This window comes from Streptopelia decaocto, assembly GCF_964273445.1.
Source record: "Streptopelia decaocto genome assembly, chromosome: 6".
NCBI lineage: Eukaryota > Metazoa > Chordata > Aves > Columbiformes > Columbidae > Streptopelia > Streptopelia decaocto.
The window spans coordinates 1,270,526-1,411,561 of record NC_138660.1 but is presented as its reverse complement, the minus strand read 5'-3'; the positions used below and the strand labels follow the sequence as shown (position 1 = coordinate 1,411,561).

The 141,036-nt window shown below is 45.7% G+C and overlaps 4 protein-coding genes across 10 annotated transcripts; 3 read left to right on the top strand and 1 right to left on the bottom strand.

The window, feature by feature from the left end:
* Positions 1-1,750: 1,750 nt before the first annotated feature.
* On the bottom strand, positions 1,751-28,237 carry GMPS (guanine monophosphate synthase). Of its 2 annotated transcripts, none has more exons than XM_082056943.1 (16): positions 28,041-28,237; positions 21,725-21,906; positions 18,134-18,248; positions 16,452-16,549; positions 15,358-15,461; positions 14,140-14,333; positions 13,648-13,813; positions 12,457-12,608; positions 11,602-11,775; positions 9,940-10,045; positions 8,785-8,900; positions 7,904-8,029; positions 6,772-6,887; positions 5,260-5,390; positions 3,809-3,981; positions 1,751-2,310 (listed from the first exon to the last, which is right to left on the bottom strand). In XM_082056943.1, exons 1-16 carry the CDS (start codon positions 28,065-28,067, stop codon positions 2,209-2,211), a joined length of 2,082 nt encoding a protein of 693 aa, XP_081913069.1. In that variant the 5' UTR covers positions 28,068-28,237; the 3' UTR covers positions 1,751-2,208. The 2 variants fall into 2 exon arrangements, with proteins under 2 accessions (XP_081913069.1, XP_081913070.1); XM_082056944.1 differs by lacking the exon at positions 28,041-28,237 and adding an exon at positions 22,420-22,570.
* Positions 28,238-28,474: 237 nt separating this feature from the next.
* Positions 28,475-40,807, top strand: SLC33A1 (solute carrier family 33 member 1). Of its 3 annotated transcripts, XM_082055141.1 has the most exons (7): positions 28,485-30,151; positions 33,710-33,900; positions 34,543-34,727; positions 35,652-35,769; positions 36,605-36,820; positions 38,458-38,655; positions 39,528-40,807. In XM_082055141.1, exons 1-6 carry the CDS (start codon positions 29,398-29,400, stop codon positions 38,623-38,625), a joined length of 1,632 nt encoding a protein of 543 aa, XP_081911267.1. In that variant the 5' UTR covers positions 28,485-29,397; the 3' UTR covers positions 38,626-38,655; positions 39,528-40,807. The 3 variants fall into 3 exon arrangements, with proteins under 3 accessions (XP_081911268.1, XP_081911267.1, XP_081911266.1); XM_082055140.1 differs by lacking the exon at positions 39,528-40,807 and having other exon boundaries at positions 28,488-30,151; positions 38,458-39,245; XM_082055142.1 differs by lacking the exons at positions 36,605-36,820; positions 39,528-40,807 and having other exon boundaries at positions 28,475-30,151; positions 38,458-39,245.
* Positions 40,808-41,140: 333 nt separating this feature from the next.
* LOC309441097 (protein C3orf33) lies at positions 41,141-46,140 on the top strand. The gene is made up of 5 exons (XM_082055508.1): positions 41,141-41,263; positions 41,340-41,399; positions 43,472-43,625; positions 44,405-44,565; positions 45,231-46,140. The coding sequence occupies exons 1-5, from the start codon at positions 41,183-41,185 to the stop codon at positions 45,495-45,497; spliced, it is 723 nt and encodes a 240-aa protein (XP_081911634.1). The 5' UTR covers positions 41,141-41,182; the 3' UTR covers positions 45,498-46,140.
* Positions 46,141-48,935: 2,795 nt separating this feature from the next.
* PLCH1 (phospholipase C eta 1) lies at positions 48,936-120,868 on the top strand. 4 transcript variants are annotated; one of them, XM_082055730.1, is made up of 23 exons: positions 48,936-48,969; positions 59,952-60,068; positions 81,062-81,208; positions 81,703-81,946; positions 82,238-82,367; positions 84,734-84,904; positions 91,020-91,113; positions 93,482-93,685; positions 95,205-95,325; positions 96,815-96,986; positions 99,144-99,251; positions 101,259-101,420; positions 103,860-103,931; positions 106,982-107,076; positions 107,770-107,870; positions 109,210-109,389; positions 109,476-109,583; positions 110,077-110,201; positions 110,618-110,702; positions 111,454-111,600; positions 111,992-112,071; positions 114,637-114,997; positions 117,635-120,868. In XM_082055730.1, the coding sequence occupies exons 2-23, from the start codon at positions 59,990-59,992 to the stop codon at positions 119,731-119,733; spliced, it is 5,085 nt and encodes a 1,694-aa protein (XP_081911856.1). In that variant the 5' UTR covers positions 48,936-48,969; positions 59,952-59,989; the 3' UTR covers positions 119,734-120,868. The 4 variants fall into 4 exon arrangements, with proteins under 4 accessions (XP_081911856.1, XP_081911857.1, XP_081911855.1 ...); XM_082055731.1 differs by lacking the exon at positions 48,936-48,969 and adding an exon at positions 49,438-49,527 and having other exon boundaries at positions 107,773-107,870; XM_082055729.1 differs by lacking the exon at positions 48,936-48,969 and adding an exon at positions 49,438-49,527.
* Positions 120,869-141,036: the final 20,168 nt, after the last annotated feature.

The window sequence follows — 141,036 nt, the reverse complement described above, 5'->3', positions numbered from 1 at the left end:
GGTAAAAGTGTACGTCACACCAGTACACACAGAGAATACACGTATATACCGCACCCATAATTCAGATGCAACTCCAGGAAGGACGTCCAGATTTATTTACTATGATTCCTATATCCTTTGCATTACTTGGTAGTAATTCCTCCTGGTTTGCCTTTTGCTGGTGAGCGGCTGACGAGCAACAACCGCTGTGCCATCCGCTGTCATTGCACCCTTCACAGAGACACCAACACAATAGGAAAACAGGTTCTCCCTCAGCTGCTTCTGACAAAAAGGCTGAATGTCCTCCAAGGCCACGGTTGCATTAGGGACCTTGCTTTCCAGACAAGCTACCGCGAAAATCGCTTCTCAACAGAATGTGTGCTAAAACAGATCCTGCCACAGCAAACACCAACTTACGGTGGTTTTTAACAGCTCTTACAGACCACAGTCCAGTAATGAAAGAACATTTGTATTGATAATGCTTCACTTACACCACAAAAAGCTCATCCAAAGGGCTCAAAGGGGTTGTGATGGACGTAGGTGAGAATCACCACCCCCATATTTCATAAAGGGGGCAACCGAGATATCAATTAAGTTCAATTTTCCCAGGGTAGAGAACATGCCCAGAGCAGGGAAGCGAGGGGGCAGATTTCGGCTCCCACGCACACCCGTGTCCCCAAAGGGCTGCGACGCCACCTCCTCCCCACCCAAAAACACACCGCTCGGCAAAAAAACACATTTACACGAGTTCACCGTTTCCTATAAGCAGAAATTAAACTGGATTTCCATAATGCGTAGGCAGTAAATGTGAGAATAACAGGGAAACGCGTGCAATCAAAAGAATATAGAACAAACACTTCCAACCATTATTCCAGTTCACAAATCTACACAAGTGGAAATGCAAGTAGCTACAGCCGTGAAATACTCCATGTTGTGGAACAGTTTAAAACAAGTACTTCACCCCCGCAATACTATGGTGATCTTGGAGCTGAATGAAACGCACCCGCTTAAAGGAACAAAAGGATGTGGGGTGCGGTTCCACCGGGAGGTACCCGGGTCGGGATCCACTGTTCCTCCCGCACAGCAACCGCGGGATCTGCCCAAAACTCTGGGGTGGGAGCAAACAGCTTTGCCTCGACACACCAGGAAAGCACAGGCGACCCAAGTAACCACCGCTCCAATTATTGCTTACCTAACGACATAAACAGCAGAAGACGGGTGACGGAAAGGATCTATGGGGATCGGGGACGCCACTGCCGACAGCTGACTCCACACTAACGACTACCGTGACCTCAAAGATCAAGCTAAGCACGATACATACCAAAAATTCCTGTAAAAGCAAATGTGCAGAAAATAAATGGTAAGCAAAGCACGTGAGCAGCTGCGAAGGGACCGTCGCATATGCAACAGGAGGAGGATTTGCAGATCCAGTCGCTCTGGTGCAACAGCTTCAAAACTTCGCTCCCGTTTCTATGATCCTGCCAGAGTCCCAGAACCAAAGATCCTTCTCTGTTTGCAATTGGACATACGCATATGTGAAGTGCACGCTAAATAGTATCTGATGTATACACGTCCATTACTGACACACACACCTACCGAGCGATGCAAAAGGGGGCAAGGACAGACAGACAGGTCACTTCAGAGTAATTCATCATGACTCTCTCGGAGCTCAACGTTATTGCTGTGGGCTAATACGTCAAACAATATAGAACAAGCTTAACAGTATACGACAGATACACAGTAATTCCACAACTCAACAGTTACTCACTACTCCATTTGGCAAAATATTTATTTATAATAAATCCGTTCAAAAGCAGTTGGTCACAAAGAATTCATTTTGCATTTTTAGGCTGTAACAATGCTTTGGGTAGAAGTAAAATAAACTGCCTCCTTGTACACAGTGTACAAAAAAAAGAGACATTGAAATGACAGTCAACAATAAAACAGGGAAAGAGGAAGAATGGGTAAGACACAGGCAAAAGCAAGAGGAATAGAGGAATCTGTCTGCGCACCGGCAACGCTGCCATGATTATTTACCCGTACAAATCCTCAGCCTCACTTCCTTCTCATCCCCAGCAAAGCTCTTAACCGCAGGGCTCTGCTCCCGGAGAGGAATCTGATGCGATGTAGCAGCTCCAGTCACTCTTTCACAGTACTGCATGTCAACACTGGGAATGGTTTCTGATATGATTTCGACTGCACACAGTACTTCAATAGAAAAAGAGTTAATTACTCCCACTCCGTCGTTCCTGGCGGCTTTGATGTCAGGTCGTACATCACCCGGGAAATGCCAGGAATCTTCTTGATCTCCGCCACCATTTTTAACACAACCTATTGCGGAGGAAAAATACAAAATCGTCAGAAGAAAGCATGTAAAACAGACCTGAGAAAAGCTTAACAGAGGAGAATTGTGTTCACACTAATTGTGTTACACACAGGGGAGAAAGAGCCTGTAGCTATTAGCATATGACCACCAACTAAGAAATAAAATCAGCTTCGAGAAAACCTCTGGTTTCAGGATATCTGCAGTTACACGTGCTGATGTTTGGCCCTGATAATAAACCAGATAATAAACCTGATAATAAACTCCTCAGCTTCCAAACTGAAAGTTGAGGGGCAACATTGGCTGTTGTGTTGCCGTCAATTGTTGGCAGAGTCTTCTCAGGCCGTGATCTCCAGCTGAACCGCTGAACAGGACACCAGCTCGCACTGGGACCCCTTTTGAAACAGAAAGGCAGCTCTAACAACAAACCCAACCCCACACCAAAAAAAACCCAAAAATGGCATCCAAAGGAGTTTCCACTGAGAGTTTTTCTCCAGAGTTCACACCCAATTCACATTTGCAAAATATTCTAGATGAGAATTTGCTGATCCTTAGAAGTTCAGCTTCACCCTGCCCCGCTTCACACCAAGGCCACCGACACTGCTCTACAGTGCAAGCATTAATTAATCAATGCATTGCCCCCCGTGGAAAAACACAGAAGATTTTAAATCAAATCTGATTATTTTCTCATAAATCCAGGTATTTTCCATCTCTTCTATTGCGTTACCACTTTATTACTCAGCCTTAAAATGACCGTTTTACATTTTGAAGAACATGGGGGGTTTTGTTTGGTTGTGGCTTTTCTGGTGTTCGTTTTGTTTTGAACACAAACTTGAACCCTCATTCTGTATAATGGAACAGTTCATATTGTAACTTAGCCTTGAATAATTTCTTTTTAAATGGACGGGCTGCCTTAAAGTGGCAAACTTCAGTTACATACAATTACTAATCAGTGCCTATATGCTTTGAAAGTATGTGTGTAAAAAAGCCCATCCTGCTCCTCATCCCCAGCGCATTCCCAGAGAGACCAAGGACTTGAACCTGGACACAAAGTCTCCCCAAAAAATACGCCTGGACTTGACTCCTAAATCCTTTCAGAAACCAGCACATTGAGATGTCGAACAGCAGGTTTCAGTAAAATCAGAAGTGGGGATCAAGGGCCATTTTTTAAAGTCAGGACATTTCCAATTACTAACGCAAAAGCTTAATTTCAAAATCCCAGGAAGAGCTGGGCTGTTCGTTCTTTGTTAATTGATGGCGCTTTGGCTCAGTTCTGTTGGAAAGCCTGCAGGTTTCTCGTACCCATCTGCCAGCTTCTCAGTTTGTGAGGTTTTTTCCCCAAACACCATCACATTCTTCCTAACGAATACTACGAAAAAGCCAAAAAAAATGGCCATAAAATCCAAGTCAGGACAAGGAACCAAGAGAGCGGGAAGAAAGTCAAAATGAGGCATCGGCAATTTGATAATCGGTCATGTTGAAAAGAAACCTGAAAATGCACATTACCTCTTCTGGAACCTCATTACCAGGAGTTGCTGCAATACCAGTCATAAAATCGCTTGTGATAAAAGTTCGAATGACCACGGATCTTTGACAGGAAGGTTGTTTCTGGAGGGGGTCCCGATCGAAATGCAACGGTGTCAGTATTATTGGCATCTGGCTAATTTTTCCGGCATAACCTTCAGAAAACAGTAGCGCAAAGTGCGTTAATTCGGTTTGAAGACACAAACGTGATAGAAGTTTCACAGAATTTCCCACACGTACTTTGAACTATATATTATTATACATTATTATTACACTTAGATCTTCCGGGATCTTTTCCCTACTGCTATCACACCTCAGAAGATCACACTGGTTATACAATTATGTAATTGGCGGTGTGTATAACAACTCAAATTGCCCCTTGAAACACCCTTGCAGGCATGCAGAACAAAACCAGATGATCTCCATTAGCCCTGTAATTCCCTGCGAATGCAAGTTAAAAATCTGCCTTCCTTCCCACATAACATAACATAACCATGAGGTTTTATCTATTCCCATATCAAGCCAAATAAAGCTGTTCACCAGTATCTCTGTGTCTTCAACATATTTAAGAGGAAGCTTCTCAGCATCCCTGTTGCTGGTGGTTGATTGGTAACTCCAGACAATCATTTTTTTAATTATTATTATTATTTTTAAATGTGTTCTTCTGAATGCCAACACAGAGTCCCTAATTTTGTGGTTTAAATGATCCAAACGTGTGGTATTTGGGTGCGTAGCAGGCTGCGCTGCCACAGGATCTCACCTGCCTGCACATGGAGCCTTTTCCACTAACTAATTCCCATCTTATTTTTGGGAGCGATTCATTCACACAAAGCCACATGTCACCAAAAGTTAGCGAGACACATCTACAGCTTTACAAGTGTAACTGACAGTGTTATCCTCAGCATTTTGAGGCTGATTTTGTACAAATTCTGTTATGGCAACCTTGCAAACAGAACATGCGTTTTCCAAGAGAGATATCCTTTCACTTCATTTAAACACAGGCAAGTCTGACAAACTGCTTCCCACGTGTATCATATCACACCTTCAAATGTAATTAATTTTAAAATATAAAATAAGAAAATAGGCTGAACCTCAGAACTACTATATTCCCAGACTCTGCCCATGCACCAAATCATCCGGTGGTTTGAAGAACCACGGTCTGCTGGCCCGACGTGGCTGGGTTTACAAATACAGCTTTCACCACAGGTCATGAGCATCACCACCATTAGAAACGTACTATCCGGGCTCCCTTCTCTCCACCGTGATTTAGAAACTACGTCACGTTTCTTCACTTCAGGTAAACGCTGATGATGGAGATCATCGGCACAGAGAAGGATTCACCAGCAAAGAGAAGGATTCCATGGACTTTCAGCTGGTTAACTGTTCTTTTTGGAGCAGTTTGTGAAACTCATGGGATGAGGCAAAGCACCTACCAGACTCCCTGAGAATGTTGTGAGCCTCAAAGTCAGCTTGCCGTAAAGTGCTGAGGACGCCCGTGGTCAGGAACGTGGGGGTGACGTCCGTGGGAGGCTCCTTGACCGGGGGCCCAAACACGTACACGACTCTGGAAAACAAACACTTATTCAAGAGCATAATCCTTTGGGAAAAACAGAAGTACTAACTCAGTGCTACCACAAAAAGCTGTTTTTTCAATTTTACTTCGATGCCAGTAAAAATTAAGATTATTCTGAGAAAGCTGCTTAATAAGTGCTTGCAATTTCTATCTTCGCTCTTAATAGGAAACCACCAAAAAATAACATTAAATAGTAAATAGTAAACCCTATTGTTAATGAATGGCTGTGTTTTCATCACAGGGCACTAACATAGCGATTTAAAAATCTACATAACTAGAGCTGTAATAAACTATCTTCTGCATTCAAACCAGTCATATCAGCTTTATATTGTTTCAATCTCATTCCTTGTGTTTTATATGTTGCAGAACAAAAAGCGAAGCATAATATCGCCTGATGGGCCTCACACACAGACTTACAACATGTTCACACAAGTTATTTGAGTTTGTAGATACAAACCAAGAACACTTGTCTACAATCCAAAGCAGAAGAATGCACGAGCTTTCCACTCTGTATTTCTGTTTGTAACACAAGCTCTGCGGGCACAGCTGGGCAGAACACCAGCTATTTCAGTGCATCCCTACGCACAGCAACGAGATGCTGCACACAGACCCCGAGCTGTGGGCAGGATTAAACCCACCAGAGCTTAAGAAGAGAGCAACGCTGTAAATCCAGCACATACTTGGAAATTGCACACGCAATCCTGATTTTATACCTTCTTTTGTTCCCTCTCATTTAGTTTGAAGAAGTATCTTGCAATTCAAGATCTCGCCTTTAAGAATAATACCTCTTGCAGTAGGTGTCACTTGTGTGACAAAATGCGGTTTTGCTATAAGCAATTATAAGCAGTTTCGTCAAAGTCTGCAGCCAGGCAAGGATGATATGCATTCTCCAGAACTGATTTAATATCTAAGCAGCTTCAGCTGCTAGAAAAGCTATTCAATCAAGTAGCTCAAAAATGCATATTCACAAAGAGCTCAATTAAGATTAAAGTGCCCATCTTTGGAGCTTTCCTGTGCGCTGTTAGAAGCGACAGTTCCATGTAAATTCCCTTTTCGGCACAAAGCAAAAAAAGCCCACAAGACATCACAACTCACCCACAGGCCTGGAGACTTTCAAAAAAGATTTTGCATAAGTTACACTGGATATCATCTAATCAAGTGCTTAAAAATAAAACTGAGGAGATAGGCTATCAATTCTTTTTCAAGCTAGTAATTCCAGAAACAACCTGCTTTGATTTATTGTGTAATTGCAACCTCTGTATGATGCATATAAAACCATTCTAGCGTAGAATAAACAAGAGAATGCTTGTGTATGCTAAATGTCCATACATGAAGCAGATCATCAGAAATAAACACAACTGCAAACACTGACCTGTTTATGTTGTGGCACATGCGTGGAATGAGCCTGGCGAGAAACATAAGAGACTCCCAGTGTGGAGCATCTTTACTAGAGATGCCACAGACATAGCTATAGGAACGACAGTCACCCTGTAATTAAAGAAATAATAATTGAACACGGTTTGCTGCCAAAATAGTTCACAATACCTTCCCGTTCATCCCGTAGGCTACAGGACCATACTTTGTGCCAACATTTATCAGACCCTGAGCTGGTGAAGTCAGTACATGGAGAGATAGCAAGTGAATGATAAAATACAGACTAAGATAGACCTCTTGTGAGCTAACAAGAGCATATTAAAAGGAAAATTTTCAGAATGGAAAGATTCAGATAAGGTGACCTGAGCACAGGGGCTGATTGTGTATTGGCATTTTGACTGTGCCATCTGAAGAGAGCCTGTAGAAATCTGCTGATGACACTGCTATTAAAAACAGTACGAAAAGCTGACTGCACGGAGTTTCAGAAGAGACCCACAAGATCACACAGCTGATAATACAAGGTGTAATTCAATACTGATAAAACAAAGACAGGTAGTTTACAGCCACGACTACTCAGTAATGAAATCTCCCAAGTTAGTGCACACAATCCTGTGAGAACGCCAGCTCGGCGTTTGGTGATCGCTTTGTCACGGTGCAGATTCGAGTGTTCCCGTCCCCTGACCCGCCTGCTCTGGCTCCTTTCCTGACCAGGATAAGGACACAGCACCATTCCAAAAAGTGCAGGAAAGGGCAACAAGCATGCTCCAGTATAAAAAGCAGAGGGTTTTTTTGACCAACTCAGTCCAGGACTTCTCAGCCATAAAGGGGGCAGGAGGAATACAGCAGAGGTCTACGAGATTCTGAAGTCATGAAGAAACTGCCCATATGTGACCAGAATTATTCAGCGTCAATGATATCCTCAAACACCACACCTGCCATTCGCTCCAGTGCCTATTCAGATGTCTTGACACCTTTGCACCAACAATAATGTAGCTCTCCCAGTCACCTGAAGGTTACGTTCTCAAGTCAAGCCCTTTATTTTCAATCGTAAAGCAGCGTTTTGCACTCCAGTGCAGCTGCCGCGCTGTGGGAAGCGGCTTTCAGAACAGCCCTGGAATGAGCCCATTTACCTGCACTCCCACAGTTTTGATGGGTAACAAGAAGGCATTCAGTGAATGTAGGCTGGTGATCTGCATCAGCTTCTCCTGGTCTTCTTCACTTGTACACGCTTTGACCCTTTGGAGCAAAGTATGTGGCTGGGCAACGATGCAGAAAAATACATTTTAATTAAATAAAGCCCCCAAGCATGCAAACACAACTTATAAATAATTATTTTATTGGCATTTTAAGTAGCTGATTGCTTAAATTTAGTCCGCATTTACCCCTTGGAACTATTTAAAAAAAAAAAACCTCTTTAATTTAATAACTAAATTTAGCAAAGGCAGTTTTATTGGATTGGACTGCACACAGTTTAAGCTGAACCTCTTTTCCTATGCTCATCCTCTCTTTCATAAAGCTATACTTGTCTTTTTTGTGAGCTTATAGTAATCATGAAGGTCATAACGGTTAAGAGACTGAGAACTAAAACATCATCAATTAAAATGTGATGTTTTTGTTCAGGACATGTGGCAAGCACTAGTTCCTCACTCCTGTGCTTTCATTTAGACATTCAGGGATTGTCAGGAAATGCAAATTGAGGAGGTTACAATTATCTCAGGGAGGGGAAAATCTCCAGAAATCCCCATCTGTACAAAGTTTAACTAAAACAAAACTTATTTACTACATGAAACTTGCATTTTCCAGAAATTGCTTAAATATTTGCCTCAGTTATAGTGCAAAAAAATTCTCCTGCGCTATACTCAATGGTTTCAAGTGAGTTGCACTGGAACGCGTTACTCCTTAAAGAGCACAAGCAAGGAGTTTGAAACTAGTAGCTTAAACCTCATTGCAGACCACCACAGAATGATCATACTACTCTTTTAGGCATATTAGGACTTCGCAATGTTGTTACCTTCTTAACACTTGCAGAAAAATCTGCAACTATTTTCAAAATGTTGTTTGTCTCGGGGAAGTCTTTGCACACATAAGGCTCTTCAGCACATATCACTCTGATTGCCAGACCAGGACCTGCAACGCGAAGGCAAGAAAACATTATACTACATAACAAAAAAGCCAATTTTAATCTAAAATATGTGACAACATCTGGAACAGGAGGTCAATCATTGATTAGACTTTGCCATTGTATCTATGCTTTAATTGTCTTAACACCTTACAAGACCAAAAAAAAACAAACCACAAACAAATATTGTTCTGGATTAAACTGCTTGGCACATTTAAGTGTTATTTATCTACACCTTAAAGCGGATGGTTGTGTAAAGCAGCAGTTAGTGGTGATGAAGTGCGGTGGGTAGCAAAGCAAAGCCAACAGGAGCCTCCTCCTCCCCTTTGCTGGGCAGCTGGGATGAAAGAGCCACTTATAGCGCACACTTGAGTCTCCGCTGGTTTTACAGACCCCCGAAGGCTCTTTGACCTTCAGCCACTCAACACAAAGTGTGTGTAATTCGCTGGAAACGTCTGCAGCTGGTTCCTTGCGTTTCACGTGGTGCGGGTGCATTAGCACAGCAGCCTCCGCGCTCTGCCAGCCGCTCCCGCCCACCCTGCAGCACAGCTTTAAATGCATGGACACAAAAATACCCCTCCTGAAAGCATGTGGACTTCGCTCTATTATATACTTTGATTCCATGGAGAATATCAGCAGAAAACATCATTTTCAAAACAGCAAACACCCCTTAGAAAGGCAGGTAGATACAGACTGTTATTTCAAGTAAGATACATTTGACAGCTCTGGCAGCATTCAGCTGCACTTTACTGATACTTCTTGCTTTGGCTTATACAACTAAAAAGAAACAAATACAACTAAAAGCAAACTCCATTATAAAACTTTTCCTTTAATCCACTACACATAAAGCTGCTCTCAAATGCTCTTTTCCTGAAAAAAAGATTCTGCTTAAGAAAAAACATTAATAAATCCAACCATTTTTTATTCCTCTGTTTAGATGTAAGTTTTACGCTCCAACATAACATTATTATGCAGGTGAAGCATGTTCTAAACCCCACCAACGTGACCGACAGCCCCTCAGGACGCAGCACAGAGCACAGGTCCTACCTGGGAAGGGATGCCGCGAAACCAGCTCTTCGGGGAGACCGAGTTCTCTTCCGAGCACCCGCACTTCATCTTTGTGAAAGTCTTTCAGTGGTTCTATTACTTTACCCTTAACAAAAGAAAAAAGCAATTTACTCTCCAGCTTACGTATTCAAACAAAAAGCCTCGAATGTTTAGGCTATGGCAGTCAGGCTGGCTGGCTTTGCTCCCATCAGCTGCCACCTCCCGCATGAACGCTGAAAAGAAAAGGAGATGTGAAGGTGGGTTTGTAAAATGGTTTCAGGACAGAGGATACGGCAAGAAAGTGCAAGTTTGAACCAGAAGCATCAATGGCTCAATCAGTGTAAATACAGCTCTAAGGTCAAGCTGGCTCTGCCTCCACCAATTCAGACCTTTCCTGTCTTCGCTACATGTTCTAAAAGCACTGAAAATACTTTGCACAGTGATGAACATCACAAGTGTGGATCACAAACAGTCCCTTGTCTCTGCTGCAGTTGCGCACTTACTAATAACTGAGCACCTTTCAACAGGGTTATGTGATATCTTGTGTTGGTTCATTCTCAAGAGTATTTTATAGTAGTCAGAGAACTTTGCGTTCTGATGTCAGAAAAGGCAAGTCTCCTACATCTGCTTCATACGACAGCACTTCTCTGCACTGCAAAAGGATCTGAAAAGCTTTTCTGGACTTCGGACCAAACAGACCAATCTGGGCTACAATCAAAGGGCCAGGACGGGGGCTGCTTATCTTCACACCGTTCAACCGCCTGTGTACACATCACCTCGAAGCTCTGGTCATCACCCATAGATGTCCACACTGGGCCGTTTCATTAAGATTTGGCAGTTGTTAAATTGACAACTGGCAAACAGACCGTGTGCCACCAGTTACTGCTGGCAGAGAGCCCAGCACCTTAACCAGGCACCTAGAAACGTGATGCCGAAGCTGCGCAAGAACAGAAAGAACTCATCCCTGTAGTTACCCGGAGGAACTATCCCTGGATTTCAACCCACTTCAATGTATTATTCTCTCTCAAGAGAGAGGATAATACTGCGTTTGCAGTGCTGGATGCTACAAGAGGTTCAAGAGGAGAATTTTGGCCCTCTCTCTGATTATCTTTTCACTAAAGCCCCACCACTGCTCTTGCCTGAATCCACAATATGCCAGATCTGGACCATCAATACCTACAGGTTACTCATCGACTAGTGTTCAGAACAGGACACAGCAGAAGGAATAAGTGACCCGTTACACCAGGAGTTCCACCTGAACCAGAATAAAGTTGTCTGAGAAGTCTGAAACTACTCTCCTGCTAAAGGTGTTTGGTTTTGCTCTGCTTCCTTACTACAACACGGGTTTGGTTTGAGGGGAAGGAGTAAAACAGTGAGCAACGTCATTCACACCGAATAAATCCATGTTCAATCTGTCGTCATCTTCCTCAGTATTCAGTGCTGACAATACTCAAATGATTTTGACAACTTTGAGACTGTAGCAACTAGAAAGAAGTGTAATAAATTGCAACATATTCCAACAGAATTTCAATGGCCTCATAAGAATGGGCCCCATCAACACAAGACAGTTATAGCAGCAAAACATCAAAGTTGTTCATTTTTGATACGCAGGTTCACGTCTGAGAACCAGAAGGATACACCAGCATCCTTGTGTTCCTTTACCTCTTCTCTTAACTTTCGAATCAGCTCTGTGTCATTATGATGAGTTTTGATGACTTCAGCTTTGCCGCTTGCAACAAGGGAAGCGCTTTCGATGAGATCAGGTCTGAGCGTGCCCTGAGCAAGAAAAACCTCTTCGGGTTTCAGATTCATCTCTCCGATAACTTCATTGGCAATCTAGAAGATGAAGAGAAAGGAGAAAAATGTACCAATCTACTTTTTGGTTGTCAAAAGTCTAAAGGAAGATAATGGATTGCTCAACAAATGCTTCTGAGCTGCAGAAGCACAAACAACCAGGAAAAGTATTTATGACAGCAGCCCGCTGCTGAAATAGTCCTGTAAACCCGTATTTTGTTGAACAGCACATGGAAAGAGCATCTTCAGACGACAGGAACATCACTGCTCACTAAACGTTCTGCTCTCCCTGTGTCACCAGCACCGGGAGCTGCCAGATGGAAAACGGCTCATCTGCAGCAAAGCAACGGAAACGCGTCCAAATTCGGGCTACCCATCCATTTGGTGAAAAAACATTACACGGAAAGTTGGCCATTTGTTGCTGTTGCATAAACAATATTGTATATCCAAACACGATGGTGGATCTATTACAATGCTTGTGAACAGCGTTGTAACCGCTGATTGTCAAAAAAGTTTAGGCTCAGGGTAACACACAAATGACTTATTTAGGGCATCCACAACTTACAAGATCTGGGTGCACAGCGCTTCAGAAGGGAACAGTCCAACCTAGAAGTTTTATCTAGAAATCATATAATTAAAAAACCAAACCAAGACAAAACAAAAACACACAACCAACAAATAATTACTAACATTACCTTAACAAATTTTAATTATAAATATTACCTTAACAAAGGTGTCACCAATAATTTTTCTTTTTTCTTCCGGACTTGTGGTCATGTTTAAGGTCTTGCTGATTCTTTTTCGTGGAGTTCTGTCCTCATCCGAGATGGGCAGAGTTGTTGTACCATTGTAGAACGAATGAGCTGCGTTCACCACTGCAGGAAATCACAGGAATTCGTTACCAAAGTCAGGAAAGATTTTAATGCAAATTTGAAAAAATATGATTTTCACTCTATTGCTTTTTAAAGAAAAATCTTTCGAGTCCTTTAACTATCAGCTGCATTAAATAGGTCTGTTCAATACCTCAAGAATTAATGTAGCAAAAGCACTCTATTTCTCTTATTAGCCCTACTCTAGAGGGTAAGGTCAGCTCTTGCTTCTCCTCTTAGATTAGAATTTACTTGATTTATTTAAGTAGTTTACAGGACAGTATTTCCCCAAGGCCTTTCTGCAACTGAAATTAAATGATGTGCTATTTACTCACGGTACTTTATGCCTCTTAATTTAGAGGGAGGCTCTTTGACAGCTTTTACCAGCACTGAACTGCACAACCTACAGAAGGAGCATTTGCAAAGGGATTCCCTCCATTTGTTCCTCTGTCAGAGCACAGGTTTATCGGTCTGCAGGCTGCAAGACAGATTTTCCACTAAAAAAACCCCCAAAAAGTACAAATATTTTTAAAAAATAAAGATACATGTAGAACGGAGCTCAGACTTTGCTGCACCAGGATACTGCAGCCCAACCTGCATGCGACTTCAAAAAGTAATTTTGGCTGTAAGAGCATTCCATCACCCAAATGAGCTCACAGTTTAGAAAGAAAGAGAATAAGGACAAGAACTCAAGTCCCAGTGGAGGACTGGCAACCAGGCTGCTGCAGAAACCGCAACCAAACGCGCAGGATGATTCGCCCACCAGCAAAGCGACTGAGGCACATCCCGCTGCTGCGCTGTGCCCTCAGAAACAGGAGACACGGGTCAGTTCATTATCTGCACCGATCAAATAAGTTGGGCTTAATATTTTAGGTTTGAAATGTCGTGAATAGGCCCGGGTTGTTTCAAATTAGCAACCGTGCTTTGGTGTGTAAGGCCTGAGAACTGCGAAGATCAAATCAATGAAACAAAACACTACATGTGCATTTTAGGAGACTGGCCAAGTCACTAGTGGTGGCGGGCATTTCTAACAAAACTACGGTACCTTTAACTTGAATCCCAAGCTTTTTGAGCGCCTCCTCCACCGACTGACTCTCTCTTTTGCGCATGAATCCATTATCTATGTGTACAGCTATGACCTGGTCTCGGTTTAAAGCTCGGTTCAGCAGAGCCGTGCACACTGTCGAGTCCACGCCACCACTGAGTAAAACCTAAGAATGAGGAGAAAAAAGGTAAAAAAACCAAACACACACATTTGGTCGGCTGTCTACAGGGAAAGCTTTAACAAACAATTCGGATACAACCATGAGAATCTGCTGACTTACAGTCAATGATTCAGAAGAAAAGTCAATGTAAGTTGAGCAAACTTTACAAATTCTGTTTTAATGTATCACCCAAATCATGACTGTTTTGCATTTTTCAAACTAATGTGAGTAACTCTTCAGTGTCGGTGCTTCTGTCAGGCTTTCGCAAATAATCTCTGGGCTTTAATGGAAGCCTTACTTACCAGGGTATATATATACATATATATACTTACCAGGACTTTTGAGGAGCCCACTTTCTCCTTGATGTCCTGAATGCACTGGAGTTCTCTGTTCTCCACGGTGAAGGTCCCGCTGCAGCCCGCAATATCGTACAGGAAGTTCTTCAGGATCATCCTGCCGTTGACGGTGAGGCTGACCTCAGGGTGGAACTGTGCTCCATACAGCTTCTTAGACTCATTTGCAATGCCTTCGTTGGGGCAAAGAAACGAGTGTGACAAAAAACAAGAAACGGGAAATACCCAAGAAAGCCAAGCATATGCTTTTGGGGCGATTTATTCTGCCACATTTTGGCACAAATCACCGGGATTCTGGTTAAGATTAAGACCAAGGGTACTGTTACATATCCAGAACACGCAATCCCTCAGAAACCAAGGAAAACACTCCGACATCCTAAGAAAACCATTGTGAAAATAGGAAATAAATCACATTATTATTTTTCCTCACCACGATACCTCATACAACCCTCCGACCAAGCCACGTTGACACAGTTGTACCCACACTAAAAGGGTTGGGGTTTGGTGCTCTTTTTTAAATGAAAGATTTAAAATAAAGCAGGTGAATGCTTTGGAGATGTCAGGAAGCGGCTCATCAACTCAGCAATTTCAGGTCTCCCATCTTCAAGGAAAGCGACCCAAAGAGGCTCTTTCCCTTCAATAATTTGAGTAGCTTTCAAACCCCACATTTCCAAGGTCCTGCATTCTTCTCTGACAATCCATGTGTCTGAAATGCTGCTTTCAGTACCGACATTATTTTTGCTCAGTTGAACATTCATGCAACAATATTCAATACGATAACAAGTTAATCACGCTTCAGGAATTAAAGAGTGTTTGACTTGTACTATTACAGTGCAAAACCCAACCAGTGCTTACGCTGCACACTACGGCACGTCTTCCTCTCCCCTGACCTAACAGCACACAAGGTTTTATTTGAAACAGAAACAACACGTGCATACTGTGAAATAACTAATTGTAACAATAAAGTTTTCCTTAAATGACCAGTATCAAACCAGGACCATTCATTTCCATGTCTATTTCTGTTTCCAGGACAGCACAACACACAAGTAAACATGTACCAGAAACCGTTAAAAACAATTCACTTCTTTGGCAATTAAATAATAGACAGTCTGTTCCCATTTGGGTCTAACCACTGTCTGCCATATAGCTTCCTTTAATGAACACTATCAAAAGGCAATTTCAGTATCAAATCAATACCTGCTATAATGTTCCCAGACTGCGCAACCACTTTGAATCCATCGGCTACTTTATCCACGCTGTCCCCGTGGGTGAGCAGCACAAGCTCTTCCTTCTGAAGGCCCCTACGCACAGAATAAAAAATAGAATCAATCAGAAAAAGAACCAAGACCTAACCACCTGTGTTTCCAAGAGAAGCCCTTAGGGATCCCATTAAAGCACATCTTGATTGACCAGGCTCATTTGACATACACGCAGGATTTTCTTCCCAAAAAGAGTCACCTCCAGCTCCTAGATGCCTCCACTCCACTGGAAGCTGCCTAAGTTCTTGTACAATACATCCTTCATGCAAAAGGCGATTTATCTTGATTCAGAAGGGTTTGGGTTTTGTGTTTGTTGGTTTGTTTTGTTTGTTGTTTTGTTTTTTGTTGGTTGTGTTGTCTGGGGGTTTTTGGTAAATATTGACAGATCCCCTCTCTGACAGCAGCGTCACCCTCAGTCAATAGGATAGTGGAGTCCTGCTTTTTATTTCAATAAAATGACGTTTTCTTGCTCAAACCTAAGTGTTTTCAGGACAGTTTGGGGACCTCAGACTTCAGGCACGGTATAAAGCTCGGCAATAGCCCCACAGGGGAAAGTTAATAAAATCGGGACAGCGAGTATGAGTAAACTAGTTGAACTATTACAAGGAACTCAAGAGGCATTGACAAACTATCACGGTTTTATAAAACATCACAAAGTGATTTTAAAGGAAGGTAGAAAGCAAATGCTCTCAGATTTCCTATTAACTTTGGAAGCGGGGCTGGGCGCAGCCAGTACAAGAGGAACACAGGGCACAGCGGGGGGAGAAGGGCTCAACACCGAGCTCCTCGTGCTGCGGAACATTCCATGGCGCCTCAGTGAGGACGTTCTGCTTCGAAACAAAGGGTTTACACAATATCCCGAGCAAATATATCTGCATTTCTAGAGTCAATTCAGAAGTTACGCCTAGGTATGTGTTGCAGGTTTTATTAGAAATTAGCATGGGTGCAATTTCACTATTTTCTTTATAATAAGCCACCAATTTCCAGACTGGTATTTCCAATCTTGTTCTGATAATTTGAATGCCTACGTACCTGAACAGTGAACACGTGTTATCCAGAGTAATGCTGAACACCCCGTCTTCTCTGACACTCTTCTTGTGCACCGTACCTCCAAACACCTTATTCATCATCTGTCAAGGCAAAAACATCACATGAGCAAGCGCCGCAAAATCTAGTGCCACTTTACACCTCAATCTGCCTGTGGCTGACAGCAGCTCTAGCCCTCTAGTACCTACCAACACAGCTTTTCCTGATTATACTCAATATATAACTTTGCAAAAGGGTAAGAATTCTCCTCAGAATTAATGATTGTTCTGTAGTGTGCTTGCTCCCTTTTGCCAGCCTTGTCAGTATATCTGGGGCTGCAGCTGCACACAATGAGCAGCAGAAACCCAGAGCAGTAGACAAGAAGTAGAGATTTGCAAAATAATGCACATTTAATAGCATACATTGATTTAGTGTACAGCGACTTGCACTTATGAACGGCCACTCTACAAGGCAGCTGAGTACCCGAGGCTGGTTATCACAGAAACAGTTAAGCTGCTGAGCAAAAATCTGATTCATCTACCCTCCAGCTAAAGGCCATCAGATAGGCTTAAACTTCGCAAGATCTGGCTCCTCAGCTCTGGAGAACCAGTCAAAAACTTGAGTCTATCCTCTTACTGTTATTTTTGCGACTCTTCATAATCCTTGCTGTATCAGAGCAGTGAAATTCTCAACCAGTGTCTTTTCTAAAACCTCGCCTTGCCCTTTGGAGTTTGATATCTGCACTTTGCATTTCAGAAGTCTCAAAATAAAGATTTTTGTCTTCCTTACAAATGTAACTGGTGACTTTAAAAAGTATTATTAGAGTCTCACTTTCCAACTACTTTCATTCTCAGAGATTTAAACCTTCCTTTTAGACACAGTTTGATGTTATACTCATTGTACCTGACTGATTTCAACCCTTTATAATGAAGCAGTAGTGTGTTAAAACACACACTTGGTTAGTTGCCATGAAGTCAGCCTTAAGGAACTCCCCTGCTTGAGGCTAGCTCATGTGCTTTCCAATCCGCTTGGCATTTGAAGGCATATTTTAATATAACGCACATTTCCCTTCAGAACAGGGAGTGCCAACATTGTTTCCATAATTCCCAGCCCTTGTAAAGGAGTTTTCCAGCCATTATTCAGCGCCTCTGAAGGCCTAGGAAATCACTACCCCTGGAAAACCAAACAAGATGCACGGCAGCATCTAATCCATCCCTTGTCTCCTTGGAAGGTTGTTTTTCCCCAGCTGGGACAGCAGATCCCGCGGGTCACCAGCCAGCCCCGAGCCACATCGTGTTCTGGGGGCACGAGGGTTTAAACGCTCTTAACAACTATGCTACAAACATTCCACACTTGAAAACCAAAACTATTTCACTTATTTACACGAGGGACACGTTTTGCACCAGCAGCTAGGCAGAATCAGTGACTGCCGTGTTATATTGACTGTGACCAAAAAAGCAGCGTGAACTCAGTTCACAGCACTTAACCATTTATGTTATTGAGGCAGCTGAGCCAAGAGAAGACGACACAGTATGCTCAGTTTACCAATTAGCACTTTAAAAGTATCTTTTGCACACGTGGCATGCTGCTTATATTTGAAAAGCAGGTCCTTTAGCAGCGCATCTTCAGTTGGGCTCAGAAACGAGGCCCGGAAGGCGGCTGCAGACACACTTATCTGTGGCCAGCACCTGCATGCCGTAGCAGATCCCCAGAACCGGCTTTCCTATTGTGAAGATCGCTGGGTCGAACCACGGGGCATCTTCTGCGTACACAGAGTTTGGTCCTCCAGATATAATGATAGCTCTGCAGACAAAAGATAAAGAAAACACTAACTCGAATATAGCGTTTACTTTAACATCTATTTGCTCTAAACATCGACATTGTCTTATGATACTCTTAGAACTCTGTATATTCTAAGATATATTTTAATACAGATATCCTAACATATAGCTTAAATTTGCTACACTACAGCTGTCAAAACCAGCAGTTTACCAGATCAGTTTAAACAAACACAAGCCATCTTAAAAAGTGACTGCATTTTAAACTCCTCATAGCCAAGTGTCAGCTATGAGAGAAGTAAGATGGCTGGGATCAAATGCAGAGTATTGGCATTAAGAGATATATACATATATACTCTGTGATGTCTGTGCCACCTGGAGGGGAGCTGTGTTCAAAAACCAGACTCTCCAATTTCTAGAGCTGCTGAAAAAATGTCCCTTAATCCACCCGATTCCAAAGTGTGATGGCATTACCAACAGGTTGTGAATTACAAGTCCAATAGGTGCAAGCATTGATGGTTTGGAGTCAATACTTGACACTGTAACAGAAAATCAAGTCTTTCCAAAGGGGAGGAGAGACCTTTGCACACCAGGATGATTTGCAGGAGCGTGACCTGCAGAAGCAGCAGCTGCTGGGCAACGTGTTCTGGCCTCGGCCAGGACTGACCACCAGACCTTGGACTCACGGACTGTGTATTTCACAGAGAACATCAAACCTCTCCAGTGCGAGAAATGCAAAACTGGACGGGAGAGAAATTGCACACGCAACTTGTAGCATTATTTAGAGTGTTTGTCATGCAAGTAGTGACAAAATAGCATTTTTCCATTTTTAAGCAGTGCACTTGGAATATCTGCACCACGGGCAGAAATCATCATGTAGTAATAAGCCCATGAACAACTGGTCCTCGCCGTCCATGTACAGGCACTTCTGTTCAAGTCAGAGACACAATAAGTTTCCTAAACACAGATTCTGCTAGAAAGAGCCTTCAAATTCTTAATGCCTGGTGGTACTACTGCTTCTAATAACTCCACCTGCAGAGGCATTTGCTTAAGTGCCATATGTGCAGAACACTATTTAATATTAATTAAAGGAAATATGGCCCCACCTACAAACTGAACATTCTTATGAGAGGTCAAAATAGTTATACACTTTTTCAAAAATTAGAGTCTTAAAATCTGCTTTTTTTTTGCATACCAATTAAAATCCCACAGAACACAGAAAGGTTATTCAATCTGCCAAAGTGTTAAGAAAAAACAGTTGTAAATTGAGGGAGAGAGAGAAATCAGCATCTTCTCAACTGTCTGGGAGAAATTAAAACTAGCATGGTATGTAGATTTTGAAAGCTTTATTGCAACACCTTGTAATTTCTTACATACCTTCCTGCGCTGGTATGACTGTATCTCGTTCTGGTTTACCTTAAACCGCTTCCAAAACAGCCTGACCTAGCTCTGGAAAGGCTATTTGCAATGGACTACAGGGTAAAAAACAGGCACTGAGCCCCAGCTTGGGACTGGCGCCAGAGCTCGGACTAACACCAGCAGAGCCCGAGCCCAGGACCGGGAGGACTCCGTGGAAACTGCTGACTCTTATGTCACATTCAGATGAAACTTGGCACTGGACATTTGTTCTGTCGCTGGGAAAAATCGAGGAGTTGGCTCTTTAAATACAACATCTAAATACAATTCAGGAAAATGTTCAGTCTCACTGCCTGTCTTGAACTTCAGCAGAGACCAAAGCGAAGCTCCTCAGCTCACTCAAGTCCACCTTCGACACCACGAAACCTGCTTATTCCCATGACATGTGGAATATAGTAATACATCCAAATCTTGTGGTAGAGCCACAAGCTCATTTTTACAGCGGTCACTGAATCAAAGCGCCCAATGGCTGGTGTCAGTATTTGTCGAGTTCTCCTGAATGCAAATGATTGACCGATGTTGTGGACACAAAGTTTATTGACCAACCTGGGTAACTGATAACCCGAAACCACAACCTTAACCTCCAGAAGTGACTTTTTGAATGAAAAGGTTCTGCCACGTTTTAGAGAGCAATTACTTGGAATGGCAAGTCCAACGGGTCTAACCATGAGACTTTGAAGAACCTTCAACTGTGAAAAGAAAGGGGGAAAAGGTCTTTCCATCACAAACCCGCACCAAAACAGCACAGGTCTGAGATAAACCAGCATTAGTACCATGACCCACACCTCAAGTCCTACACACAGGAGATGCAGGAATTCTTTTTAAACCAGTAATCAGGTATGTCCATCTTCTAAAGACTCGATTGTTGGAGAATGATAAACAAGATCTGGCAAGAAAATGTGTTTTTCAGAACATTTCTGAGTGAGAAATTCTTCACACAACAGCTACTGATACATCAAACAGATCCTGGGGTTTCTGTTCTCGGTGTTTTCAGCAGAGATCAACAAGTACCTGTTTGACTTACTAAAATATACTGTTTACCAGTTGATTGGAAAAAGACAACTCTGCAGTAAAGCACCACTGTCTGGTCTGTGGCCAGGCACAGCCAACAAGCAGACGTGCAGTGTATTTCTGGATTCGTACCCGACTGACACGTAGGGTCTCTAATGATTTCTAGTTTTCAAGTTCTAATGTTTTCTTGATTAATAGCTACCCTGGTTTAACAGGTAAAACAGCAAGGGCATCAACATTTTTGCAGGTACATATTTTCATATTTTTTGCAGACACATGTTCAGAATGCAACCTCCTAAATCATACTGACAAATAGAAAGGATTGAACTGACATTAGGGCGTTATGAAGCAAACACACAAAAATTATATTGCTGCACAAGTTTCCCCAGCAAAACTCAGGAGTTTCTGTGGATTCGCTAAGGATGCAATGACAACAGAATCCCAGAGTGTCAGGGGTTGAAGGGCCCTGGAAAGCTCATCCAGTGCAATCCCCCCATGGAGCAGGAACACCCAGATGAGGTTACACAGGAAGGTGTCCAGGGGGTTGGAATGTCTGCAGAGAAGGAGACTCCACAACCCCCTGGGCAGCCTGGGCCAGGCTCTGCCACCCTCACCATGAAGAAGTTTCTTCTCAAATCTAAGTGGAACCTTTTGTGTTCCAGTTTGCACCCATTGCCCCTTGTCCTATCACTAGTTGTCACCCAGAAGAGCCTGGCTCCATCCTCCTGACACTCCCCTTTCCATATTGATCCCCAGGAATGAGTCCCCCCTCAGTGTCCTCTTGTCCAGCTCCAGAGCCCCAGCTCCCTCAGCCTTTCCTCACACGGGAGATGCTCCACTCCCTCCATCACCTTTGTTGCCCTGCGCTGGACTCTCTCCAGCAGCTCCTTGTCCTTCCTGAACTGAGGGGCCCAGAACTGGACACAATACTCCAGATGCAACATTCCATCATTACAACGAGAGCTTTTGCACATTAAAAAAATAGGCAATTTCCAGCACTGTCAACCCCACAGCCGCTGTTAGAAAGGAGAGACCAGCAGAAGCCGCGGGCAGAGGCGCCGCGGCGGGACCTACCGAAAGCCCTGCTCTCGGATGGCGAAGGCCGGCGTCTCCAGCGGGAAGATCTCGGACTGGACGAAGAGCTCGCGCACGCGGCGGTCGATGACTTTGCCGTACTGCGCCCCGGCGTCCAGGATCACCACGGCTCCCTCGTAGTGGTGCTGCCCATCCTTGAGCTCTCCTCCGGCGTTCTCCGCCTGCAAACACCACCCACGGCAGCGCTTCGTGTGACACCGGGCAGGGCTCTAAGGCACATCTCTTAAACAACTAGCAGCTGCAAAGCTTGCCTACGTGTGTTAATTTACAATTAAAATAAAGGCTAGCAGAGAAACTTCTAAATTAAAAAATCCTCAAGTTTATAAAGAGCAGCAGATGCATTAGCAAGATGAAGGGACTGCACATTAACACAGCACATCCCTCCCAAGCAGCCACACAAACGTGACATCCCCAAAACCAAACAGGGTACAAACTGAGGAAGAAAAATGCTACTAAGGTAATGAAGGCAGAGTGTTCCATAAATAGGAAGTCGTATGCCCTGTTCACCACTACAGCCACCCCAGCTTTTCCATTTTACAGTTCCATATGAGACCCAGCACACCCTGTGCTAATTAAAAGCATGTGCCCTTTGCTCCTGCAAAACAGGACGGTGCAAAGGCAGAAGAAAAATGTTTTTCCCATCATGTTGCCTCATACACTAAGCTTGCACTTACCATTACCTCCTGGACAGAATAAAAAGGGGAAATTGAGAACAAATGCCTCTGCTAAAATGATTTTTCAAAAAAACCCTTGATTGTTGAATACAACATTCAAGCAGATTGCACATCAGAACAAAGCAATGGTTCTCTCTGATCCCATTGCATTTGAATTGGTTGGCCAACTTCAGCTAAATCCAAAATAGATTTCTGGAAAAGGCAAGGACAGATTTCTTATTTTTAAGAAAGAAGCTGTGAAAAGAGGCAGCTATTCCATGGCAGTGTCCTTATCGGAGGATCTTCAAGGAAGAACATGCACTCAGCCACACTGCAAGACACACAGAAATTGATGCAGAAAAAATTCTGCTGCTTAAACAAATGTCTTACTTTGGGAGTGTTTTTCCCTTAACTTAAAGCTTACACTATTTCCTTGCCAATGGGATTTGATGGAGGAAACACTACGAAGGGTTTTACTTCGGCAAACTGCCTCAAAACACGTCTTGAAGCTCAGGACCGTTTCAACGCTGGCGGGTTAGCGCTGTGTGCATGTTGGTACCCGGGCTCGCAGGAGGTCCCGCCGCCGCTGCCCAGGCTGGGAAAGCAGCCACGGGATTTCCACGGGGGTCAGATCATCATCCCCACATCAACCACGGGTCGTTCTGGAGGAGAACGGCAGGAGAACTGCTCCTCCCCAACCAACACACAGCAAAGGAGCCTTGGAGCTTTCTACCTCAGATCACCACCTTCAAACCAGTCAAGGAAGGTCAAGAGCGCTGGAAACGTCCAAAGTTTACACGAGCTAGAAAAGGTTTTATCTGAATTAAAGGATGCAAGCAGAAAAAATAGCGCTAAATCCAGGTTAGAATCAGTTACTTAATTTAATTTCTTCAGCCGGTAGCTGAGCACGCTCTTAATGATGTTTCAGTCTTGGGTTACACAACAAAATGCACACGTGTTGGAGAGCGGCCTCCAGCAGCAAACGCCCCTTCGAACCCCAGTCAGATGGAGAGAGGCCACCGGAACTGTCCTCCCTTCCAGAGGAAAGGAGAGAATCAGTTTAGGAGTAATTCTGGGCATTTTCACCTAGTGGTTTCTAAATTAGCAGCTCTTGCGAGAAAGACCAACGTCCTTACTCTTTACAGATCTCATCCTGTGGCAAGCACTACTCCTTCCAGCGCTGCTTTTTTATTAGAATCCTTACATTATTCCAAAGCACGTGTGCTGTAGCTTATACCATGAAGGGCCAGAACTCTGCAGCCCTCTTGGCTTCGTGGCTGAAGTTCCACCTGCAAGAGCACAGGTAGGACACGAGTGGAACCCTCCAGAGCCCCGGGCACACGGACGGGTCCCGCCTGCCAGACATCGGACCCTAACGCCAAGTAATAAGCAAGTAGTGCAAGTCTGTCAGGGCAGCTTTTACATTTTACAGCAAAAAAATACTAAAAACAAGATATTGTTGCCATCAGTTCAGCTGGAGGGGTTGAACAGATGACCTCAGGGACATGGGGTAGTGACGGGGTTGGGGTAACTCAATTATCCTAAGGCTCTTTTCCAACTTAAATGATTCTGTGATTCTATGAGAATAAAAGAGCTCCAAGTTACAACAGCAATTGTTTGAGAAACCTTGCCTAAGGCAGCACAAGTAGGTCTGTATCTCAAACGAGCCTGCACCTTGCCTAGTTCCCAACAAAAGCAGGACAGTGACACCAACCTCTTTGTCACACGGATGAAGGGGACGAGGCTCCGACCCTGGCACCAGCACCTGGCCAAGCCCTTCACCCATCCATCCCTGCCCAGCACAGCATCATCCTGCACAGCGACCGCAGGAACTCACAGATCAGCACTACGATTACTTGGTAATGGTTTATGTGGCCCTGCAAGATGGCTGTTTAAGTCTTCAAGTAATTGCTCATTGCCCGAGTTTCACTGGGAGTCCATTAATACCCTCCCAAAATCTCAAAAGCCAGTGTCTAATCATAGCTCAGACGGTTTTCCCTCAGATGATGCTAATGGCATCTGGGCTAAAATCCAGTAAAAGCACCACATCCATCAAGCAACACAGATCTCTTTATGGGGAGATGCAAGACGAGCAAGGCAACACGCACCTCACCGGAGGAAAGAAAACAACCAGACATTCAATTGGTGGCCTAATAACTCGCTGCTCCCTTAGACGTGGGCTTAAACTACAGACTGAAATCATTTTCTCCCAGTACTACACAGGGCGCTGTTGGTTTCCGGGGCCGGTGTCCTCACAGCACGTCCCCTGCGCACACCCCAGCAAAGCCCCATCCGGGAGGCAACTGGCGACTCACCACACCGACCGTGCCACAGGAGGGTTCGTGCTTTGCTTTTGAGCTCAAGCACAACTCTAAGCAGGTCCAGCTCTGAAGAGAGCCCAACAGAAACACTGCTGTAACCACACGGGAAGAAAGAAGGAGAAAGGCAGTAAGTCAGTACAGGATCTGGCTTTATTTACCTAAAGGCACAGTTCCAAGGCTAGAGATTCTGAACGCGAATTTAACAAGGGAAACTTCATTTAATACAATCAAAAAAGGAAGAGATGCTGTTAATGTGCAGCCAGCACGGCAGTTTAGCTCATGTGTTTGTATATCGTAGGTGTGCCAGGAGAAAGATGAAGAGGATCCCAGGCAGCCCAGCCCTGCAGGGACGGGGTTTGTGGAGCCAGCACCCCTTCCTAGCCCCGATTCTCCACTTTCTAATAAAAGCTCTTTTTCCCCTCAGTGGGGTATAACTAGACTTGTCCATTTTCACAAAAATCTGGAGAACTTGCTCTTTTTGAGAACTTCTGTCGAAGCTGGTTTGACAGCCGTCCAAGGCGGTTCAGGCGATGGGACAGAGCAGAGGCAACACTGTGATGTCCCAAGAGTGGGACTAAAACCAGAATGGAACTTGTGTACCCCAAGAGAAAAATGGGGGAAAAAGCCTAAGTTCAGCTAATTTAAATCACAAGTCACCCTGTGAACCACATCATACATGAAGGATTCCTACTGTTCTCCACAACTGATGAAACAAAGCAATTACGCTATGAAAACGCTTTATTTCCAGACCGCCATTTGCCCACTGATTCACAGTAGGAATCCTTCACGTATGATGTGGTTTTCAGGGTGACCCGTGATTTAAATGAGCTGAACCAGGGTCGGCCTCGAGCCAGCGTTTCAGCTCTACCGCTTGGTACCGCTGGAAGTAAAAAAGCTTCCAGGTATTTTTGTGACCAAAAAAAATGTATGAGTTCTATAATGAGCTGTGGTAGGAGATCTGCCACCAGTCTTGCATTGCCGGCTTAGGACACCGCATGCCTTATCCCTCCATACCTACCTAGCGCTTTAAACTAAGCTTACAGGTTCCTAACAGCCCACTTGTGCAGAGCCAGGGAATTTTTCAGCATTTCACACACCCACACACTCACAGGATTTTCATTAACGTAATTTATAAGGCACATTAACATACAGAGCAGCCAGATCCTGGGGTACCCAGAAGCACCTGGCAGAGCCCAGTCTGCAGCAGCAGCCCCTCTGTCCCAGTGCTCAGCCCTGAGCTCTCACCCACACTCACAACTTAGGACAAGCCTAAACCAGGAGCCTTGATCTGGCACTTTCAAGCCAGCACAGGTTTTACAAGAGTTTAATTGTTTCCCTGTGGTATTAAAATTAAGCAGGTATAAGAACGCTTACTCATATTTTATTTCCAAGTCTAACAGGAGAGTAACTCCTTCAAACTCTGGCAATCCCTGAGATTGATACAAGATTCTGCCCAACCCGTTAATAACGCAGACAAATTTTGATAAGCCGCACGTGGATTTCCAATGGCTGCTGGGACCCGGCCCCCCACGGAAGCCACTCTCATTACCCATTTCCTGCGAGGCTGTGTCGTAGAGGAGAGGACGAGCCTCCCAGGGCACAGCTGGCGCTGGGCGCCACAGAGGACCAGCCTCCCAGGGCACAGCTGGCGCTGGGTGCCACAGAGGACCAGCTTCATACAGCACAGCTGGCGCTGGGTGCCACAGAGAACCAGCTTCATACAGCACAGCTGGCGCTGGGTGCCACAGAGGACCAGCCTCCCAGGGCACAGCTGGCGCTGGGTGCCACAGAGGACCAGCTTCATACAGCACAGCTGGCGCTGGGTGCCACAGAGAACCAGCTTCATACAGCACAGCTGGCGCTGGGTGCCACAGAGGACCAGCCTCCCAGGGCACAGCTGGTGCTGGGTGCCACAGAGGACCAGCTTCATACGGCACAGCTGGCGCTGGGTGCCACAGAGGACCAGCCTCACATGGCACAGCTGGCGCTGGGTGCCACAGAGGACCAGCTTCATACGGCACAGCTGGCGCTGGGTGCCACAGAGGACCAGCTTCATACGGCACAGCTGGCGCTGGGTGCCACAGAGGACCAGCTTCATACGGCACAGCTGGCGCTGGGTGCCACAGAGGACCAGCTTCATACGGCACAGCTGGCGCTGGGTGCCACAGAGGACCAGCTTCATACGGCACAGCTGGCGCTGGGTGCCACAGAGGACCAGCTTCATACGGCACAGCTGGCGCTGGGTGCCACAGAGGACCAGCTTCATACGGCACAGCTGGCGCTGGGTGCCACAGAGGACCAGCTTCATACGGCACAGCTGGCGCTGGGTGCCACAGAGGACCAGCCTCACATGGCACAGCTGGCGCTGGGTGCCACCACCATAAGAAAAGGAGCCCAAGAGCAGCCCCGGCCAGGAAAGGAGGTTGTGTCTATGGCCAGGGAAAAGCATGTCAGAAAACTTAACCAGCGACCAACTGAGCATTTAAAAAAAAACCCCTCAGAGTCACGTTTTCTTGCAAACTAGATTAAAAGTCTAGGACAAGGCTTTTATCTTACTACAGAAGCAGCATGAGACAACTTACAGGGTTTTGGTTCAGAAGTTGCATTATCAAGAAAAAACATCAATTTCATGAAGGCACAAGAGTAATTTTGTCCCCCCGGCATGCAAGGGCGACACCCCCACACATCATCTTTGTCACTTTCGCTGCAAAGCAGACACGGGGGACGCTGGGGGAGCAGCGGGATCCCGGGGGTCACCGGGAGGACGGCAGAGCAGCCCCTGCACAGCAAACCTGCAGCAATTAAACGAACCAACTTCTCTCTCGAGTTGGCTGAAGGAGTTACGGCTCCTGTTTGGATGTAAAGCCCAAGCCAGCACCTGGGCAGCTGCTGGGACCCCCGTTCAGCCTCACCCCGGCAACACCGACCAGAGCCGGCCCAGGCGGGCTCGGCCACACCACGGGCCAACGTTTAAAAAAAGAAAAAGAAACACCAAAACCCAGATTGTTAAATGAATTAATTTTCTCAGCGCTACCGCTGTTGAGCGCGGGCAGAGCGGCGGGGGGGCAGGGGCCGTGGGCAGCGGACAGGCGGACACCGGGACAGGCGGACACCGGCCCCCGCGGCCGCCCGGCCCCGCTCCCGCGCCCGGCCCGCTCCGCGCCGCAGGGCCGCCCGCAGCCCCGGGAGGCGGCCGCGGGGAAAGGCCGGGCCCGCCGCGCCATGTGCCCGCCGGCCGAGGCGGCCAGGCCGGGCCGGGCCCGGCAGCGGCGGCACAAAGCGCCCGGCAGGCCCGGGCGGGAGGGAAGCGCGGGCACTGACCTTGGCGTCTCCGTTGCACAGCGCCATGGGGGCTGCCGGGCCGCGGCGCCCGCTCCGAGCGGCGGGAAGCGGCCCCGAGGCGGGGAGCGGGAAGAAAGGGCCGCGCAGAGCGGCGGCCGCGATGAGCTAATGCCGCCCGGCTGCGCCTCCGCCGCGGGAGGAGGAGCCGGCCCGGCCCGGCCCCGCTCCGGCGGAAGGGGCGGAGCGCGGGGCCGGAGCGCGGGGTTTGGGGGTGTGTGTGCGCACCGGGAGCCCCGCGCCGCCCCTCAGCACAGCCGGGCTGCCGTACCGCACCCCCGAGCCGCCTGGGTGCAAATGGAGGCAGAAACGGACACTTCAGAATTCCATAAGCGTTTTCCGCTCTGTCGGTGTTGGGTGGTGTGAAGCGCATCTGTCCCTGCTCAGGTGGGATTTCTTAAGAAACACAGAGGAAGGTAACTACGTCCATGAAGCTTTCCTGACAATGTCCCCAACACGTTTTGGAAACGCTTCTCTGAACTTTTAATTGGTCTTTTCGTGTGAAAAGAGAAGGAAATGGGGAAAGGTGTGAGTACAAACACTCAAGTTACTTATGAAATTGCAACCTAGTATCTAGTTCCACTCTCAGATTTCAAACAACTTTATCCTAAGGACAATAGTAGTGTGCGGTTGTAAATGTTTTAATTGTGTTATGGCTGTGATGGGTCTTTCAATGCTTAAAAAAAAAAAAAAGTTATTTTAAGCATTAAAAAAATTCTGCAAGCATTAAAAGCAGAAGCAAAAGGACACACAAAGAGTTTCTGACGGTCTAGTTATCACATAATAGTGCTAATGACTAGGAAGAGTGGGGGAAAAGTAACTTTTACTTCCCCTGGTTCCTACTGATTCTTATTTGTTAGTACGGGAGAGCCAAAAAGAAAAAAAAATGGCAACTAATTTTTATTATTGATCTATTTACCGTTTATTTAACACAGCCATTCCCCAGCCCGTGGCGGGTGTACGTTCGCTGAAGAAAGACTGAAAGCACCAGGAGCGTTGCCAAGAGCCCAAACACCGCTGGGGCGGCTCCGGAACGCCCGGCAGCTCCCCCTCCACCGCGGGGGCCAGCACGGCCAGGGCTCCGCCGCACCCGGGATCCGAACCCGCGGCCGCTCACGGCGCCACCTCACCAGCGGGGCGGCCCTGTGACGTGTCTCCGCGGCGCACCAATGAGGTGCAGCCACGCCTGCCGCTAGCGCCCGCGTGCCCGGAAGGGGCGGGGCGTAGGCGGTTGGTGGCGGCCGGGCCGGCGTGCGGAGTCTCCTCAGCGGCGGCGCCGCTCCCGCCTGGGCCCCCGGGCCGCCCCCGCCCCTGGGCCGCCACCATCACCACCGCCGCCATGTCGCCCGCCATCGTGGCCCAGGAGGGCGGCCGGCAGCGCCGGGCTGCGAGCCACCACCACTACTTGGACGTGAGGAGCGAGGCGCCTCCCGGCCTGGCGCTCTGCGGGGACGGGCTGCCGGGCGGGGAGGCCGAGGCGCTGCTGCCGCCGGAGGCGGGCGTGCGGGGAGCGCGGGGGTGCCGGGCGGAGCTGGGCAGCATCCTGCTGCTGCTGGTGCTGTACGTGCTGCAGGGCATCCCGCTGGGGCTGGCGGGCAGCGTGCCCCTCATCCTGCAGAGCAAGAGCGCCAGCTACACCGACCAGGCCTTCTTCAGCTTCGTGTTCTGGCCCTTCAGCCTCAAGCTGCTCTGGGCCCCTTTGGTGGACGCCGTCTACCTGCGGGGCTTCGGCCGCCGCAAGTCCTGGCTGGTCCCCACGCAGTACGTGCTGGGGCTCTTCATGATCTACATGTCCACCCAGGTGGACGTGCTGCTGGGCGACGGGGAGAGCCGGGCCCCCGACGTGGTGGCCCTCACCGTGACTTTCTTCCTCTTCGAGTTCCTGGCGGCCACACAGGACATCGCAGTGGACGGCTGGGCCCTGACCATGCTGTCCAGGGAGAACGTGGGTTACGCCTCCACCTGCAACTCTGTGGGCCAGACCGCCGGGTACTTCCTGGGCAATGTCCTCTTCCTGGCCCTGGAGTCGGCCTCCTTCTGCAACAAGTACCTGCGGTTCCAGCCCCAGCCCCAGGGCATCGTGACCCTTTCAGGTACTGCTGGGATGGGGATGGTTCTTCCCTCAGCCTGGACCAAAGTTCAGTTAATGGTTTGGCGCTGTGAACTGAGCAGGTTGGCTTTGTCCTTTGCCCATGAGAAGGCAGAGCCCGCCAGGAGGCTGGTGGAATCCATTGCTGCATGGACTGAACTGCCAGCCTGCTCCAGGTTTAAGAGTGTGGGAAACCTGTCTTGGCATTATCTTGGCTGAGCTAAGCACTTTGGAGACAATGTTTTTTCCCCTGGTTTAATGACCATGGCTAGATTATTGTTTAAAAAAAAACAAACCAACCAAAAGCTTTGCCTCCTTTTAAGGAGGCCTTTTAAGAGCATCTCTTTCCATGAGGAAGGAAAGGGGAAATTAAAAAGAAATACCCTTCCAAGATGATATTGTTCACAGAAATAACAACTGTTCAGTGTTGACCATGAAGGACTTATTTTAGTAAATTAAGGGGGATTTTGTTTTCTCCCTAATGAATTAAATGGGGTCTGGTAATCTAACCATAACTAGCTGTTAGTGTAGGGATATCATCTGCTTGGTGGGCTTTGGGTTGTTTGGGTTTTCATTTTCAGAAGGGTTTTAGAGGTGGTTGCTGTTAGGGGTATGACATAGAAGATGCTTAAAATACACATTTTACTTGCAAGGTTGAGTTTAGCCAGCTCAGCTTATGGGAGGACAAGAAAAACTGGCACCTCTTGTGACTGCAGTGTCAGAGTGACCATGGCAAGCAATGAAGAGGAAATTCTCATGGGTTTAGTTTCTTTTGCCTCTCTTACAGTGAGTGCTCTGCCTGTAAGAGAAAGGTATGCCAAAACTGAGGTGAATTGTTGGCTAAAGACGAGTTTTTGCTTTCTATCCTCTGTCTATCTTATTGATTAGTCAGGATATCAGTTTCCAAGACTGCTGTACTTATTTTGTCTGTGCAACTATTGCAATTGCTAACTGATCTTCCTCTTTCCTTATGATTGATAACCCTATGTCTGGTCTACATGTCACCAAGCATAGAGTAGTGCTCACAGTGACTCTTCTGGGTTGCTGCTTTCCTTTGTTTCCCTTGCTGTGCAGTTCCTCAGTGCTGCTGTCTCTTCCCTCTCGCTCCTGCAGCAGGCTGACGTCTCCTACTGCTGATGCAACTTGCAAGTCACTGGTGTAGTTAAGAGAGCTTAGTTTGTCTGTAATTACCTCTGATGTCCAGGTGTTTCGTTGTCTTGATTTGTTTTGTTTTTCTCAGTACTGTTTGTATGAATGGATTTGTTACTATTACAAAAGTGCTGGTTTGGGGGGGAAAAAAGGAAACCAAAACAAACAGCTATCAGAAATACCACCACAGCCTGTTTGACTTGTCCTGGAGCGCTAACCTGGTGGAGGAAGAAAAGGAGGAAGAAAAGCAAATCCCCCCACACTGTAGTTGCAGAATGTGTTTCTTTGGGTGGCAAAACTGGCTGCAAGAAGTGTCGTTCCCTTGTTCCCGTGGCTGTGTGCCATGATTTGCTGTGTCCGCGTTTCTCCAGAGGCAGCTGCAGAGCGGCAGTCCTGTGAAGCAGCTCACGGAAACCAGGAGGGCTGCTCTCTGCTCCTGGTGCTGCTTTTAACGGGGCTCCTGGCGAGCCAGGGTGGCTCTCCGAGGGCGTTTGTTGTAGGCAGAGTGCGATGCCAGGCAGAGAGCAGGTCAGCGCTCCACGATCCCAAGTCAGCTTCAAGTTGTGGAGAAGCAAAAGCAACAGCCCCTTCCAGGTAGCTGAGACATGGAGCGCCCTTTTCCCTGGGAAAAGATGTGTGGCTTTAGAATTACTTAAAGCTGCTGCGACAAAACAGCTGGCCCTGCACGCACCCCTCGGCCCTGGTTATTGTCCAGCCTGGTCAGTCCCTGGTCTAGTTCAAAAGCTCACTTTGCTCCAGTACAGTGGCTTGTTTTACTGGTAATATTGTAGAGGCAGAGACAAAATAGGGATGTGGCCAGGCAGCACTGGAAGCTTTATGCTAGAAATTCCTTGTGTAAACTACAACTTTAAAGTTCTTTTGCGTGTAGTCTGTTAGTGGACTGTATGGCTGCCATTTTCTTTTATTTTAATTTTTTGCTAGTGCAGCTGTTGCTGCGTTGCAGCGGAGAGGCTGGAACGTTCATGGGATGATGTTCAGAGCTATTTCTATTCCCATCCTTACACTGTAGTTCTTTCACTGTGATTATAACACTTTAGTGCTATTATTAGAGTCCACTCCTGTATGTCTCTTGTAGACAGTAGCTGTGATTAGCATGACTCATCTTTTACTTACAACTATATGTTCAGGGTATTTTTTTTTAATAGATGAGAGAGCAATCTGACAGCATCAATTATGACAGGATTTTTAGGACTGTATAGTAACTACTCCTACTTTTATACAGTCCTAAAATTACTTTCAGCCCTTTGAAGGCAACTGCGAGGCTGATGTGGCCCCTGGTGAGAATGAGTTTGACACCCCTGGGTTATGAGATCTTCTCTCCTTTTCTTTAGAGAAGGGAAAAGAAACTGCTTTCTTTTACACCGAGAATGCTGGGATATAGTAAAGCAGTCTTTCCATGTTTTCTTCCATGCCTGTTGTGCTTTTCTATTCCTGTGCATAAACAGCAGGTAATTATTGCCCAGACCTTTGCACTGTCTCTGCCCTTTCCCCAGCCCTCGCTGCTGACTCTCGGCTCCTCGTGAGGCTTCGGGAGTTGCTCGTGACCAGGAAGATAAAAGGCTGCGTCTGTCGTCCCCTCTGCCTGTGACTGAGTTCTTTTTTGTCCCTTTACGAGAGGATAGGATTATTTTAGATTAATCCATTTGCTGACTCAAAAACTACTTGCCTTAAAACACTGGTGTGTTTTTACTGTTGCTGCCTTCAAATCCGTAATTTAGCAAATATTATATCTGCTTAAAATAGAGCCCTTTACAGTTAGCAAGTGTATAACAGCCGCTTCAACCAGACCTGTCTGGGTGACTCTCTACTTGCCACCTGTGTAAGAACTTTCATCATGATATCTTTACACTCTTAAATAAAATCTTTATTTCCTTCTGATGGTATTCTATAGGAAGTATAGAATGGAGGCACAGAATAATTGCATGAACACACAGTAAATCAACTCAGACTTGTGAATGACTCCTTCCTCAGAAGTTTTTTCCCTTTCCTGTAGCTATTAAATGTGTTTTTTCCTCCTTGATCAGCTTTTGGTGATTGTATTTGTGATCCTTCAACATTCTTGTTTCTATTTCTTTCTCCTCCAACACGCTGGCTGTGGTTAATAATGCACAGACCACCAGGGCAGTGACCCGGTTTGCTGCGGCTGTGCTGTCTTGGATCGCCAGCAAACACGGTGACAGAGGCAAAAGCTGTGTCAGCTACTGCATGTAGCCGTGTGTTTGTGCTTTGCTTTTCTGGGTTGTTTCTAGGAGGGTCAATGAGTAATGTTTTTATCCAATTTTGATTATTAGATTTATATTTTTGCAAACTAACTGCATTTTCAATACTCAGTGAGTTGTTAACGAAGTGTTGATGATGATGTGGATGGTTTGTTTGTTTCTTTCCCCACCAGATTTCCTGTTTTTCTGGGGAGCTGTCTTTTTAATTACCACTACACTGGTTGCCCTTTTGAAAAAGGAAAACAAGGAACTAACACCAACAAAAGAAGAAACAAAAGGCATCACTGACACATACAGGCTGCTATTCTCAATAATCAAGATGCCGGCAGTTCTTACTTTCTGCCTCTTGATCCTCACAGCAAAAGTAAGTAAATACATCTATGAATTGTTAGATGCTGATGGTATTGGAGTCTGGAAGGTCGCTGAGGCCCTGTGATGTAACTTATTTCTTAGTTTTGCTGGTGGTTGTTATCAGAGTTCTGAATTTTCACATGAAATGCAAAACAGAATTGCTTATAGCATTGTGCCAAGCAGGGCTGTACAACAGAGAACGTTTGTTTGAGCTTTTCTCAGTGTTTACACAAGCATTAAAGAGCAGTTTGATTGCAATCCAGTATTATAGTAATTTGTTTTTAAACATTTTTAAACAGCTGGGCTGTTCCTATAGTCTGAGAAGGACAGAAAATGTTTCTTTTAACCTAAATGTTATTCCCAGAATCTGCAGCTCTGTATAAACCAGGTTTCCACAGCTTCTGGTTGGCTGTCAAGGATACCAACAGCAATTAGGGCATGGGCATGAAAGTCATTGCTCCGTTTCATGTTCTTGGTATAGTTTTGACACTGATGACAGTAAGAGGGTGCAAGTGTAGAACATGTCTCAGAACTCACTCGGAAATCAAGTCAGAAACAGAAGTGACTTGTACTCTATCACATTACTGAATAAGCTGAATTTCTAGCCAGGCTACCTCTGCTTTCCTCAGTTTATTTTGTGTATCTTCCGTTGCAGGTTGGATTTTCAGCAGCAGATGCTGTAACGGGACTCAAACTGGTGGAAGAGGGAGTCCCGAAAGAGCACTTGGCTCTGCTGGCAGTTCCAATGGTTCCCCTACAGATCATATTGCCTCTGATTATCAGCAGATACACTGCAGGCCCCCAGCCACTGAACACATTTTACAAAGCTATGCCTTTCAGGTAAAACCAAACCAATTGCATTTTATAGAAGCGTAGTAATTTGCATATTCAGCTCAAGTGTAGGATTTCTTATGTAACTCTCTAAGTTCCACATACAAGAAAGTGTGTCCGAATTCTCACAGTCCGTTGAAATCTCTGTGACTTGTGCCTTGAAGATGATTCATGTAGTATCACATGTAAGAAAGCAGAACACGAGGGGTTTTGAAGATGCATCTAGAACAGCGCTGGAGCAGCAGTCTCCTGCTCTTGTTCAGTTCCGTACTCATGAGTCGCTCTGGCTGGATCTGTAAGATGAGGTGTAAAATACCCGATGTCAGAGAGGCAGAACGCGCTGAGAAGTCGCTTGGTGCATCTGCTTTGCCAAGCAACGGAGAGTGAAAGAAGCTGAGTCAGGCTGGTGCAGACAAGGAGACGTTTCATTTCCATGTTGTGTTTGATACAGGAGTTTGCTTATGGAGTTGTAAAACTAATGAATCCAGCAAAATACCTAATGCTGTTACTCAGTGAGTCATGTAACGTGCCTGTTACTGTAACATATTCTTAAGCAACTAGGTATGTTTTTGTAAAATAAAAACCAGGTAGATCTTGCTCCAGCTGAATTTGGTTGGATATCTTGTGTGTTTGTTTGTACAAAAATAGCTTTCTGTGTGAAGGGATGGGAGGAAAGCTGGTGTAGGAGATCTGGCAGCAAATGGTGTTTCTATGGAAGGCAGAATTACAGAATTGTCTAGGTATAAAAAGTTTTCCATTTCAGTGCTTGCCAAATATTTAATATATAATTCTAAGATAGATATAGTTTTAACTATGTAGACATAAATTATTTTAATGTATTCTGTATGTGTAAATGTTCAATAGTTGCTTTGTATTAAGGAAACACATGGAAAGAATTACTTGAGTTATGAATTATCTTTCTTATTCCTGCAGATTACTACTCGGTCTGGAATTTGCTTTTCTGGTGTGGTGGACTCCTAAAGTAAAACACGAAGGAGGATTTCCTGTCTACTACTATGTTGTAGTACTGCTGAGTTATGCTTTACATCAGGTAACGCTGTGTGTGGGAAGGGAAGGGGACGTGCCGGGGTGTTTCATATCGCTCACCCAGAGGACTGTAAATGCCGTTATCTGCTTTTGACCTTAGTTACAGCAGAATTCCTCTGGGTCTGACCTGTTGTGCCGTGCAGCTGTGTTTACTTCTGATACTCTTGCCAATATTATTTCTCCTTCTTCCCTGCGCACCACTGGACATTTTCTGTGGAGTTACTTTTACTTCACCAGATCTGGGGTTGTTTCCCAGATTTATTTTATTTTCCCCCAAACCCAGAAGCTCAAAGTCGTGACAGAGCAGGAGAAATCCCAGCATGCTGGGTTTCCTACCCACCATGATGATCCTGCTCATTGTGTAGATCCATAAAGTGATGTGATCCTGGCCCTAGAAAAAATACTTCATTGATTTTTGGAAGAACGTCATAACAGATCTGATCCAAAGGCCTGGAAAACAGACGTCTGATAGAAACTGGGCTTTGAATCAGAACTAAAATGTATACAGTCCCTGAAGAGTTGATTTAAAGCATGAAAGTGTTATTTTTATATGCAGTTTGAGCTGGCTTTATGGTTTGTCAGTGTGCTACCCTGAGTCATTGCGGTGCCCGTGCCGCTGGCTCCGTTCAGCGCCGCCCCAGACACGCAGCGCGGCCACTCCTCGGGGTGAGCAGAGCCGCGCTGCAGGCGTCGTTGCTCTCTTGTCCTGTTTTCAGCTGCTGGGTTACTTTTCAGTCAGTGTTGCTAACTTCAAGTCATTTCCCAGAACAGTTTTTATGTTGCCCTTGTCTGTAACTGGGGAGACCTTACTGTGCCGTGGGCTTTCTTACCTGCTGTAGATCACGCTGTATAGCATGTATGTTGCAATAATGGCTTTCAACGCCAAAGTCAGCGACCCGCTGATCGGAGGGACCTACATGACGCTCCTAAACACGGTGTCGAACCTGGGGGGGAACTGGCCTTCCACTGTGGCACTCTGGCTTGTGGACCCGCTGACGGTGAAGGAGTGCGCGGGGGCGCAGGAGCAGACCTGCGGGACTGCGGCGGCTGCAGAAGTAAGTTTTGGAGGCTGTTCCCTTCTTACCTGATGAAATTGCTTCTGTTAGTATTTTTTCACCTTTGGAAACCACCATAGTGCATAGTGTATGCGTAAAGATTTCCACTGATGGAGCTCATTCTCCTGTCTGATAAAATTAAATGTTTTCATCTGTACACTCTTAATAACTAACATCTTACCAAAGATTTGCAGCTGGAGAGTAGTTGTCCATTTCTTTCTGGGTGGGATGAAAAGCTGGTGTTAGAAGCACTAGATCGGTGCCTCATTCTCTGCGGTGCAAGGAGCCTGGCGTTACGTTTTCGAGAGCAAACCTTGCTGAGCTGAGAGTTGTGTCATTAGACACTCCATTCTTGGCAGGCTGGCTGTCCCCCACGTCCCTTTAGTTTTGTGGTAGGTTTTTGTTCCTTCTGTCTTTCTGGAGGTTTCCCATCTGGACACCTCGATACCTTCTCCCGTGATGGTGCTTTTCTGTCTTTGATCTTCACGCTCCGCGCGGGATGGAGCGGTGGGACTGGCCGCCCTCCAGCTCTGGGCAGCCCTGCGGAGGAGAACAAAGAACTCGCTGTGCTGCTGCACGCAGATCAAGCAACGGGACGCAAACCTGCCTGGAAAGCAGGGTTTCAAATTCACCTGCTCATGAGCAAATGCGAAATTTTACCCTGTCTGTTTGGGAGGGTGGAAATGTTTGGGGGACTTCTGGGCTTGTGGTTGGTTTTTGGTGGTTTGTTTTGCTTTCCTGCACTCATGACTGAGATTTATTTCACACTTGGATGCCAGGACTCTTTGGGATGTGCAGGTTCTCTAAATGAACCAAGTGTTCTAGGAGTCAAACATGCCTTGTTTGAACGGGAGCTGCAGTTTTCCGCAGTGTGCGCGTCTCCTGCCCGTCTCTCGCTGGGCTGCACTGCTGGGCTGCCTGTGCCCGGCCTCTGCTGAATTCGAGCCTCTCCTCCTCCACCTCACCCCTCTGATCTTTCTTCGCATCTTCCCAGTTGGTCACGTTCCACCACCACTCCCTCCTCATTCCTAATCTGATCTTGACATGTCTCAGAGTGATGAAAACGCTGGCAGAACCTCACTCAAAGGACTGATTTATCCTCGGATTATCGCAGGGTTGAAAGCTGAACAATAGCAGAAACTTATCATATGCTACACACGTACCCTTTAAGCGCTGGAGTTTCTGTCTTCCAGTTCTGCAATTAAACATCCTGGGCATGTTTTTTTTTCTGAGCAATATGCAGCATTTTATACTGTCCAGTGAAGTGAGATGCAAGGTTATTCGTAAAGAAGTCATTTGGATGGCTGGGGGAAAATAAATCTTGATGAGGTTAAGAGCAGTGCCTGCAGTTTCAGGGCAGCCTGAGACAGCCGGACGGTTTGTGTGTTCTTGAGTTAGTCCCTTGGGCCAATATGCTCCATTTACTGTTTTATAACAGTTTTGCTGCTTTTCATGCCAATGGTGCACTTGAAAGCCTCTCCTACTATCTCTGCAAGAAACAAGGATGATTAAACAAATATATTTAGCCATAACAAAGAGCAAGTAAAAAAAAATAGTGGATATTTAATGCCTAGTTTCTAAAAGTCTGTATCTCCCGGGGAATACTTAAGGCATCAACTTGTGCTCCTGTGTTTCAGCTCTGCACAAAAGCTGGTGGTTCCTGCGTTACTACCTTGGACGGTTACTACGTGGAGTCCGTCGTCTGCGTCATTCTGGGGTTTGGCTGGTGGTTCCTCCTTGGGCCAAAACTGAAGAAGCTGCAGGACGAAGGACAGTCTTCCTGGAAGTGCAAGAGGACCAACTGACACAGCCGAAATACTGGAGGGACTAGCAAGGTCATTTTAGTTCTATTACAAAGACATATCCCATAATCAATAAGCAGGAATCTAGGTATTTTTAAATGGCACACCACTGAAAAACAGGATGGCTGAGACGTGGTATGTTTGAATGTGATACCACTTCCCCTCCCCGTATGGAAATGTCGGTTCAGAAAGTAATTGTTAAAAAAAAGCACCTATGTACTGCATACATATCCCCGAGCTCTGGTTTCGGAGTCGTGGTTGCTGGTGTAACCGACGTCTGAATTTCCACATGGTAACTGTGGAGAAGCTCCTTGTGCCATGTCTGTGTGAGCAGCAGCCGCGTCAGCCGAGCTGCAGCTCTTTGTTTTCAGGCAGAGCGGCTGTGGCGCGCGGAGCCGGCCCGGGGAAGGATGGCAAAGGCATTTGCCGGGTAGGTTGAGCGTGTTGTACTATGGAACTCCTTGTGGGAAGAGAAATGTTAAATGTCTCTGGGCTTTGTTTCTTCTCACTGTATGAACTGTAACCGCATCTCAAAGGATGAAATGTTTCAGAGATTCTTTTAAATGTATTTTCTGGCTTTTATAAGCTTTAAAGATTTATAAGAAAATATTTTTATAAACAAATTACATTTGTTTAATTTATTTCTGCTGCTTCAAAGCATTTTGATTTACATTCAAAGTACTTTCCTGATGAAAAATTGCTGTAAGGTAGGACTTCAGAGTAACGCACAATACTCTAAGCCTTGAGCCCCGAAGGTGTAAACTGGCGCGTGAGGGAGAGGGCGTGCGGGCCTGCGGACAGCGGTTGCTGTTTGAGGGAACGAATCGATAGCGTTGGTTCCTCTATGTCACTAAAATTTGAATATTCCGTTTCAAAATCAGTAGAAAAAATGCGTCTGTTCCCAGCTAGGGATAAGCAAAAATGACCAGTGCCTTTGGAAGTGATTCGGTGACGACAAACTTGCCAAATTCCCAGTGAGCCCGTGTACGACTTGCTGCCACGTAAATCAAGGTCAGTGCTGCGGTAGAGCTGCTCCAGGAGCTTGTCACTGATGCTGTGTCGTTGAAACGTTCCCGTTGCGTTTATCAGAAACGACTTCCCCCGAGTGCCTTAGTGACGTACAGCGCGCGGCCTGTACGCCTGGAGAGGGGCTCTCGCACGTTGCTGGATGTATACGGTACATCAATATTAAAAGAGAAAACTATTAAAATACCTTTGAAAGGTACGTGATTTCCTTTTCCGTTCTGTGCTTCTTGCCTTATCGATATTTGAAGCGCTGCGTCCTCAGCTTGGTGACCCAAACTCCAGGGCTGTGTGGATCTTTTGTTCCTGTGTGTTTCAGGAAAGAAGTCAATTGATACCAGCTTTTGAGTGAGGGGAGGGGACTTACGGGTGTGTACACAGTGTCTGTGTGACACGAGGAGCCAGGAGGTGTCCAGAAGGGGACAGTGTGACCAGCTGGCATTGGCGCCCGTTCCTCTGTGTGACACCGTGAGGGCTGTGGAAACCCGAGCCCTGAGCTGCAGATCTGCCGTCCAGCCACGGCACGTTCACACCGCTTGTTTCAAGTACAGCAGAATCAGTCAAGCCTAAAGAAAAGCACATTGTGTTTAGTCCCCAGACTAAAAGTCTTCAAGTTTCACCTCTGCTTAAGCACAAAAAGAATGTCAGAATATCTCAGAGATCTGTAGCTGAAGGTGGATGCACCTTTCACTCCTCACCACTAACAGTGTATGAGGCACCTCAGTTCTGTGGCTTTGCTGGAGCAAGGGCCGCTTACTTGAACCACATCTTCTCCCCACCTCTTAGCCGATAATTTAAGAATTGGTTTAATTTGAACCTTATTTTGGTTGGTTGGGTGGTTGGGTTTTTTAATATGTGTTGGATTTGTTGCCTTGGATTCTAAATTGCCGACTAAATCCGTGCTTTTCCTGAAATCCCAAGTTGTGACTGTTATTGTCTTATGTACCACCCGGAAGTGGCTTGACACAGAAGCCTTGTGTAAACAGCAATGCGGTTCTATACCACTGTCTGGTTATGTTCTTACGGTGCATGTATTAATTTAAAGACCACATGGGAGCATCGCACAGGCGGGCATGTGATTCTGCCCAGGGAAACAATTGGCTTGAGCCGTTCGGTGACGAATTACAAATATTTGCTAGGGAAAAGAATAAATGATGATGAATACAGAGTTCCAGAGTTGTTTTTTTCTCTTAAAATAGTTCCCCGCGGTGCCATGGAGGACCTGTCTGACAGCTCTGACAGTTCATGTTCTGTTTAAGGTACACCGGACCGAGGAGGGCACCGGGCGCCGCTCCCGGCCGTTGCCAGGGTCTGGCTCTGAAGTTGTCCGAGCGTTACCGTGCTTGGGGTTGGAAGTTCATTACAACCGCCTGCTGGGGCCGAGCCGCCAACCCGCTCCCCCGGGCCGGTTCCGCCCGCCCGGCCCCGCTTCCCGTGTCCCCGCCCCTCTTCCCGTGTCCCCGCCCCTCTTCCCGTGTCCCCGCCCCTCTTCCCGTGTCCCCGCCCCGTCCCTCCCGCGGGCGGAGCAGCGGCGGCCATGGCGGAGCGGCGCGGCGGGGCGGCCGAGGGCCTGGCGCGGCTCTCGGAGTGGGCGGACGCGCACCTGAGCCTGCTGCGGGTGAGGGGCCGGGGGAGCGGGGCCGGGGGCGCGGCGGAGCCCCCCGGCCCCGCTGAGCGCCTCTCTCTGCCCGCAGAGCCTGAGCAGCGCGCTGGCGGTGGCCGCGGTGCTGGTGCTGGCCCGGAGTGTCCGCATGGTGAGTGCGGGTGCGGGCGGGCCGGGCGGGTCTCGGTGTCCCCGCTCGGGCGGCGTCTCCGCGGCCCGGACCGAGCGCCCTTCCTCGCTCTGGGTTGTTTTCTAACCCTGTTTCTAAGCCTGTTCTGCATCCCCGGCTCCCGAGCGCTTCGTGCTCTGCTGTACATCCCAAACTGGCTCACACCTCTAGTCCCAGTAAAACTGATATTGATGTGAGGTGGTTCCCTCACATCTCACAGCTGCTGGAGAGAGTCCAGCGCAGCCACCAAGATGCTGCAGGGAGTGGAGCATCTCCCGTGTGAGGAAAGGCTGAGGGAGCTGGGGCTCTGGAGCTGGACAAGAGGAGACTGAGGGGGGACTCATTCATGGGATCAATATGGAAAGGGGGAGTGTCAGGAGGATGGAGCCAGGCTCTTCTGGTGGCAACCAGTGACAGGACAAGGGGCAATGGGTGCAAACTGGAACACAGGAGGTTCCATTTAAATAGGAGATTAAACTTCTTCCCAGTGAGGGTGGCAGAGCCTGGCCCAGGCTGCCCAGGGGGTTGTGGAGTCTCCTTCTGTGCAGACATTCCAACCCGCCTGGACACCTTCCTGTGTAACCTCAGCTGGGTGTTCCTGCTCCACGGGGGGATTGCACTGGATGAGCTTTCCAGGGCCCTTCCAGCCCCTGACACTCTGGGATCCTGTGATATTCTCTCCCTACTTCCATGAACAGAATTGCTTTTTCAAATATTTTTAAGCAGGACCATAAATTTTCATTCACTTGTTGAAATGACCAGTTTGTGCCCTGTACTGAGGTGTCACCGCCAGCTCCAGCCAAAGCTGCGTCTCAGACCCATTCTGCCGTGTTCTTCCAGCTGCTTAAACAACAATAGTTCCTCCGAGCTTCCCTCTGCACAATTCCAAATGCACTTTGCTATGGGAGAATATTTGTGTAAAGTTTTTACTTAAAAATATTACCAAATGTCATCAGAATATTTTTTTTCTGTTTGTTTTGGGGAGGAGGTGTTTGTTTTGGTGTTTTTAAAGCCAAGGGCTTGTGAATGCGTTAATGAGGCTGTTGGAGCTTCCAGTGCGAGTGCAATCAGACTCGAACAATTTCTGTTCGTAAAAACCTTGACGCGTTCTGCCCGCGAGGGCCTGAATTCCTGCGTTCCTCGCAGGACGCCTCGCGGATCGCACACGGGAAGGTTTCCTGAGTAAATAACATCACACAGAAAGATCCTCGAGTTTAGTCTTGGTGTTTTGGGTTGTTTGCGCGGGGGCCGGTGTCTCCCAGCAGTCGTACATCGGCAGCTCGGTGCTTCTCACAGCTGTGCGGGTCAGTGTTCTGCAAACAGCTCCTCGCAGCGAGCCCCCTGGAAATGGGGGTCTGAATTCAGAGGGTGTCCCACCCGTGCCCGTCCTGCTCCTCCAGCCCAACCAGGGGCTGCTGCCGCGGCCCGAGTCTCGGCTCCCGCTAAGCTCGGTTTTCCTGAATGACCACCTAACTGTCCCTTTGAATCCTGCCGTTCATCGACAGCTCCGGCATCAAATCTAATCTCCTTGTGATCTCTTCAAAGGTGTGCCCCTGCTATTGCCCCTCTCCTCTTTGACTGCCGTACCCAAGTAGTTGCCGTCCTCCCTGCTCTGCCTGTGCTTTGGGTCTGTTCTGTGCCGGCGACTTGACCCACGTCTCAGCTTCCTCTCCCCCCTTCCAGCATCATTCAGCCGCTTCCAGCCCTTCCAGCCCTTCCAGCCGCTGCTTAAACGCTCTTTTCGTGGGAATTAAGGGAACTTCAATGTGCACCATTCAAAAAATGGCCGTTCTGTTCTTCCTCTAAACCTTGCTTTATGCCCACCCCTAACGCCGCAAGTCCTGTAAAACAGGGAGCATCACAAAGGTTCTGGCAAGGCTGGCACATAATGGCTTCTGCAGCTGGTCGCTATTATATATATATATATACTTGCCCTTACTGTCTAATAATAGATCTGTAATTTGCCAAACTGTTTTAAGAAGTTGGATTTAATGTGGTCGTAACTGCTCCACATTTTTTGTTAAACTTTGTCTTGCTCTTCTTCCCATCAATAGACAACCAAGTTTACAAGTGCTTCGGATATACCCGCGGCGTTTGTAGAAAAGAACGTGAAATTGCGGGGCAAGTTACACCACGTCACCGAGAAAGGCCTGGAAGTGGAGCACGTCCCCATTAGTGTTCCTTTCTTTACATCGCTGCAGAGAAGGTGTGAGTAAAAGAACACGAGGAATGAGGGCAGGGATGAAATGATGTCCTTGGTGTGTCTGCAGAGGGAGAAAGGGACGGTGCAGTTCTGGCTCTGCCTTGTGGGCTTTCCGCATTTTACAGGTGGGAGACTGGGGAATGCAGGGCTGGAAGGAGACCTGTAAAAAGAGCTTCCCAATGTACTATTTGTGTTAATTAGTGTCATTATCATTGTGTTTTTCCGACAGCAAAGCCTCCACTCAGGCAGTTGGCTTGCTTGCATGGCTCATCTCCTTCCTGACACAAATGCTATTGGGACTTGCGGTTATTTGTGGATGAGGATCTGGCAGCTACATATACAAACCCCTATACACAGCCCTATAGAAACCCCTATACACAGCCCTATAGAAACCCCTATACACAGCCCTATAGAAACCCCTATACACAGCCCTATAGAAACCCCTACACACGGACAGTCTTTCTGAGACTTGGCAGAAGCCGAGTCACACACTTGCTTTGCAAATACCTCACCTGTTGCTTCTGCCCCTTCAGAGAAAATAATAGTGACTGCTAACGAAAGTAGTTCTATTTGTATGCAAAATGAAACAAACGAGCTGAAACCACTTGTGCAATCTTGAATTACATTTATTTTACTGGAGAGGTGAGACCAAAGTCTTATTTGCAAGGAAGTGCTTTGGGGAGCTCAAATGGGTGTTTTTTTTAAGTCAATGGCAATAAAGTCATTCAGAAGAGCTGAGGGGGTGTGTGGGGGTGCTGTGCTCCTAACGCGGCTCTGTGCGCAGGGCAGGGCCCGGGGCTGCTGCTGGTGCGGCTGGCGGGGGTGCAGCTGGCGCCCGGCGCCCTGGGCTGGCTGCAGCGGCACCTCCGGCCCACGCAGATCGTCTGGTTCCAGCTCCTCGGGAGGGAGGACGAGGCGCTCGAGTGCCTGGTTTCAGTAAACAAGGTAAAGAGAGTGACAGAAGTTGCCTTTCGTCTGCACTTTTGAGTCTGTGGTTGCGCGATTCAGTTATCTCAGTACATTTAAAGAATGTCATTATTTATAGTTTATATATCTTGATGTGGATTTTCAATGTTGGATTTGTAGATCTGATTGGAAGACCAGCAGTTTTGCAGGCTGATTGGTGACGTGGGTGTATTTTTCTGTCGGTGCCAGTCTATACTGTGCAGTGCCCATCAGCCTCTTGTTCAGTCCATCAAATGTCTCTCACAAGTGTTTTGCACTAGTATTCAGTTTTAACACTGAATTCAGAAGTAAAGCCTGTATCTAAGTAAAACCGTCTTAAAGGTGACGTGGTCTCTTCTCCCAGGCATCAGCAATAGGACAAGGGGCCATGGGCTTCAACTCTGCCAGGGGAAATTTAGGCTGGAGGTTAGAAAGCAATTCTGTGCAGAGAGAGTGGTCAGGCATTGGAATGGCTGCCCAGGGAGGTGCTGGACTCACCGGCCCTGGAGGGTTTTAAACTGAGCTTGGACATGGCACTTAGTGCCATGATCTAGTAAACGGACTAGAGTTGGACCAAGGGTTGGACTGGATGATCTCTGAGGGCTTTTCCAACCCAGTCCATTCTGTGATTCTGTGAGTAGCCTATTTATTGTGTGTTTTTATAGGGCCGATTTCTCAGCGTGTGCTTAAATGAAGAGCTCCTGCGGCAGGGGCTGGGCAGAGCAGCCCGTGTGGATGGGCTGCACCACGAGTCCCGGCTCTACTGGAGGCTGCACAAGAGGCTCCTGCGCGCCGAGCTGAAGGCCTTGAAGAAAAAGAAGGGAATATGGAAAGAAGAAAGTTACTCGGAAAGAATTAGAGATCGTATAAGCAGCAATAAATTTGTACAGATGCTGAAACAGTTTGTGAGCTGGTTAAGAAACTCTGTGTAAGGTAAAAAGGCTTGTCTGGAGGAATGGTGGTTGCCTGTGTTAAGTGCTTTGTGGACAGTAGAAGTTTGATGAAAAACAGTGCCATAATTTAAATGTAACATTTAAATGCTTCTCTGGTGTGTGTCGTTACTACATGGATTAGAAAACTCCATTTCAGACCTTTATAAAGCTTGTGGTGTGTGTTTATAGACGAGCGTTTTGTTTGATTTCTATTCTTATGCTACTTTTGCGTATTATCTATGGTTTAAAAATCTTTCATCTTGAGTAATGGGTTGCATTGTTACCCATATAGAAGGTAATTTGTTATGGCAGATCTTAAAAAGCCGATAAGGTCATAACAACCAGAGTTTCTTGGAAAAAGTATCACTTGGTATATCAAAGAATATAAGTTAATATGTCAATAATCCAAATTTTTAGAAGACAACATTCACTCGAAGAAGAAAAACCGATGCTGTTTTTTTCTGGTGGTTCCGTAAATATCTAAAATCAGATTGAAATAAAACTTTAAGATGAGATTTGGAAAGGTGGACCACACTGCACTAAGAACTTATATTCTCGCTTTATTTTTGAAATGTGTTAAGTATATCAGACTCTATTGTTATTTATTTTGTAAGTGTTCTCAGAATAAAGATTGAATTTCTTATGTTCATTGTCACATTTTTCAATACCAAGCACTCAACCTTTATTTAACCTCCCACAGTCCCAGTATTTTACTGATTTTCTTTCTCTGTGATTCCTTACCAATTAAATACTCTAGAGAAGTGTGTGGTACAAAACCAAAATCTTACTAGTTGAGCATTGCTTACCTGACTATTAGTTGCTATGTTATAGTACAGCGGACTTCAGGGCAAAATTGTGAATCTCGAGCTCCTTCTTTCCTCCGGTAGGAATAACAGTCAGTGCTTGTTCAGCGCTGTTCCTGGCTCCCCTCGGGGGTGAAGCTGGCTTTGCAAAGCACAGCGAGCAGTTGGCCACAATTTCGTGTCCAGATCTGGGTGTTGGAAGCAGCGTGGGGCCGGGATGCGGCTCTGTGGGCAGGGACAGAGCTCGGCGGGGCTGCAACCACGGGGCTGTGCCTGTTAAAAATACATGAAAATAGGTGGTGCATCTGGTTTATGCATTACACAGCAAAGGGCCAGGCGCTGCGGTGGTACGCGGACATTCAGGGGCGGCTGTCCCATCCTCCAAAGCAGAACTCACAAATCAGTGTTAACTTCAACTACAAATTCAGTCTCAGCAATCATCTGCTGCCTGTGAGTGATTATAGCTGCTCCTGCATCTGGGAAGTGGAGCTCTTCCAAACTGGGCATAATTGAACAGTTATGGTGTGTTTTTTTTGGATAATTCTACCTGGGCTTTGCACTTCTGATTTGTAAATGAGTGATAGGAAGATATAACACAAAAATCCACTGTAAAGCTGAGAGAAAAATCTCATGAAACCTCGTGCTATTATACTTTTCTGGCGAGCAGAAGTGAGGTGAGGGCACATAAGAACCAAGTTTGTTCCCTCACAGACCTTATTATTCTTGGTGAAGTTCAGAAAAGCCCTAGATTTTTTTTTAAATTACAGCGAATTGCTGTATCCTTTCTGTTCAATTGTGGCTTGTGAAGGACTTAAAGGTGCCAACACAGCTGCTTTGTCAGTTATTTGTCCTACTCTTAGTTGGAACTAAATTTGTGAAGTTTCCTTCCCTGTATTTGTGGCTGGAGGTAATCTAACCATTTCAGAAGGAACTATGGAGAGGGATATTGAAATCTTTGAATTTGGGCCTCTCATGTATTTCCATGGTTTTTGCACAGGACAAGAAGTTTTGGTGATGTGCTCTTACCACAGTTCTTGGTAAGAAAACAAACCCAGGGAAGCAGGTTTGTGTAAGGGATCGGTGCTGTCGTGGACAACACTGGTCTCACAGAGAGCAACCGAGCGATTTGAGATTGCAGTGACAAATGATTTCATGAGAGCCAACTCCTGTAATTGCTTGTTAATGCTGTTTTCGTTATCATCCAGGGCTTATCTGTTTGTTTGGGTTTTTTTAAGCACCACAGCCTTCCCCCTCAAAACAGCGCAACTCAGTTCAAAGCTTCGCTTTCCATATGTGCGAGGCCTGAGAGGCCGCAGATCTTGTCTCTGCGGGAGGCCTGTCTGTTGAAAAACCCGTAAGGGGAGTAGGAACAAATAACTCTGAGGAACCAGCCAGGAGGTCGGGGGAGAAAAAGCACTTTATTATAGAAAAACACCCTTTGAGGAGCATCATCCTGTTCCTTCAGCCACAGCGGCAGTGCACACGAGAGTATCCCCAAGCAGAGGATGCAGCTCTTGTGTGACTGAGAATGACAATAATTAAGCAATTTAGCTCACGTGCCTTGGCCCTGCAACTCTGAATACGCTGCGAGCAATACAAAAAGATCTTAAGGAGTGAAAGGAGATGCCTCCAAATGGCCAACTAAGAAAAATACCTCCAGCGTTGCACGGGGTTTTATGGCTGGTGCAGCATGTAAGGCAAATGGTTGTCACAAACACCGCCAGGCTCCCTCGGAGCCCACCCGGGCGAGCTCACACCTGCTGGGTGGCTACAAAACGCTCCCCGGTCGCCCACGGGACCACCAGTAAAACCAGTCTGTCCACAGACAGCCCACAGCCTCATCAGATCAAATACGCAAAGAGGGGGACAACAGAAACATCGAAAGGTCAAAACATTTGCTGGAGTAAACAGAGTAGGTCTCATCTGTGATTACTTATTGATGGCTTGTGTATTTATTTTCATTACTTATCCCATGGACAAGTGGTAATGGGGGTAAAAAATCCTTGTATATGCTTTCAGACCGTTGTCCGGAACATCTTAATCTGTTTTGCATATTTAATTGTTTAATATTGATAATCTCACAGTTAAATCAGAAAAATATTTTGACACTGGCAGGTGCCACGCTCTTTGTCTAAATTACTGTTTGTCTCAATGCTTAAAAACTCATAGCGAAAGGGATAACTTTTGGTTATTTATTTTTCTTTGAAGGAAATCACCTAAGTAAGTTTTGTGGTTTTGATGTGGATTTGCACTTCTGACACACTGTGAAGGGCTCTGTCTCTCCCTGCCTGGATTATTTGAATGGAAAGTCTCCCAGGTGACGCACGGAGTTTGTGATTAAAACCATTTTGATATATAATTAAATTAATTAATTGAATTATAACAGTAGAAGTGGAGTTTTAGACTGGGGGGCGGTGAGGAAGGGCGGGGCCGCCGCGCGGCAGGTGCGGCCGTTGTGGCCGTTGCCGCCGTCCCGTCCCGTCCCGTCCCGCGCGTCTCCATGGCAGCCGCCGCCGGCGGGACCGCCCCGCGCCCTCAGTGCCCGCCGGGCCGCGGATCGCCTCGGGGCGGCCCGTCCTCCCCAGCTCGGGGCGCTCCGTGGGTCCCGCCGTGGAGGGGCTCCGTCGGGGCTTGAGAGAAAGAGGCCCTCGTCCCGCGGCAGCCGTGAGGTGAGGCGGCTCTGGGGGGCAGCGCTGAGGGCGGGAGCGGCCCCGCAGCGCTGAGGGGCGGCTCTGAGGGGCAGCGCTGAGGGGCAGCGCTGAGGGGCGGCTCTGAGGGGCAGCGCTGAGGGGCAGCGCTGAGGGGCGGCTCTGAGGGGCAGCGCTGAGGGGCAGCGCTGAGGGGCAGCGCTGAGGGGCAGCGCTGAGGGGCGGCTCTGAGGGGCAGCGCTGAGGGGCAGCGCTGAGGGCGGGAGCGGCCCCGCAGCGCTGAGGGCCGGCGCGGCGTCCCACCGGCTCAGAGCGGACACAATGGAGCAGGTTGAATGGGAGCGGGCGCGGGGCCGCCGCAACACCGGGGCTGGATCGCCGGCCTCAGGCTCCGCCGCCACATCGCTGACCGGCGGGAGCGCGTTCCGCTCCGGGCGCGGTGCCGCTCCGGGTTTGCCCTGCGCCCCGCGCCGGAGGGCGGGCCGGAGCGGGCGGGGCGGGCGGCAGCGCCGTGTGTTTGAACCGGAGAGCAGGTTGTGGCGGAGGCGGATGGGATTCAGCCGAGCTCGGTGTCCCCCGGTGAGTGCGGGCGGGACGGGCCCCGCGTGGGATGCTCTTGCCGGAGCGCTCCGAGGCGTGGGCGGGCGGTGACCGCGGGGCGGCCCCGCGGGGGCTTCTGCGGTGGGGCCGGAGGTGGCGGGTCGGACCCGTCCCCGCCCCTCTGGGAGCCTTCGTTGCGCTTTCGTGTTGGGAGCTGGCGCTGGGTTTTGCCGGTGTTTGCAGCAGAAAGTTCAGGTGAGGGTTTACAAGGTGTAACTTTTTTTGGTCGGTTAAAGTGTTCGGTGGGTGAGACACCGTGTCTCCCGCGGGACGCTGTTGCAGCCGCTGTACAAAGGATCCGTGCCCTTTCCTTCCCCTGGAGCTGCGGAGCCGCGGCCGCCCGGCCCGGGGCACCCTCGGGAGCACCGTGGGCTCCCCGGGGAAAGTGGTGGCGCCGCCGGGACCGGGGGCTTCGCCCGGTGCTCCGAGCTGTGGCCGGGGCGGCCGGAGGCACCAGGGGCTGCTGCGGTGGCCGTGTTTGTTCTGTTGGTTAAATAATGAATCATGCCGGATAAACTTCCAGTCTTCTTTTGGGCCCTTTGCCCCGTCTCTTGGAGGATAAAACCGACTTTTGCCTTATGGCGAGGGAGGCTCTGCTTGAATGTTGTGTCGGAACAGTTGCAGCACCCGGTTCCGTGATGAGATAAAGCCAGAGAAAACTGCAGCCACTTGGTGTGCCTTAGATTTAAACCAGACTGTGTTAAATGAGGCTTAACGTAAAATCCTGACCCCGCTGAGGGGAGGACATCACCCGGAGAGTGTCGCAGGAGCTCGCTTGGTTGCAAACCTGTGCTGAAATAGTCAAACCTCTTGCTGCATTGAGTCCTTCCTAAAAATACCTTGTTTGAGGGCTGATAATCTACTCCATAAAGCTTTTTTTTTTTTTTTTTCTTCCCAAGAGAAAAAAAAAGAAAGTACAACGAGCTGGGAATTACAGTCTGTGCATGTTTTGTTGTAATTAAGCAGCTGTATAATTCTGGGAGCTTCAACTCTAGCTGACCAAAAAGTGTTTTTAGAAGAAGTGTTATTAGATTCCAGGGAGAAAGATATAAGGCTTATCTGATGAAGTAGTCATAGGCTCTTTGTTTAAAGTGTGCTTTAACTCCTGAGCTATAAAGCACAATGTTTGCCTGTTTTCAGTGGACTCTCCTGATTTACTTGTCCTTGGGACTTCTGGACCATATGTTACAAAACTTGGAGGAAGCAAAAGAAAACTTTGGGTGTCTGTTGTTTTGAAATGTGAAAGAATATCTGCACGTAAGTTTACTAAAAAATTAGGATTCAACCCTGCAACAAGACACACAAATAAAAGATAATGTGATATATGGAAAGAAAATGCGGACTTTTTGGGAGGTGAGAGACAGCAGAGTGCGTGCATGCTGTGAAAAGTCTTAATGTTTCTTTGAATGTTAGCTCCCTGCATTAAGTTTGAGAACATTACTTAAAAAACCCAAGCCAAAACAAAGAGCAAACTCTGAAGGATGCTTTTTCTAGGTTTAAAAAGGCCAGTAGGCTGTTATAGAAAAAAAATACGTTATATCAGTTGAAGATGTATGATTTGTGAAAAATCTGACCGGTTGCAGATGCTTTCTGCTTTTATGCTACCCATTGTCTAAAAAAAAAACGGAGATCAGCTGGTGGTTTTGGATCAAGCGGTGCACAACTTATTATTTTAACAATACTGGCTCAGCTTGGGAGGTTGCCTGGGGAATTGATTTAATGCTTCTGTCCTTTCACCCTGTGAGGCGGGTGTCCCACGATGACTTTGATCAGAATCACCAGTATTTGTAAAGAGGAATAAAATTTTCACTCCGTAAAAGTGAAGGAGAGGCCACCCGCTATTAACAGATCCCAGTTCTGCATGAGTCGATCTGTAATTTAAAACACTGTCAAGACATACTCGGGGCAGTGAAACAGTTTTATGAGCAGCATCAAAATGCAGAATGAAAATTAGTCCTCTGTTCAATATTTAACTTCCCCTTTGTTTCTGGGGAAGGCTTTAATGCTGAAGCTGTGTATTTCTGTTGATTCTACAAAGTAATCTCTCCATAAATAGAATGGTTCTCATTTAATGAAATCTGAATTATGATTTTTTTTTTAAGGTGTCACTCAAGATCCAATTTAATTAAAATCGATCACTTAGATGGCAAAACCAGGGCCACAGCTACACGGGGTGGTGGATTTGGGGAGAAGTAGGGGGGGGCGCTGTTCTGGCTTTGGATTTTTGTTAATAAATTTAAAGAAGGCTGAATGTTAAAAAAATATCACAAGCATTCCAAAATCAAAGCAGGGGTCTATTAGAGACCTCCTGTATTGTCTTCTACAGGACAGTTTTCCCTGCCCGTGTCAGAGGAGCTGAGGCTGCCGTCTGTAATTCCCTTGTAGGGTCTTGCAGAAACTTTTGTTCGTGCTTCAGATTTACTTGGGTGAGTTAAAGTGAAGAGGCTTTATAAGCACAGTTATTAAGTGTTTTCCTCTTGGCACAGTAGGATGCAGAGCATGTTCTGAGCCGTCACGATGTCTCTTGTCCTGGAAGGCTGTTAGAGCCACGAACCAGGAAAACGTGGTTCCCGCAGGTGGTGGAGCAGAGCCGAGCAGTGTGCTGGAGGTTAACTGGTGTGAACCACGGGCTCTGCCCTGGGCTGGGGGGAATCTGTCCTGGCTTCTGAGTCCGTAAGGGGAGCACTGCTGAGGTTGGTCAATGCTAGTGCAGACTGATCTAGTTGCCAGGAGAGGTGTGGGTGTACTTTTTTTTTCCTTTTCTTTGTTGTTTATTTTAGAAAACCAGAATTGTTTTCTGTAACAAAGGTGATTTCCTTGTTCCTGTCTCTATGGGCACTGAGGGCATTATCATTACTTTAGAGGTGAGATCCAGAAGGTGAGCCACTGTCGTCTGCTGCAGACAGGCACTTACTAAGGTTCCCAGAAGGGCAGTGGGAGGGGAGAGGTGGGCAGAGCTGTGACAGCCATTTGGAAGCAAGCACCTGTTGCAGTGCTAGAAAAAGCCAGGGACACGATGCTGGGGATGCAGCGTAAACCTGTGGGGGTCAGGTCCACCAGTAAACAGTGCAAAACCACTTCAAGGGCGCTGGGCCATGTGCGACAGTCTCAGTAAGAGAGGTCCACGTGAGTCTCTTCAACCTGCAATAAGTCAAGGTTGCTTGCAAGAAATGTCGAGTGGAGACAAGCTGCTGTGTACAGCAGCCCATGCTTCATTACGGACCAGATTTATTGGAACCGACGCAAAGTGCATGTTGCTGTGCGCACTGGGCATGACCAAGCGTGCAACTGGGATGGAGTGCGGGATGTGACGACTGTAGTTGTGTGGGTCTAAATTGGGCATTGCTGAGCCTCTTTGCTTGGTCTTAGTTCCAGCTGCAGGTGATTGACACGTTGGCTCATAGTGTCCCCACAAGAAAAAAGGGAAGAATATTGGCAATTACCAACTGTGTCAATTGATGACACGTGCATGGGTCTTGTGGTCTTGGTGTGCAAGGTAGGTTTCTTCAGAAGCTGTCTGCTGAGCAATAGAGGCAGCAGTGTGCCAACGACGTGGAAATAACTCCTTAAAGAGGAGAAAAACAAATTCCATTTAGGCTTCTTGAGGAATGGGGAGCTAATTCCCCTTCAGGGTCTGTTGCCGTGGGCAGTCAGTTCAAATGCTTTCTAATGCCCTCCTCAGCAGCAGGTTGTGCTGACACATGCTTTTCATGACTTCCCAGAAAGAGCAGAGAAATGACTCGAAACAAAAGCTGCATCAGAAGATGGGAAGATGATGTTTTGCTGTTTGTCAGCTGTGGATCGGGCAGATGGGAGTTGTCCATGGCACGGACTGATACACCCTGACTGGCCTCCCGCCTGCGCTGGGTGGGCTGCCGGGGCAGGAGCGGGGCTGGGACCTGTTGGCCAGACACCGTGTGTGCTGCTGTGTGTGACATCTACCTGCTCCTCCCCAGGAAAGGGAACTGTATGGAGCAAATTGTGGGCATCAGTCCTCTGGTGTGACCCAAGTGAGATGCCATTAGGGTTAGGTGGAACCTCACAGATCACTGATGATGGTAGGAGGGAGATGTGCAGCCACTGCCACCTGCTTTCTGCTTCTTCAGCACCAGCCCGGTGGAGCTGGGAACAGTTCCCTGAGTGTCTCAGGCAGAGTGTTGGTGCTGGAACAAGGGACCAGACTAGTTGGGGACAAGGAAGAGAGCTGTGGTATGATGTGGCAGGAGCTGTGACAGAAGGCAACAAGTGATGATAATGCTATTTCTTGCTGCTGTCGTTTCTTAGTTGACATAGAACACACATATTTAGAAGCAGCTTTCTCAACCACTTCAGCAAACTGACATCAGAACTGTAACTTTGGTGCTTTTTAAGTTTTTTGTTTATAGAAGGTACTTTAAATTCTGGAAAGTATCCATACATTTATATAAGAGTTTACACTGTAGGTAGTTGAAACTTTGTTTTTTAAGAGTAACACTGATTTGTGGGCAAAACTTGTCTTTGTATCAGCAGTATAGATCTATCACACAGCTACCATGCCTTGCCTGTTCTGCATGGCTCCTGGAAGTGTAACTTCAGCAACATTCATGCAGGTTATTATGAGTGAACATAGATATTTGATGCTGATTAAAGTGGAGATTTGCACAGATAATGTTTGGAACCCTTAGAGGCTGGGCTTGTATGACAGTTAAATCTAAATCTGCATGAATTCAGACCAGCTTAAATGCTTAGCCATATCTGAGCGACTGTTAGTGGCTTAGTGAAAGAAGAAGCCCAAGACTGCAGATGGGTGAATGCCCCATGAAATATTGTCATATTAGGATTTTATAATCTCTTCAGATTCGGTTTTCAGGTCTAACTATGGATAAGCTTTTCATTTGATGGCTACTTTGTTTTGTGGATACAGCCCATGTGCAGCAGCTGGTCTCTGAAAGCTTGAAGGTGGTTCCACCAGAAGATTTGTTGATACTTCTTTAGAAAGTGAAAACATGAGCTGGAAACAGCAGCTCTTTTTCTCGTGTATAAAGCCTGAAAAGAAGTTCCTGTTGATAACTACTGATAAACTAGCCTAGGAGAAATCCTGCAGCAGGTTTTAACATGCTCCAGGGAAAGGAAATTGGTGAGAGTGTAAATTTTCCTGGTTGCATTTTGTGGTATAAACAGAATTGCAAATGACTTCCCTCCCTCTCTTCAGTATCTGTTATTTCATAATATTAGTATAGCGAAGGGATGAGCCCTTGGACTATTGAGAGCATGTTCTCGGATAAGTGTCTTCTCTGATTTCCACTGCAATGTGTTTGTCAAGCTGCTGAGTGCTGAGGCACCTTTAGAAATGTAGATCTTGATTGAACTCAGAGGTTGTGCAGAAAGACCAGTGATCACATCTGTTCTCCATGTGTGCAACTGAGTCTTCTGCTTACTCTCCAACTTAAGGTAAATCAGTTAACCCAGTTCTGTTTCAATAATGGATGTAGATCTGTTTGTGAAGCCACATTGCATAGCTTTTGAATAGTATTACACCTCAGTATTCTCCAAGGAAAGTTCAAAGTGGTCTTTGTACTGTGATTTGGTGTTTACTTTTCCTGTTTGCAATAACTGGCAGCTCACTGGATGCACGGTGGCATTCAGCACGGACTCTGGGATCCCCCACCGCCACCACAGCTGCCAGACTAAAGACCAGTGTTTCTGGACAGTATATTCCTGCTACTTAGTGCCAGCCAGCTGGGCTTTCTGCCTCCCACACAGATGTCTCGAATGCCCATAAGAGTGCCCTATGGCCGGAGCTGCAGCTAATACACTGTTATTTCCAATTACTTAGTGTGTCCTTTGCTTGACTCTGTATTGCTCTTATTTTTAACCTATTTTTTATTTTGTTTTCTATTATGTCACTTGTAAAATTTATCATTAACAGGTATCTGAAACAAGTGCAAGCTTCCAAAGTCTGGAGTGCTCTGAATATTCAGTGTTTTCTGGACGTTCTCTTTGGTTGAAGGCAGAATTGCCAAGTACATGTGGTGTTTGTTTGTTGTACTTTGAAAGAACTTTTAACAAAATGCTTGGTTTTACCATTCTGCAGTTTCCCCTTTTGCACAAAAAACAAACAAAACAACAAACCAAAACAACACCATTTTGTGCTAAGGAAAGGAATACATTTTTATGAATCATACTTTCAGAATATGTCCACTAGGTGGATGCTGGAACAGCAGGCTCTGAAACAGGAGCTGTGCTTTTGTCAGAGGGAAGTACGGGTGGACTGCAGTATCTGTCCTGTTAGCAGGAGCCATTCACAATATCTGATTGACTTAATAATGTTACCTGTTGAAGTGCTTCAGAAACAAGAAGGGGAGAGGGCAGCAGAGAAGAGGTGAGATGAGAAATCTCTCCACCCTGTGTCCTGCTCACTTAACTCCCAATTAATCTGCTTGTGCCTTGAGCTGTGCACAGGACTCAAACAGTTCCTGTCTGGTGCTAAATGGTCATGAGCTTAATACCCACGTTCAGGACCTGCACAGTGTCCAGGTTAAATAATGCAGATAAATATTTAAATTATACTGCTACTTTCTAAAATAGGTTAGCACTAATCATAACAGTCACCCTGAGCTGAGAACATGTTTCTCTCGAGTGCTCTCTCTCCAGCTGCTGGCATAACACATTGTGATCCCTGGAATGAGCATCTTACTTCTCGGACACCTCACTAAAACATGGGGGTTTTATTGTGCAAGAGAGGGAACTGCAGAATACGGGGAGACTCTGTTGTGTTTTCTGTGTTAAGCTTCTTTTAGTAAGAAGCATCTATCACAACCTAAGCAGAGCATATGCATGCTCTGCTGAATTCACAAGCATCTCATACACTCCTCTCTACAAATTTGTAATAGAATAATTTCATAAAGCATGCATATAATAAAACTTTATTGTGAGGAGTTTACCCACTATATTGATAACCAAAAAAAACCCCCACCATATTTGTTCATCTCATCTGTCAGTGTCTATACAGACACAGGTATATGCATGCATACATACATGAATATTAAGTTTAACTTAATTTTTTGTATCGAACTTGTTTGTACAAAGTTGGTTTACTTCCATTAGTTATTCTTGTAAAGTGCGGTTCAGTAGAACTAATATTAGCTCTTGCTCTTCTCTTTGGAAGGACATCTCTTATGGAACACGGCTGACACGTGTTGAATGGAAATTCATCAGCCAAAACAGAAAACTTCTTCAAGTTCCCGTGTTTCTGCAGACTACATAATAGACTCACTTGATCAGTTTACATGTCAATACACTTTATCTAGCTATAAAGTAGATGGATTCTTGACACACTGGAGTAAGATCTCTTAGCTTAGGTAGTGGAGCACCAGTTGCTTTACCTCTTAGAATGAATAGTGCCTTGTGCCAGGCTCAGGGCTGAACCTGCACACACTTTGCTTGTTCTGAAATAGTGAAACCCCAAAGCTGAGAAACCTGTAGAGCGGAAAAGTCTCTATTGGTTATGTTATCAAGTAACTGCATAAAGTAGTTTTGAACTCAGATTTACATTTGTTCGGACTTTTGGTAACTTATTTAAACATAATTATATGCTTACTGGCATTTTATACTCATCTAGCTTTTTCTATTTGTATAAAATAAGTTATACACGTACAATCTGGATACCATTCAGGTCTGACATAAACAGAATGCTCTTTTCCTGCAATGTTACTGTTGCTGGAGTGGTGCAAATTTGTGTATAGTTAAGTTCCTAAGTGTTTGTTCTTTGGGAATGATGGGTTTTGGCCCAGAGCATGTGGCTGGTTGGGTTTAGGTTGCCTGTTTCGGCACACTACAGTAAGGCACGGTCCAGACTGGGCTCTGCCGCGCTCTGTAACAGAGCAAGCAAAGCACTCTGAGGACCTTCCGAAGAACTGCTGGTGTTTCTTACGGAGGTTTTCTTCTAGGATGTTTGTGTCAGCTGATGCAGCCACTTTGGGATTCTGCCCTCATCCCTGCCATGCCGGAGAACCTTTGTTCGAGGGGCCACCGTGGTGTGGGAGAACCCTCTGTGCAAGAACAAAGGGGGATTGTATCGGCAGGAGCCGTGAAAGGCCGGGGAGGGGGCCCAGGGCTTCCTTTCAGAGCCACTGCATGGACAGATCAATAGCAACGTTTTCCCCGTAAATCCCTCCCCCCATGACACGAGTTCTGTGTGGGAGCTGAGCAGGAGATAAGATCTCTTTTTATTTTGTGTAAATTCTTAGTGATGAATATTTGATACAATTTTCTTAATTAAAACATGGTGCCACTTATGTTTTTTATAGCCTAAAGCAAAAAGCCTAGCAGTAGGCTGGACCACAATGGTAAATTACTCCTACACTTTAAAAGTAACTAACAGCTTGTACCTTACTAATTAATGCTAGAGGAGTGGCCCTGGTTATGGCAAGCTGTAGTGAAAGCTCATGGCTGGGAAGGGCAAAAGTCCAAGAAATGTAGAAATGTGGCCAGGCAGAGGTAACGGGTATTACTGTTTAGCATTCCAAATTTTACTAAAATATGCCTTTAGTGTAAACAATACCCCAAACACATACTGCAGTGGAGACTGTGATAGTTTTAAGACAGAGCAAACCAGAAACAGGTGTGTTTGGCTCACACCTGCAGTGGATCATTCAGACCATCCCTCCTCCCTACAGAGGCAAAGTGGAGAGGCACATCCCACATCTGCAACGTCTTCATTTTTTGGAATTTGCTACTAGGCCCCCTGAAAGTAACTTTGAGGAGGCTTGAACAAAGGGAGAGCAAAGGGAGAAGGAGCAGTGAAAGGATTTGGTGCCAGAACAGGAGATCAAGGAGTCTATGGGGTTTTTGTTTTGTTTTCCCAGCAGCAAATATCAAAGCAGTATGAACTGCTGGCTGTTTGGCTGTAACCGTAACTGTGCATAATAAGTCCTGCTGGGTGGAATAGATTTTTTGCAAGGTCCAACTTGCAAAACAAAAGGCTGAAATTGTTTGAATGGAAGTTCAATGAAATGACTCAAACAAATACAGCCTTGTCTTGAGTTATAACCACCAGCTTATTAATGAGTTAACTTCTACTGTTTACGTCTCTGAAAAGAATTGTTCCGATTGTTCCCATTGTCCTGGATTGCGGGAGTGGAACAGTGAGTGGCTGTGATGGAAACGCTCCCGGGGCTGGAGGGGGTTGTTTCTCACATTGCCAGTGCTTGGCTTCAGCCGCTCGCGTTCCCCTCACCAGGCTGGCCTTTGTTTTGTGCTGGCTTGCTGTGCATTTCCATTTTAACCGGTTTATAAATATTATTGGCTGGATCCAAGAAAAATTGGCCGTCAGGGGCTTGGCCTAGCAGAGCTCTGGGGCCTTGTCCAAAAAGAATGCTCTCCACTCCCAGCACTTATTGATGATAGCATCGGTGAAAAGTTACCCGCGAATACTTTGATGGGCTTGTCTGTGCTGCTGGCGTTTGGGGCAGAGCTCATCCCGTGCCGGTGCTGGGATGAGCACCGGCACTAGGTTCAGGCAGCCATCGAGGGGGAGCGTTTGGCTCCCTAGTTGTGCCCTGGGATGTCCTCAGCTGGTGGCGTTTCCCAGGGAGGGTATTGCTCCTCCTCGTTCTGTTTGGTCCTGTTGGTGATCAGCTGTGTAATGGAGGTGGGGGAAGCAGAAAAGGTGGTAAAGCAGATCAATAGCTTATCCCATGCTTCAGCACAGGGGAGCATTGGTGCTCTGGGCTGAGGGCATCTTTTCCCTGTGCAAAGCTGGGATCCCTTGGGGGTCAAGGACACACATTCTGCATGGCTGGTGTTACTGTGCCGCCTCAAAGGTGCTGCTCAAACTGCCCATCTGCAGGAGAGCTCGTTGCGAGCTCCACAGGGGAATGTCTGCCAAGGGCTCTGTGTCCATATAACAGTACTTGTGCTCCTGAAATCTGGAGAGAATTACCTTTTATTTACCTTTTTTTTTTTTTTTTTTTTTTGTAACCTTCACTGGGGAGAATTTATAGTTTTGTGGTGTTTGCTGTGTCGTGTCTGTAGTTTGTGAAATATGGGACAGCATCATTAAATGGATTAAATTGATCATCTCTCCCTGGCCCCACAGCAGCCTGCGGGGCTGTGGGGGTGGCTGTGACAACGGGCGCCCTTGGCGGGTGCGGTGCCGGCGCGGGGTGGGCTCGCTCCAGCAGCCTTAACCGTGCTGCCGGTAGGGACCGGGGACAGTCCGGCTCTGGCTCCTTCCAAGTGATCCACCCGCACCCATAGCCTGTGTATCCTCGGAGACTGGCATGTTTGGAGTCACTACACTTCTTGTGATGCTTGTATGAAGCTAATGAACTATTTTGCATAAAGGGCACCAATACTCTTATAGTGCTTGCATTTCTTGTGAGTTAACTCATCATTATCAATACTCTGTTTTATTTTGTAAGGTCTCTGCCTTTGATGGTGAGCAGAACGTCATCTCACAATGAGTTACTGGAGTCTGGATAAGAAGAGCTGTCTGCAGTACTGCAGGCACTTCTTGGTGGACAACGGCGTGTTTCATGGTGAGTTATAACTTACATTTTTGGCTCTTGAGCTGAGATTTCCGAGGGGTTGATGGATGATTTGTATCTGCTGGGAAGGCAGCGCTGGGTCTTGCACCCTTCGGGGGTGTCCCGGTGGTGCGGGGGGGTCACGGACACGGGCTGGCTGCTCGCGGGACACCAGGGGGCGCTCCGGCGCTGCCCGCGCATCCTTGCTCCGCACACAGCGCGCCCTTCCCGGCTCTGCTTTAGCCATGTGAGGCCACCCACAGGCAGGAGCTCCTGGCAGGGAAGCAGCTACAGCTCTAACTAAAGCCTTGAAGAGAAGAGAAGAGAAGAGCAGAGCAGTAGTTGCAGAGGGCAGAGCTGCTTTGAGTTTAGGTGGTGTTTGCGTGTTGGGGTGAAATGGATTGTGTTCACACAGTCTGGCACTGCCTTACACTTAAACATTTCCTCCTGGGGTGTTTCTAGAATGGCTCCAGCAAAATCTGCAGGTGCGCATCCATCCTTTATGCTGCTAGTGAGGAGGAATTGAAAGTGTCAGAAAGAGCTTGACTTCCAAATATTGATCAGAAGTTTATGCAAAATAGATGCCTAATAGCGATTTCTAATCAGTCTCTTGTCTTCAATTAGTCCCTTACATCTTGGTCTCTTGCCATTACAGATTACGTGCTATGATTGTTCAGTTATTCGAAATATCCTTCCAATAGGAAAGTTGGGAAATACACTGAAGACAGTTTGATATGAAATACTTCATTTTCAGGACCTCTTTTTTGTATGCTTAAAACCTGATATATGAACTTGCCAGTGTGTGCATTCCCCGTGTGGGTTCTCTCCCTTTGCTGGGGCTTTCCCCTTGGGCAGGGTAAGGAGCAGTGCTGGGCCCGGCCCGCGCTCCTGCGGTGGGTGAGGAGCCCCTGGGATTTGGGAGCTGTCCCTGTGCTGTTTGAGCGCTCCAGATTCTGAATTCCTTATTCCCTTTGAGGTCAGTGATAAAAACTGTTGCTTTAGGGCAGATTCTGGCACTATTAGTAACAGCAGCATGGAATGCTTATCAATTAAAGATAGAAATACTTAAGTTTTTGAAAGCAGAAGTAATATTTTTCTCCAGAGAACCTACATGTCCATTTTCACTGTGTTTGTCAGGAAGCTGGGGAGGTTTGCAGCTCACAGAACTATAATGCAACCCACTGTAAGCCAAACTGTATCTGCATTTTTGTCACTGTGATTATGTCACCATAGATGAAACTAATGGTTTAGTGGGAGAATCAATCATTTGTCAATTTGTGCATCTTCTTAACAAAAGCCTGTTCAGAGATAACACCATTTTCCCCTGTACTGCTTTTTTTCTTGCCAATAGGCACTGCTAGTTCTATTTGGGACACTGGAAAGATGTTAATAACTTTTCTGTAAGTCAGTCTGGCAGCAGCATTGTCATATGAATTCATCTGTGCGCTACATTTGGGGCATGCATTGCAGGGAAGACAGTTCACAAATCTGCCATTGGTGAACCTGTCATCTCCAGGCACAACTGTTCTGCTTCTCAAGTGAAACTCAGGCTGCTCGCCCAGTCCCGCTGATTTCGGGGGGATCGTGTTCCCTCTGAGTTCTCTCCTTCCACAGTGTCAGAGAGAGTTGTTTCCCAGGTATCTTGACCCAGGTTCACCTTTGCTGAGTCTGAGCACTCTTGCAGTGTCTTTGGTAAATATCTGTTAATCATGCTTCTCTCTACCACGGAACAGCTACGTTTTGAATGTGTTTTTGCAGTTTTGCTATTCTGGATCAAGTGAGAGGAAAGTCTGATCCATGCTCTGTGACTTGAGGTGGTATTTTATCACAGAGCAGCATGATGTCTTTATCCTGCTAATGCCACGAAGGCTGGATAATGATCCATTAGCACCAAGTCCAGTAATCTGTGAACAGCTATTGAAGTGATGAGTCTGCAGAGTTGTAATTGTCTAAAGTAGGAGACATAATTAGTAGGAATATTAGAGCAGAAAGATTCTATGGCTTGTTTAATTTATTTATCTTTCATTCATGACCAGATAGGAATAATTATTTTTCTCTGACAGAATCCTTCAGGGTTTCCCATTTGTCTCTCAGCCGAAGCAAGGCGCTGCAGCGGCAGATACCGTGGCTCTGCGGATCTGGAGGGAGCTGATGTCCCTGCTGGACAGTGGCAGGGGTGACAGTTGCCAGCAGCAGGACATGAGATGTGTGCATGTCCCCAGGAATGAGCATGTTGCTACTGATGCTTGAGAGAAGTTGGTTTCCTAGGGGTCTGTGCTGCTACAGATAAAAGGGTTGATGGAGCTTTTTAAGGGTTTGGTTTTTGTCGGTGAGCCTGCTGATCCCGTAGGTCCTGACAAAGGGCAGAGGGCCGGGTGAGCAGGCTGGGTGCTCGTCCCCCTTGCTGGTGGCCACCTTGTGTTTCCATTGACCCATCCTCCTCATCTCCGAGAGACCAAGTGGGACTGAGCGCTGAACTCTGGGCTTTGCATGATGAAGTGAATGCCAGACAGCTAAACCAGAATGTACCTGTGCCTCAGACCGTATTTTCTCCAGCAGATGTAAGGAAATTCTACTTTAAAACTTTTTTTTACACCACTGTGAACTTAGGAAAGAAAATGTAATGTGACCTCTATGTGGGATGGGTACTGTCTGTTAGCAGGGAAGGTACTTTGATCGAACCCCGTGTGATTTGCTGGCATTTCGGTGTTTGGGTTGTATGTGTCCAGCTCTGTCGTCCTTTAATTCTAATTTACACAGTGTTCTCATGATTTTTTGGTAGCTACTACTCTTATAGTTTCATATTGTGATACAGCGAGCATGGCTCTTCAGGGAGCACGCACACAGAGCTGTTGATTAGTTTATTTTTCTACATTTATGAATGCTAATATCTTGTAATTGTGAAACAGAAGCTGTGACATGCTTAGCAAACAGCTGATTTTGTCTCAGCAGTTCTGAGAATAGCTGTTCACACTTAATAGAGTCACCTACTTATGCCAATTATAATTTCTTCTGAAGATCTCTCAGAAATACAAACCTTTTGTTTAAATTGCATTTCCATAATTGTAATTAATTCTCTCTCTTAGTTTCTAATTTTATCTCCTGGCCTCTCCACCTCTTTCCAGACCTGTGTCAATAGGGACTTGACGGCTGTTGGTAGGATGTCATGTTAATTCAATCTTGCTCGTATTATCTAAACTACACTCTCTTGTTCAGAGCAGTGGACTAATTCAGTTGTACCAGGCTTATCTGGAAGGTCAGAGTACAGTGACACGTTATTATCTGTAATTGAACCTGGAAGAACTGTTGGACCTCACGTGCGAGTCCAATAAAAATATCCTGCTGCCTCAGCTGGTGTTCTTAAAAACCACAGGATCATCTTCCCGCATAGAGACTGTGGGGCTGGAAGTGTCGACAGAGGCACGTGATCTGAACTTTGCTGCTCAACCGTGTTCATCTCTGGTGTTTCCTTCACACTCTTCTGGGACCTGTGTTGCTGTAAGAACCTGAATACATGCTATTCCATTTGGTCACCTCCAGCTGAGGTGTCTAAATGCAAGAAACTCTTGTGGACTGCATAAATAAGAATGCTGAAGCTCTGTGCTTATTTGGAGTAGTTTAAACATTGTGTTTTGTGTAAAACAAACAAAAAGTCCCAAACAAACAAACAAAAACCCAAAAGCAACCCCCAAAAAACCCAACCAAGGGAGAAAACCCCTCCAACTTAGAGCAGAAATGCCCAAAGCAGACTGCAGCACTGCAGGTATCACCCGTTGGAGTGCACGGTGCCTCTGGGGGAATGGCAAGGAACCTCGGCTGGAAGAAAGCACTGAATGCTTCTGCTCCAGCATGGGAACCACCAGCTGCATGCCAGAGGTGCTGGAGAACAGAGCATACGAGATGTGGCAACATCTGTGATGTATCTGCTTCCAATACACACAATTTAGGGTGTTTTGGAGTAAGATGAAGGTGTTAGTGCTGCCCGGACCAGCTTAACGCCTTGTTCAAGTAAAGGGAGCTCAGAACAGGCAGAGAATGGGACTGCAGAAGTGACCAGGAGAATAGATGAGTCTGGTTTGTTTAGCTTGGAAAATCAGAGACTGAGAGGAGATGTGAGTGCTGACTAGAAATGCATTGCAGAGGGAATGCTCAGGGAAGAGAAGCCTTATTTGAACTGATGGGGGAAGTCGGCACAAATTGAAAACGCAGGAAAAACTGGCATACTTTGAGGTGGAGATTGTGAAGTTTTGGGAAAAAAATGTTAAAGCAGCCTATTTGTGCTCTTGCTCTGAAGTTGTAATTAGTAACGGTGCTTTGAGACCCTTGTGTGTTGTTAGGCAAGAAAAAGTTTTGATACACAACTGGGTGCCTTTTTACAGGGCTTTAACGGGTTGTCTTTGAGTAACGACTGAACACTCATGTGTAATGTTGAACTGCCTAAGGATTTATCATAAAATTGTAATTTTATTAGAAAAAGCTGCTAATAGCTGTATTTGCAGGATATTAACATTCTTATCTATTTGTGTCTGAAGTTTTTGGTTACAGAAGTGGAGGTTGCTGCTGTATCTTGTACTCTAGGGAGCCTTATCTGCCTAGGAGCAAAAATGTCAGTTTTCCTCAGTAACAGCGAGATGCAGCACTGTATGTGCACACAGAGAATGGCAAAACAGCGACAGATCTGGGTTTAAGCTATTTTAGCAGTTTCTGTAGAATACAACAGATAAGCAATTAGCCTTCAGGACTTGATGAACCTACTTTTCCTTCCTGTTGCAAACAGTGCCAAAATACAAAGCACATCTAGGCTTGGAAGAAGATTTTGTTTGTTTTCTCTAAGTAAAAGTAGATCATATTTTGTTTATTTGCTGGGAGTAACAATGGAGGAATGGCTGCATTGTCAGATCAAACATCCATCTACTTTCTAGCAGATATTTGGGGCTAAAAGTATAAAGGGGGGGAAAAATCACAACCCTCCCTGCGGCACATGGGCTGGTCAGCAATGTGAGTATAACACTGCCCGGCCAGGAGCTGCATCTACATCATTGCGTTTATTAATTCAGTAATTATTGTACTGTCTGACAATGTGCAGTGACCAGTGGATTTGCAAGGGAAACTGCTGGTGTGGATTCCTGCGTGTGCTCTTGGGCTCTTGTTTCAAGAATATCCAGCTCATCCTTCACAAGGTTCTTCCAAATCACCCACATATGTACAACCCGAGTTGAGGGGCGGGGGAGAGACTTAGCCCAAGGCAATTGCTTATTTTGAGAGATCATCTCAAAGATTTCCCAAATGTAAAGGAGGCAGTTGTGCACCATCTTTATTAGATGAGCACCTACTGCTGTTACACAACCGGTTCTGGACAGCTTGCCCAGAAATTGCTTGTGGCCGGTGTTATTGCAGTGCTTTCTCCGTTCATTTTGGTCTGAGGATCTTGAACTTTTGTGTCCAGTGAATGGAAACATAAAATGCATTATATGTTTTACTTTTTATACAGTGAAGTGGTCTGTTTTGGTTAATGGAGCACAAGAGTTTTGGGGGAACAATATGGATTCTTTGCTGAATTGCATGTGTATGTTGGGCTTGGTGTTTGCTGATGGGCACTGCTTTATAATTAGCTCTGCTGAAGCCTCATGCAAGCCCTGCGCTTCGGGCTACAGTGCTAAAGATATCAGCTGGAGACTGCGGGATTCAGGCTTACATCTTAATTGTCAACTTCAATTGAAGTTTTATAATGATGCTTGGGAAAGCAGGACAAGATAATAGTGCAGTAATTTATATTTCAGTTTATATTCTGATTCATGTAGCAAAAGATCCACAATTCCTTCCTTGAGACAACCAGCTCTAACTGAAAATAGATATACAAGAAGGGCATTAAAGAATTTATTTAAGCTCACACAGATTAAAAAAGTGCCTAAAATGCCTGAAGAAACGTCCTCCCGGTGCTTCCGTGAACGTGTAACTGCTTTACAAACGCTGTGTCTGCCTGTCCGTTGGTGAAGGGGAGTTCCCGTGTGTGGGACCTGGCTCAAGCCTGTGGGTCAGGGGGTGAAGTTCTAATGCCAAGTGTTTTTCTCCTTCCATCTTTGGATGTTTTTCAGCTTCCCAAAGAACTGTGTCTTTATTAATGACAAATGAGTTGATAAAGGCTTTAATCTTATAAAAATGACAATTTTTTTGTGCAGCTAATATAGTTTTGTTCACGAGGAGGTTGTATTACAGTTTAGGTCCAAGATGAAATTTGGATGGTGAATATGAGGATGTTGATATCTTATTTCATTATCTATTTACTGTAAGAGTTCTCAAATCAGCTTTTCTTGCTCTTCAGCAGAATTAGTCTTTGTACTGGTTTCTAGCTATTTTAATAGTGAAAAAGGGAAAAAACTGATGAGCCAGAAAATTAATATTCTTCTGATGCTGTGATCTCAAAGCTGGTAGTTAGATCAGATTCTCTTCTATTGGAAAATGAATATTTTGCAGTAGAACTCGCATTGTCATGGCTCTGTCCAGTAGCCCAAGCCTGCACCAGGCAGGGGTTTTGCCCTGGAGTTGCTGGTTCAGGTTTATATGACATAAAGGCGTTTGCTGTGCTTTTCAAGGGGGTTTGCAGGTGGTTTTGTAGCCCAGCAGCCTTGAGCTGTCTGGGTAGGAGAGGCCTAATGTGTGTGTTCTTCCAGGGAGCTGAAAGTATTGGCGTTGGTTTGGCAGCTACACCCCAAGCCAGTGCCATTGTGTCCCCCTGGCCTTGCTTGCAGCACATAATAGGACACGTTTCCCTCAGCCCGGCCAGGAGCTGTGAGCTGAGCTACAGCCTGTTTTCAATTAAAGCATATCTGTAACTATGTGCGGGGAAGACAAGAATTACGGTTTGCATGTATTACAAGAAAGCTTTTAATATTTTTAAATGAAATGACAGGGATAGTGCTCTGACACTGCCTGCTTTGTACCTGGAGGTACTTGCTGTTTTATCTCAAAATAATTCCAGTGGTTTGATGATAAAATCTTTTTTGAACAGCACATTAAGAAAACTAGAAAATAATATTAGCCTGGAGGAGATGGATTTTGAGTGAATGAGCACCTCCTTAATACATTGGAGTGCAGAGATAGTTGAAACTTTAGAAGGTGAATCCTGCGTATTTTGAAACCAGCTTGAAAAGATGGAAACCAGACTTTTGAGCATGGAAGTCATTGGCAAAGGTCTCCCAGGGAAGGGTTTACGAGGCAGAAAACGTAAGTAGGAAAAACAGGCCTGTGACTGAGTCTGTTATGTTTCTTGCCAAACCTTGTCTTGGGATTGTTCAGGACGTATGAGACAGTAGTGGCTGTTGAAAATATGAACTGTTGTCTTGTGGTGATCATTGATGTTAATGAAATACAGGTGACAGGATAATAATTTTATCCTCAGGAAGCTTGTGTGTCCCCATCAACTCAGGACTTTGGTGGCACTTTGCGTGATGTGGCTGTGCAGAAACCCTCCCAGCAGGAGCGCTGTGACCTCCCTGACAGCAGAGCGGGGCAAACGGGGAACATGCAAAGGCTGCTCGGCCGCCACTTCAATCAGATGTAGCTGCAGTGTCAGATGGTATAAAGGGAAGTAGTTGCTTTTTGACTTTCCCCTTTGCAGACAGTCCAACTCTAACGCGGTGTCTTCAAGGGCACATGGGTTTAGATCTGACTGACAGCGCTGGGGACTGGATGCAGAGCCTGGCTTCTCAGTGAAGAGTTGTTACAGAGGTGGCTTTTGTTTGGCTGGATTTTTAAGTTGAATAAACCTACAGGTATTTTCATACCATTTGGCACATGTCCCCTGAATTACATAGAAGTCCTAATTTGTTTGCTGTGATGTTCTTGCAAACTCATATAGCACGCTCTAATTTCTAAAGCCATACAGCATTTAAGCACTTCTGGTTTTAAAATGAATTTTATTTTGAAGGCAAAATGATTGGGGAGGCTTTCTTACAGAGCAGCTTTGATATTCAAGATGCTTGTATATAGCTCCTCTCATTATTAATAGAGTGGTAGGAGTGTGGGGTAATTTGCACTTAACACATTATCAAGTGCAATCTGATACATCAAGAATTAAACTACAGAGTGGTGATGTTTTATTGTTGTTGAACTGCAGCTATAACACATCACCTCGTCTGACTGAGGTGTGATCCAGGGGGTGATGATGTTGCTGTCCCATTTCCCACGTGAGCACGAGTGACGTTGTCTCCGCAGAGCGCGACTCTTCCGTGTCCTGTGTCCTCAGCTGGGAGGGCGAGCAGAAGCACAAACTGAGTGCAGCCAAGAAAAACCCCACAGTGGGCTTGGGGGGTTGTTTCATTTTATAGGGTGTTAGATATAGTCAACCTGTATCCTGCAGTGTACCGTGCTCTATTGTGACCTGTGGTGGCTGTGGGAAATGTTATGATTCGTGTTGGCAACAGCTAAAAAATAATGATTTCTCAGTAAGTAAAACGTGTCAGCTCCACTTGTGCCTTGTCTTGTATCTCACCCAAGTTCTACAGGTGTATAGAACTATGTTGGGTTTTCTTTTCCTATTCCTCCCAGCCACACTGTTGTGTAACTTTTTTCTAGCATGTGCTAGACAAATTCTGTCCTTGTATTGCTGTCACAATCTTTGAGAATACAGCTGGGGTTTCCTTTGGTGCACCGATGTAAAAAAGCCAGCTGAACAGTGAAACAGAAAACGCAGTAAATCACAGATGCAAAGCATTATATATGGAAGCTACTTTATTCTTGCCATGCTTTCTATCACTGTGTTCCCTTGGGCTCTGTCACATGTGCAATTTATGCAAGTCTGAGTGTTTCTGCCCGTTGTTCCACACTGACTATAAACCTGCTGATTTCAGTAGCATTGAGTTGGCTTAAACAAGCCCAGTATTTGGCCAGTAGCGTGGTAATTTTGTACAGCTCCTGGGCGAGCTAGGGCTCAGCATCTCGCAGGAGACTCCTTGTTCTTACGAAATCAAATGCTCAGTGATGCACAGACTAACCCATTTGCATGCTGTGTGCTCCAACCGGCCTGATTCTGCAGCACGGCTGCTCCCCTTCCAGTTACAGACCAAGACAAGGGGAGGGGGCACAAACCCTGGGGACGGGGCGTGCGGTCCCCGGGGTTCTCTCCTCCCGCCTCGCGCGCCCTGTGGCTGCCGGCACTGGGAGTTACTTTGGAGCGAGGGTGGATTTTCTCTTCTGCATTCAGCCTGCGTCACTCTCCCGTTCTTTAGCCGGAGTACAGTAATCCGCTCCCCGCCAGCCTCCCGCGGTGCCGGCGGGATCTCGGGCAGCTCGGCTGTCCGGGCGTTACACACTCTTGCTGCCTGCAGCATCTTCATGGCTGCGCGACGAGCGCGCGTGTCGGAGCTGGAGCAGCGGCTGCTCCCGCGCTGCCCCGGCCGCGGCGCTCAGATGCCGCCAGCCGCCTGCGCTCCTCGCTTCTGAAGAAAGTTGCCTGGTATTGTCTCTGGATTTGTGTTTTCCTGCCTTTGTGTCGTGGATCGTCAAGATTTCATCGCTCCTCGTGAAGAGCAGTGCTGGCAATGTTCTCCCGTACTTCTAAGGATTGCTTTCCAAATGTTTTAGCTCTGGAGACGTGAAGATTAAACCGAGGCTTTTCTGCAGTGAGAATTTCCATTCTACTTGCCAATAATGCATAGGTTACAAATTTAATGGCAGACCTTGAAGTATATAAAAATTTAAGTCCAGAAAAAGGTAAGGATGTTTGAAATTACTGTAGGTAATTTTTATATTCACTTGAAAGCACATTTCTCCATGAAAACATGTGGATTGTGTGTGAGATACTGCTCCCATGTTACAGACAAACTGTACTTGTGTGTTACCTTAGATTATTGCAAATGTGTTTGCCTTTTAAAAAAATAATTATTGACCTTTTCATCTATTGGTCATTTTGCTGTGGCATGGCTTTCTATGGAAAAGAGGTGGTGTGTGCATTTTGTTTCCTAGTAGCACTTGTAAATAGTATAACTTATATGCAAATGATGTGTAGAATTCTGATGGAACAGCACTGGATGAGAAAGATGTCTTTTCAGGAACGGGAGGAGGATGATACAAGAAAGGGAAGATGTCTTGAATAACTTTATTCAGTAACTTATAGCTTAAAATGTCTGAGTAAACCCTGTAGAAAGGAGGAGAAAGCATGGTAGATAAAGTTTATTTTTATGTTTTGCTTATTCTTAATGGTTTGATAACATGCTTGTAAAGAAATACTTGCAAAATATATTTAGCAAAGAGCTGGCTGGTCAAAATCGGCTAGTTCGGAAGACGTTTTCTAGCAAGATTATCTACAATTTCAAAACAAACTGCTCTAAAATAAAGGCACCAGAAGTCATGGATCGTACTTTGAAATGTCGTTTTGCCTGCTATGAAGCATGTTTAAAAGATTGAAGAGTAGTGTTGAGGGTTGAGAGACACTGGAGGTTTGTTTGGTTGTGGTGGTTTTGTTTTTTTTTCCTCTGTATGTAGCAAGGATGACTTAATTTGATAAATATTTTTGAACTTGGGGAAGGAAATAGGCACAGCTATAATATAAGAAATGGAGACTATTATTTGTGTAGCCTCTCAGGGAAAGGCTCCTGTGTGGCAGTTTGTATGCTACGGTTCAAAATGCTCTATTTTTATTTTGGAGGTTTTGGTTACGCAAAACTCTACATTAAGCTTTGATGCATCTGGTCAGGTAAAGGAGACCAGGTGTTACTCCATCTGCTTTCTGAGGCGCAGAAGGTAATGGATATGTCCCCATTTAATAATTTACAAGAGCTGGCTTATTTGAAAGGTTTTTTTGGAACAATCCTAGAAGAAAAACATCAGGTTTAATTCTTGAAGCTCACATAAGTACGTATGTGTAGATCAACACACTTCACACCAAATTATTTAGTTGACAGTGAAATGCAGTTTGGGGTTATTTTGTAGCCCCTGTTCCTTTACCATGTACAATAGCAACTGCCAAATTTGTGTGAACTGTTCCAGCTGGTAGCATTACCATGTCTGAGGAGGTGGTTAAAGGGTGCAGAACCAAGGAGTCCAGTTCCGTGTCCCTTGGTTTGGGTTGTGCTGTGTTGGTGGCATCGCAGCGGGGTCTCGGCGGGGGCACACAGGAGGGTGACACGGCTCCGGGCAGGCGCACAATGTTGTGTTTTGTAGGCGTGGACGTATTCACGTGCTCATCACCTCGTGGTGGAAGCTGGATCACGCCCCTTGCGCAGTGCACGCAGCTGTTCGATAGCACCTGGATGAAGGAATATGTAACAACTGTGGAAGTGGGGCTGGGTGTGCCATCGCCCGACTGGGCCCCGCGCTGAGCGCTCGCGGCAAGGGGCAGCTCCGCGGCTGCCAGGGAGAGAGAGAGTTGGGCTGCTCAGCCTGGAGAAGAGAAGCTCTGGGAGACCTTATTGTGGCCTCTCCAGACTTAAAGGGGCCTGTAAGAAAGATGGAGACAGACTTTTTAGCAGGGGCATCTTATGACAGGAAAAGGGGTGGTGGTTGTTTTAAACTTAAGGAGGGGAGATTCAGGCTGGACATGAGGAAGGAATTGTTGCCCTGAGGGTGGTGAGAGCCTGGCCCAGGTTGGCCAGAGAGGTGGTGGCTGAACCATCCCTGGAGACATCCCAGGCCAGGCTGGACGGGGCTCTGAGCACCCTGAGCTGGTGAAGATGTCCCTGTCATGGCAGGGGGGGCACTGGGGGAGCTGGGAAGGTCCCTTCAACACAAACAGTTCTGTGATTTTATGACTGCTGACCACTGTGCATGGGGAAGGCGCTTGTGCTCAAAGAGACATGGGCAATGCAACGTTAACGGGCACAGCACAGCTTCCCTTGGCTGTAGGTCTTTGGGTGATGAGTCGTGATGCTTTGTAGTTATCTTGTTACTGCTTTAGCAGGACACCTTGCGATGACAGCAAACCCAGCTGTGGGTGAGGAAGGTTTTGCCTGGTCTTTGTCAGGTTATTGGTATTCTCGGCAGTGCAACAGATGACTGGTTTGGCGGCATTTTCACATGTTACCAATAGAAATATTGATCAGCATGAAACTCAGATGCACATCGTTATTTCCGTAATAAAATTACTTGGGTGTTTGAGTCAATTCATTGTTTGTCCACAGATGAGGTGCTGTCTGACTTGCACTGAGGTAATTTGAGAACAGAGTAGGGAGACGTGTCTCTTCAGTAAAATGATTGTTTCTGAGGAGTGTGAATAAATCAGTTCATATCGTCAGTTGCACTGTCATCTTCATTCATTACTTTTAAAGGTTAATGAACTCTACCCTCAGTTCTACTCTGCCTTTTCCCCTCCTGCTCTGGAATGGAGCCCCAGAGGTAGATGAATTGGGCAGCGGAGGGGGAAGCGATGCTCCCTCCAGCCCAGCCGCTGGCCCGGGACCGGATCCCTCTTCCACCTGCTTCACCCTGCAGCTCCAGCTGCTCTCGTGCCCTGTGATCTGTTCCCCTCACCAGGCTGTGGTGCTGTACAGGTGCCAAGGGTGCTGTGACATGTTGCTATTTGCTGAGAAATTTGCAGACATCAGAATTCACTGTTTGCGCTGAAGCTGGGATGGTTCATCCTCTGCACATCCCGGTGTGGGGACTGGAGCGAGCCTTATGAAGGGTGTTCTGGTGGGGTTCTCTTCTTGTTTTGCTGGAGAAGTTAAGGAGGGTGGTAAGATATAAAGGAATGGCATTTTGGGAGGGGATAAGGGGATCTGACCCAGCTCAATATGTTGCAATGGGAAATGTATTTGATTGAAGTCCTAGGTTGTACGTAAAGGATCAAGGAACAGGGATGGCATTTAATGCTGTACAACAAAGGCAGGCTTAGAATGAGACATGCTTGGTTCTGGGGCATGTGATCCCTCTTTATGTACTTAACTGCTTTTGAGAGGGCAGACATGGGATTCTGGAAGAGAAAGAGCTTGTAGCTTAGTGTTTTCCGTCATGACCTTTGAATGCAGAGATGTAGCTCCTGGGATGCCTTTCAGACTGCTCTTTATCAATTGCCGTGTGGCCTCAGGGGAGCTACCGTCTCAGCACAGGTGACTCAGCCGAGCTCCTTTGGGCGAGTTATCGCCATCCCTTCTGGTACCTGAGCAAAGCAGACCCGCAGAACCATGTCTCCTGCTCCTTGTGAATGGTTATGGCAGCATGAGGATGCTGCCCGAGAAGCCAAATGCCCCTCTGCCCTTTGCTCGCCCTGAAAGCTGCTGTGGCGGCTGTCACAGCAGCACCAGCGGACCCGGCCGCTTGCCTCCTTCTTGGCAGGGGCACTGGAAACTCTCCTCTGCTCCTGCCTGCTGCTGCCTCCACTTGCTCTGTAGTATCACAGTCAGTTGCTGCACCCTCCCTGCTGAGGGATCCTCGCGCAGTAAATGAGGATTAGGATGTGCAAACTTGTTAAATGTATTTGCCTAATAGATCAATGTTCCTTGCTCACTCTTGATGTGACATGTTTTGGCAGTTGGCCATGTCTGTGGTTAAATGATTGTGCTTTTCAGTGTTGATAACGAACCAATTCCATAGTCTTAATGCAGAACTGAAGTCCTCAGCTGTGCTGGGCTGCACTGGCACCAGGGCTCTCGAAGCGAGCAGCTTCGATACAACTTATTTCTGAAGGAAGGAGATCTTTGTTGTATTTCAGGAACCAGTAGCAGTACTGGTCCTGAAACCTGGGCTCATTTCTTGAAGGTGGTAATCAGAAGTCTGTTGAGCTAGCAGAAGGAAGGTATACTTGAGCAGAGGTGGAAAACATGTATTATTCATTGTATCTGGGGGCTGCTCTCTCAGATTTCAGTTGTTGTGCTGAGGTGGAGATCTCAAAAAGGGGATCATAGGCCCTGTAAATAAGGCCGTGCTCTAGCAAGTTGTTTTCTGCATTGCACAGTGCTCTGTAGAAGATAGCGTCAATGTAGGAACAAGATTTGTGAATAAGGATGATCAAAACTCTTTTGGGATCAAATTGTAGTGCCAGGTCTTTTTGATGCTTCTGGTTCCTTTGTGATCTGTAAGTGCCAAAGAGGAGGGGGCTTCCGTCTGGGAAAGGACTCTGGGTGCTCCCAGGACACGAATAACTGATGATTGTCAAAGATGATCAAGGGCCAGCTATGGAGAAGGCATGAAGCAAAAACTTTTCTCTTGTAACATGAAAATGAGTTCAGTTGATCGTCCTAGAAGCATTAAGCCAGCAATCTCAATGTGGTAAACTGAAACAGGAGTCAGTATGGAACAGGTATTCCTCAGAAACCCAACTTTGGGGAGTTACTGCTCCCAAGGTTCTCTTGTTTTCTAAGAAAAAAAGACACCACCAGCCCATTCTCAGACCTACAAAGAGTTAAGACTATGCTGATAGTTTATTTTTTTCCCCCCTCTGGGTAGTATATGATTTTGTTCTGAAGTTTCTCCCCTTTTTTGTTTGCATGTTATTAGTGAATTTACAAGCATGAGTTGTTTTTCACATTTAATGATTTCCATTGATTGTAGGCCACTCACGATTGGTTTGAGTAATCACAGGCTGTGTTTTGCTGGCTACTCATTTGGATTCTCTGCCCTCTTGGAGTGAAATACCTGTGCTGTTTGCAGCTGGTGGCTCTGCTGGTGCGTCCAGCTTTCCCGAGCGTTTCTCGAGATTTGCAGAAGTGTGAGAGATCATCCCTCTCACGTTCATGGACTTCACGGAGATTATGATGTAAGAAGCTTAATGTAAAGTTCCACGAGGGGTTGGAAGAGTTGCTGTAAATCGAATGAAAATCTGGTATCAAGTATGAGATGTGATTGTTGAAAATGGTCAGTTCCCCCTGAACGGCCTCTGTGGTCCGTGCTCTTTTGGGTTGTTACACAACAAACCAGCAATCACCAGTTTGGGGGTATTAGTGGTGAGCTGGGGGTTGTGCTGGATATTAGTGCTTTTTTTGTGGGATTTAGAGAAGATGTGCTCTCTGGGGGTAGGGAGTAAATGGCTTTTAATGGCATTAGCATAAAGGCAAACTTACAGCATACTAATGATGAATAACTGACTGCAAAATAAGGTGATGAAAAGAGGTCAGACAAATGAGAATGTTTTTTGTGATCACATCCAGAGTCCCTTCACTACTCCGCTCACGATAGTTTAACTGTGTACTGCTCTGGAGTTTGGGGGGACAGGGGGCTGCGCTTTCTTCTTTGTGTGTTTTTTCAGTGCCTGCTTCTGGGAACGCGCATCTATGTCAATAAAAAATGGGCTCCACGCTGGATCCAGGGACGTGTTTCTGGTGACAGGAGCAGGCTGGGACTCTTCTGTTGCCCACCAACCACCCACTCCATCGTTAATAGCATGCTTTAACTTGTGGTCAGACTAGAAGATCACAGTACATGCCTTCCAACTGAAACAATCATATTCTATTCTACTTTTTATATAACAGCCACGCTCAGACTTCCGTTTGTGGAAATTTTGGGCTTTTAAGTCTGAGAACTTGAGAGAATGACTATGGTGCCATCTGGGGCTTTGGCTCAAGATAAACCCTGCTCTCCATGGCTCAGGAGCAGTGGCCTCAGGGAGGTGTGGGGCCCTGCTCTGGTTCCTGGACACCGCAGCACCATAGACCCCAGGAGGCGGCTGCAGAGGGGCCGCTGGTGCACATGGGGGCAACAGCACCTGGTGCTGCGAGCGGGGGGTCTTTTCTTCTCTGAAGAGAGCAATGGACTAGATACCTGCAAAGTATATAGTCAAACCAAAAATACCGCCTGTAGGGGAGAAGAGCTGATGCTGCAGCTAAAAAAGTAACTTCTGCGTTTTATGGTTTCTTTTATCTCCTCGAGCTTAATGCTGGCTTAATGCAGCTTGCTGCATATCATTTAGAAACACAATTTATATCCTCTTTCATAATTATACTTCTCATTGTTTGGTAATGCTCTTTATACCTTATTTAATCTTTTTGTTTTGTCGGACAGCTGTAACATTAAGTCCATAAAAACAAGACATCAGACCAAAGCTGTTTTCTTTTGGTTGTGCTTTGAAATATTAATTTGTTAACATATAGTAGTAGAATGCAGAAAAATAAGAAAGAAGCTATCAAATATATTCACATTCTGCTGTATTTGTTTTGTGAAGGGCCAACTGTATTAATTTACAGAGGCTGTGCTGTGAACACTTGAGCTGTTTGCCTGTTGCAGTTGCACACTCTGCCCCTTGCAAAAATGGGGTTTACTGACTGTCCTGAAATGGAATTAATAACTCATTGTTTCAATAGCCGTGTACGCTGTCTAATGACTCTGTGCTGCCTCACAGAAGTTGACAGACACGTGGGTGAGATTCTGCTCGGGATGAGGGATGTTTAGATTGGATATCAGGAACAATTTCTTCCCCAAAGGGCTGTGGGCATTGGAACAGGCTGCCCAGGCAGTGCTGGAGTCACCATCCCTGGAGGGGTTGAAAAGGTGTTTATTCGAGGTTCTTAGGGACACGGGTTAGTGCCAGGGCTGGGTTATGGTTGGACTCGATGATCCTGAGCGTCTCTTCCAACGGAAATGATTCTGTGATTCTATGAGAGCCACTGTGCCACCAGACTGCTGGGGCTGGACTCGGCTAATATGGAGTTTGTGTGGTTGAAAGTCTGCATGTGCATGAGACTTACTGCACAGGACCCATAGAGTACAACGTGTGGGGCCTTAAGCTGCTGCTTTTTGTTCAGATAGTTCAATCACCTCTTTGCAAGTAACAGTTCTTCAAAGGCAGTGGTGGAAAAAATAATGTTTTTAAAGGGAAATCCCACTAATACTGTCTAAAAAGGTGAAATAAACCCCCGTTCACCCAAAACCTGTATTCCGTCAAGGTTTTGCTGTAGGCTCATCCCGAGTTGTAGAATCATAAAATCCTTTTGGTTGGGAGCGACCCTTCAGATCATCCAGCCCAGCCCTGGGCATCCTTTGGGTGCTGGTGCTGCCGCTGCACGGCGCGGAGTCACCAGCGCGGTCAGTGAATCCTGCAAACAGGTTTCCTGGGCAGCGGGTGTTTGTTCCGCTGCTGTGATGTGTCACAACACGCGTTTCTGTTTTACTGAAAGTGCTGCCAGGGATGTTTTGATTCCATAAATATTTTCCTTCTAGTATTAAATAAGGGTCTGACTTGCCTTAAAGGCTTTACAGTAAAGCACCGCAGCAGGCAGCTGTGCACATCATAACTGCCACTGTTGAGAATTAAGCCAAATTAACTGCAAACTATTGGAAAAAGGGGCTTGTACAGGGACCGGCTGTCAAACCTGTGACCACAGCTGTAACTTTTTGTGAAAGATTCTTGTAGGGTGCAGGGCTAAGCTGCTCCCTGGTTGTTAGAGACCTGATTGCACGTGGGGACAGATTAGAGCAGAGCTGGCCGGACGGCAGCGCTGCCTGATTTGGGGCGGATTAGATGCCTGTTGAACGCAAGGCCACGGATGGTTGGTGATCAGAGCTCCAGCTTAGCGTGCCCAGGCAGCAGCTCCGTTTATTCCCCAGCGAGGAGCGGTGTTGTCAGGTAGAATAAATCGCATCGGCCTACCGTGCAGGATTTGGAGGGAGACCTGGGCTCAGCGGGGGCTCGGATGGCGCTTCTCCTGGCTTCAGAGGCTCACCACGTGCTGGGCAGCGTGGCCACCTCCGAAAAGGTCCAGCTGGCACAGATGGGTTTGTATCTGGTTCAGCATTCGATAGAAACGCGGCTGCTTTGCCAAAGGACACGGGTGTACAACTGAGAATTATTATCATCGCTTGAACAAAAAAAAATTAAAAATAACCTTGGTGTTCAGGTCTGGTTTGATTTAAATGGTTATTGTGGGAGGAAAAGATAGACTGGTATTTTGATGTCATTAAAAGCCATTAAACTACATGATGTCTGTTAGGGTGACTTTAGATTGTCAAGGCTGCATAACTGGGAGCAGAAGGGACTCCGTAGTTTTTAGTTTTGTTTTTTTTTTTTTTATTTGAAAGTAATGCTTTAAGTATACAATATATAAGCAGAATATTTTATCTGGATTTCTAATTACCTTTCTTTATTCTCATAACCCCAAATACATTGTATTCTAGCTTAACTTGGTTCCTTTTCAGAATTTGGGCCAAAAAAATGCACAGCTAGTCCTTGTGTTATGAAATACCATACAATGGAAACTGTGTGTTGCTTTCTCTAATTTTAATATATATCTGCACTGAGGAGATGCTTCGTTTATTCCGTATTCATGGTTTATCTAGAGGATTAAATGTGTTTCTGGAACCAGGTTTCCTGTTCCTTAGCAAAAGCATTTGTGAATTGCTCTTCTGGAGCCGTATCCCGAGTGGCCTCTGCTCACTGACTTCCCCCATTCAGCTGCTGATGTGCAGGGTCTGTCCTGTGGATGTCGGGCTGGAGACTGAAATTAGTGTGTTAGGAACAGATTTGAAACAGACTCTTTGTGTGCTTACATTTTGTAAATAGCTGGAAGGAGAGGGTGGTCTATTCTGTACATTGTTTCCAGAGTTGAAATCCAATGGGCCTTTGAATGCTGTGGCATTTCTATTCCTGTAGTCTGTTCTTTAAAGGGGATTCTTTCCTTGTTATTAACACCTCCACAGTGGGGATGTGCAGTTAACTTTCTTACACATTTACTATTCTTATTTAAATGTTTGCATCCTGATGGTATTTTCTTGGAACTGGACAAGCGCAAGCAGAAAAGACAGCGCTTACTTGAGCTCTAGACTTACTGCAGGTGGCATTGGAGGAATGGAGACAACTGAGATGTTCAGCAGGAGCTGCGTTTCTTCCACTCTTCTCTATTTGTGGAGAAACAAGTGTTTTAAAATCTATTGTATATAACTTTGATTCTGAAGCCTTTCTGAAAACAGGTATGTGAAATGCAACTATAAAAATTGCAAATGTTGAGGCAATTGAAAGAGTGAAGAAGAAACTGGATGGCCTTGATGATTTTTTGTTTTCCATGGTTTTGTTGCTTGTAATTATCTGAGTGTGGCCCGTTTCTTGCCCGTCTCACATTAAAGAAACGTAGTCTTCTTTCTTCTGCCTTTTATTAGTGGTCCTCAACAACATGCTGGTGAAACCAGGCTTTTTTCCTACGACAACTGAGCTGATGACAATAGAACGACTTTTATGAGAATTAGTTATTTTAGTCAGACTTTTTTAATAACTGATAGGCTTATGGGCAAAGCAGCAGATTTTCTGTGTTGAGTAGCTTGTTGCTAACCCTCTTCCTGAGCTAAAACCCTGTTGCAATCACTCACTCTAGTAGTGAAATAGAAATGTGTGTGCAGTTTGTGCTGGGCTCATGCAGCCTTTCGCATTTGTGTATCCACACACATCAGTACAACCTTTTCTTACCGAGAGCCTGAGTTCTGTGCTGGAGCACAATTCTCAGTTGGTTGGTAGGTAGGAATGCAAGGCAACTTGATCAAAACTCAGTTCCAAAGTGAAAGACTCAGAGAAGGTGTGCATGATATGTGTGTATGTACATATATATATATATGGAGTAAGTTTTAGAGGCTTACTTTTACACAATCTTTGCCCTTTAAGGTTCTGAGTTGTCCGTCCCTTGTGGTGTAGAGCCTTGTCTCCGTGGTACTTTGTGCATCTCCAGATAGATACAAGTGAAACCTGCTGCAGTCAGTGTGTGGATACTGTACAACAGCTGTTTCTGGCTTGACTTGTGTCACTCTTCTGGTTCACCTTAAAGCATTTCCAGACCCACGCATGTGATGATTCAGGGAAATCCATATATTTACGGACATAATAAAGGACACACTCACTGCGCTCACATACTTCTGGGATGCTTTCAGGAGAGTTCAGTTCTTTTCAGCTCAATCTGCGTCCCCTCATTCCTCCAAGAAAGACAACAACTCAGCAAAAACACCGCTTCTGCTGCGGTTGTTTGATGTGGGGGTTGGCTTGCCAGCAAAAAGGGCTTGTTGCAAGGGGGCTGGGGGAAGCTGGCCCAGCAAGAGCGGCTGTTCGTGCCGGGTCTGACTGTGCTCAGGACGCCGCTCTGGCTGCAGCTGCCCCAGCGCTGCTGTGCGTTGTGCTCAGCACCAGCAGCTGCGCTGCAGGGCTCTGGGCAGCCGGGTTCTTGCTGGGGAGCTGAGAAATAAAGCCTGGCTCTGGCCGAGAGCGCTGGGAGGCTGGTTTAGGCTTTGTTGTGCTACCAGAAGAGCTGAAGAGAAGAAGGGTGATAAGAAGAAATAAAGACAGAGCCCGATGGTATTTGGGAGCCAGCCAGAGTGTAAACACATCATCTGGGAGGTGAATTGGGAGCGTTATCGACTGAGGAGAGGCTGTGGATGGGTGAAAACAGGAGATGGTAATTTAAGAGCGTGGATATATTGAGATCAAGAGGAAATGTTATCTTGGTCCTGGTGTTTGGAAAAGTGTAGGAGGGAAGATGTGAGATGAAATGGAAGAGATGAGTGTATTTTAGTTAAAACACAGAGAAACAAAGCCTTATCATCCCGGGTGGGATGGGCGGATAAAGGGAAATCAGAGTGTGTGATTGAAATTGGGTAGCAGGACGGAGAGGGTGTAAATGTGTGTAGCGGGGAGGAGGGGGTGTGTATTTATAACTCCATTAACAGCTCCAACAGTGTCAAAAGCTCAAGAGATAAGCGACAGGATTACTGAGCCCAAAGCAATGTGGGGTTGGAATGATACTGTCACCATTCAAAATTTGCAGTGCCACTTTAGAATTATAGTACTGTGTATAATATTGTAAAAATATTTAAAGGAAGTAAGCATGGGACAACTATAAAATATTTCCCTTCAATATATTGCAAAATTTTCTTTGCCTCCTTTGTTGTGAAGATGTTTAGACAATTTTTTAAAATTTTCCGCTGTAGAAAATTAGTTGTGAAGAATTAAAATTGTATGTCTCCTACACAGCAAATACTAGTTCCTGTCATTAAAAGTGCAAGTTAAAAAATGTATATGCTTTAGCACACATTGGAAAGCCAGTACGTCTTTTTATTAGTAGAAGGAGATGGCCATTTATTGGGCTTTGTTCTGTTGTGCTTTGCAGTTGAAAGATGCATGAGTGTAATGCAGTCTGGGACTCAGATGGTGAAGCTGAAGAGTGGAACCAAAGGGCTTGTTCGGCTCTTCTACCTGGATGAGCACAGGACCTGCATTCGATGGCGACCGTCCAGGAAGAGCGAAAAGGCAAAAAGTAAACTCTTAATGTTTCTTTTAATTTCTTGGGCAGTTCAGTATTACCATGTGAATTACAGAGGGAGGACTGAACAGTATTTTTTTGATAAATTAAATGCTTTTTGATACTTATTTCAAATGTGAGGTGATACTTACGTGAAGTTCTTCAAGAGTGACTGGACTTTAACCACCTACCAAAAGTTCAGGATTATGAAAGGAACGGGACTGTAGTTCAGTCAGATGTCAACATTTTCCATGCGTTTATCTGAATTCAGAGCAGGGAGCGCTCAGAGGGCTTTGCTGTGCCTGGCTGTTCCTGAGGCAGCCGGATGTGTACATGGCGCGGCCAGAGCAAGGATGGGCCTGGAAATCAAAATCTGCTTTTGGATATGGAGATGTATATTAAAAATGTTTAATGCCATTTAGCCTAAATAACTCAGAATTGCTCAAAAGCAGGAAGAAATGGGGTGGATATCTGAGCACGTCAGCTTTTGGTTTCCCTTTCCCCCGCAGTTGTCATCGATTCCATTTACAAAGTCACCGAAGGGCAGCAGTCCGAAATCTTCCACCGCCACGCCGAGGGGAACTTCGACCCCAGCTGCTGCTTCACCATTTACCACGGCAGCCACATGGAGTCGCTGGATCTGATCACGTCCAACCCAGAGGAGGCTCGCACCTGGATCACAGGACTGAAGTACTTGATGGCTGGAATAAGCGATGAGGACTCGCTCGCTAAGCGACAGAGAACACACAACCAGTATCCTTTTATGAGCCTGAGCCTGTGTTTCTGGCTTGTTTTTCAGTGACCTCAGCACAGGGTGTCCTTTCACCTCCCGTTTGGTGACCAAAACCCACTGGTTGCAGTGGAAACGTGGGTTATGGGTTTGACATGGACACTCCTCCGTGCAGTAAAATGTCAGCTGTGCTTTAGGGACTGGATTAAACTCAATTAAGTCAGGAGATAGTCTTGCATTCTGTTAGTGAAATTCTTACTGAAGGGTCAAAACAGTCATTTCTAGTTACCCCCCTTTCCTTGACGTGTTTGCAGCTGGGTCAAACAGACCTTTGAGGAGGCTGACAAGAACGGGGATGGCCTGCTGAATATCGAGGAGATCCACCAGCTGATGCATAAACTGAACGTTAACCTGCCCCGCAGGAAGGTCCGGCAGATGTTTCAGGTGCGTGGCCTCTACCCCATAGCGGTGCTGTGCTGAGATAGTGCCGGTTATGGTCTATTTCTGGCCCAGAGATAGATCTGGATCTGCAGATCCAGAAGAGGATCTGTAAGTTGGGACTTAAACTCTGTCCTTTCCAACACCTCACAGACCTTTTCAAACTCTCACATCTTGGAGACAAAGATGCGTCAGAACATTGTTTTAACAATGTCAACCACGCAGAAGACTATTAATATTACTTTTTCAGATGCATTGTTGTTTTCATCTCTGAACTGGATTGTTCTCTGTTGGCATTGCTGGACAATGAAGTTACTATGTTTCTATTGAAATATTTTCTCATTTCCTTTATGGAAAATTGTTTAATAGAAACTAGCTTTATGAAGTAATTAGTTTTGGCTTGTTTTTTTTTTTTAACAACTTCCTCTTACTGAGCCAGAATCAATTTTTCACTTCTGTTGTCTGAAAGCAGTTGCCATATTCCACCAGCCTTAGTGTTTACTGGTGGAAAGATAAGCCAAGGACATAATGAAGACCAAAATAAAATCTTAACTCTTTAAAAACAGTACCAGGCAAAAGCTGGTTTACTGCAAAACATGAGGAAGTTGAAGAATCTTCTGTCATCAAAAGTTCTTTATCTGGCATAAAATTTGCATTTGAAGTATATTTGTGGATTATAAATTACTCCCCAAAAACTTTGAAAGTGTGGAAACTGGTTCAGTTGTGTTGCAGAGGTGCATTTGGGTTGTACTTGTTCCCACAAGTTAGAAATGTCACTTGAGATGTAGTAGATATAAAATTATTTAAAATCTCATTGGACACCAGATAGCTGGGTATTATTGACAGAAGGAGTGCTGAAGGTTTACTTACTGTTCAGGGCTCGGTCCTAAAGGCCTTACCCCACGAGCACTGCTTGTGCCTGCGGTCCTAGGGACCTCCAGGACGTAGAGCAGAGTAACTCTGGGACAAATCCTCGCCCTACGTCTGGCTGCTCTGCGCTGTTCTGGCACCTGATCTGCTCAGGTCGTACATTTGAGGGACTTGGCGTTACAGTCTTGGACATGGCACAAACAGCCCCAGCCTGGCGGGCACCGGTGGCTCCGCAGGGGTGACCAGGCTTACGAAACAGCCAGGTCCTGCATCTGGAGCGCGGGGCTGCTGCTTCGGTGCGTGTGCACCAGGAGTCGCGGGCTAAAGATCAGTTCCTCCGGTAAGAGTGGTTTATGTGAAGGGAAAGTCAAACTGGATCTTTGGAAACCAAAGTGGCCAGATATGTGTTCATCGCATCGGCTGTTGGACAAGCTCCTCTTCTATACAGGCGAGACTGGTCACCAACTGGAAGAGCTTTCTTGAGCAGGATGCGGATACCCTCCGCCTGGAGAAGAGCCTGTGTTTGCTGTAGCAGGGTGAAGACAAGCCAGGGGGTTCAAAGCCAGTGTGAAAGGACTCTGCACAGACGGTGTTCTGACCAGAGCAGAAGGAAGCACCGTTTTTAACAGAACGTGATGAGGGGTTTTATAACTACAGAGAAAAAAATGTTACATACAGCTGTGAACGAAGGACATTAGTCGTGGGAACAACAGCACGTTTCTAAACAGTTTTCACTTTGTTTCCATTATCTGCCCACATCCTCAAACTTAGCGAGAGCTGTAGCATCCTTGAAGTTCATTTTTTTTGTGGAGACCTACATAATGCTTGACAACAGTTCTCCAGAAGATATTCTTTGTTTTGAAAATCCAAAGCAATCCTCTTAGGCAGATGTTCACAGTAAAAAGCTTGTATTAACATGCGTTAAGTACTTTTTTCTTCTCTTCCTACCTCTGAGGATAAAAATCTGCCATCAAGGCTGGGGCTGTTTGGTGTATACTTGGGTGTGGAGTCTTAGTGCTGCTGCAGACTCGTCCCCCCACTGAGTGCTGACAGGGGCTGAGAGTCGTGCCATTTGAATTAATGGAAATGCAAGACTGATGTCATCCTGAGTCTTTTAAAATGTCAGACTCTCCTGTTAGAGGAAGCCATGAGTTCAAATTATTACGTTCCTTGCTATGTTTTAATCCAGGATAACTGCAGGGCATACAGGAGAGTAACAGAGGTCAGAATAAAGCCCAGGGTGAGCCTCTTTACAGGGAAACAAATTTAAAACTAAAGACAGAATTGAGATTTTCATAGAGAACCTGTGTCTCTAGTTTTCACAAAAATAGCCAATAGATCATATAATAATGTTGCAGTTATTTTAGCACACTAGGGTTTGGGTCTGAACGGAGTCTTGCAGATTAGAACTAATGAAATTTCTGTGTACGTAAGTCCTGTTGTGCTTTGTTCCCCAAACTCACCTGTGTTCAGCAGCTTACCTGAGTGTCTTTGCCTCTTAGGAAGCAGACACAGACGAGAACCAAGGAACCCTCAACTTTGAAGAGTTTTCAGTGTTTTACAAGATGATGTCCTTGCGTCGAGATCTCTACTTACTGCTCTTAAGCTACAGTGACAAGAAGGATCACCTCACTGTGGAAGAACTCGCTCAGTTTCTAAAGGTGGAACAGAAGGTATGGGAATACAATGCATCCATATATAGGTACATATAAATATGTTCAAATAGAGGGAAAGGATTGGATGGAATGTTTGTACTTCCAGAAGGTGCCTTTCAGGAGTGAAGGTTTTGGCAGATAATACTCTAAACTAGGATGATAGGTGATATATTTTAAAGCTAGAAACACATGACAAAATAAGAAGAGGGGACTATTTCTGATTATCTACAAGTGGTGTGCCTGTGCACGGCTTAATGCAGCAACACGTCAAGATGAATCGTGGTGCTTGCATATCCTTTCCTGTAAGCAAAATTAATCCTACAATATTGTTACATATCCCTGGAGTTCCCAAGTATCAGTAGTAGTAGTAATTATAAGGGCTGCTGCTTTAATTATTAAGACAGCAGTTTAAATATTGGCAAATAAACACCTAAATATGACCTGAATATTGATTTAAGTTTTAAGATTACACTGCTGTGACAGAATGCAGAGATGGGTATCGCACCAACCTGGCCGAGAAGGAGGTGTCCAGGATTCCATCCTTTTTTCCCCTTCTGTCTTCTTTCCCAGCTTTTCTTGAGGAAAGTCAGTTTTCCGGGTGTTCCTCGCAGATGTGTGGGACTTGCGCAAAGAAAATTTTGTATCTGAAGGTTGAATTTCTGTCTCAAGCTCCTCAGAGAGAATCAGTTGTGAGAGGTGGGGCTCAGGGAACCACAGGAACGGACACACTGATAAGAAATTAAAAACAAACAAACAAAACCATAAGTAACTTAAGAGGCAAAGCTGAGTCAAGATCAGAGATTTTCCTCTGATGTGCATATGAACAAAACTTTTTGAACAAAAACCTCTGTAGCCATTCCTAAATATGTTGCTTCAGTGGAGATTTTCATGCTCATCTTGAAAGAGACCAAATTACTACCAAGCTGGTCTGTGGAACCCCTGGAGAGATCTTGTACACTGGACAGTGAGGAGCACGGAAGGAACCTTGTCATCCCTAGGACTCGTTTGCTTCTGGCAGCTGGTCCTGGGCTCTTTGCTCGCCCTGTGCAGCCTTGCAGAGTATTGTTCCGAAGCAGCCTCACGCAAATGAACACTAACGTCCCAACCTGCTCGAGCTTCCTGGGGCAGCTGCTGTGTCTTGCCTCAATCACTGGGTAACCTCCTGTGCCGTTCTGGGATCCCGCCTGCGATGGCAGCTTTTCCTGAGCTAGCCCTAGCAAAAGATAGCAGCAGCCTGTGCTGTTTTGCTGAGTTTCCATCATTGTGGCAATTCCCTGGTGTGTACATCTCCCTAGCACAAACACATCCCTGATCTCACCGCGGTAGCCCCAACACACACATTCTTGCAAGCAGTCTGGCCCTGGCAATTCTGCTATTTACAGCTTGAAAGCACAAAATGTTTTTGTCTTTTTTTCCCTTTATGCTGATGCCTGAAGTCTTCTGAGCTCGCAGCCTTTCCTTGTTTCCCTTCTAATGCCTGCCTTGTCTCTGGTGCCGTTCAGTGGAGCACCCTCGACAGCAGCCGCGGCGCGGCTGACACTGAGAGAGCCCCAGGGAGGGAGGGCACGGGCATGGAGATGCTAAAGTGCCCAGGAAGAGCTGAAGAGCCGTGGTACGAGAGGGCACTCGGGGACCTGGAGCAGGAAGAAAACCACAGGAAAGAGGCAGAAGAGCTGTCTTTGTGGGTGCACAAGGACATTATGAAACTACTGATGCGGCGGAAAAACAAGTTGACTGTCAAGCCTGGCGTACTGCACCCTCTTCTGCCTACACACAACTCAAAATGTTGAATGCAGACAGGACTATCAGTTATAAATGCTCTGCCCAACATTATTGTTTGGGTTTGGAATAAAAGCGTCATCTCCTGTAGGTGAACCTCTCGGCAGCGTAGTTTAGAAGCACATTGCACTTCCTTTGCCTCTTCTCTCTGGTGTTCACGCTGCCCAGCATTAAGTGTTAGAGCAGCCTTACCCTGGGATGTTTTCGAGACACAGGTGTGACAACAATGTCCTCAGGTATGCCAAGACTGCCTCCAAAAGCTGGTCGTGGTTCAAATCATAATGCAGCTCTCCAGTGCCTTCAACCAAACAGCATTTCGTTTTTGCTCTTGTCTGGCTGCTTGGAAATGTGCGGACAGTCTGTCCAACTCCATCTGCTACTCTTTTGGCAAGACTGTTAAATATTCTGCAGCCTGAGGATAGAACAAAAGGGGTTTGGGTTTATTGGTAACTTGCTAAGCTGGCTTCTCTTTTTACTTCACCCCAGAGCTTGCGAGTCAGATTATTTCCACTTAGGTGCAGTTAAACTGGGCTCACTGCTGTTGGGATTGCAATTATATGGCTTCAGGTGTCAGAAGAACAGAAATTAGGCTGCTTTCCTGGAATGACTGTGGTCCTGCAGCTCGCCTGGCACAAGTGGCTGTGAGGGAGGCCCATCCCTGGGTGTCCGGTCACATCTGGTGTCCGGTCACATCTGTACACCTGAGGGTTGTCCCTGCACGAGCGCCCTCTGCTCATAAACCAGCAGCAGTGTCTGGAGTGTCTGGACTGGTCCTTCCAGCAACTGCATCCGTATTGCATCTGGTGTTTTTATTTCAGTCATAGCAGAGACCTCTTTGACACTTGGGCTGGTAGTTTTATGCAGTTGCGAGGCTGATTTGGTGTTAGAAACCTGAAAAGTTTAGTTTTGTTTTTTTGAGGGCAAGGTTTCCCATGTGCCTGCTTGTCACCTGCTGCCTTGCCATGGATCAGTTACTTTGCAATTCAGTTTTCGTCTGTTCTGAGGAAGAACCCCTGAGATCTCGCCCCAGCAGCGTCCTCCATGCGCTCCAGGATGGTGCTGCGGTATCGTGTGACATGCCCTGTCGTCCTCCTGAGTGACAGCAACCAGATGAAATGCTGATGCTGCGCTGCCGTATCGGTACCACACCAGTATCTTCTAAGACAGCTGCTGCCCTACATGGCCCAAATGAAACTGCGGGCAAAAAATAATGCCTCTGCTCACTTTAATTGGACTGGAGAGGAAGTGATTTTGTAACAATTACACAGTCAGAATGTGCACACATAATTATATAAGCTTTTCCTTAATTATTCACTATGGGCTAGTGCATTTTGAGTTAAACCTCCTAGAAGAGAGTAAGTGCAGTCTTATGATTTGTCTGCACTAATTATACAGAGTTGCAGGAATAACTAGTGATGCGGTGAATAGTGAAAATGTGACCAGAAGTGGGGATTAAGTACACTTTGAGAAAATGAATGTTTTGAAACAACTGTACCTGCTTCCTTGGGAGAAGTTACAAAAGGATATAATGAGACGGTATATGCCGGGGCACATTGGTGATGCTGGGCTATGATCTGAGACAGTGTGTACTGAACGGTATCGGGAACCAGTATCCCAAAAGGAGTAGGAAAATTTAGGAATGTCAGCCTTAATTCATGGACTTCGAAAAGAGGAGAGACTGTGGAATTTGTTAATATCGGAGAAGGAAGACAATACCAGGTCAGCGTGCCTGGTCGCCCCTTGCTGCTTTCCACAAAAACCTGTGTGCTTTCCGCTGGAAAGCGAGCTCGTGCCTTCCTCCCTCGCTCAGCCTTCCACAAAAGGACAAGCAATACACTGATTTGTGTGATGACTCAGTATGTCGTGACATTCTACATTGACATCTGAAATTGGAAGAATGTCTTTGCTTTGATTGTTTATATTTGGATTTTTCTTATAGAATGATCAACGGTGAATAACTAAAGCCTAAACAATCAGAGCGCTGTTGACACAAGTGGGTTGGCATCATGTCTAGGAACACCTGACATTAGCATTGTGCTTTTCTAACTTCTCCTGCCTTTTTCTAACTTCTGTAATACTTTACTTTCTTTTCTATTATTTGTTTTCCAATGAGAACGGGCAATGAGAATGATTCTCATTCTTGGCATATGGGCCTGCAGAGAAGAGGGTTCTCCTGATACCCGGCTCTGTGCTGCAGCTGCAGGTGGCATCAGATTTTTGGCAATAGATTTGTCTGAGCTGCTTCCAAGGAGACTGGTGAAATCAAAAGTGGTTTCCTCCCTCTATCTCCTACTGAAGATTAGGGCTAACATTGCCTGTTTTGTAGGACCTTATTTTAGAAAAACTAATTGCTAGTTCATTTACCTAAAAACCAAGGTCTTACCAGTTATTCAAAGGCTGCATCAAAGTTAAAGCTTTGCAGCAGGAATATAGAAAGTAATCCCGTATCTAAGAGATTCTGGAAGCTCTGCTATCGCACATCTCTAGTAATCCAAGTATCTAAATATTCAGCCATCAACCATGATCATTACTATTGATATTATTTCTAGTGAAATACTTTAAAGCTAAGGAAAACCAATTTATATTACTAGCCAAAGTCATCATTTCTCCTAAGCTACAGTTAAAAAGCACAAATCAGTGGACTTTTCCCTGGGAGATGCAGCTTTGGATTAGATGAGACATTTTTGTTCCTAGAGCACACAAGCGGCAGCAAGGAGCCGTGGGGGACAATGACCAAGTGAATTGTGGCCAGCTCGTGCCGAGGAGGGCCGGCCATGAGCAGTGTGTGCAACCAACAGCAGCAGCTACCTGACCTAGGACCATCGGGTATTGTCTCTGCTGGATTGTTCTCGTTTCTGTTATCCCGTGTAGTTCCTGCAGGTGTCCGTTGGCTTAGCTCGAAGATCTAAACAAAGTGTTTGGAGAAGGAAAGGGCTCAGCCATGCAGAAGAGCAGAGGGAAGGGTCAAGGGGAGAAAGGCTGGGAAATGTCTCCAAGTTTTTCAGCTTGTCACCACAGGAGCTGAGCTGCTCACTTGCCTTCTGTCACTGTACTTCTAACACTGACTTGTTTAATTTTTCCCCTCCTCTGGTAATTTTTCATATCAAGGCCATAGTGTTCTGGGTGTTATGAGACATGGTCAGTCACAGCACCCACATTTCTAAGGAGGAGTTCCACGCTTGGCAGGATCAGGCCCTTGGAGAAGACCAGGTCAAGAGTCTCAACCTACTTTTAGATTTCCTTAGAGGCGGATGCTGATGCTGGGAATACTGAGCTATGGGAAGTAATGGAAAGCACAAATACATCAAAGGCTACAGACACGGCAGCATAAATAGAATCGGTTTCGCCATCTGAAGGAGCAATCCATTAGGAAGAGAGCAGTTTGCAGAGGGACTGTTTTCAGATTTAAACGATAACTCTTGTGTAATGTGCAGGCTGACCTCCCTCCCTCCTGCGTTTCCCTGCAGCAGTGGTGTCAGCGGTGACACCGCGAGAGGGACCTGCTCGCTCCTGTGCTCTGTGCCCCGGTGCCGGCTGCTGGAGCCGACTGACAGAGGGTGCAGAGTGCAAACCGAAACGCAGCCACGGTTCGGATAAGCTGCCAGGGGTTTTGGTGTCGCCACTAAATGACATACACCCAGTCTGAGTTCTTCTCCCTTTGCTTCTCTACAACTTACGGGAGCAGTGCGGTGAGGAAATGATGGAAGCTACTTTTTACCTTTAATTCTAGAGGAAATAAGGGCGTGTGGTGATACTCTGGCCCCACTAGTCAGTTAGGACGTAACTGTGGGCTCGTTGAAGCTGAGGACAGAACTTTGATTTGTTTCAGAAGAACTGCTGTTTTTCATTTCAGAATCTAATTACTTATCTCATAGGCTGTATATTACAGTGAACTCTCAGGGAAGTAATGAAATCACAGAACTGGAAAATGCATGAAAATGAAATCAAACTCTGCCAAAGCTTTTTGCATGTTTAAGTAGATTATATTGAAGAATATAACTTCACACTTCTCATTTCAGCACTATTGCCTAGTGCAACCATTATTAAATATGATTAGCAGTTAATTTTCATCTTTAAACTAAAATGACCCAGCTTTCAAGTGATTGCTGCCTCTCACTCCTGTTTTTCTTCTTGAAGGTAAGAGCCATGTGGCTTGTGCAGCACTGACAAAAATGACATCAAAACCGTGCAGTCCTTGTTACAGCAGTGTCACTGATTGAGTTCAGTCAAATATGAACAGGACTATGTTTGATCATAAGGTTTTTCAGCTGGACCCAGAAGCCTAAAGTAGATTTTGACACGTGGGTGACGTGGTAGAAAAATCACGTGCACCAACACTGTTGTTTTTGTGCAGATGAACAATGTGACACCAGAATATTGTCTTGACATCATACAGAAGTTTGAAGTATCAGAAGAAAACAAGAAGCAAAATGTTCTTGGGATTGAAGGTAAAGTTTTCTATTTTGGAATTATTTTTTTTCTTATAGTGGAATAGAAAAACCTCAGCAGTGTTTTGGAGCAGCTTGTAATATTTGACTGTGATTGAAGGTTACACAGAAGATCAGCAGCCAGTAGCTTGGTGCATTTTGTGAGACATGGGAGAGAGTAGAGACGAGAGTAGGTGGAGTGAATTAGCAGCTGGTGTTATCCAGCAATATATCAGCCGTCATACGCTAATGTGAATGCCTTAGGCCTGCATGGATTTATTGCTAACTGTGTATTTGTAAAACACAACTGTAAAACGTCCTATAGCATGTATTTTATATTATAGTCTGTTCTAACTGAAGTAATAAAAGCAAAGTTTTCATTCTGCTCCATCTCTGTAGACACAGAATTGCTCCTGTGCAGTCCTTTGATTTATGCTTATGAGACATAAAATATGGATAGTTGCGTTTTCTTTGGGTTTTAATACCTTCTTTGCTTTCTTTGCTAAAGCATTTGTCGATGGTATATTTATCCAGCATCCAGCTTAGTATCAAACCAAGATTTGAACTGGATCAAACCAGATGAGATGCTGCGGTGTGTTAATAGCATTCCTGAAGCAGCATCGTTTACATGGTGATTTTGAGGGGGGGAAGGAGAAATCTTCTTTCTCTGCATGGTGCTTCAGCCCTGGGTACCTCCCAGATCTTCAACGAGCTGCTGGTGCAGCCCTGGGCCCTGCACTTGGACTCAAATAAGGAAAGCAAAGTGGACGAGCCATCACATCTAAAAAAAGACTTCTGGAAGCATTTCTGTTCCTTTTAATCTTACTGCTGTTTCTTTTGTGTTTGAGTTCCTTTCAGGGCTGGTATTATTTGCCCTGTCCTTTGGAAATATTTTATCTTTCTTATTCTCTAAAGAGATGTTTTTAAAACTATCTGTTCAATGCTGATCTCATTTATAGCGACATAAATCAGGTACAGCCTCTCACATAAACTTGCAGCACAGCGAAAACTGTAAGCTCGGGCTGCCGCAGCAGCGCGGAGCCCGGGCAGATCCGCACAATTCCAAACCTGGACTCCTGCAGCGCCATGTCCTCCATCTCTCTGCTGCCCGGTGTTTGAGGGATTTCCTCTGCCTCCTCTTGTTTACAAGATGTCTCGCTTGTGACGGAGCAGAACGGGGCAGCTCTGAGCGGTTCCCACCAGGAGGCTCCGCGGAGGGGTCGTGGTGCGCATTGGAGGGGTCGTGGTGCGCATTGGAGGGGTCGTGGTGCGCATTGGAGGGGTCGTGGTGCGCATCCCCAGTGCTTTGCCTCTCGCTGCAGGCCGGGCTGAGGTTCCCTCCTGCCCAGCTGTGTTCCCCGAGCAGGTCACTCGCCCTCCCAGGCACAATTCAGCACCCCAGGAAACGCGGACTGATGCCGCTGAGCGTTTCACGCAATTTCTCTGTTACACCAATGCTTTAAAAGAATCAAGAGGGATAAGGGGATACTGGTTTAAGAAGACAGCAGGTTTTCTAACAGTACAGCTGCGTGCTGTCTGTTCGCAGCAACACCTAGATGAGGAGACAACTTTTATCTCATGGAATGATTGCGAGGAAGGATATTTTCTTGCACTGATTCTAACAAAAAAACAATAACACCTTCTGTTCTGCTTATTAGCGGCGCGGTTTTGTCTGCACTGCAGAAGGCAGTTTGAGCACGCTTGTCTTGGTCTGTGCCCTGGGACGGGCACAGGGAGTTCTCCAGGGTTTCAAATAATTTTTGCATGTGCATTTTGGTCATTTGCCCCTTTTGAGGGTCTGAATGAAACACGGATCTGAAGGCAGGTTGGGCAGTGGCTGTGTTGATCTGTGGGCTTTTTCAGTCTTCTCATATACCTGCTGTTTGTTGCTTTTATGCTTCTTTTAGAATCCTACTTTCTTTTTTTTGCTATTGGTTGTTAATAATTAATTTCTGAGAAGGCTTAGCTCAATATCATGTTATTCAAATGCTTGAGATTTTTTCTTTTTGGAAGTGATACGTGTATCTCTCTAGATTACATTCTTTTCTAGCTCAAAGCTGTTTGAAAATTGTCTGAGGACAGGGGTTGCACCTTGGGAATGTGACGTTCTCAAAGGCGTCAGAGCTCGCATCGTCTCCAGAGCGCGATAGCCGTGTGTGCCAGCAGTGGACGCGGGCCGTGTAGCCGCTGCGGTTTGCAGCCAAGCCACACACAGCACTTGGTGCGCTGGAAACAGGGTGTGGGAGGACGAGCCCCTGCTATGTCCCTGCTGCACCTGGAACACAAGTTAGCACTGAGAAACATAAACAGAGGAAGATGTTAGAGTGCAAATGATTTGCATGGTAAAATATACTGCATCTAAAGCAAAAACGTTTCTGTTTTTTCCAAGGTTTCACCAACTTCATGCGCAGTCCTGCGTGTGATATATTTAATCCGCTGCACTGCGAAGTGCACCAGGACATGGACCAGCCCCTTTGTAACTACTTCATTGCTTCGTCTCACAACACGTACCTGACGGGAGACCAGCTGCTGTCCCAGTCCCGAGCGGAGATGTACGCGCGGGTGCTGCAGGATGGTTGCCGATGTATTGAAGGTATATTTTTTGTCTGACTTGCTGTTTGTGAGAAGTATGATGGATATTTCTTTTGAACGCAAAGCCAGTGGCAAACTCAAAGCGCTAATTAACTTCAGTAGTAAACTCCTGTTTTCTAGCATCCTAAACGGGAATTTTTCTGTTGGGAGTGACCATTCAGCCAAACTTCCCAGGCACCCCTGTTTTCTCCCGCCTGCTGCTCCGTTGTTACGCTTTTCTCAGCCAGTGCAAGTTTTCCATTTTCCATTCCGTGTTTACATGAACCATTTTTTGCCACACAAGCCCCATTGAGGCAAAGGACAGAGACGCGTTTGGGGCCCTGCAGCTCTGCTCTGCGGTTCCTCAGGCTGGAGGTTCCTGCTTCCCAGGAGCGATTCCTAAGAGAGAGCTAAGACCTTTTTCTCTCACAAGCTGAATGGGAAAGCAGGTGGTTGCATAGGCAGCTCCTCCAGATGCAAAGGGAAGATGAAAAGTGCCCATAGGAGGAGGAGAGGTGAGCAAATAGTGCCTTCCGTCAGCACGGCTCCGGATCGAGTTCTGGCGCCGCCTCGCAGCTGAGGAGCTTGGCTTGGCTCTGCCACAGCACGGAGCTGGGATGGTGTTTCATCAGCTGGATGCTGGTGGAAAGAAACCAGATGCTGTTTGTCCGATAGCCTGGAGATAGCGTTGGATTTTGTTTAAGTTCTGTGTGATTTAAATAATAACAGAACGTTAGTATTTTTCTTTTCAAGATTCTGGGTGTAATAAAGTCTTTAGACAAATTTAAACTCAAATTTTGACGACTAGTATTACAAAACTTATCTCTAGAAGAACAATCTGTTAATCTGAATTTAAAAATTAATTAGAGAACATGAACTTGAGAAAACTGGGCGTTCTACCACTACTTTTCCCTCTGTAGGAAAGTTCACTAAAGCGCACAGTCGCGTGTTATTTTGCTTGACCTCAAAACTATTGCATATGCCATCCAGCTTAGGTGACAGCTCTTTAGCTTCTTTTTGTGAAGCTTTTAACTTCCTGTGGAGGCAACAGTAGCGACAAGTTTGGTTTAAATCCAGGTTAGAGTAATTAATTCAGAAAAGTATTACTGTCCTAGTCCATTCAGCATGGGATGGATTTGATGCTACTCCTACTTTAGTCAGTTATAAAACTACAAGTTTAATTGGGAGTGGAAAAAGACTAAGTTGTTTTTAAATGGTTTGTTTCCAGAAGTAGAAGCCACTTTTCCAAGAGATAGCTATAAACGTTATTTGACCTATTAGACCTTTGTAATTTTATACATGAGGGGAAAAAACTCAGTTTAGTATAAGGGGAAAAAACAGTTTTGGGTTGCGGGTTTCTCATTTGCTATACAAAAAGACTGAGTTGTTAGTCTGAACTCAATTGGTAGGTCATGACTGAATGAAGCTGGTTGACTCCTGCATGGCTGGGCAGTGGGTGTGAGTTCTGCTGGCAAGCAAGAGCAGCAGGAACCGCTGAGGTCATGGGCGTCTCTTAATGCGTTGCCTTTGTGTCTTACCAGTGGATTGCTGGGACGGGCCGGATGGAGAGCCGGTGGTGCACCATGGCTATACTCTGACTTCTAAAATACTCTTCCGTGATGTGGCAGAAACCATCAATAAATACGCCTTCATCAAAAATGAGTAAGTGTAGAGTCACTTTGAAGCTACACCTCTCTGTTCTGAGCAGCCATGTCAAAATCAACAGTTGGCATCAGGAGGTACCTATGTTCCTTTAAACACATGGAGAAATTATAAAGTTGACTCTATTCCTCTGTTTATTGCCTGAGTCATATTTGTTGTTCAACTGCATGAGCTCTTTTCATCAATCAAATTAGAAATTTCAGCCTAAGTTAGAAAGGCCTTTCATGCGTTGTAAATGCAGTAATATTTTGAACAGACCGAGACTGTTGAATATCTACAGATTATTTTGGTCCTTTGTTTGAACAGAACTTCCCACTCATGTCCACAGGGAAATTCTCCTTTAAAATCAATACCGTCATATTCTCTGCCTGAAGAAAATGCTTTATTTCAGCAGGAAAATTGCAAAGCTGTCTCAAGTGCAATATGAGGAAATAAAAACTGACTTTTGGTGTAATGTTCAAATTCTATTTTGTTTGCCATGCAACTATATAAGGGTTTATTATGAAGATCATGGAATTTAACCATATATATACAAGTCTCCAATCATGAATGGGTATATAGAGTTTTGAGTAGTTTAGAGAGAATAAAGGGAAAATGCTTGTTTCTCTTTATTTATTAAAAAAAAAAAGGTGACCAAGCAATGGGCATGTGGAAAACAACCCCCCCAAAATCCTGAGTCCAAGAGTTGGTTGTTGTTGGTTAGAAATAGGAGGTGGTAAATTCAGAACTGAAAGTCATGGTTCTTCATTCGGGGTGTAGTTGGGCTCTGGGGTCCTTGCCGTAGGATTCTGGGGCTGCCAAGAATTTGGAAAACAACTGGGCACATCTCTGGGAGAAATAGACCGTTATATACAGAAACAATGCCTTTAGCTCAAGAAACTTGAGCTGTGAATTTGTGGAGCCTGGGAGAGTCTTCTGGAAAGTATTGCCAAATATTCTCCTTCTCCAGAGTCTGGTGAGCTTCAGGGATTTGGGTTGGATCACTGTAGCTGCACTTAGTAAGAAAAAGGCAAAGTGTTGACGCAGCTGTCGCTCTCTGCAAGGTGAGCACAGAGGAGTCAGCAGTTCCTGCAAATGTGATTTCAGCACGCGTTTCTCCAGGAGCAGCTTATGAAGACTTTGCATGGGCCTTGCAAAGGAATTGTGCAATTTCTGCTCAGCCACATGGAGCAACAAGGCTTTGCGCTGCTGCTGAGCTTTATTGCGCGTTTCTGTGTGCCTCGTGCTCGGTGACCATCGGTTCCAAACGTTGTCACCCCGTGTGCTGGTGGGTTGGGCTGCAGGGAGAGGGCAGAGTCGCCTCGGGACTGAGGTTCTGCCCGAGCGGGGATGCGGAGTTCACGTGCAGAGCCCTTTCCTCCCAGAGCAGGGTTGTTTCCACATTACTGACAATGCAAAAGCAAACTGCGTCAATCAGTTTATTGGTAAGCTGTGCAGGTTTTCTCTCTTAAAACACAGTTATGACAATGTCTGGGGGTTTTGTTTCTAGGTTTCCGGTGATACTGTCTATTGAAAACCATTGCAGTATTCAACAGCAGAAGAAGATCGCTCAGTACTTGAAGGAGATATTTGGTGACAAACTCGACTTGTCCTCTGTAATCACTGGAGATTGCAGACAGCTTCCGAGCCCTCAAAACCTGAAAGGGAAAATCCTAGTGAAGGTAACTGGCTACTGGCGGTGTGTTAAAAAAGCAGCGAAAGTCAGCATGTGATCTTTATTGTAGATTCTCTTTGGAGATTCAGCTGAGCAGTACCACGTGGAATAGTACAGATGCACGGTGTTAAAATTCTGAGCTTTTTCTTTTGAGAACAGAAAAATGCATCGTTATGCAGGAACTGTGACACAGTTGCCTGAACCTGATACCTTATCTCTTTTTAATTTGTCTAATTTGTTATTAGTGGATATTGTTCTGTATGGTTCGTATGCTTATAGTATCTAAACATTATCCTACAGTCCCTCCTTAGACAAGTAATATAAAAGTGTTCGAATATTTCTTGCATTTTTGTGCATTTCCCCTCACCCTGTGATGAGCAGCAGTTCATGCAATGGAGGTTTTGTGGCTCCGGAGCTGTGCTGGTGCGGGAGCTGCCCGAGGAGCCCCCGGGGCTCTGTGCTCAGTGCTGTGTGCAGGGCTGCTGCAGCCGCTCCGTATAAACACGTTTGCTTTAAAAGGAATTTCAAAGACCAATCTGGATATAATAAGAAAGAAAAGCAAGGCAGACATTTGAGAGGATGATTAATCATGTTGTGGCTTATTGGGTTGTCTAATTTACTTTGACACATGGGGCAATTAATTCGCTGTGAGCTCTTTACACATTGTTTCCCCCCCTCTGTCCTCTGTATCAAGCTGGCTACAAGGACTCACAATTTTAGTTTGTTGCGAACATATTTCAATTTATAGTACAGAGCTGACTCTGAATTAGAAAACCTTTGGGTGCTTGGCTGTGATTTTGAATTTCACTGAATAACTTTTCTTGTGTACCTGCTGCTCAATGAACTAAGCAGCTGGTAGTGGTGGTGGTTTAGTGTCTCATGTTAATCATGCGACAAAACCCGGCAAACCTGCCTTGAAATACTGTGTCAACGCACAAAAGGCTGGAGAACTGTTTTACACATCACAGTATCTTTTCACAAAGCCCCGTCTCCCATTTCCTGTTCAATGTAAGCAGCACTGTTAGAAAAGTTTAAATCATTTTTAGGAACCAGTGTCTTGTTGAGAAGTAAGCCAGTTTCTCATCTTTTTGCTGTTATTTCACTCTGTTTTATACATTTGAAACACAGTATTGATGCATTAGCCAAACTATTTCAAGTAACGACATAATTTTCACTTTGCTAGTGTACATAAAGAGTAATTCTAATAATACTCATGCATTTAAGCCACCATAAAGGTGCCAGTGTGAAGTGAATTTGGCCCAGTAATTAGCAGGACAGCATTATTAATTTCAAAACGCAGTCTACAAATCAATCCTCTTAATTTCTGGAGAAATCTGGGTGCAATTCTTATTTACCTGTGTCACTGATGAAACAGTTAGACTGCAAATACTTCTGCAGCCAGTGAGGAACACACAGAGGTAATGACACAAAAGTTTAAGAGGTGATTTATTAAGTAGCAAAGGGTAAAGCAAGAGGCAGTGCCAGAAGAGACAGCTTGGGAGGTGCAAGGCTGGTCCCAGCAAAGCCCAGCTAGAGCTGGGGACCATCCTCCTCCTCCTGCGGCAGCAGATGGGAGCGGACACCTGCAGAGCATCTCTGTGGTTCTCCGTTGGGCTTTGCTGGGTCAACGGGAGAATTCAAGATAAGAATTCAAGATGAAAGTTCTGAGAAGGATAATTGACCTGTCTTTTTTAACAGAAGTAGCCAATAAGCTCTGTTTGATGCTCGCCACTCTAATCAGATGTTGGAAACTAGACATGGAATTAAAGTAGTTCCTTTCTAATGTAGGTATATGACGTTCACAGTACTGGATTAGCAACTAATTTTGGATTGCTGCCTGCAGCCTTGCATGAGCATGCAATATTAAACCAGGCTTTGCTGCTTCCTTCACCTTGATGGCTGCGTGCAGGGAGTTCTTCTGCGCCTGTATTTTCCGCTCTAATGAAGAGCCATAACCAGATCTCAGCTTCTGATTTCCGGAGTTTTAAGTATACAGCAGTCTGCTCGCTTAGGGGAAAGCCTGAAATACCTGGGAGTCAACAAAAACCAAGTCTTTTGGATACTTGCTGCTTGTCTCAGAGCTGGTATGCTTTTTTTGAAAGATCTTGCAAAGATCTTTTTCACATTAAAACATTTATTGTGAATGTTTTTCTCCTCGCTGTAGGGTAAGAAGTTGCCACACAGTCTTGGAGCAGATGCTGAGGAAGGAGAAGTTTCAGATGAGGATAGCGCTGATGAGATTGAAGATGACTGCAAATTAAAGCCCTGCTATGTATGTGCATATACACGGTTCCCAGAACTGTTGCATCTCTACCTTTCTTACGTACATACCCCATAATCCTACTTACAGTTGTTGGCAGATGAGGGCGTTTAACTTTGGTCTCTAAGTCTGGTCTTTAACATACAGAACTTCCACATTTAGATATGGAATGACACTGTTTGGAAATGAACACTTTGTCATTTATATCACATAAGTGACAAGTTTAAGTACTTCAGGTACACTGGACTGGAAACATTGATGCCAGCACAATAAGCGTGCCAGGCTTTTCTCAGCTACAAATGTCTATTACTCAAAGCAATGGCATGATGGAATTGCTACACGATTTATAGATGAAAATTATGAAAGCACACATACAAATGACAAAAACTTGAGGTGTAAAACATTATTTTCAGTCCTCGTTTGTTATTTTATGACACCGAAGATCACTTTCTAGTCCCTTTATTCTTTAAGTCTTTGTTTATTTTTCTGCTGTTAATTTTATTAATGCTTTTTTTTACTAACAACAGCAGCTGATGTGCAATGCTAATCCACATCATGCAGCAGGTGCTTGTTTGGAGTCAGGAGGCAGCCTTGCTTCCCCACTTACAACTTCTGAACAAAATAGATACTATCTAGGGAGACGCAGAAAGAATAGATCAAATTCCAATTAATATTTAACAAGCATAATATTTATCTGCACTTTTGGATGTAGCCCAGTCAGTTTACCTTGCTGCCACATAGAAACACCTGTCTGTAGTTCTCATTAATTGGTTTTGGTTTACATATTGAGCTTTTAATTTGTCTGTATCATTTCTGCCTGCTATTGGCAGTTGAAGGTTTTTCAGAATAGCTCGGGCTTTGCTTTACAGGTAACACAGGTCCCCGTCTACTCTGGTGCAGAGAATTGTGTGTTTGTGCTGGTTCTTCTACCACGATGCTGCTGAAGTTGTAGTGTCAGCGGCATCTTTTTGCAGATCGAAGTACACCACGCAGAAAAGCTGACTTCATTTCCACTCCCTCTTAGATAAACCCCCTTTATGCTACTGGACAGAATCATGATTAATTAATTTCTTCATTATTTAGAGGTTAGATTGCACTTGGATTTCCTTCAGCTCCTGTGTTGCACAAGACAGTCTCGTACAGAACAGCCTTGCAGTGAACACTTGAAGCACAGGATAAAATCAGCTTGCTCAGTGACTCAGAATGTTATATTCCTGTTAGTATTTACTACAGAACTGGAAATATTTGGCATTAACTAATTTATGAGGAAGCTTGAAGACTCCCAATCCCATAAGTCTTTAGGCATATGGTGTATTTAAGTACAGATACAAACTTCCACAGGTGTAAGTTCAGGGGGAAAAGATGTATTGAGTGAACATAGCTCTAATTATGGGTATAGTAAGGTGAGATAAGATTGCTCAGCCACTTCTGAACCAGCAAAATGCCTGATTCGTTGTTACGTGCTGGTCTGTGGAGTGGTCTGTGCAGCCCACATGTACTTCACTAACATGGCTTCAGCACTCCTGATGAGACGATGCTTTCTTTAATAGAAAGGCCCAGGACAAAATTTGGCAATTCCTATAGCCAATGCAAAACACAGTATGTGTCTTGCCGTATGGAGCAGGAATGTAGCGATGCTGGGGCTGGCTGATATTTTGCAGGACGTATGTGAGTGCATTAGCTGGGAATTCACACTGTCTGCCAGAAGAGAAGGTCGGACCTGGGGCTGCTTTGGAACAAAGAGCTCCCAGCAGGGGCAGCTGCTGGGGCAGCCACGTGCTGGACGGTGCTCGGGGGGGCAGCATAATGGTGTGTCCTGATGGCCAAAGACGAAAGGAAATGGACGTGGCAGTAAAAGCCGCTGTCAGAAGAGGCAAAATCAGGCAGGATTATGCAAGAACCTTTTCTCGCACAGAGAAAGGAAATGTCAGGAGTGCTGCATGGCCTGAACCGTTTGTCCTCAGACTGTCCCAGCAGTGATGGATGTAATAAACTACTTTATTTCTTAATGTCTTTCAGAGTAATGGTGCAACTGAGCACCAGGTGGAATCTTTTATAAGAACAAAACTAGAATCTCTGATAAAAGAATCCCAAATCAGGGACAAGGAAGATCCTGACAGCTTCACTGTGAGAGCGCTGCTGAAGGCAACTCATGAGGGTTTGAACGTTAACCTAAAACAGGTACGTGGGTTTTCCCCTTCGCATGCTCTGTTGAGCGTTCAGCAGTGCCATGTGTGTTGCACTTTTTTCAGATGAGAAAGCTGATAATTTAGGAACAACTTTTAAGAGTTTGTTAGTACCAATAGTTGTAAGCAAGTACCAATGCTGCAAGCATGGCATCAAGCCATTTGGTTTGTGTCTAGGTTTTGGGGGTAAGATCCTTTTTCTGTTGCCTTAGTCCTATCAAGACTGGCCGTGACAACTGAGAGCATTGTCTGCCTGTAGTGCTGGTGGCTGTTTTGTGCAGCAATAAAACACGGGATTTTACTGCCCTGACTAAGGTTCTGCTTTTTTGTGCCTAGACTATTTTATATCAAGAATGGTACGTTTGTTTTCCTTTTTAATATCAAACTATTTTTGTAAAACAGTCAAATATATTGTAATTTAGAGTACATCAGTAGGCGGTACCTTGAATCCATGGGTACCACACTTTCACCTCAGCCAGATGCGAACCTCAGTTTTGTTAAATTACAGACTGAATTGTTCTGGGTTAGAGTCCCCACTCTGTAACCGCTGTAGCCTTAAAGGTCAAATACATGTAGCTCTACTTTCCACACATCTTCCCACTCTGGGGGGTTTATTTAGTTCTTACCAATCTCATCCTCCAAAGCTGGACCTATAGGAGTTTTGCCTGAATCCAGGCTTGACTACAGAAAACATAACTGTCTTGTGCTGCTGCTGGAGACATGTGGTCGCAGTGGTGTTGTGGTGGGAAGAGGCTGTAAAATGCGAAGGATGGAGCTATGTGACCCAACAGAGGGGCTGTTTCCAGCCATGCAGGGAGAACAGGCCGCTTGCTGATCCCTTGGGCCTTCCTGAGCTCCGGAAAGTGGGATTGCACCGAGCAAACTGCCCGTGTTGGTAAATGTGATCAGATAGGAGCCATTTCAATATTAGTTTGTGTTAGAATAATTACATTTGCTGTGTTCTCTGATATCTGGAAAATGATTGGCCCCTAGATAGGATTTGAGTGGGTAGGAGTTCTGTTCAAAGAATGCAAATTTCCGTAAGATGCTGGTGTTGGATATAATGCCCAGGATTACCCATTACTTGTCATGGATGTGACCAGAATACTGAAAATACTTCAGTAATGCAAGCGCATTATTCAAACATCTGTCAGATAATAATATTCAATGATAGAATTTTCTAATGAACTTATTTTAAATTATTAAGGGACACTCAGATGTCTCCCCTCGCTGCAGCAGTCCTGTGTGAAGACTGATGGGATGTTACTGTTGTTTTCTGGGGTCTTAAAGCAGTATAGAGTTGAACAATTAGTAATAATAAATTAAAACAACTGGAAGATTAATTTATAGCAACTGTTGACCTAGATGGGAGACAACTAAATGATTAAGCGTCGTGGTGGTTCAGTAATTCTGTAACTCATTAGCCAGCTCTTTTTTAGTAGTTACAGTATAATTAATGTACCAGAAAGGGATCTGTTGGGAAATTTTTCTGTGTTGCTGGTGAAATCTCATTTTCCTTTACTTTGTTACTGGTATGCCTTTCATTTCTCAAAGACTTGCTATTATTGAAGAAAAAGGCATTCACAATGCAAGTTTATGTACCAATCTCCATTGATAATCAAGGGGATTTTGGGGGCCAAGGGAGCCCAGCGATGTGTCCGGCACTGTCACTCAGGCCTGGTACTGGGTTAGATTTGCTGTTAAACTGTCGCCTCGTGCTCTTATCAGAGAGAGAAAAGTACTTTATCTGCTAAGGTTTCCTTCTACGCTTTACAGAGACTTTCAGGCTGAGTTAGGAACAAATCTTTACCTTTGCTGGAGCTGAGGAAACCATCTAGTGCCTTTATTGTTATGACAGCCAGAAGTGAATTCCACCTCAGCACTGACCAGGGAATACCCGGAGTTCATAGGACTTGCCAAAACGCTGGGGGGATGCTCTTCAGCACCTTTCTGTCTTTGGTTTGCTCTTTAGAAGATGAAGGGCTGCATTTTTGCGATAGGAAAAGCTCGATGCTGCCAGGAGTTCCTGATGTCTAGGGGCATGGCTATAAATGTGAAGCTCTGACTTCAGGCTGCCTGGGAAAAGTCCACATTTATGTGTTAGGAGATGTTATTTTCCCCTTTTCCTTTGTGGCTCTTTGCAAGTACACTTCCAAGGCTTGTGTTTGTTGCTGCTTGCCTGGTTTTGCTTTTCTACATGGTTGATGTCTTGAGTGTTAATGTTCATATTTTTTCTTATTCTTAAAATATTGCTAAGCTATCAAGTATATAAAGAAATTAGAAAAATCCTGTAAGGAGACTTTGGATTTTAATTTATGATTCAAGATGAGTATGTTGTATTTAGACTTTAACTCACTTCTATTCTGTAGCAGACTCTTTAAAGATAATTCTGAAGGTATCTAGTTACACTTTTTATTGCACTTTCTCCATGCAGAACCTGGACACAAAAGAAGGTGGAAAAAAGTCTCATAGTCGATCATTAATGGGCAACTTTGGTAAACACAAAGTAAGTAAAATGAGAGCCTTGGTTTGCTGTTGAGATACAGGGTATGTTTTATCGCTTGAGACGCCTGGTGAGTGTGGGGGCATGAGAAAAGACTGTGTGATTGCCCTTGGTGTATGTATTGGTGCCCAGAGGAATATTAGCTGCTAGCAGTATGGAGAACCCTTTAAAGATGATCCTGACCAAAAAGGTCATCTTGACTAGTGATGTCAAACTGCTGATTTTCTGATCAAACCTGCAGCAGAGTGATGGAGATGAACCCCCTGGCATGTTCTCGTTTTCCAGAGCTCTGTCCACACAGCTGACGGAGTTTGTTCCGCTCGGGCTCCAGCTTTAGTGTTCCGTCCCCTGGGCAGAGCCGTGCGGCGTGGGCTGCCGCTGTATTTCTGTTTGCTTTAAGGGGCACTGTGACCGAGTGCTGGCTCTGGGCTCCTGCTTTGTCAAAACGTGTTCTCTTCTGATCTCTTCATGGTTTTCCATATAGTATTTGTATGTTTGTGTAGCTGCTAGGTCAAACTGTCTGCTGCACTGTGGCGGCTCTATTGAACCAAGCAAGAGCTAATATCATTCCTACGAGCGTGTGGTTTCATTTGACAGCTGGACAGACAGCAGCTGCCAAAAGGGACAGTGCACCCGTGTTCCTTCCCGTTCCCACGTCCTGACAAGTGTGGCCCTGTCATCCACCTCCCCTGTTCCCACACTCCCATGGTGCCTCCAGGCTTGGGTTTATTGAACGTGTAGCCTCAGCACGAGCTGATGGAACGGGAAGCTTCCTTCCTCCCAGACTCAATTAGCAGATAGTGAGTAAATAAATCAGCAGCCGGGCTTGTTGTGAGAGGCGTGTGGCAGGTCTGCAGCTGGGTCGCTGCCACCAGCGGCATCCTCTGGCCCAGCCTGCGGGATGCCCGTGTCCATGCGAACGCTGCAGCCGAGCAGGAAGCACCTTCTGTCACTGATAAACTGAGCAGCCGTTTAGGAAAACCAGCAATTATGAGACACATCATAGAGCTTCATCAGCCACCAGCTCATCTGCCCTGAAGCCAGCCAGGAGCCATCAAAAATTCTCTAGGCAGACAGTACCAGGACTCATGTGGACGCTTGGATTATAAGCTTACAACAGTGTTGTGGTTGAGACGGACAAACGACATAGACCAGGTTCTTCCAGGATGAAAGTAGTAGATGCCATTTATTGCCACAAGTGCATTTTTATACAGTTTTACCAGTTAATGTGTCTCTTCATTTTTGGTTACAAGTTACAGCAGTAACATCTCACTGGCTAATTTTGCTATCATCAGTGTTACTCTTCTACTCCCTTCTCTCTCACGGGTACATCCATAACATCTCCGGATACTCCTTTACTCCCATCTTTCTCATGGGTATCAAGGGAATCCACGGACCCACCATAGTCACCCACAATTTTCTCTTTTTGTGCTAAAAAAAATGCCTTCATTGTCTGCTGCACATCAGGTTGAAGTGGTTGCATTTCTTTCAGCAGCTTGAGCTAAGTGCACATTACTCAGTGCGTGATGAGATCTGCAAGTACCCGCTGTGCAAAGAGTGGGCACTTCACACTGTGACTGGTGCTCACTGGTGGGAAAACAAATGCTGCACAACGAGATGTCACAGGCAAAAGTCAACCACTAAGAGCTGCTGGGAACACTGAGGGCTGGAAAGTGTGTCAATAATTTAATTACTTCAACTAGTTATCCTAATGGCTATAGCAGGTTGGAAAGCCCACTTGTATCATCTCTGCTGAAAAAAAACAAGACAGTATATATAGATTTTTTTAAAGTAATGATTGTATTGTAGACTGAGGCAACAGGGACGTCCAGTAACTTCACTCTTACGCTTTTCCAGCTAAAGGGATGCCTGGGAAGGGTGGTTACTATTGATATTTTTGCGTTACAGAATTATCCACCCAGGGATATTGATCTGTGATGTTTTCAGCCAGCTCTTGTACCAAATGTATCCATGTATAAACTCTTTCAAACCTGCCCATGGAGGGACAAAGCCACCAAGGCTGGCAATTCCCGCACGGTAGCTGCAGGGAACACCCGCAGTGCAGACCTTCACCTTCCAAAACTGAGCCATGCAGATGATTCCCAGTATAGTCAACTTTATTTCAGCACTAAACACGGCAAACTAAATGATGTACGTGATTGGTGCATCCCAGCAGGGGAAAGAAATCTGTGCTCAATTAGCTGTGTGAGCAAAAGGAGCTCTCAGTTATACTGTTAATTACCTCTTGATGAGAAGGGAATTAAAGAAACTCTCACTTGAAGCTATAGTGAGTGTTACAAAAGATGGAATGTTGTTGAAATTGGAAACTGTATTAAATAATTGGTGCTTATGAAAAAAGATGCTTTTGAGATTGTAATCTTTTTATCATAGCTATGTTCTTTACACTGTATTAATAACTGGAACGCTCGGATGTGTGGCTCAAAAGGCAACAGAAAGGTGATGCTTGAAAATTTTGCCCGGACTCTGTTCTCAACTTCATGAATTTGTTGTATTTTCTGAACTGAGGGGAAGCATAGGTAGGTGGAAGCAATGCACTGTACATTTAGATCCTACTGTGTGTCACTGTTTATTAAATACGATACCGTCCGTTAGAATTTCAGCAGGAGCAGTGCCCGGTGCCCTGGAGATAGTGGAGCGACGTTGTCCTCTCGCGTCAGGAGGGGAAGGGCCGGGAGCTGCACCGTACGCAGTGACGTGCAATGCACTGGCCACTTTGCAGCAATAGCTTTCTTCAGGCCTGGCTTTGCGTGCTGGCCAGCAGATAAACCTGCTCCGTGGCCGCAGGCTCGGAGTCAGCCGCAGTGAGCTGGGCACAGACACTTTGCTTGCGTTTCCTTCTCCATACGAATGGAAACGTTGACATAGCACCCCGGGTTTTGTGCTGTCAAGCCCCCAGGGATCATCCTGCATCCTTGCAGGACTCTGGTCCTGTGCCGGAAACCTGCTGCCCCTCGCCCAGTTAATTGCAGTAATGTGAATTTATCGAACCACCCCATAACCCAACCTGGCTCTGCTTGGTTCTTTCCCAACAGAAAGCCGTGAAGGCGACATCCAAATACCACAACACGTCGGATGATGAAGAAAACCAGCACAACCCCCCTGGGAGGGAAACGGGGCAGCTCCACAGGTGAGCTCTGGATCACAGCAGGTTCACAGCTCAGTTCAAGCCAGAGCCATGTTACTACTACCAATATTTATATGTTATTGCCTCAAGAAAATCTGCTCTTAAGAGCAGCTCATTTGTGACACTGCTGTTGGGGTGTGTTTTGCTGTGACTGCTGCAGCCTGGTATTTTGATTGTGTAGGTTTCCACAGGTTGCAAATAGCAATTACCCTTAAACTGAAAAGAAATGTGATAGTAGTACTCTTCTAATGGAAAAATGCCAATCTACATTTTGCATGCTGTAAATAGCTCAGAGAAAACTGGTTCGGCTAAATAAGGGTACATCACAGCCCAGCCAACTTTATTACATCTGAGAATGCAAAGAAAAAGCAATCCAAAAAGTGCCATTGAGAATGCATTTGTTGTCACTTAAACGTCCCATTTTCAGACACAGTTCAGAGCCGTCTGCCTTGTTTTTGTTGAGAAGAGCAATGGTGCAGCTATTTCATTATGTTTTAAATAAAAATATTGTTTGCGTAGTGTGGCTATAGAGGCACAAGGGGAACAGTCATTTGGGAGCCCCCTCCGAGGAGGTTTGCACCATGTGGCTCCCTGTTCACGGTTGTTTGTTTCCTTGTTGATGAAAAGAACAGAAAGGGGGATTGAAATATGCTTTAAACGTTCAAAATTCCCGCTTTGTTTTATGTATTAACTCAGCAGGCTGGCTCGTCGAAGGAAGACGGTGAAGCTGTGCCGAGCGCTGTCGGACCTGGTGGTGTACACCAACTCCGTGGCCGCGCAGGACATCGTGGATGACGGTGAGGCTGCCGGCACCACGCTCACCCCTGCCTTTCCCTTTTCTTTTTGAAAGGAAACATGTCTCTGTTCTAAAGCTCTCCCTTGTTTTTCAAAGGTGTTTTAAAAGCCGAGCAGTCAGTTACCTGTCCCATTTACTTAAATACGGAGAAAGAGTAAAGCACCACCTTTTAATTCCCTAAGAAATAGCCCTTCCCTTGGTTTGTTATGGCATTCCTGGTTTAGTAGCAATTTTAAAAATGAAGCTCTTTCAGGAGAGCCCTTTCCTGGTTTCAGTTTTATGGAGTTTGTCATCATCTTTTAACACTAGCCGTTTTAAGTAGCATTTAGTAACATTATAGATTTGAATTGTGATAAATAGATGTGTTACTTATTCAGAGAGTGTGCAGTTGTTTCACTGACTGCCTTAGAGGCAAAATGGAAACCGAGAAGCTTGCAGAGGGATTTGTAGAAAAGGTCATCAAACGTATGTGAACAAACTGTGTGTGAAATTCTGTACTTCCTGTAAAATGAATTCCTAATTTGATAGAATTAAACGGGACAAATAGAGGGTGGAAGCAAGGTGGTGAAACAGTCCAGGAAATGCTACAAGAACACGGCCTTGTGGAGTTCCAGTCTCGTTGTTCTGAGCTGAGACAGCTCAGCTTTTCGGCAGGTCCGGGTGCAGTTTGGTTCGGTGGTGCTGCTGAACCCGCCTGTTGTGTCGGGGCCCTCTGGAAAGGAGGGGCGGCTCAGCAGAGCTCAGTTCTACAGCTGCCTTTCCTCTAGAGCTGGGCTTTCCTGAGCCCAGCTCAGAGGTGCTGCTGTTGAGTTGGTCTGGGTGATCCCCCGAAGTTGGGCACTCTTGCCTCGGAAACTCTTCTGGTTGGACTTTTTCTCAGAGCGAAGACTTACAAATTGGAAAAGATAGTTTGGATTATTTATTATTATTCTTTAGAGAAAGGATGAGCTTGCAGAACTGTGAGACAGAAAGGAGTCGACTGCAGCTATTAACGTGTTACAAGGACAAGAGCAAAAGCAGAGCCCTGTGTGGCCCATCCTTCGCCCATCTGTAAGCTCTTCAGTAAATGGTTTTGATCATGCTGCCGTTTGCAGATTTCTCTGTAGATTCCTCATAGCAGCTGTGTCTGGGGTTCTGCAGGAGACAAGGCCCTAGCAATTAGCTTGAGCTCTTGCTTGGCTTTCCTTTTAAGTCTGGAAACTTGAGGGTAGAGCAAAAGACCCTAAAGGGAGGGGAAGCTCATGCCCTTCAGTTGTGCGACGTATGTGATTCACATGTGACAAAACAAAATCTGTCATTGTAGCTTTGTAACTCGTTTGTGGATTTACCGATACCCGCAGGATCGACAGGGAACGTGCTGTCGTTCAGTGAAACGAGAGCCCACCAGGCCGTGCAGCAGAAGGCCGAGCAGTTCATGCTGTACAACCAGAAACAGCTGACAAGGGTCTATCCCTCTGCCTATCGCATCGACTCCAGCAACTTCAATCCTCTACCGTACTGGAACGTTGGCTGCCAGTTAGGTAGGTGTTCCGTGAACATCTTACTTCTGCGCTTGTGGTGTATGTGCTAAGTAAATATCTCACATCCGAGTCTTCTCTTTCAACAGTGGCACTGAACTACCAGTCTGAGGGACGGGTGATGCAATTAAATGATGCAAAATTTAGGGTAAACGGCAACTGTGGTTATGTCCTCAAACCTCAGCAGATGTGCAAAGGTAATGTCCCACTATGCATTTATTACTGTAGGCATCAAGCCTTTCAGAAAGCCTCTCCATGGTGAAGTTACCAAGGCACAAGAAAGAAAAATAAGAACATACGTAGAATCATGCTTCCATATATTTGTAAGCTTATTTTACTTCAGAATTCATATATATTTTTCCTCAGAAAATGGTGTGTAACTTTCAGACTGTAAATACCAGCACAGACGATGTTCTTAGGGATGTGGTTTAGAGATGGACTTGACAGCATTAGGTTAACTATTGGAATTGATGATCTTAAAGGTCTTTTCCAACCACAATGTTTCTATGATTCTGCACAATCTCTTGCTGTTATTATAGACATACTTCGAGGGCTCCATCTTAATATGCCTTTAAAAAAAGGCTGTCCTAGGGTAGCCAGCTGCAAGCAAGAAGCTATATGCATCTTGGTGGGTGATATTTATTGTGTGTATCTTTTTCCTTACGCTTCGCATTCCTTGCCATCTTTTAGGCACATTCAACCCCTACTCTGCTGATCCGCTTCCTGCCAGTCCTAAAAAGCAGCTTATTCTGAAAATCATCAGCGGACAGCAGCTGCCTAAGCCTCCTGATTCCATGTTAGGAGACCGAGGAGAGGTGAGATACTGCACCAAACGCTCCCCTGAACGCTCCTGGGCTGACATGGCAGCATGGGACTCAAAGAACCTTCCTCCTTAGTTAAATACACCAATAAATGTCAAGCTTTTGGTCACTAAATACTACATTTTCCCACAGAGTCTGTATCCTACGCATGATGTTTAAGAATTAATTTGGTTCGTATTTTGAGAGTGGCTTCACTCTTTGAAAATTAGTCACAGGTGGCTACAAACCATACAGCCACTCACACTCCGTGAAGCCATTTCCCATGGTTGTGCTGCTTGAAAATCCATGTGAATCAAAGGTTTTTGAATTCTCATATGAAATTAAATTGACTCTCTGCATCAGTTTCCTTAAAAATTGACCTCTGCTTGTATCATCAGCTTGCTTTTAAAATACTTTGTTTTTAAAAATAGATAATAGATCCCTTTGTTGAGGTGGAAATTATCGGGTTACCTGTTGACTGCTGTAAAGATCAAACCAGGGTGGTTGACGACAATGGTAAGATAATCTAGCTGATTTCCTCTTCTTAGAGTAAAATTTTAAGTAATTATAAATGATTCAGTATCTGTTATTACTTTCTAGATTGCTAAGCATCTTACCTGATGAAATTAAATGATTGTATTTTAATGAATTCTGCTTTCTAGACAAAATTTCTGATGTAGGGAGGTAGACAAGCAAGACATGAAGGACAAGAACTGTTCAACACAGTATCTTTGTCCTGGATTGTTCTTAAATCTCCTTTATGCAGAAGTTCCAAATATGTTTTTATTATTATTTATATAAAATACGTGTATAACTCGAAATGAAATGAGAACAAATCATGTCCTAGACAGTTTCACTGCCACCTCAGCCTTCCTGGGCAGGAGCTGCCAGCAGAGCGGCGCAGCCTGTTGCAGCAGGAGCGTGGCCGCCAGCTCTCATAGGCAGCTGCCAAACCACGTGGGGAAAAAAGGGGGCAATTCATGGTTTGGCCAATCTTTAGCCTAACATCGTTCTGTAGAACAGTTTGCCTTGTGTCCCTGCCAGCTACCCAACCAGAACCATTCTGTTTGTTTGTAAAACCAGCCCAGGAGTCACATCTCTTGCCTATTTAGTTGCTTACATAATGGAGGTTGAGAGCGTCTTCTAGGAGCAATGAGTGTGTGTGGATTTGGTGTGCTTGTTTCTTACGCCTCTTGGTATGCGCCGTGAAAGCGTAGGCTAGTGCTTGCTATGGATTTGTTTTGCAAAATACCTGTTTGTTTTACAGGGTTTAATCCTGTCTGGGAGGAAACACTCACTTTTACCGTCCACATGCCTGAAATAGCTTTGGTGCGGTTTCTTGTTTGGGACCACGACCCTATTGGGCGAGACTTTGTTGGACAACGCACTCTGGCCTTTAGCAGTCTTGTGCCTGGTTAGTCCCACCTCATTCCCTTGACTTAGAGGTCGAACTGAAGAGCAAACACCTGTGAACGTGAAGATGAGGTTATCAGCACAGGACATATGCCTGTATCTCTGGGACTTCATGAATGAGCTTGGCCAGTTCTCCTGGTATCTTGGGGTGCTATATTCACCCCTACTTGAAGGAGTTTGGGTGTCTGTGCTTTTGGAAATTACTACGGATTTATAACTTGAAGATGGTTTGTGCTGGGGGCTTGGAAAACCTGTGAGAATGGAAAATAAGTCTTACTAAAAGCGTAAGGTGGCTTACTGTATATATTTCACTTTTATAGAAAGGTATTGCCAGTTGTGCATAAAATGCAAATTGTTGATTTTTTTGTGGTGCAATATTTTTGTTTTACTAGGTTATCGTCATGTGTATCTAGAAGGGCTGACAGAAGCATCCATATTTGTTCATATAACCATCAATGAGATCTATGGCAAGGTAGGCATATCTGGAGATTTACATACTTCAATTTTGTTGTTGTTGTTGTAATTTTTCTGATAAAAACATATTTAAATGTACCCCAGAACCTCACGGGATTTGTGTGGTTTCTAAAGGATTCTTGCAGCTCAGAATTATTTTGTACCCAGCTCTCTGGCCCTGATCAGTAGTGAAATTTAAACAAATTTTTCAGATCACACAGCAATGCAAAAGCACAGTGTCTGATTCTCTGCTGCCCTCCACTTGACGTCTTCATTTCCACTCGTACGTGGGAGGGTACGTCCATACCCTGCGAAGCACCAGCGCGCTCGAGGAGGCAAACTGCAAATCCTTATCCTTGGTGTTTTCTCTGAGGAGCACTGAGCCAGGGCAGCTGTTCACAGCACACCCGTGTCTGGTGAAACCCATGGCTCTTTTGGGCTGAAATCCCACAATATGGGCGCAGACACGCTGCTGTCGCAGTGCCCGCGAGGCAGAGGGATGGGGCTCATAGTACATGGGGAGGCTCCTTGCAGGTATCGGCCAAGAAAGCATAGCATGCTTCAGTCCTAGCATACGTGTACGTATGGATGTTTGTACTATTAGCACATGGTAATTATCACATCTAGAGACAGTAAGTATGTTGCTTCAGTGTGTTAGACTAATTTTATTTTAAGAATGAATCTTGAACTGTAACTGCAGCAGAACATGGCGTTTGACAAGCTATTTTTAGCAGCTAATGTAAGCTTTAAATCTTTTAGGTTTTAGTGCATACATTTTGCTTTTCTGCAAGACTACAAATTTAAAAGTGTTTTTAAAATGAAAGTAAAAGCGCAGTGCTTTTTCTCTGCATTTCTGCTTCAGCTGCCTTCATGAGCAGTTTACAAGAGGTCATTGGAGATAACTAGCACAAAGAAATTAAGGGCATATACAATAGGATGTTGAATAAAATAGCTTTTTGAAGCAATTTTAAAAAAATTTAGGGAGAATATATATCGAAAAGAACAGTTAGCCCTCAGCCTTTCCCCCTTCTGAGAGCGGCTGCAGAAAATGTCATGTCAGATATGTACAAGCACCCAAGGAAAGCTCAGCGGAACAGAGAGAAAATACCACAGCCGAGACTGGGGCTGAGGTTTGGTGCAGTCCAGATCCTCGCTTGACCCCGCTGCCTTTATCCTCGCCGATCCCACTGGATCACGGGTGATCTGGTGGTGGCTCTGTGAGTCACCTGGTGTCTGTGTCCCTCAGGGCACCCTTGTCTCCACACAGGGACCAGCGTTGCCATGTTCTCCTCTGCTCTTGTCTCCACCAGTGTGGATGGGGCTGGGCGATGAGGGACCAGCACTGACCGTACCCACCCGCGCACGTTCTGTGCCCAAAGAGAAGCTTTTAGTGCTCGAGGTAGACTGTGTTACTCCTAAATTTACACTGGTAAAACGAAAAACGGTAGTAAAAAGCTGTGAATGCATCTGCAGTGTATACCCCAATCCGTACACCTCTGGGTGTGTTGTGAGATCACAGAATCACAGAATGTTAGGGTTTGGAAGGGACCTTGAAAGATCATCTAGTCCAATCCGCCTGCTGGAGCAGGAACACCCAGATGAGGTTACAACGCCGAGATGAGGTTACACGTGGTCTGGGTGACAGTCTGTGGGGCAGCCTGTTTGGCTGCTGCTCGTGGCTCACGTGCTCCTCAGAGAAGAAATATACTCCAGAAAAACAGTAGAGAGTCGCTTCATAGGGAAGACAAAAGACATAGGGGGAGACCTATTGAGACTTCATCTCTGCATCAGTTGTTTATTCATCTAATGATGGGCTATATTCTGTTTCTAATGTATAAACAAAGGCTGAATGCGCTTTTGCGTCCTTATAAGTGAGGATATCTGGACAAGACTGAGAAACACTGACATTAGACTAATAAACAGTTTTAAATGATTTGCTGTAGAGGGGTGATACTTACAGCTGATGTACTGTTTACCTTATATGCTTGTATCACAGTCTTGAAAACATAGCCAAATGTATTTGCATTTTTTTTTGCCTTTCAGTGGAGCCCTTTAATCCTCAATCCCAGTTACACAATATTGCACTTTCTAGGAGCCACAAAGGTAGACTTCATTAGCATGCGTTTTGGACTTGCTGGGCATAGGCTTTTCAAATGGTTCCTAATCGCATGATCTGCAACTACCAAACTTACCTCATTCTTCATTTGGGCTCGGAAGCGTTTGAATTTTGCTTTGATGAGGCCCATGTGTGATGCTCCAAGTGAGCGCGTAGCCTGTCTCTGCAGCGCAATTCTGAGCGCTGTGTCACCTCTGCTTAGGACACTTCGAGCAAACTTCTCTTGTCATCGTGGCAGGCTGCCATCCTAATGAGGAGAACCAGAGACATGCATGAATTCATGGAGACCTGTGCTGTGAGCTCCTTGGCCAGAGTACATGTGAACTGCTTGGTGTGAATTTTTGCTTTGCTGCATTTTTAACTTTGTCCTCATCATTCATAAATACTTTGAAAGCAGCTCTTTTCATGGAACTCATTGTATAATGGTCTGAACTCACTCAAAACTGCCATTATTCTTTCTCTTTTCAGAATAAGCAGCTGATAGGACTCAGAGGGTTGTTTAACAAGAACTCTAAGCACAATTCTGCTGAAACCAGCGGACACTACGTACGGAAGCGATCTATTGGTGATCGAATTCTCCGGCGCACAGCCAGTGCACCAGCAAAAGGTAGAAAGAAAAGTAAGATGGGTTTTCTGGAAGCTACTGAAATTAAAGACAGTGCATCTGAACCAGTAGACTTGAAGGACAAAGGAGGAGTTGTAAGGCGTACAAGCCGGACTTTGCAAGCACGTCCTGCTTCTATGCCCGTGGACAAATACCTCCTTGTAGGACTGCCATGCCCAGAAGATGAAACTGCCCACGATGCCAAAGGAAAGGAAAACGCATCTGGTAAGATGCTTCCAAAATTACTTTTGATGTAGTAAGTTGAAATAGTCTATTAACAGGTGTATTTCTGCGATCTCTGTGCCAGTGGTTTTATTTGACTCCAGTAAGGGTTATTGGACAAAAACTACATGTGCTTAAGAGTGCAGTGTTTTAACAGCTCCTTAAACTCTTTGATAAGTGACGCTCTGGAAAGCAGTCTGCTCTCCAGACTAGCCAAACGAATTACGATAACTTCTGGAAGTAAAAGGGCACTTGTCAAATTTTGTAATTTAAGAACCAGCATTCAATTACGCTTCATCAGTTTGTGGTTTGCTACTGTCCCTTTGCTTACGGACACAGAGCTGCTGGCACGGTGGGTTTCCTTTCCCCGTTTGAAGGAGGAAGAGCAGCATGCAGCGTGTGGTTTTGGAAGTCATGTGCAGGAAGGCTAAAGCAGACTTTCAAATAGATGTAAGAGGGGTAAAAGTAGGTCAGACTTTGTATCCAACATCTTGGTATTCTCCTCTTAACCTGGGTTACTTAATTTGATTAATTTATATGGAGAGCATATGTTAAGATAAAATCTTGATCTTGTATTATTGATACGCAATACAACTTAATTCTTAAAACAGTTTTTTCAAAGTGTATTCAGCAATAATAGTCCTGGTTTTCTAATGCAGTTATTCCCATGACTACAGCAAGGTTAGTGTGTTTGACCTGCCTAGTATTTGATTTACTGGAATATTTGAATAAGTCTGGGAAGCTTTGAATACACTGGCTGTAATTCATTAGACCCACTGTCCCCACCCTGAGCTCGTCCCTTCTCTAGGGTGTCTGTACCGATTTTGGGGCTGTTGTTTGTTTGGGAGGAGCGTGTGCAGGGATGCTCTGAAGGACAGATAACCTGCACATTGCCTTGTGAAACAAGTTACTCAGGAGAAACAGCGAGTAAAATCAAACCAATTCTTTTTCTACCACCTTGAGATGAAACTGTAGGCAGGAAAAGGATAATCCTATAAAGGAAGTTGACTCTGAAATTCTGTGTTTTACATTGAAACATCCTCTAGATAAGCCTGTGATGATGATACAGCTCAGCCATTCTTCGCAACAGATGTAATCAATTCTTAGATGTTTCTTCCCAAAGATGCTACACACAAAGACACAACATTCTTTTATAAGATAGTTCCACACTTTTTGGAGGCCACAGCTACTCACTTATAGCAAAATGTAAGCAGCAAACACAGGCCCTGGTGAGATGACCTGAAGAGCTGTCCCAGAGAATGGATCCTGCCCCGTGTCACTATGAGAGGACCAGGTCCTGTCCATCCGAGTCTGTAAGGCTTGTGCTGTGCCCCTGTGGAGGGGGACTGGCCGCCTTGGGTATAGAGAAATGAGACATGGCGAAGGTGACATTCCAGACAGAGTCCTCTGCTGTCCCCGAGGGACCTTCTCCCTTCCTGTGCCACAGGGCCAGCCACGGCCTGCGGGTGGACACAGGAAAGCAACCCAGGCCCTTTCATTTTTGGAAGCACTTGGCTCATGGTGAGAAAAGGTACAATGCAACAGGAATAGGCTTGGGTGTTACCGGAGAGTAAGTTCAGCCCCAATATTTTCGACTAGGAGGTGACTTGAGCATCAGGGTGGTTCTAGTCAGATGGAGTGTTAGTCACTGCAGGACGCCGCGAAGACGGGAACGGGCTGGCTGGCCAACACCGACCCTTCTGTTTAAAACACCGTGGCTGAACACAGCTCTGCTGCCTCAGTGGGAATTACACCAAGCAGGCACCGTGCTGTCCATTTTCTCCCCTGTTCTTTATAGGGAAAAAAAATCTACAAATCCAAGAAGTATGCACCTCTTTCATCCTTATGTAGGAGCAGTGGAAAGCTTGGGAAGCTTCTCAGATTTTGGAGATCTGCCTTTAATCCCATATTTGTTAAAAACAGCTCCTACTGTACCGGGGAGGTCAGTCACTATTAGTGAATTCTCAGAGCTTCTCTCGCTTCTTCCTAGGACATTGATTTCTAGTGAATGTTAGAAACAGCGTATATCATGCCAAGCCTACTTCTTACTTAATTAAGCAGGAAATACCTAATGCATATTTTTCATGGAATTCAAAGTCTTGCTCTCATGAATGCAGTACGCTTGTAGGAGATCAACATTTAAATCCTTACGTTGTATCATTTTACACTAATGACATGTAAAATACAGTCTGGAATCCATCTGCTTGATGCTTTTTACTCAGCTCTTTTAAGCATGCATCTTGTTTCAAAATATGCTGTTTTTTTAACAGAGCTGTTTTGTTCTGTCTTTATTGCCATGCTTCTTTGTAGTACAAATCTGAATAGGAACACAGCTGAAGGTAATACCATGTGCAAGCTATGATATGGTACCTCATTAACATTATTTGCAACCGATATTACATCACGTGCTTGATGTAATAGACATTCAAAGGAAGTTTCGATGAAGTGCCTGCAGTTGTATTTTTCCATTTATTCATATCACACAGATAATTTGTATTAAACCTGCACAACCCCATAATTGAGTTCTGTCACAACTGTACCTAATTTTGCGTTCTCCATTTGTCTGTCTAAGGACAAAATAGTTGTTAATAGACAGAACACAATATTGTACGCAACTAATATGTTTCTTATTTAATTCAGCCAACAGTGAGGACAATACAAATGAGGAGGAAACAAACTCGAAAGAATCTGGTTTTACATGTGCTGAGAAAACAGCAAATACTTCAAATTTGGCATCTCAGTTTAAGAAGAATGACCAGAAGGAGCCTACCGTTGACTCTTTAGTCCCGCCTCTACAGGAGCAACCTGCACGTTTAGTGTTTGCATGTGGTGTAGCTGAAACAAATCACCTCCCAGGCCATCAGGAAAAGAATCTTTCTGGTGAAACTGTCCCGCTGATGCATGGCTCCGATTTGGACACTTCTACAGAAAAAACAAATGACAACAGCTGTGCACACAATAAAAAGGAAAGTGACACAAAAGGGTCTAAGGAGGAGAAAATAACTCTTACAGGGACTTCCCTTTCTCAAAAAGTAGACATGGGAAGTCCCAAAAATGACCCCATCAAGAAAAGCACTGCAGCAGCTCTTGCTTTGACAGATGTTTCTTCTGCTGTTTCCTCTGATGTTCCCGATTTGCACTCCACTTTAACCATGCATGACAGTGACATTTCTCGCCTTATAGATGAGGTTTCTTTAGCGAACGAGAGTGAGATGGACAGCGCTGTCTCAGCCCTGATTGGGCAGGTTGATGTCACAGGTGACCAAACTGATCTCACGGCAATCTCGAGCGTCCACGGCGCCGGCGGCCAGGCCTGCGCTGCGGCGGCTGCGCACCCACGTGTGCTCCCTGCAGGTCTCAGCAGTCCCTGTAAGCACAACTTCACCACCCCAAAACCCATCAGGTCCCCTTTATTCTCAACTCCAGACACCACCATGATCTCCAGCCCTGAGACTGCCGAGTATTCTGCGTACACAATTATCCATGAGGCAACGCTGACACCAACTCCAGAATGCAAGACCCACAGTGAATTAGTTTGCAACAAAAAGTTAAACAATAGAGAAGATAACTTGCCTAGCTGTCCTTGTCCTTCACCTCTCTCTTTGCTAAACACAGATCCCAAAAGAAAACGTGGAACAGGCTGGGAAGCCCCTGAGTCCACCAGTTCTTTTGCTTCCAATAGCCTCATTTTTGAGGAGACACTTGTTGACCCCCCCACTGGTGACAACTCAGAAAGCAGCAGTCTTGTAGAACTAGATGGGGATTCTCGAGAGCTCCTGGTGACTGTGTGTGAGTACAAAAGGGAGGACATGAGCCAGCTGGCTTCCCCGCTGAAGCTGAGGCACAAGCAGGATGCTGGGCTGGGTGGGGAGGGGACCTGTGGGCACGGCGCGGGCATCGAGCTCTGCGCCGCTGCCCCGGGCTGCCCGGGCAGCCTCAGCACTGCAGCCGGCCACCTGCCTTTGCCCATGTGTGAAAGTGTTGGCTTCTTGTGTCATCATCCTGCAGATAAGCAGAAAAATGTCATGTGTACCTCCCAGAAGTCACAGCTCAACATACACTCACCCATGCTCAAAACCACTTTGGCTTTCCCATCGCCTTCAGCCATCAAACAGACCAGCCCTTGCAAATCCAAGAGTCTGGGTGACTTGACGTCAGAGGATATTTCCTGCAATTTTGAAAGTAAGTATCAATACATAAGTAGGAGCTTTATCTCATCGGGCATGAGAGACAAGAAACTCGCTGCCATGAAGAACATGAGACCACATTCCACAGATGCTCTGACGGAGCAGCTGAGGAAGCTGGTGTCCCTGGAGCAGGAGGACAGCGGGCACACGCGCTGCTGGCGGGCGGAGGAGGACGGCCCACGGGCGCTGGTCAGGAAGCTGTCCTCCCGCAGCCAGAGCAGGGTGCGCAACATAGCCAGCCGCGCCAGGGAGCGGCAGGAGGCCGCCAGCAAGCACCGAGCTCCCAACGCCAGCAGCGTGGCGGGGGTCGTCCTCCGCAGCAAGCCTTCGGCATCGCCCCACGTCGTCAACAGGCATTCCACGGGCTCCTACATCGCCAGGTACCTGAACGGCTTCCCCGGGGAGCCGGCGGAGGGCCGGGGGATGCCCGAGGGCGCGTGTGCCGCTCTGCACTACGGCTGCGGCGACCGCTTGTGTACGGACGATTCTGTTCTGCAGCTGGAACCCAATAGCGATGATAAGCCTGAAATTTATTTCCTGCTGAGACTGTAGATTGTACAAATGCACATCTTCAATGTTTACAAACTCTTCCGTGGAAATGAAGGATTTTTAGCGAGAAATACTGTTCAGAGGGTTTAAATTATTTAGAAATGCAATTTCATGCTAGTGATTCAATCATGATTTAATGTGCCCTTTTCTGTCAAAGCTTATGTAAATAGAAGCCATGCTCCTCCCTTATGGATGTATTACTTTGATTTAGAAAAGACCAACTGAAGTAGTCGGGGGACTATTTGCATGCAGTGAGCATTTGTAGCGTTTTGTGTTTGTAACGCGTGTTGTTTTTAAGTCGAGCACGTCTGTGCTCGAAAGCCGAACGTTGCAAGGAACGCAAAAATATTCTGTCTTCCTGATATCCTGTTCTGCTGTTTGGAAAATCATTTTTAGTGGTCACTTTTGGCTTTTTGTGCAAATTCTGCTGAGCGTGGTACTTTCTGTTCCAGGCAATCCCTTGGGACCGGGCTGCCCAACAAGCAGCAGTCTCAGAACACAACCCTTCGTTAGCATCACTGTTTTCACTCCGGCTGCTACTTAGTTGTTAATTTTACATGTTTCCATGTATGAACTATGGTTCTACAGCAAAGAGTTTGTAGAACTAGGGTTAGTCCAGATTCGTGAGTGACGTGTAGCTTCGTCTTCTGCCCGCTCTGTGAAGTACAAGAACAGTCGTCTTCCCTTTGGTGTGAATGCTCGTTTCAGGACAGAGTGGAATGTGGGAGTAATTCTGCATATATGAGTGGAAAGCACTGAACTTCTGTGTATTTTGTTATGTATTTTTGCTATTGGTTGCGTGTGTAACTTCAGTCCAGTAGCAGATCTGTTTTCTGTATATTTGTAATTTTATTGGTGAATTGTCGACGGTCAGTGGAATATTTCAAGCTGCCGTGCTAGAGTAGCTGTTCTGACTGTCCACCTTCGTCTTTTCCTATGAATGCTCAAAGTGAATCGAGTGAGTGATCTCTGCCAGCTGACGCCTCCCCATAGGGAACAGCATAGCTTTATTTTGGTCTCCAGATATTCTTTGCCTTCGCTGTACGTTTTTTCTTATATGTAAAAGATGTACCTTTTACCTCTTTCTTTTGTAATGCAGAGTATTATTATTCTTGAAAACATCATTAAAATAGATTTTTAAGCACTTGGTTACATTTACTGCAACTGCAGCAAAGACAGTTGTGTTTAAACTAGCAGTAGTTAGTGCTGGCTGACATCTGTCTCACCATGAGCTTGCAATAAGGCTTCAGAAAGGGAGAAATCTGTCGTTTGACCTGGTTCTTAGCCGGGAACGTGCAGCTGAGCGCTCTCTTTCCTGGGTAGGAAGCCGTGGTTATTCTGTGTCACTGGCTGTGTATTCCCGTTCGGTTCTGTGTGCCACAGATGTTCACACGCTGCGTCCAGATACATTTATTTGTGTTAGTAAGACCTACGTGTTCTTTAGAAATAACTGTTATTAACAGTGCCTTGGAACGAGGCAAGTGATACGAGCTCTGTCGCAGGAGATGAAAACACTGCTATTGATTTGAAGGTTTTTTCCTAGCTTTACTTGAAATTAATTTAGAAAAATTGTATGTTGTGTTCAGGAGGTCAGAATAGATTATTACAGTGGTCTCTTAGGATTTAATCTCTTATACTTTCTTCTTAATTTTAGAAGTTAATTCAGATGGGGGCAATTCTTTGTGTGAAAGTGAAATTTGAACAGTGAAGTGGGGCAGGATTTCTACAGCGTAGGCTCGAGCCAAAGGAAGATCTGGCTCAGTGGTTTTGGTGTATGTGGGGTTTAGTTTGTGTCTGTGTGTGTCTCACTGAGATTCCAGTTCTGTTAGTTTCTTTCTGGTGGTGTAGCGCTGGTGTGCACCAGAACCTTCTCACCTCTCAGTGCTGGAACACTCCAGGCCTTGAAAAACTTGAGTAAGGGTATTGCAGATGTTCAAAGGTTCGTTGTGATCTAGTGCAGGTGAGTGCTGCTGTCAGCTGCCGTTCCTCTCAGTTCTGCTGTGGGCCTGGACGCGGAAAACCGATAAGAAAGGTTATGTCTGTTTGCAAAGGTGATAGAGAGACCCTTTCAGTCTGCAGAACTTGAATTTTGAATGGTTGTATTCAGAAATGGATTTGGTCCCTAAATGGATGTCCCCAGTGCATGAAGAATTCATGAAATCACCAATGGTGAGTACCGGAGCGTGAAGATACTGGGCTTACCAGCCACCTCTGCTCAGAGAAACCTGGTGATATGATGAAATATTTTGAGGACTGCAAATGCTTCCATATAACACGTTGAAATTACATTTAGTGTTTTGTATTAACACAACTGTACCAGGTGTCTTTACAACAAACCCATTTGACCATCTCTCTCTTGATTTACTAGAAACGGAGCGTTCAGGCTCTGGAAGGAAGAGCTTGTGGTGCAGAGGAGCCGGGTCCGTGCTGCCCTCGCAGAACAGGCAGGTGAAGAGTTGTTCCCAGCACAGTGCGGGTTCTCTGGGCCGGGTCACGACGTGTGTCCAGTCCCCAGCACCACGGGGGCTGTTCCTGCGCTTACTGTTACGTAGATGGTTGAGGTCTTCACAGAATTAGGAACTGTTGTATAAGCAGATGTCAAAGATGCTTGAATCCTCAGGTTAAATTTCTGTTTCTTTTCCAGATGAAAGTTTGTATGAACAACAATCTGTCCTTTGCTTAAACCTATCCATATTGCTTCTGAATCTGGAACTTAGAAATAGCAGAAATATAGGGCAAGGACAAGAGATAGAACGGAAAGGCATCGTTTACCTACTAAACTCTAAGCTAGTACTTAGTTTGGTGTGTGCTGTGTGGGAGGTGAAGGTGAATAGGAGCTGGGCAGACATCATCTCTAAAGGAGTCATTGGTGTAAACCCGTCATTTTTAAAGGGGATGTACTGCATTCTGTACCAGGTTATATTTTCAATGCCATTGGATTTTATATCTGTTCAAGGTTTCTATTACATCTTCAGTTTTCAGTTAAACTGAGCGAGCTTCCCTGTCTTTAATGGAATGGGAGATACACAAAAGTACATCCTGATGGCGATGAGAACAGTGACGGGTGTGTAATATCAGTACCAGTCAGTGCAGGCGGGGTCTCATTGCTGAGCACTGGGCCAGGCACGTCTGTGGGAGAGCTGAGAGCTCCGATCAGGGCAGCCGTGCTGGGGATACGTGTGCCTCGCTAGATATTGGTTAAATACCCCACCCCCTTGTTCTGTGGAGTTCTGATCCTCGGCATGAAGGATTCCTGTCGTCAAGACGGCCTTGGCCCTTCTGGAGGCTGCTGCTCCTCTGGTGCCTGGGGACAAGGTGTGGAGCCCAGAGCTGGCGCGCTGTGACGTGGCCGGGGGCTGGCGTGGCCATACTCCAGGAACCGCAGAAAGCAGTTTGCCTTGTGACTGTGAGTTTGGGCTGCAGAAATGATTGCAGTGTCAGAGCATATATGCTTTATACGGTGATGCTAAATAAGTCGGAATGGGACCTTTTTGGAGAGCTAAGAATCAGTAGCCTTGTGTAGTGGATAATAGAATGAAGAGGTGCTGTATCAAGAATTCTAAGCACATCCTGACCTCATCTCTGTCTTTAAAACTCTCTGAGCATCTGGTATGTAGATGACAAGAAGCGTTGTACAGAGCCAGGGTTTTTAGATATACAGATAGAACAGACCAGCAATCTGTCATTCAGACATTCATAAGGCCATTCATCCTGCACTCCTTTCCCAAAATTAATTAAACTGTGTATGAACAAGGCTGCAGCTTTTTGTAAATCTCTCTAGTGAAGGCTTTTTTGAAGCAGAATCTGTTGTAAACTTCAGTTTATTCCAATGCTGATTATTCTAATGGCTTAAAACCAAATATTTCTGGTTGATGTTTGTCTATTGTCACTTTCCAGCATGAAATGATGTTTAGTTCGACTGCTCAGTTGAAAGGGCTCTTCCCACACAAGTTTACTTCTCGTAAACATGAAGTCACAGCCTTCTCTTTGACACCCTACATGGATCAGACCCCTGAAGTCTCTCCTTACAATATGTTATTCATTCCTGGAGGTGTCCTGGGAAGGTCGTCGCGTTTCCAGCACCATTGAAGAACTGTCGGCATCACAACTGGCTGCAAAAGCACAGAGAGAACATGATTCCTACCAGATTGTGTCCTTTATAAGAACTGTGAAAGCCGGAATTTCCCCCAGAAGCATGTTGGGCAGGTTTTATTCTTGGATTTGTGCTCATTTGGATTTGTTTTGATAAGATTTTGATGCTGTTCCTATTTGCAACAGGGAGAACAATGTTCAGGACCCTCAGTCCACACAGATGAGCCAGTGCGGCAGTGATTACGCTGATTACAGATCTGCTTAGACAGGCAGGAGGAGAAATAAATTGAATTTCTATCAGAGATTATCTTATAGAGGCCCCTGTTGATTGAGACAGCAATAAATGAAAACGGGCAGTGCCTGTGCTGGCCTGGTTGAGCACAGCTTTGTTTTTACTTTTTGTTATTGTAAAAAGCTGTGGGAGTTGAAATGTGTTCATTAGTAAGTGAATTTGGTACCTGGGCTGGCTGGGGAGCAGGTGGGAGATGTGCGCTCCAGGTACAGCTCACAGCAGAATCACCTCATCGCGTGCTCGTGATTCTCTGTTTGCAAATACCTTCATGTCAGAGCTACAAGTGTGTATTTGTACTTATAAGATACAAGATATTAATACACAAATACAAGTGTGTATTTGTACGTATAAGAGGGGGTCGTATGGGGAGGGAGTGCAGCTGTAGCTATTGCAGTGGCTTTATTAACCCTTTGCTTAAGGAACAGTTGGTTTTTTTGAGATGGAAACCCTGTGCAGCGGGGACTCGTCTTCCCGTGTGACCGGACTCCATCGCTGCTCCAGTCCTCGTGGTGTTCCTGGGGTCCAGATCCAGGCTGTTCCGCAGCGCCGGAGCCCCCGCCTTCGCTGCTTCCCGTGCGTGTGTACAGCGCAGACACGGGTAAGGAATGGTCAAAACGGCCCGAGACTTTGAGATTCGGAGCTAATTTTTTACAAGTTTATTTGCCGAGCACTTACAAATAAAGATCAGTTTTTCCTGGTGGGTGTGGTTAAAAGCAACATGAACTTCCATGTCAGGCGTTATAATGACATGGAAACAGTTCCTTCATATTCAAAGCAGAAAGATCTAATCCCAGTGTGCAGGGAACGTGGCCAGGTACAAAACAGCATTGGAGCGGTGCAGGGGGGGTGCAGGGCAATGCCGGGGGACCAAACCCCCCCAACTCGGACAAAACCTTCACGCAGCATCGCACAGGCCTTGGTGTTGTTTCCCTGTTGTGAGCGGTGCTGGAGATACAGCCCCGAATCAGCTCTGCTCCGGCGCCTTTGTGCGCGTCGATTCTCTGAAGCTCGGTTGTTCCTGGTTCCTGCAGCGTTCTGTAATGGCATTAGTTGGATGGTTAGTTTAAGTACATCTGGATATAGACTTCGGTTTGTCAGTAAACTCAGACAGTATTTCTGTGATCCTGTTTTAAGGAATAATAGTCTCAAGGAAGCACAGTTTCAAGGGCAACAGATGTCTTGAAGCAGATGATTAATTTGTGCTTAGTTTTCAAGTGCTTGTTTGACTTACAGGCATTTTAAAGTGGATTCTTTCTTTTAATTTAGTGCTTCACATCTTAAACATTTATAGGCAAAATCTTATTTCAGTTAGAGATGTATTAGTCTAAAGTGGCACTTTTAAATTCAGTGCAGCAGTTCTGCTGAAAATTAACACTGCTGAGAAAATGGAATAGAGAGTTGCAGTGTGTCTGCAATTCATGTTAAAATTTTCATTTTCAGCATTACCAATGTTTTCTTCAGTAAAATGAAAATTTAGTTGCATCCAGGTGAATCCTCTTGCAAGACAGAGTTCAGTTGGACAAGGGAATGCAATCAAGGGCTAAACTGGGTTTCTTTATGCCCATGCAGATCCAGGCTGTAACTACTGACGCTGATGGAGTTTCCCCGGTCTCTTCACTGCTTACCCAGCATCAGTCCGTTTCAGGATGTGTGAGAGGGTAACACCGAGGATGGAAGTTTGATTTAAAGCACATTGGAGGTTTTTTGTGCGTTTCCATATCTGATCTTCAAATAGCCGTGATGCTGAGTAAGGAAGATGGTAATTAATACCCTTGTATTTATTTTGTCTTGGGACTTGGATGTTTGATATTTAAAATATATGCCTAGACTTCTTAAGGGTGAGGGCACATGTACTGTTTTGAATTAATTTAAATCAAGAGCAGCTATTAATATATTGACCTGCACTCCCACTTTCTCCCCATAGCTTGAGTGAGAAGCTCGTTATGCATAGTGTTTGCATCAAACGAGGATTTCACATTAATCAGCTGCCTTCCTAATCCTGGGAAATAACCGTTGGGATGTTCTGGTTTGATCGGAGCAGTCAGCGGGCGAAGGTTCAGCCGCACGCGTGCGCGTTGCCCGCGGGAGGAGCTTCACGCTCTGGCCGCACGCACAAGGTGCGTAAGGTGGCTGCTTTTAATTGGGTACTCGTTAGCTTTCTAGAGCTGGTGGTGGTGGTGCTGGCTCTCTGTGCACACACAATGTGTATGGTGTTTGAGGGTGTTGGTGAAGCACACAGAACCTGTTGGAACGTTGACTTTCTAGATGAGGATGTGATGCCAGCAGGAAGTCTCTGCTGCTCTCCAGAGATGTTCTCCTCAGCTAGAAAGGCTGAGCAAACACAGGCCATCTGCTAATGGAATCAAACCCCAAATCTGAGAGCAATTTGGGATAAGGCTGCCAGCATCCTTCAAGGGGTAAGGAGCACACAGACAAGGTCTGGCCGTGCAGGCAAGGCCAGGTGACTGAGCGCGGAACCGCTGCGCTGCTTCAGCCCAGGCCCCAGCTGAGGGGACACGGAAGCCACGAGCCCCTCGGTGCAGGGGGATCCTTCCCCATCCACAGCACTGTGAGAGAATTCATCTTTCTGGATTTCCCTGAAGCCAATATGCTCTTTCATGAGATAAACCAAGATTTTCTCATTAATATGGTTTTCAATTGGACAGACAAACGCTCAGAAGTCTCGTCTGGCTCTGGCGCTGTGCGGGTGTCCGTGCCAGCTCTGCAGCAGCAGTGCTGCTAGACGGGCCAGCAGGGCCCGGGGAGCGGCCTCAGCACACGTGGCCACTCAATTGTCCCTTTCATTTCCTTGCTGAAAAGCAGTTGGTTTTTGTTGTTTCGCTTTTTACTCCAAAGACGTGAAAGCGTGTGTTTCTTCTGCCACTAATTCAACGTCACCCGTTATTAGGCGCGTAGGACACGAGCCCTTCTCTGCTGTAGGTCTCTGTGGTGAACCATGCAGAGGGTTTGGCCCAGTGCCACATGAAATGGTTTCTATCTTTTTGATACTTTTGGCAGCACCTTCTGTTGCACTTATAGAGATGCTGGATGCTTAGCGGGATGAATAAACACAAGCAACGGCAGACTTCTGCTTCTGAATACAAAGCTTTAAACAACAAAGAACTATATTTTGTTTGAGCTCTATAAAAGTATAAATTAGACCAAAATTTAGTTGTTGGTCACGTGCATCAAATCTATTTTCATTTGTTTTAAAGTGAGTTGTGGAGAAGCTGCTGGTGTGACTTGCGGGAAGCAGCGCTCTAAGTATGGCAGTTCTGGGCTTTGATCTATTAAATCCTGCCAAGCTCAGCACTCAGTCCAGAGTCTGCAGTCGCTGAATGGATATACATCCTGGAAAGACTTATAGTTTCTGCCAGACAAAGCTTTGCCCTGTAATTCAGAGCAGATCGGTAGCTCAGAAGCTGCGCGTATGGAGAATCCTTTGCTGAGGGGTCCGTTCCATGTCGGGCCAGCAGCCCCGGGCTCCGTCACCTTCCAAGGCTGAGAGCAACGGGTTTTTATCAGGACAAGAGTACAGCAGATCAGAACTTAGATGTAAAAACAATAATCCTAACAGAAACATGCTTGGTACTTTTATCACGTTACACAGAACTAGGCAGGATTTCTCAGTGTGTAAGTCCGTTAAAGCCTTTACAGCTTCCTCTGAATGGGACTCAACTGCCCAGGCTGGAGTTGGATCTCGGAAGGCAGGAGCTGCGTGTCGCACAGTGGTGCTCCGAGTGCCGAAGAACAGGCTCTGTCCTCTTCATCATGCTGTTGTGACAATATATTGTCTCGATACTTTCCTAATGCTCCCGTATCTCATGAAGTTACAAATCAAATCCTGGTGGGTATAGGAGCAAGCTGCAGGGTGGCTTCAGCTTTCCGTGGCAAGTATTTCACCTTCTGTTTGATCAGCGTAGTTACCAGATCGCAGCCTGCGGGTCTGGTGTTGCCAGAGCGCTTTACCGGAGCCTGGCACGGCGTCTCTGCGCCGGTGTCACGCGTCGCCCCGAGAGAGCTGGGACCTGTCTGGTTCTCGCTCCAGCCAAGCCCCGCGCGGTGCGGAGCGTCCAGCGCCACGGGATGGAGAGCGGCGTCGCGCTCCAGCGAGCTGTCACACCGGGCCTTTCCCAGCACTCCCGGGTTCTGATTCTGCATGGGAGCATCTAAGGTAACGCTCGATTGTTATTTTTCAACTTTTTTGTAACTATGGAGACCAGGAGCTCCATAAAGCAGAGCAGAAGCTCTCCAGGTGCAGTTGGAACTAACTCAAATATTTCTGTCTCTTTTGGCCCCTTGTCAAATCTTTTAACTTTATGGAAACTGGAAAAAAGAATCAGAGTGGCACATGCAGAATATTATTCTTTAGACTAAAATTCGGTGGAATGTAAGTGAATGAATGTGCGCCTCTTCCACAGCTGCTGCTCTGAATATCAAAGGTACGTGTCAATAAAATCCGCAGGTGTTTTGTCAGACAGGCACCCGTTTATTTTCCGAACAAAGGCAGGAGGAGCTGTACCTGGAAGTGCCAGCAGCTGAGGAGGTGGAAAACCGTGATGGCTAATGTCTTGTTTGTCAGATAGATTTGAATCTGTGAACTTTTGGATAGGGACAGAAAAGTCCATAGCATCTAACTTGCTACAGTTAAATCCTGCTGTCTTGGCAGGATTGCAGTGTGCCAAGCCCCGTCTGAAGGCAAGAGCCTTGACGGATAAATGCGGTGAAGCGTGACTTTGTTAAGGATTTGTGCATCTCAAGAATTTTGCCAGACATACCGTGTGCAGTCCTGCTTTAGTTTTGCTATATGATCAGCAACTTTGTTATCGTCCTCAATTCCCTGAAGCAGAGAGGATCATTTATGTCCTCAGCTCTTGCTGGAGGGGGTTGTAGTGTGTTTAATCTTGGGACATGGCAGCAGAGAAAAATATTTGATGGATTTTTCTAATTGAAACTTTTAATCAGGTGTTTGTGGAACAGGCCAGGCAGCCGCTGCTGAGTCCTCTCAAGCTCTGGGGATCTGTCCTCCCTACACAGAGCCCATTGGATTCCTGCTCCTAGTCCTGAGTTTAATTAGTCCAGCCACTGGCTCCCGCCTCAGACTGGGCTTGGTTGGAAGCACAGCAGCACCTTTCCCTTTGCCAGGAAATGTTTATGTAGCAAGGCACGTTTTACTGGATTTGTAGAGTAAGTGTGTTTTTGAGAAGGTGATTTGATGATGCATAGAGCACCAGAATGTGTAAGTATGACTTGCATGCAGAAGGACTCTTTACCACATCTGGTTTATGGCAACGTGGCTGGTGGGGAGCAGGGATCGCTGCGTTGCCGTAGCCATGTACGCGAAGGTGCTCCAGACGCGCGCTGCGGGAAATGCATTTGCCGAGCTGAAAATCCATTAATTTGTGGTGTGGTGAGTTTTCACGAATCAGGAGACACAAATATGAATAGGGTGAATATGGATTAATTTTAATAGGATTTTTAAGGTTATCTGGAAGTGGTCATTGGTACCGCTGCAGCACCACAGGTCTGTAAGATTTCAGCCCACACAATAATAATCTGGTTCTGAAAATTGTTACACATGGAGTTTTAGTAGCTATGGGAGAATTGTTTTATTTTCTCTATGAAATTCTCTGCTGAATTTTATAATGGCGTAATAAATGTCAGGAATAAATAAATGACTAATTCATTGTAGCAGTAGTGCTTGTGCCATAAGTTAACAAATGAGAACTGTTTAGACAGGCTTGAGCCATGCTTACTCTACAAGCATTTTAATTGCTTTTTTATGAAGCCAAGGAATGACTGGCAATACTCTCAAAAATGAGGTGGGATGCCGCACTGGAACAGCCTGATTGCACAGCCACACGTTGGGGTCGTTACAGCCGAAGGAAGACACGCGGCGCTGCCCCGTCCCTGCTCTGTCAGCAGCCGTCGGCTTCACTTCAGCGTTTGCCCAAGTCAGCTCCGCTGTTTAAGGTAACGTTGGTAGAACTACTAAACCTCCCTTTTGCTCCCTTGGGGTATTCTGTACCTTTTTCTGTCTGACATAACTTCGGTGTGGGGGTTGAGGGTCCCATCTCGTTGCTGAGAAGCCACAAACCATGCGGAAGGGCTTTTCTCACCTGTCCTGCTGCTGCTTCGCTCCTGCCCAGGACAGTCCTGTCTCCTGTCTTGAGCTGGGTATCCAGCCCAAACTGGGGGAAGCAGGTTTAGCAGGCTCTTCCCTCCAAAAAATAAGAATGGTATGGGGTATATAGACGCATCCTTGGTGCAAAGCCATTTCTCTGTTAGCTGGAACGCACAACGTAAGTGGCACACGGTTCTTAGCCATCGCTCCTCCAGCCCTTCTGCCGCAGAGCAGCTCGGTCTCTGCACCCCTGACACCAGCACCCTGGGCTCACCGGCTGGGTTTTTGGAGAGGAGACGTGAAACTGGGCTGCAGTGCTGCTGTCAGCTGGGACAGAGCAGGGTAAAAGGTGTTGGGCATCACTTACCTCATTAGATAACACGAGATAATGTGGTACTTTGTCAGACATCCCGCTGCCTGCTGGCACCAGGAATGACAGCGTTCCGCATTTTTGATGCATTCATTATTTTTTGAGATTAGCTGATCAGCCTTGCAGTCTATTGGAAAAGAAAAGGTCCTGTTTTTCTCCTTAAAAAGGCAATTCTGCAAATGTTGTAGGGAGCAGTCCCAGGTGCAGGATGTATCGAAATGAAAATGCATAGAGGGATCATTCAAAAATAGGCTATGAAAATCATTCCAAAGGCAAGGTGGGAAAGAGATTTAATGAAAAAGGAAATTATCTGGCTTTGTTTTGTTTTCCTGGAGCAGCCGCTGTTTATGAAATCGACACACACAACGGTGTGTAACAACAGAAAGATAAGATGGTACAGAAAGGGAGAGTTCAGAAACAGTAGTTACTTATGTTCTGTGTATCTCCTTGTGCTGTTACACACTCTCAGGTGTATTTAAGATGCTCTTTGTGTGAGAGTATGAATCAGTCGTATAAAAGCCTTTCATTTTGTACGTGGCCCAGCTGGATTTCTCTTTCCTTTGCAGTTTGATCTGTGAACACGACCCTTCTGATTCTGTCCGTGTGCACTGAGATTCTCTATTTTGCCCACGGAGCCTGGTGTGCGAGAGCCGCCTGTGCCGGCTGTGTGTGCCCCACACGTCTGTGCTGTTACGATGGCATTTTTCCCAAAAGAGAAAAATTCAGTGCCAATATTGTGAATTTATTTCAATGACTAACATGTTCTTAGAGACACTTTGATACATGCTAAAATTGGCGGTGGAGAGTCAGAGACTCTTGTAGTTTTGATATCTCCTTCAATGAACTTGGAATCATCTGTTAACAGCAAATCAGTTAACAGCACTAATTACGCTAGAAAAATAATAAAGGGGGATTAACATAGGCCAGGAAGCAGCTGAGCAGTGTAATAGCACAAGGCAAAATAAATCTGTCCAAACAAGCTGCCCGCTACTACAGTTCGCGGGTGGCACTGACATCATGTGTGAAGAGAAGGATAAGACTGGAAATTAAGGGATTTAATGGGGTTCTTGAGGCCTGGCCTTGAGTTGGCAGGGAAATTAGCGGTCTGGCTCTCTGCTTGCTTTTGGGTCTGAGGGGATGCTGATGGAGTGTGAAGAGGCGACGCTGTTCCTGGCTGCTGGGAGGAAGCCTGTTCTCCTGCGGGGATCTCTCCTGCTGTCAATGAGCTCTGAGAGCCGCACATCCGCCTGCGAACCCGCAACCGCGGCGTGAGATCCTGCCCGCGGCCCTTCTTGCTCTGTCTCTTGCCCCTGAAACTCCCTTTCTGCCTGACTTGAACTGGAGCTTTTCCACTCGGCGGGAGGAGCAGGAGCTGCCGGTTCCCCCGTGTCCGTGAGTCCCAGCCGCGCTTTGTCCCATGGTTTGTCATGACAAACTGCACGTATGGGTGTTAAAAAGTAACAAAAGAACCGATAAAATATGCACCCAATATAAATTCATGAGCAAGGTAATGCAATAGGATCGTTTCAACACAAAGGTTATTTTCTACTTGCCTTTTTAATTTGAAATATTCAGAACAGTTTCAGAGTTTCAATGTGTAATGAAATCCTGACTAGTTTTCCACCAAATTACAATTGTACAGGCTTGGCTTAATAATCTATTGCCATCTGGAATTGGGTCAAAGCAAATCCACATACATTATATAACTTGAATTGGTTTATGCAAAGAGAAGGGGATATAATATCTTAAGCCTTTTAAATAAGGGATAAGTGCAGTACTGGGAATTTGTTAATATTATCTCATGCTAAATTTTAAAAAGCATTTTATTTAAAGATGAGGCTGTTTATTTGATGGGGTCAGTTGATCTCCCGTGTCTGGGAGCTGTAATTGGTGGGGATGCCAACAGAGGGTTACCGGGGTCGGCTGTGTCTGTGGGCAGCGCTGCTGCGATGGGCTCGGTGGATGCACCGGGGTAACGGGCGAGAGCTCGGCCGGCCAGGAACCAGCAGAGAAATCATCTGCCGGAGTGAACAGAAATGGTTGTGGCTTAAAGCCTGGGCTTTCCTACACTGGTCATGAAAGCTAAGCTAGAACTCCAGAAATAGCTCCTTCTATCAGTACTAGTTACTCGCCTGGAGACAATTGTCCAAGCTTTTTTATTTTCTTAGGAGAAAGGTAATTTATTGACATTTTAAAGCATATTGAGTACTTAGGGGAGGCTGGAGGGATCTACGGATGTTGCCAGGGCAGTTCCAGGGCTCAGCTGCTCGGGTTCGCTCTGGAAAATTGCCATTCAGCTCAGGGGGGATCTCGGGCGTTATTCTGCAGTCTCGGTGCAACACTCCCCAAATGTTTTCCTTGCAGCCGCTGTGCAATGGGGCTGGGCTGTCTTACACGGACATTTCAGCAGCATTTTGGGAAGGGGACAGGGTGTTTGGAGCCCTGTGGAGCTGCTGGCGGCGCCACTCGGAGCTGTTGGGGACAGATGGGGACACGGCTGTGCCGAGCTGGGCCGTCCAGCCGCGCGGCCCCGGCTGCCGGCACGGCCAGCCTGATGTTTCTGGGACAATATTTTTAGGTGTCTCGGTTGTCATCACTGCAATTTGAGAGTCCAGAGCGTAGAATAAAGAGAGCGAAACTCTGATCTTAGCGACTTGTTTATGCATATATATATATATATTATATATACAGAACTTAAGGCTTTTGGAACGGTATCCCTGGCTGGCTGGGGTGCAAGGTGCCAGTACGGCAGTGGGGAGTAAAATTCAGGGATTTCGCAGCAATAAATAGAAGTTAGATAAAAATAGATCAACTAAAATACACTGCACGCCAACAAGTCTTGTGTAGCAGCCGGAAACGTGACCCGCTGTCCATCATTAGCCCCATAATCAATCAAGAGGCCTCATGACAATGGGTCCCAGCAAAGCGCCTCTCACCTGCTGCCCCGGGCCGGCCAAACCGGGACTGCGAATTGTTTCCACATGGCGACATGCGGCCAGTTTGAGATGAGCCGGTGTCACAAAAGCCCCCTCGCTCTGTCGCTGGCATGTCAGCAGTTGTCAGGCACAGGGCAAAGGCCAAAGAATAGGCTTGTAAGACTGTTTTGCTCTACTTTAAATAGGTTTTTTTATGCTGTTGTTGCCATATACATTGCCACATTTGAGGTCACGACATGATGCGGCTAAAATCTGAGTGTTCCTGTGCCCGAGGAGACCGTTGCATCTGCAGCACGTGGGCTTTGGGACAGAACGGTCCCTTCCCAAGGGCTGGAGCTGTGCTGGCGGGGACAGGAGGTGGCAGCGCTGGTGGCAGCTCCCGCTCCCGGAACGTCACCCAATCCATGACCCAAAGATCCAATTAATCTGCATGTGAAGGACGCTGGTTTAATGGGAATTCTCCGGGATCATATTTAATTCACCCGAGCTTATTTTAAAAGTATATAAAGCCACGTTGCCAAATCCCGCATTGACATGCCAACTATTCCGACCCTTCTGGTTGCTGTACAATGCAATATTATGGGATGTGGCCACCCGTCTGCAGTAGATGCAGGAGGACCTGGAGCCATGAGGGTCAGTCACTCGCTCCAGGCAAAGGAGCTGCAGGAGCAGCGATCGAGGGGATGATCAGTACATTACAGATAGTTACATTAAGAACTTGGCACAAGTAAGAAATATATAGTAATATATCAGCACAGAAAGATAATGATAAAAACCACATGGCACTGAATATGGCCTTGGTTTGAATCTCACGTAATACATACAGAACCTAAAGTCAATATAATTACCTATGCTAAGTTAATTAGCATTCATTTAGAAGAAAACATCCTTTGGCATTTGACAGCATTTGAACTTTGTGTTGCTTGTTCAGAAATAGCTACCAGGAAAAAACCCAAACACATCCACTTAGGGAATGGCTGAAAACCTCAAAAATATCTTGAAATTCAAGTGTTTTCTCTGTTTTCTTCCCATGTGTATGTTCACATGAGAACAAGCAGGGGGGGTTAGAATTCTCATTTTGCATGAATAACATATCAGGTGATATTATTAGTATTCACGGAACATACTTGAATCAGTTATCAGCAGCATCACTTTCTCTGGAGAGGAGAAGTGAATTTGTGCTTCTTTGGGGCTTTTAGTGTGTTCTGAACTATCGCTGGCGGTTGCGGATGTTTGTAAGTGGTCATGTAACACAGGGAACGTTTTAACTTCAGTGTGTTTGATTTTGTAGCCCAGAGAAGCTGACGGCAGGGTCAGGGCACACGCTGAACCAGCAGAAGCCTTGGTGCTGAGGTGCAAGTGAATGAACAGTTCTGAGGTGCGCTCATGAGCTTCTTGTTATCTGCCAATAATAGAACTTCGTATGGATTATTATACCCCAGGGGGGCTGTATCTTCCACACACTGAATACAACCTGTATGTATCTCTCCATGGATTTGGCTTTAAACTTCAAGATAAATTATTAAATGGCTATTTTTAGAGATTATCCCGATACAAAATCTTCAAGTGTCATCTTTTCCTTCTGTCGCAGCCTTTGGGCCTGAGCGCCCTCTTACCTGGAGCATCATTTCACAGCACTTAAACCATCACAAAAGATAACGTGCTCTTCGGGAGGTTTAGACAGAGCTTATCTGAGCTGAGTAGAAACAAAAAAGGAATAAACCGGATCTGAGAAAAGCCTTTTACTGAACTAAGAATTTCTGTATTTTGCAGCAATTAACTTGAACTGGAGTAATTAAAGCAGTGAGTTTGTATGTAAGGAAGGCCTGGCAAAAATGAGCATTGGCCTTTTGTATTTTGGATGAGGATTTTATGATATAAACCCATCTGCCTTCCCTGGCAAAGTAAAAGCAGATTACTCTGTCTGGGATCTTGTCTCATGTGGTGATGATATGAGATCACTTTCTCATGTCTGTGACTATGATACATCATTGAGTGAATGGAGAAGGAACCATTCCTCAAGTGCTTAAGAAATAAAACCTTGCTAAGAGTATGTATGGGTGGGTGAGAAAGGAAGGGAAAACCTGTTCCTTATTGTCCTTTTGTAGGCTTTTGTAGGTTTGTGTCCAAAAATCCAGGGCAAAATAATATTCTTCCTATGTAAATAAGATGTAATCTAATTCATTATATAAATACTGAATTTGTAGGGTTTTTTTAATCATTCAGATGTCTCTTTTCTGAACACTAGGCCTGAGCCAGGCGGCTGCCTAGGACCGCGGGAAGGGGTTGCCATCTGCTGGCAACCCAGCGCACGCTCTGAGGCCAACGCGTTGGGGACCTGAGTCCTGAAGTCCTGGAGAAGCTGGATGACTTAGTGTGACCCAACGGTGCAGCCCTGGAGAAGCTGGATGACTTAGTGTGACCCAACGCTGCAGCCCTGGAGAAGCTGGATGACTTAGTGTGACCCAACGGTGCAGCCCTGGAGAAGCTGGATGACTTAGTGTGACCCAATGGTGCAATCCTGGAGAAGCTGGATGACTTAGTGTGACCCAACAGTGCAGCCCTGGAGAAGCTGGATGACTTAGTGTGACCCAACAGTGCAGCCCTGGAGAAGCTGGATGACTTAGTGTGACCCAATGGTGCAATCCTGGAGAAGCTGGATGACTTAGTGTGACCCAACGGTGCAGCCCGACCCGAACAGTGATGGGGACGGAATGACAGGAGTGACAGGTGATGGCTTCAAACTGAAAGAGGGTGAGTTTAGATGAGATCTAAGGTAGAAATTCCTCCTCGGGCGGGCGGCGAGGGCCTGGCCAGGCTGCCCAGAGCAGCTGGGGTGCACGGCCCTGGGGGTGGCCGAGGCCAAGCTGGACCTGGCTCTGAGCAGCCCGGGCTATGGACGGTGTCCCTGCCATGGCAGGGGCTTGGAACTAGGTGATTTTCAATGTCCCTTCCAACCCAAAGCAGTTTGTGAGTCTCTGAAACATTGTGAATTTTGTCTACCACAGACATGGCGAGGTGAGATGTAGGTGGGTGTGCGACTGCTGTTATTAAACAGCCTGAACCTGTTGCCGTGGCCAGGTTTAACTAATGCACATGATCTGTGACTGCTCTGGAAAGGAGGAGGCGAATTGTTGATGCCCGTTGTTGTGGTTCACTAACAGCACCGGCTTCTGAGGTGCAGCAAGTGAAAACCAGCAAATTCTTGGAGCTCAGTCTGCAGTCTGGGGCAAAATACATTTTCAGTAAGGAACCTACAGGCACGGGAAAGGCAGGGGAGGATTAAAGTCAAACAAACACCAACATCTGTCTTGCTACCTGTAGATATTGCATCCCACTCGAGGGATGTGAGCAGCAGCCACAATGCCAGTGCTCAGTCACTGGCAGCATCTCTTGCCTTGTGCACACAGGTTCAGGTGCTCTGCTTTGTTCCCTGGAGCTGTAGCAGGATTCATTCAACACCCCAGACTGAGGAAACACTCAGCTTTTTCAAAGCCCAAACCACTAAATATTTATTTTCCAATAACAGTTTTAAGTACGGCATATTGAGTTTATTTAAGAACCCCACAGCTTTCCTTGTGCAGTGTCTCAGTGACCGATGCCGTGGAGCATCCTCGGGGCTCCCTGCGCGTCCGGAGTTGCCCGCTCTGGCACAAGAGGGAACTGCAGCACAAGGGTGGGAGCTGCTGTTCTTCACACTACCTTCGCTATACAGACTCGGTTCTTACATTATATATCTAACTAGAAAAACAGGCTATGTTCTTACAAGTAAGATACTTTTCAAAATCTGTGCATGGAAGTGTCCATTTTCTAATGGTTTTGAGGCTTTATTTCTGGCTGGATAAAACTTGGTAACATTTTAATGGCTTTTCAAGGCTTGCAAAGTTTTCTTTTGAATTAAGTGATTTCTTCTGGTAATTTTTAAAATGCATATTTTCCCCAGCACAGAGGATTCATTTAAAAAGGACAATAGAAGCTATAGAAAAGGAAAGGCAGAAGGCTCCATTTCCTGTTCTCCCAGCAGCAGGTGGGCTGCACCACGAGGGTGGTCCCGCCGAGGTCCAGAACCAGGCAAACCGATGCCAGAGGCACCGGGCACAGGAGGGAGAAAACGACTCCCTGTCCACAAGGTGCGGTGGAGGGCTGAGCCGTTTGCTCCAGGAGGGCAGCTCAAACGGGGCCGCGGACCCCGCGGGTGCCGCTGGTGTTCGCAGCGGTGAGCGTGCGGAGCAGCGAGCCCCGTGCCGCTCACACACACCGTGTCCTCGCCCACCCCGGCTGGCACGCCCGGCTGCGGCTCTGCTGACCCGGGATAGTTTTGCTTTATCAGAATTTGTCTTCTGGTCTTGAATTGTGTCCCGTTTCACTAACTGCCAACCTTGTTCAGTTTTTAGGGAAAGGGGCTTCTGTTTGGATCAGAGAGGTCTGCAGGGATTCCTGCTGGGGAAGGTGCAGCTCAGGTGGGGACTTTAGGGCTCTAATTCCAGGGCTGGCTTATACTCAGTTGTGTTGAGTTTTCTAATACGTGGAAGAATGCAGAATAAAAGGACATTGAAATCAGCTGGCTCCATTTTATCTAGTGTTCATGGTTAGCTGGAACAACCAGATCAAGAAATAAATCATTTCAATTTCAGGTAAACACAGCATTTTAGAAAGTCTTTCACAGTTGATGTTAATGATATATCCTCTTTTTCTGTAGCCAGTTAGTGTTTTGCCATCGTGTTCCTTGCTGGCGTGATCCAATGTTCTTTCGGAGGACACAGTAAGATCAAATCAAACTGTTTTCAGCCTGTGTGTGACTTTGCTCAGCACATGAGCTGAAATCGTACAAGCCAGTGTCTGTTTTTGAATGCAGTTGTAACATCTTCAGCCCAGTAAGTTGTTCTCAACCAGGAAAGAACTGGAACACTCCCCACAGCTGCGCAGGTCAGTTATTTGCTTTTCAAGAGTTAGAACGAGGGAACAACCAAAAGTCTCATTTAATATTCAGCGCTTTCCATCTCTTTAGGTAAGGCCAGGGCATCATGATATAAACATAATTAAAATAATGTAATATCAAATAATAAAACGTAATACCCAAGTGCTTGAGAATAATGATCCCAAGTTATGGGGCTGCTAAAGGTGCCCCTCATTGGGGTGTCCCACGTTGCTCTCACCGAGCTTCTCCTGCCCCTTTCAGGCTGAAATGGGAGAAATGGATCCTGAAAGGGGAAAACTGGGCCCCGGGCAGTGCCTGGGGGGCAGAACGGGCTGGAAACCATGGCCATGCCCACCTGCCGCGGGTTTGTGTGCCGCTCAGCTAAAGCTCAGTACTAAGAAATCCAGCCGAGACAGTTTCTCCTAAATGATGTGTCAGGGAGATTTATTCAGAGCAATTATCCCTGTGCCTGCTCCAAAGGTATTTACCAAGCACTCGGCAGCCAGCAGAATGGAACTATACAAAGACAAAATGGTATCGACGTTATTTTTAGACACCAGTGAGGAACTAATCCAGAAATGGCACTGCACATACAGGTCTCTACACTGATAGTGCTGCTTCTCCATTATATTCACAGATTTCCAATCAGACATCTCAGCATTCAGCTGAAGTGCTCAAGCAAGAGAAATGGATGTGTGTATCCTGCGCCCTACATAACAGCCTGTGCAATTAAATATTTAGCAGCTTAATAAATGGAATTTTTCAGGTCTTCAGCTGCACAGTCATCAAACAAATCAACAATCAGCCTTTATCTCCATCATGTAAATGGGCGTGGAAGTAATCTCTAGCAATTTCTGAGGGAGCTTTCAAATGAGCAGATAGTGACAAATAAAATGCTTCTCATTAGGTGCATTTTCTACATGTGTATCTATTTTGTGAATGCTTTTTCACGTTAGTCTGCAGGTCACAGGAGAGCATAGTATGGCAAAGGAACAAAACAGTCCAAGGCACATATAAGCATGGCTTGAGATTTGTTGGTACATCAGAGGGGTTTTTGAAATTGAAAGAAAAAAACCTGTGATTTTAAAGGAATTAGTACCAATATTACAAAGCTATAGAGGTGTTATTACTTGGAGCTTTTGTTTTGTGAAGATGAATTTATATGTCCCTCTAATTGAGTATAAAGTAGTGTGGCCTACAGTTACTTATACGAATCACACAGGATTTGTAAAACCAAAAGTGTTTCTTTGCCGGTCTACTGAACGCTCATGTGGAGTTCCAGGTGTTAGAGGCATGGCTAACAAACCATACATTTGACATTCTGGTGTTTGATATCTAGGTACTGGTGAAATGATGAAGATTAGAACGCACTCTAAACACATTAGCTAGTTACACCACAATTATTGCCAATTTTCTTTGCAGGGTTTTAATGAGGTTTCTGACAGTTGCTTCCCAAACAGGAGACACCGAATGAGAAGCAGCACAGCAAACGCACCGTGCTGCTGTTCCCGAGCAGATGGTCTTTGCTTTCTCTATTGCGCTCCCCGGATTCCTCAGAGGGGACCGTGCTCTGAAGAAATCCTGTCTGGTACAAAAGGGCAGCGGTGATGGTGATGGTTTATAGGTGAATCTCTGCCCGGTGCATTGGCCGGGGCAGCAGCCCCGGCGCAGGGGGAGCCGCGGTGTGCGAGCGGCTCTGCGGCCTCCTGCCAACCCGACCCGCGGCACCAGCACCGAGGGCTGCGGAGACGCCGCGGTTCCTGTTCTAGATCCTGCCCGTGTTCCAGGAACACAAACACCAATGTGTCTGTCAGCCTGTGGCCCCGCTGCCAGGTTAGACACGGGAAAGCTCCGATGTAACCAGCCTGCCCGCTAGAGCCAGACAAATACTCTGCTCATCTTGGCTTTATTTTTTTGGCAAAGTCCACGTGGATCGGAAGCAGATAATTTAATATTTTCTAAAACATCAGTATTGTTTTTCCCCTTAAAATTGTTTTCTGTTCCGGAAAGACTCCCAGCCCTGCTAGGTCTCTTGGTTCCTCCTCCTCATTTTGGCCCTAATTCCCTTAAAGTACTGAAGGCATTTAAGGCATTTAAAGTGCATTTCTAGCTTTGAGCAGCGAAGGGGACTGAAGGCAGCCGGGCTGCTCCAACGTGAGACAGATCTGGCCGAGTCCCCCTGTGAACCGAAGGCTGAAAAAGATCTTGTTTCTGAACCACAATTAACTGTCTGACTCGGAACACTGAGAACACCGAGCAGCTCGTCATCCCAGCGCCAACACAGGGGAAAAACCATACACAGATCATAACGTCATTTGAAACGCCGATGAAAATGAGGCAATTGTTTTTCTTGGGTATTGTTCTTCAGCAGGCAAAAAGTAGATGCTTATTTTCCACAAATCATTCTCTGGAGTTTTTTCTTAAGCATTCTGTTCTCTCCTTGTTTTTTATATTTTGAAAACGTCCCCTGGCTTTGTTTTTGGCTGTTGGACTGAGATCTAGTGTAGAATTTACGTCTGCAGTTCATTCCTCCGTTCTAAACACAAGATGTGTTGTTTGAAATAATGTCTATAT

Coding starts and splice junctions, on each gene's coding strand:
- GMPS (XM_082056943.1), bottom strand. CDS start 28,067: ATGGCGCTGTGCAACGGAGACGCCAAG. Junction 13,814..14,139: donor TGGGCTCCTCAAAAGTCCTG/GTAAGTATATAT, acceptor CCTCATTCTTAG/GTTTTACTCAGTGGTGGCGT. Junction 11,776..12,456: donor TTGGTGACACCTTTGTTAAG/GTAATATTTATA, acceptor TTCATCTTCTAG/ATTGCCAATGAAGTTATCGG.
- SLC33A1 (XM_082055141.1), top strand. CDS start 29,398: ATGTCGCCCGCCATCGTGGCCCAGGAGGGCGGCCGGCAGCGCCGGGCT. Junction 33,901..34,542: donor TCTTGATCCTCACAGCAAAA/GTAAGTAAATAC, acceptor CTTCCGTTGCAG/GTTGGATTTTCAGCAGCAGA. Junction 35,770..36,604: donor TGAGTTATGCTTTACATCAG/GTAACGCTGTGT, acceptor TACCTGCTGTAG/ATCACGCTGTATAGCATGTA.
- PLCH1 (XM_082055730.1), top strand. CDS start 59,990: ATGAGTTACTGGAGTCTGGATAAGAAGAGCTGTCTGCAGTACTGCAGG. Junction 107,871..109,209: donor GCAGGACATCGTGGATGACG/GTGAGGCTGCCG, acceptor CGATACCCGCAG/GATCGACAGGGAACGTGCTG. Junction 114,998..117,634: donor AGGAAAGGAAAACGCATCTG/GTAAGATGCTTC, acceptor TATTTAATTCAG/CCAACAGTGAGGACAATACA.
- LOC309441097 (XM_082055508.1), top strand. CDS start 41,183: ATGGCGGAGCGGCGCGGCGGGGCGGCCGAGGGCCTGGCGCGGCTCTCG. Junction 41,264..41,339: donor CGCACCTGAGCCTGCTGCGG/GTGAGGGGCCGG, acceptor CTCTGCCCGCAG/AGCCTGAGCAGCGCGCTGGC. Junction 44,566..45,230: donor GCCTGGTTTCAGTAAACAAG/GTAAAGAGAGTG, acceptor GTGTTTTTATAG/GGCCGATTTCTCAGCGTGTG.